At 46.5% G+C, this 137,725-nt stretch overlaps 1 protein-coding gene, 2 long non-coding RNA genes, 1 other non-coding gene and 1 pseudogene across 6 annotated transcripts; 2 read left to right on the top strand and 3 right to left on the bottom strand.

Moving 5' to 3' along the window:
* Positions 1–10,581: 10,581 nt before the first annotated feature.
* On the bottom strand, positions 10,582–19,041 carry LOC139702350 (uncharacterized). Of its 2 annotated transcripts, XR_011704982.1 has the most exons (4): positions 18,841–19,041; positions 18,475–18,658; positions 12,336–17,791; positions 10,582–10,769 (listed from the first exon to the last, which is right to left on the bottom strand). It is a non-coding gene; the product is annotated as an uncharacterized lncRNA (long non-coding RNA). The 2 variants fall into 2 exon arrangements; XR_011704981.1 differs by lacking the exons at positions 18,475–18,658; positions 18,841–19,041 and having other exon boundaries at positions 12,336–17,910.
* Positions 19,042–19,574: 533 nt separating this feature from the next.
* Positions 19,575–37,043, bottom strand: LOC139702349 (uncharacterized). The gene is made up of 10 exons (XR_011704980.1): positions 36,581–37,043; positions 34,693–34,806; positions 32,805–32,918; positions 30,920–31,033; positions 29,031–29,144; positions 27,140–27,253; positions 25,256–25,369; positions 23,368–23,481; positions 21,483–21,596; positions 19,575–19,708 (listed from the first exon to the last, which is right to left on the bottom strand). It is a non-coding gene; the product is annotated as an uncharacterized lncRNA (long non-coding RNA).
* Positions 37,044–49,134: 12,091 nt separating this feature from the next.
* Nos2 (nitric oxide synthase 2) lies at positions 49,135–69,120 on the bottom strand. Of its 2 annotated transcripts, none has more exons than XM_071603331.1 (12): positions 68,979–69,120; positions 62,777–62,861; positions 61,940–62,062; positions 60,720–60,868; positions 55,812–55,974; positions 54,689–54,780; positions 53,701–53,842; positions 53,455–53,594; positions 51,850–52,024; positions 51,663–51,764; positions 50,004–50,070; positions 49,135–49,212 (listed from the first exon to the last, which is right to left on the bottom strand). In XM_071603331.1, the coding sequence occupies exons 1-11, from the start codon at positions 69,083–69,085 to the stop codon at positions 50,050–50,052; spliced, it is 1,299 nt and encodes a 432-aa protein (XP_071459432.1). In that variant the 5' UTR covers positions 69,086–69,120; the 3' UTR covers positions 49,135–49,212; positions 50,004–50,049. The 2 variants fall into 2 exon arrangements, with proteins under 2 accessions (XP_071459432.1, XP_071459433.1); XM_071603332.1 differs by lacking the exon at positions 68,979–69,120 and adding an exon at positions 64,485–64,568.
* Positions 69,121–103,984: 34,864 nt separating this feature from the next.
* On the top strand, positions 103,985–105,561 carry LOC114079093 (palmitoyltransferase ZDHHC6 pseudogene; annotated as a pseudogene).
* Positions 105,562–106,487: 926 nt separating this feature from the next.
* On the top strand, positions 106,488–106,560 carry Trnad-auc (transfer RNA aspartic acid (anticodon AUC)). The gene has a single exon. It is a non-coding gene; the product is annotated as a tRNA-Asp (tRNA).
* The last annotated feature ends 31,165 nt before the right edge of the window (positions 106,561–137,725 follow it).

The following is a 137,725-nucleotide window of genomic DNA, read 5'->3' as shown; positions in this document are numbered from 1 at the left end:
ACTCACGAAGGATCTGGCTACACCAAGCCCCACCCTCCGAACTTGCAGGCAGATAGATGTGACTAATGTTGCTTCCTGGTGGTGTCTCAGGCTGGGAACCCAAGATCCAAAAGGGTACCCACCGCAGCTCAGGGGGCCCAAGGGAACTAGGAGTGGACTTCCTGGGGGCTGATTTGAGCTGAACCTTCAAAGGTTTAAGTAGCACTTGGGTGTTTCCTGGAGCATTCAGTCCATCCTGACTCCAAGTGCTCCTCTTCCTGCCCTTCCTCAGCCTTCTTAAAATTCCAGTTAGCAGATGATTCTCCATCTTCTCTCTTTTCAACTCCAGGGCCCAGGGTTCCTAGGACCCCTGGAACCAGCTCAGAAGACCCTCTCTCCCCCCATGCACCGTAGAATTCAAGTGGACCTGGCTCAGGAGACAGTGGTCTATGGAACCTTGCTCAGAAAGACCCTCCAAAGAATCAGGCCCAACCAGATCTTGTGAGGCTGAAGAGAATGTGGAGCTTTGAACTAATGGGAAGGGAGCTGGGTTTAAATGGGTCTTTGTAGAACCCCATAGGTCTCTGGGGAGGCTCATAGCTGCTCAAGCACATGCAAATCCCTGCCCTGAGAGGAGGGTATTGCAGCCCTGCTTATTTCTGGCACTCAGGCAGTCACTTCCAGACATCCTGGGAAGATAAGAGCTCTGGCCAATTATTCAAGGCTGAGGGGAACAATGCATTTAAAAACTGAACCTCAGCCTTCTATAGTCATTTGAGGGGATTAGGGATCATTTTTTTTTTTTAGTGGTCAATGGACTTTTGTTTTTTTATTTATATGAGGTGCTGAGAATCGAACCCAGTACCTCGCACATGCGAGGCAAGTGCTCTACCACTGAGCTACACAGCCTCATAGGGATCAATTTTTAAATGCATTATCAAATAGCTAAGGTGTACAGAGAGCACAAAAATAATAAATTAATCACTCATGTATCATGAGTAGTGTATAAATCATTCCTGTGAGCTATGTGAAACCCTGGAATTTGGTGCTGCTTCTTGGAACTCTTCTGGGTACCTTGCAAATGGGGCATGACTCATTCAATGAGTCATCAATGAAAGATGACTCCTGTTCCTAGGGGAAATTTCATGCTTGTCATAGAATTCTCTAGTTCTTTTAGCCATGAATTTAAATCCCAGGTGCCCAGAGATGGGTGTAACCTGATAAGTCCCAACCATGTAAGTTTTTCCCTTTTTTGTTATTCACACTGAAACCCTGTGATGTTCCTACCTATAAAATAAACATGCAGGATTTTGTTCCTTTGTTACATCCAGTTTCTACCAGAACTGGTCGCCCACCAGACCTCCCTATTTCATCTATTTTTGTGTCTTTTGTCCTATTACTTAATAATACTCTGGGGGCTAGGGCAGTGGTACAATGAATGCCTAGCACGTGTGAGACGCTGTGTTCCAACCTCAGCACCACATAAAAATAAATAAAATAAAGGTATTGTGCCCAACTACAACTAAAACAAACAAAAAAAACTCTGAACTTTTATTTTCTCAGCCAGCCCACAGCCTGTGTTTGGAGGACTGTTTGGTGCTGTGTGGGTCAGCACCCAGGCATTCCCTATTCAGCTTAAACAAGAAAACCTTAGCAATACATTTGTGTCTACCCTGCTGGTCTCAGATCCTCATCCCCCACTGTCCTCCGCTCACTATAATCACTGCAGCGTTCCAAATTTGAACTTTCTGTTCTCATGCAGTTCTTTGTGCTTTTAGTATATGTGTACCTGTTCCTCATCGATACACAACTTTGTTTCACACATTTAAATATATTTAAATGGTAAATAGTACCATATATGTAGTCAATAGAACTTGCTCCTGTTCCTTAACATTTTGCTAAGATTTATTTGTGTATGTAGATAATTTTTTGGCACTATTGTATGAGCTGGGTCCTTCCTGCTCATCATCCCCTTGGATTCCCAGAGTATCCAGGTCTCCCAGATTCTCTGCAAAAGAACAGTATCCAGCAGCTTCCAGGTCATCAGTGGGCCAATATAACATTTCTGTTTCCATCCTCAATCCCAATCTCCTGCACCCTTTTCCTGAAGTGGCATCCCTTTTCTCCACAGAAAAGTCTTAACTGGGCTTCTCCAGAAATCTTCACCATGGCTAATTTTAGGACTGTCAGCAAAAAGTCTCTGCAAAAGAGTTCAATGTAGATAAACTTCCTATTTTTGTGTTGCACTGTCTTAATTGGCCACTGGCTGGGAAGATATCAGCACTTCAGGTGCTAGACACCCTCTTACTAGTTTTTCACAAATGTATCCAGTATAGTAGTTTGTGGAAATGTGCAAACAAGGCCTCTGGCCTTGAGCTGGGCTTCACAGAGATGTCTACATTTTTAAGAGAAGTTACCAATTGGGCTCCATGGTAACAGCTGGCAGGGGAGGAAAGAAAGGGGAGAAGAAGCTCTCCCCTTCTCAGGTGTTGTCCTTGAAGGGTTAACTTGCCCAGAATGGTGAAAGAAAAAAGCTGCTTTATGTGAACTTCTGCAGACTGTGAACTTCTGAGCCCCTCCCCTTACATGCTGGGTATAAAATTCTGAAACTTCCTGAACTCGGGGTTCAGGGGATTGATTGATTACAGCAAAAGCTGTGCCCTCTGAACTTGGCTGTGTTATGCCAGATTCGTGGGACCCCAATAGACTTCCAGGAGCCGAATCCGATGCAATCACACAAGAGTCTTTATTGCAAGCTCGAGCCTGGACTCACAACCCAGGGAGTGAGTCCCGTTCCTTTGTTCAGTGAGATTTTATAGGTTTTGGGGGGATACTCTATGTGTCACAACATCACACAGCAAATCATTCCATACCGCGCGGGAAAATCAAACAACTCTTAACGTTGATTAGCATATTCAATGGCGGGAACAAGTTGGGTAGGGGTGATTGGTTAGTACAAGAGAGGGATTCGTTTGAACTGATTGGTTTAGGCCATGAGGGGTGTACGTGCTAAACTACATGGTTTTCCAACATGTTATCAACCACCATAAACTACTGGGGGGTCATCTGACATCCCAGGTATTTTCCCTGTCTCATGCTGATTGGAGGTTGCTAGGGGGGTTGCTATGGGTCCTCACCTAGCCTAACTGAGTCAGGGACACCTGGCGCCACAGATCTCTCCTGTTATTTACAGACAAACAACTCAGCAGGGTGGGTATGTGCCTAGGAGTGCTCTGTAGGTCTTTCCAAGGACAAGGGTCACGCCCCCTTCCTTGGACAGGCTTTGCTCTGAGGTAGAGGCTGGTTTCTCAAAAATGGAGTCACATTAGTTTCTCAGATGCAAAACTGTTTCCTGCTATGTTCTTTGCCTTGCCTCATCTGTCCCTACAACATTTTTGTTGATCCAGATGGGATGGAGGAGGTAAGGATGGCTGTTCTGTCTCTCTTGTCTCTGGGGACCGGCTCCCCCCCCCGCCCCCCGGCAGTGGGGGACAGTGTTTCCCCTTAGCACACACAGTCAAATCTTGGCCTGAAGGAGAGGCCACTCACCACCCAGTGCCCTGGAGCTGCCACCCCGGAGCACAACAGAACCCACAGGCAGCAGGAACCAGAATTAGGGTTTTGGAGCACCACCCAGTTGAACAGGGAGGATCCAGGTCCATTTGGTTTTGTAGCCCACCTGACTTCCCCTTCGAGGCCTAAGCGGGTGGAAGAAAGGCTTGATCACCCACTGTTGGGTCCCGAGTACCCTCCAAAGTGGTTGGAGCTGAAACGGACCCAGACCCGGGGAGTCGCCAGAGTAGTCTCTGTTCGGGGTCAGCGAGCAGAGGGGAAACCGTGAGGCCCTTTTCTGTTTGGTTTGGAATTGTTAGAATTTGGGCGGTATAGAAATTTTGTTCTGGCCATGTCTGTGTGAAAGTGTGTGAATGAGACGGACAAAGGGAAGGGTTCTGACTCAACCTGAGGGCCGAAGCGAGTGCAGAGTCCTGATCCGTGATTCCGTGGCACCTCACACAGTCTATGGTGGAATTTCCCCAACCAACCAATGTCTAGGTGAAAGCTCCAGGTCGGGGGATGATACCGACCCCCAAGGCTAAGAGGGCCCTAAGTCCCCGTGAGGGGAGCTGCCAGAGTGGACTAAGTGGGAGATTTGTCCCAGTACCAGAGCCACAACCCAGATGAGAGCTCTCCAGATGCCTCTGCAAAGGACTAAAGGACCTGCCCATATCGACCAGAGGGAAACACCTGAGGGAGACAAGGCAGTTTTGTGTGCCAGCCTTTCTCCACCACTGAGCTCATAAGCTGGAAAAAATCATACTCCCTCCCCTACATGGAGAAACCCTGGGCCATGACTGATCTGATGCAGCCCATTATCCAGACCTAGGATGGGGTCCCAATGAAGAAGAAGGTCTAAAGATCAAGAGATATCAAGAAGCCTTTGTAGGAAACCTAAGAGAAGGGAAAAGAGAGCAAGATTTCCCTCCACATGCATATGAGCAAAGGTTCCCAGCAATGTTGTGTATGCTGACTGTTTCCCTCCCAGGTTGTAAATAAAACATGCCATTTCTCACTGTGTCCCTCCTGGTCCTTTGGAGGGAATAACAAATGGTAAACAGGAAAGAGAAAACAAAATGAACTGTTTGTGCCCAAGAGTTAGAAGGAATCAGAAACAGCCCTAAGCCCTAGCCTAAGCCGGAGCCCATCTGCAGACAGAGCAGAGCTAAGCCTCCCGCTGCTCCAGTATCTCCCCTCTCACACCCTCAATAGCCCTGAACATATCTCTGGGCCCCATCTCTGTCTAAGGCCCCTCTGCCCTATGAAACTGGCAACAATGATCAAAAGAGATGTGCCCAACTGACTCAGAGCTAAGTGTCTGGGCCACCACGGCTGCTGTCCCTCTCCCTGCTCAGAGGTGCTTGGGAGAGGAGGGGTACCTACAAGCAGAGCAGCCACAATGCAAGTTTATCAGCGAGGAGATGCAGAGGCTCAAGCAACAGGTGATCAATGCAGCCTTTATGAGAAAAACTCAGAGTGACATTGGCCAAAAATTACAAAAACTAGAGGGCTTTACTGAGAAGTGTGCCAGAGAGCTGATTAAGGTGGCCACCACAGTTATCACCAATGAAGACTCAGAGGCTCAAAGACGGACGGACCAAAAAGATAAAAAGGAGGATGGGTCTCTTTACAGCTGCTCTCACCACAAAACCAGAGGTCACTCAAAGCGGGGGTCTTACTAGAACAAAGCCAATGGTCCAAATGTTTATAAGGGGGAAAAACATGGCCAGACAAAAAGGGAAGCCTCCAGTGCCCTGCTGGGCAAGCACCCACTGCCATGCTCAAAAGCTGAGCCCTGAACAGAGAAGGAGCAAATGTTTCCCCCAGCCTTTGGCCCCAGCCCTTCCTTTTAGTTCTCCCCACCTGCTTGGAAGGTGATGACTGATGAAAATGGCAGGGGTCCGATAGACACACAGCTGCATCTGATGCATGGGACCCAGGGCCTCAGGAGGGCTCAGCTGCTGCAAGCCCAAGAATATACTGGGGATAAGTTCACGTTAACAGGCAACAGTGGGCCATAGGGTGCGCACTCCAAAAGGACATGCCACCCCAGCTCCAAGCCACATGCTGTGAGCCACCAGCAGGAAGGGCCACAGAGCCCCATGCACCCAGGCATAGCGAACAAAAACACAAGAGGGGCAGCTACTATGTACAATTAGAGCAGGCCCCTACCTGGTAGGAGGAGGAAGCCAAGCAGACAAAAAGCAACACTTAGGTGGGCACAATATGGCTGCCACACCAGGACCCGCACCGGACCTGCCCTCCAACCTCAGCAGACAGCCCACAGTGAGATTTACATAGGTGCCTTTTATACAAATGATGTCCCAGGTCATTCAATCTCTGCTAAGGTTTACATTAGATTTAAGAGTTGGAGAATTTCAGAAGCCAAGATCCTGCACCAGAAGATAACAAAAAAATCCTGCATCTAAAAGCGCCAGAGGCTCTGTGTATGCTTCCCTTCCCTAAATGACAGTTCCTCCTAGGTGCTTGAGTACACCATCTTTGGGACAGCCCTGGTCTCTGAATTATCAAGAAAAAGTCACTTAACTTGGTTACCATCTGACTCAGCAATAGAACAGACAACAGCAACTGGTGGTTCTCAGGAGTAAATACACATTCCAAATGTGTTTGGAGAGAATCAACATGGCCACCTGCGAACCAGCACGTTCTCCACCCACCAGGTGTCTCTTACCTAGGGTGTGAGTTCAGAAGGGCCAATTGCTGTTTTATCAAGAATATTCAGCGAATTTAATCTTCATGGAGTCTAAGAGGATTTTAAACAACAGATGGTCACAAATGCAATCCAGACGCGAGAAAATTCGAGTCCCTTGGTGAGGGGAACCCTACCAGCTGAAGAGCGGCTCCCTGCAGCTGGCAAAATTGAATGCTGCAGAGTTCTGGCAGTGCAGAGAAGCAGAGTTTCAGATCCTGTGGAGATCTGCCACCCATGCCTACACAAGGCACCAGACCGGGGACTGAAGTTGGGACTTAGTAAAGAAACAGTCCGGGTCCATCCTTCTCACTGGACACCCCACACGGAAATGGGTGGTCACCATCTTGGAGAATCAACTTCATCAGCTTTGGGGGTATTGCACAACAGTGAGTTTGGCGACAGATCAGGTGTGTGACCCCCAGCACTCCCCTCCACCCAGCTGGGATAACTCAAAAACTTTCTCGCCAGCTCTCCGTGGGCGTGAATATCAGAGCCCAGTGAACCTGAAAAGGTGCCTGATCTCCAATTCCCCTTCCCTCCAGCGGTGATAACCAAAACCTTTCTTGCCAGCTCTCGATGGGTGTGGCTATCAGAGGGAATAAGTCAGAACAGGTTGCCAGTTTCCAACTCCTTCTCTCCACAGCCATGATGACTGGGTGACTAACAAAGAGAGCGCCCAGGTGTTCAAGAGTGCAGGGCGGCCAGGGCACTGCATGCCCAGAGTGAAACTAGAGCTGTGGAGAGGAGCCCCAGTAAGTGGGGCCTGGCGTGCAGAAATGAGGGGGCTAGAGACCAGGAGCAACCCAAAGAGACTGGGATTGGAGAGACATCCAGCAGGGGAGGGAGAGCCACCCCACACAGATTGCTTCCTACATCCTGAGGGCACCTACTGGAAGAGAAGAAAACAGAACTCTTAAGAGTGCATTTTTCTTTTCTCTTCCCTTTTTCTTTTTTCTTTTCTTTGTACTTTTCTCCCTCCTTCTCTTCCCCTCCCAACCTCCCAAGCATTACTACTTCTACTACATATAATTTACTAAATGCAAATAGGTGAATGTTTCTAGGCTTTTTATAGTCCTCCTAAGTACCTACCCCCAAATACTCCCGTCTACTCTCCTGTTAATATCCCCCTTCATTAGAGCTCTCCTCCAAAGTAGCTAAGGTATACTAACCCCCATATCCTCACATCTTTCCCCCTAAAGATAAAGTCCTACGACCAAATGTGAGTGTTCTTTCCCTATTCATAAAGCTTCTGCTGCTATCACCACTCATGGATTCATAGGATGCCTCAGTCATCGCCATAAAACTTTAGCTCCAAACAAGAAACTCATCTTACTGCAATGGTACACCAAGATGCAAGTCATTAGGGTTGACAAGGGACTCCAGGAGAGTGGGGAGTTGAAGCTCCAAACCTCAGTGCTTGTGTTCCAAAGAAAGAAAAGTTAAAGGCAGACCCAAAAAGCCATGCAGGAGAGCTTCATTATAAGTAAAAGTAGAGTAAGGCTCAAACAAAGAGCACTCCTGAGTGGGTCTTCTCCCAGCTGAGAACGACAAATGGAACAATGCTGTCTCCAAATGGATTGGTGTTTTAGGGGTGCCCTGAGAGCTGGGGTCCACCTTCAGCACTATTTGACAATCAGGGTTCAACTCCTTCATGTCAGGTGGTAGAGTTTTGGGCTCTAGTTGGTCCTTTCCAGAACTGTCATGGTGTCCACCTAGGGAGGGGAGTGTTATTTACGAGTCAATCCTATGTTAATGTGAGAATTGGGACACCTGTGTCCATCAATTCTAGCTTTACAATGACCTCAACTGACCCTGTCAAGAGTTAGGAATAGCCCCCATTAAACCTTTGATGTATTTCTTATTTGGCTCCTTTTGTTCTCTTTATTTGTATACTTGTTGTTTTCCTGCATTATCTGAGTACCCACTTGCCTTAAAATTAATTTAAAGAAAACCTTAAAAGTAACTTAAGGAAAACCCATGACCTTGCCCTGATATTGGCTTGCATTTCACTTCTCACTACTCACTGCTACCTAACATCTCCCACTCTTTGAAACTGCAGGCTGCATGGCAGATGAACAGCAGTCCCCCTGCCTTCCACAGGGACCATACAGGAAAGCAGGTAGAGAGAGGGTGGGGGCAGTCTCATAGACAGCTTTGGCAGGGTGCCCCACTCCTCACGCTGTAGTCCAACCAGACTTAGTTAAACTTCATAAATTTCATCACGGATCTTCAACAGCCCCATGGCACCATTGGGCAAATATTCTCACAGATGAGAGATTAAAGCAGAGCACATCAGTCAAGGTGCCCCAGTGTAAGCAAGTAAGGGGGCAGGAATGCAGGTCCCACCCCCTAGGTCAGGGCTCCTATCTACTGGGTGTCAAAGAACCAGGCACACATGGGCACTTCCCTGGTCAGGCACCACGCTGTGGCTTCACCAGACCGAGGTTCTAATGGAGTTGATGTCTGCTGCAAAGCTTTAATTCAACATGTAAACTTTTAAAAACAGGAAAGCATGAATTCTAATCACCAAAATATCCCCTTTACTAACAATGTTACTGTACAAATTTCTAATGTCTTTTTCAGATTTAAAAAAAATGTAATCACATCATTAAATATTATTACAGCATAATATTAGAAACAAACCCAAATGCAAACATGACATTCAATTTCTCACAAAACATGTTTATTCAGATGTATCATTTCTATACTTTACAGGGTATATCATAGCAATACAATATATGTATACAAGTTTCATCATGCAACACTGAATCTCCCCCCAGGAGGTCACTATAGTGTAATCTCCCTTTAGTTTTTTGTGATTAATATCTTTGGATAGAATTCATACTGTGGCAGAGTCAGAGAGACTGTCTCTGAGTGTCCTTCAAGAATGGGGACATTCTAGCATTTCAAGCAGGTATTGATGTAGGAGAGAGGAGGATGGAAATGTGGAGGAACAAGGTTTATTTAAGCTGGTGTAATCCAGAGGGGCTAATGCCAAAAAATCCCTGGACCCCAGGTATGGAAGTTCTCTGGGATTTCTACTCAGTGAATGGTTACACAACACAATGGTTAACATAATAGTTATTTTTATTCCATGTTGTTAGATTGGACAGAGGTTTCACAAGATTTTACTAAGAAAAGAGAAAGAGTAACTTTTGTACATCAACAAGCTTGATTGCAGACACAACTTTTTTTTAAGTTGTAGATGGGCACAATACCTTATTTTATTTTTATGTGGTGTAAGAATCAAACCCAGTGCCTCACACCTGCTAGGTAAGTGTTCTAACACTGAGCCACAACCCCAGCCCTGCAGACCTAACTTTTACAAGAAAGAGAAACCTGACCTTTACAATAAAGAGGAGCTAAACCACAATGAGCTCTCTAGAAATCCTGTTGACTTCAAAAAAAAAAAATCTTGTTTACTAGGAGAAATGCTTATATATTACAATTAAGGTGGGGATCTTTTGGACACTACATCATTTGGAGTATTTGAGATACATCCTTACCCCCTCTATGCTCATTATTTAACCCTTTAAATCAAAAAACATCATTATCTTCTAGGCTTAACATTTTATATAATGCCGTAATCTTAATTTCTCTCTCTGTTACTCCCTCCCCACCCCAATAGCTGCTTCTGTAGTTGACCCAATGTTTCATTGTAAAAGGGAGACAAACATGAAAGCAATAAACAATAGCATAATCCATACTATGTCAATTAAACTTTTGAATCCACCAAGAATAGAAAAACCATCCTCCAAAGAGTGAGCTTGGTTCCCAAGCCTTAATGCCCTTTCAGGTTTGAACTAGTACATGTGCTAGTTGTTTTTTTTTTTTTTTTTTTTTTTTTTTTTTTTTTCACTTTAATTAATAAGTTTAAATTTTATACAAGAAAAATGTACATATTTTTATGACCATTAAAGTATCCAGACTTCCTTTTAAGCCTTAGTCCTTTATGAATTTTTTTCAATTAGTTATATATAACAGCAGAATGCATTTTGACTATTAAACACAAATGGAGGCAACTTTTCATTTCTTGGTTAGAAACAGTGCACAGTCACCCCATTCCTGCAATCATACATGTACATAGATTAATACAATCCACCTCATTCCACCATCCTTCCCACTCCCATATCCCCTCCCCTCCCACACTCCCCTCTGCCCAATCCAAAGTCCCTCCCATCTTCCCTTGCCCCGCCCCCCATTATGGGTTAGCTATGTGTTTGGTGGTTGTCAGTCCTGTAGTAAAGACCAAGGAGAGGACTGTGTATATGACAGAAGTAAGGGGTGGCAATGCACCACAGTATGAGAGCCCTCTTACAGGATGAAACAGTCCATTTGTCCTGTTGCTTAGTTTATTTTCCTCCTTGCATTGATCAGCCAGCCCTCAAGTGGCTGAAGCAGGGCTGCTGTTTCCTCAAGCTTTGGTGTGTGCAGGCTAGCCAGCTTCCAGGGTGACCAGAGCAGGGCTAGTGTCCTTCTGATCCTCAAGCTTCTCTGGTGTTTCCTTCTTCCTGATGGTCAGCTGAAGGGGAGCAAAAGAATGTATATGAGATTCTATTACAGACAGTCTAAAAACAAACCAAAAAGAACAAAATATTACATAATACATTATGTATATGTGTGCGAGTATATATATGTGTATGTGTGTGTGTGTGTGTTTGGTGTGTATGTGTGTGTGTGTGTTTTGGTATCATTTGGTGATACTGTAAAGAGGAGTAAAAAAGTTGTGGACACTGCTCCCTGTGTGTGCGGCAGAGGTGGGGGATATCCTGGAAGGTTTGAACTACATAGATTTATCTCAATGTAACTTTAAACAAATTTGAAAACAGCTTTTAATTCCATGAGCCTGACCCAACATTTCATGCTTTGGTTTATGACCTTCCATATATTATTATTTCCTCTAAAAACATGATGTAAATTTCAACTCCCCACCTCACAGGTCAGTTGTCATCCAAAGGTGCACTTCTAGGTGTGTCACCTTTAGTCTGAGAATATATTTCTGCATGGAAATATTGCTGAATGCCTACCTGGCTCCCAAGGTGAGGTAGTGCAGAACAACTTGATTTGCCCATGGCTTATTGTCGGGAGCTGCCTTGGATGCAGACGCCTTTAAGCCCTGATGCACGGGGTTCTGAACAATTATTGCATTCAGTCTGGCAGGGCAGTGCCAGGTTGCAGTAATGTGGGCATCACCCCAGCTCAGATAACAAGGCATGGCTCCAGGTGTAGGCATCACCCACTGGGGTTGAGTTACACTCATCTGTTCCCTTGTATTCCGACCCCTTTGCCCTTTTTGGGATAAAATGTTCTATGGAAACTCCCCTTGTGTGTCTCCTATGTAACAATAAAGAATTCCAGTGGCTCTATGTCTTTCCATGGGCCCTTACATTCACAGAGCCACCCCTGGATTATTGAAAAGGTACCCCTTTGTGGTTGTGTGCCTTCTTTGTCATTTTCTTAAGTTATTGGAATAGTCAGATTTATGAACCACGCATGAGGTCTCCAGCTATGACAGATGGTGATAGCTTATCATCCTCACCATCTTTGTTTTACCAGATGCAAAACCAAGGTTGTACCTAGTTCTGGACCCTGGACAAGGTCACCCAGTTAAAAGGGATGTGAATTCAGCTCTACCAACTCTGATGCCTTTACCTCTCCCCACACTACCCTTTGCAAGACAAAACTAGGTAACATATTTTTCCTTTCTTGATAATCTCATGGAAGAAGCCAATGTCAGACTAACTTTGGTAGTTCTAGGAGGGTATTTTCCCAAGAGGGGGCTTTTCCCCAAGTCCAGGTGGGTGGAGTCTTCCAGTCTGGCTCATACCACTGCCCAGAGCCCAAGAGCCCAGATGGCTTTCTCTGGAATCCAGAGTCCCCTTCAGAGAGGAGTGTGAGGGTGAGTTAGGAAGCTGCTTCCAGGCTGGACTCCCAGAGCAGCCAGAGATCCCTCTCCAGCTTGCCCCACAGGGTCAAGGTCCAGAGGAGGCCAGTAGCTCCACCTCTGCCCCCTCACCAGCAGGCTGGACCCACCTAGCCCCGCCCACTGCCTGCTGTGAGGACTGCAACCTTTGTTTAAAGTACTCACTTGTTTTCCTTGGATGAGTTCCCTGAGTCAGCACAACTCCTGCTCAAGGGCCCAGAAGGACTGGTGGGTGGTCCTGGGGGAGGAAAGGCAGGCGGCAAGCGGTGGGCACTGATCAGGCGACTGCAATGGAGACTGCCCAACTTCCCAGCTTCTGTGGTCTTGGGCAGCACAGCAGCATCTTTGGGATGGAATCACTGAAGAGGCCTCATGGAGTGGTAGCATCTGGTGGCAGCAGCAGCAACATGTAGCTGCTTCAGGCGTAGGGCATCAGGCGAGGGAGGTCCGGAGTTGAGAGTTGGCGTGGGGGTGGCAACAGCTGAGGTGTTGGCATCCAGCTGCAGTTTGGGAGATCCCTTGCTGCATATTCACAGTGGCGGTGGCAGCAGAAGAGTCCAGAAGCTGCTGTGGTGACAACAGAGGGATGTTGCCATGATCATTTCTGTCCTGCAGTGCCACAGGAGTCTGGCTGCAGTGGGTGAAGTGGGCATCCAGTGCTGAGTATCGCTGTCTTGCGTCCATGATGGAGTCTGGTGGTGGCAGCAGCAACATGCAGCTTCATCCGGGAGCCGGCATGGGGCACTGGAGTCAGGCATCATGGCGGGGGGTGAAGGGCATTGACGTTGGGCCCTTGGTGGGCAGCATCATAGTCCAGCTGGGGTTTGGGAGTTTGGTTGCTGCACGGTGGCGGCAGCACCAGTAGAGTCTGGAAACGGGGCTGAGGACACAGAGGCGTCCAGTGGTGAGCATCTTCATCCTGCTGGGGTAACAGGAATCCTGCTGCAGTGGCATCTGGCGACCATGTGGGGAGTCCGGTGGCTACAGTGAAGAGCTGCAGGCTGGTGGCGGCAGCGAGGGCGCAGGGCAGTGAGCCTCAGAGTGGAAGGGCGACGAGAGGCTGGAATGGCCTCTGCAGTGGCTGTTCCAGGCCCTGAGTCTTGGTCCTGGCTGAGCGGCCTATTCAGGAAGCAGCACGAGGGGGGTGGCAATACCCAGGCAGCTGCTGAGGACCTTAGGCTGCCCACACCTGCCTCGCCTGGCACTGGCCATGAGCCCGCCGGGTGGCTGCTCGCCCCATCCCCGATGTGGCCTCTGCAGGGGAACTAGGCCATCTGCCAGGTGAGGCAGCCTTGGGAGAGGACCCCCACCTTCCTAAGAGACATCCCACCTGGGCTGTGGGGGGAGAGAGCAGAGGAACTAGGACCTCTTCATCCTCAAAGTGCATTTCTGATTGGAAGCATTTCCTCTCAGAACTGGAACAGGACAAGGATGCCCTCTCTCACCTTCTACTCTACATAGTCCCGGATACTCTAGCCAGAGTTTAAACTATACTGCTGTTTAAACTCCACTACAGCTTAGACTACATGACAGAGCTGTAGATGAAAGAAATTAAAGGGATAGGAATAGGGGAAGAAGAACTCAAACTATCCCTATTTGCTGATGACATGATTCTACACATAGAGGATCCAAAAAAACTCCACCAGAAAACTTCCAATATTAACAAATTCAGCAATGTCACAGGATATGAAATCAATATCCATAAATCAAATGCATTTCTATCTATTAGTGATGAACCCTCTGAAAGAGAAATTAGGAAAACTATCCCATTCACAATAGCCTCAAAAATGAAATATTTGGGTATAAATTTAACAAAAGAGATGAAAGACCTATACAATGAAAACTAAAGAAAGAAATTGAAAAGACTTTCAAGATGGCGGACCAGAGGGAAGCAGCATCTGTGTTGCTCTGTGATCCAGATCTCTCCTAGTATGAATTCTGCATCTCTTGAGAGTGTTAGAGGCCCCAGTACAGCTTCTCTCTACAGAAATGACCAGCACTGTGACCTAGCACAGGACTCCGGGCCTCAGTGTCTGAGCAGGACCCAAAGCCAAAGTTGCAGTTCACTTAAGACTCGGCCAGCGCCTTAGCAGAACCACCTACCAACACATCTGCAGACCACCAAGACTCTGCTCCACTCCCACGCAGGTCACTCAGCTGCTACCTCCCCACAGCACAAGGCCATCGGTTCCCCTGACATCACCAGACACCCCGGCTCTGGAAGCACACCGACTACATCTTGGAAAGCATTCCTTGCCATTTTGAGGTGGGCGTGGCTATCCGATCCCTCCCCTTTTGAGCAGGTACCTGATTCCAATTCCTCCCTCATGGAATTAATATTGTCAAAATGGCCACACTATCAAAAACCTTATACAGATTTAATGTGATTCCAATTAAAATCCCAATAACATTCCTCATAGAAATAGAAAAAGTAATCATGAAATTCATTTGGAAAAATAGACACAGAGAAATCCTTATTGACAAAGCAATCCTTAGCAAGAAGAGTGAAGTAGGAGACATCACAATATCAAACCTTAAACTACTACAGATCTGTAGTAACAAAAACGGCATGCTATTGGCACCAAAATACACATGTAGACCAATGGTCCAAAATAGAAGATACAGAGAAAAACCCACATAAATGTAGTTATCTCATTCTTGCCAAAGGTGCCGAAAACATACGTTAGCTAAACGATAGCCTCTTCAACAATGGTGCTGGGGAAACTGTAAATCCATATGTAGCAGACTGAAATTAAACCACGATCTCTCACCTTGCACAAAACTCAAAGTAGATCAAGGACCTAGGAATTAGACCAGAGACCCTGTACTTAAGAAATAAAATCAAGAATTAATAATGGGATGGATTCAAACTTAAAAGCTTCTTCTCAGCAAAGGAAACAATAATATGAAGAGAGAGCTCACAGAGTGGGAGAACATCTTTACTACACGCACATTAGATAAAACACTAATTTCCAGGATATATAAAAAACTCAAAAACTTCAACACCCAAAGAATAAATAACCCAATCAATAAATGGGCTAAGGAAATGGACAGACGCTTCACAGAAGAAGATACACAGTCGATCAACAAATATATGAAAATATGTTCAACTTCACCAGAAATTAGAGAAATGCAAATCAAGACTACTCTAAGACCATCTTACTCCAGCCAGAATGGCAGTTAACAAGAATACAAGCAACAGTAAGTGTTGGTGAGGATGTGGGGGGGAAAGGTATACTCATACATTGCTAGTGGCATTGCAAATTGGTGCAAACACTCTGGAAAGCAGTATGGAGCTTCCTCAAAAAACATGGAATGGAACCTCCATTTGACCCAGAAATTCCACTCCTCAATCTATACCCAAAAGACTTAAAATCAGCATACTAGAGTGATGCAGCCACATCAATGTTTATAGCAGCTCAAGTCACAGTAGGTAAACTGTGGAACCAACCTAGAAGTCCTTCAAGAGCTAAACTGATAAAGAAAATGTGGTATATGTGCACAATGGAATCTTAGCTTTAAAAGAGAATAAAATTATGACACTTGCAGGTAAGTGGATGGAGTTGGAGAATATTATGTAAGTGAAAAAAGCTAATCCTCAAAAACAACAGGCTGAATGTTCTCCCTGAGAAGTGGATGCTGATCCATAATGAGGGGGGCAAAGGAAGAATGGAGGAACTTGGGGCAAAGGGGAAGGATAGGAGGGACGGGCATGGGGTAGGAAAGAGGGTGGAATGAGAGGGATATCATTACCCTAGGTACATGCAGGACTGCACATATGGTGCAACTCTACATCGTGTTCTACCAGAGAAATGAAAAGCTGTGCTCCATTTCTGTACAATGAACCAAAGTGAATTCTGCTGTTATGTACAACTAATTAGAGCTAATTAATTTTTTTAAAGTACATTTCTGTGTCTAAGGGTGGCAGAAGACCAAGACCAAGGACGGCACGTCTTGGGGTTCCCTCTGCCATCTATGCCCTCCACTCTTGTCCCGCCCCAGGGATGCGCTTTGAGGGGGAGGATTTGTAGCCCCACCCCCCACTGCCTCTGCTCTCAGTGGCCACAGCCCAGGAGAGATGTCGCTGGGGAGGGTGGGTGTCCTCTCCAAAGGCTGCCCCGGCTGGCAGCGGGACTACTCCCCCCGCAGAGGCCGCAACCCAGGGAGGGGCAGGGCGAACCCGGGGTGGGGCGAGCTGCCACCCGGGGGGCTCAGGGCCGGTGCCAGGCGCCACCTGCGTGCGCAGCATAAGGTCCTCAGAGGCTGTGTGGGTACCGCCGCCTGCCGTGTCCTGCTTCCTGAGCAGGCAGGCCCTGCCAGGAGCAAGACAAGTGGCCTGGGGAAGCCACAGCACAGGGCACCCCATCCTCTGGTCGCCCTCTGACTCTGAGGCCCGCTGCCCTATGCTGTCACTGTCGCCACAGCCAGCGCTCCACACTGTGGCCACTGGAGTCCCGACCTGGCCACCAGCAATGCTGCCAACACCTCCACTGCACTGGAAGCAGACTCCCGCCACCGCCAATGGATGAGGATGCTCCTATTTGGCCGCCTATTTCCATGCAGCCACCGATTCAACTGGACTCCCCAAAGGGCCTTAGGGCGCCCAGGCTCCCTGATGAATGCCCTGCCCGCAGAGGGATGCCGCTGGTTGCTGGGAACCTCCAATGTGGAACCCTAATGTGGAACGTTGAGGATGACTGCTGTTCGCTTCCACCCTGCAACTGGACTCCTCCATAGGTGGCGCCTACACCTCCAGGCTTGGGCACCCCATTTTATCTGTGCCACCTGTTCATCCTGCCAGGGGATTAATTCACTAATTGGCTTTAGGCTCTCATAACAGGATCATTTCCCCTGTAAACCTTCTTGCATTGTCTCCCCCATGAGCTTTTGAGGGACACCAAGAAACTCAACCATATCGCGTCTTCATCAGATAGCTTAGCAAGATCTTCTTCATGACTTGCTGTAGCTTCTACATCAGCACTTGCTGCTTCACCCTGCACTTGTCTTATATGGAGATGGGCCGCTTGCCTCCAACATCATGAACCAAATTCTGCCACCTTCAGACTTCTTCTGGAGCTTTCTCCCTTCTCTTGGCATCAGACAAATCTAATGTTTTGGCCTTATCTGGATGCAGTTTTGGCTTAAGGGAACGTGGCTTGTTTCATCTGTTCTCCAGACTATGAAAACTTTATCCCTATCAGCTGTTTTGCTTTCTTATCATTCACATATGCCCTGGAGCAGCACTTTAATTTTCTTTATGAACATTTCCCTTGCATTCTCATTGGGACTAACTATTCAAGAGGCACAGCTTCTTTTTTTTTTCTTTTCTTTCTTTCTTTTTTAAACAGTTTTAGATCAACAGCATGCCTTTCTTTGTTTTTTTTTTTTTTTTTTTTTTTTTTTTTTTTTTTGTAGTGCTAAGGATTGAACTCAGTGCCTCATACATTCTAGGCAAGCACTCTGCCACTGAGCTACAGCCCAGCCCAAGGCACAGCTTTCTATTTGGAATGCATAACATGGAACTCTTCCTTCTATTCCAACTGTTCAGTCCATTACAGAGTAATTAACTGGTCTAACTTCAATATTGTTTCTTAGGGAATGAGAAGAAGGTGAGTCATGATCTGTGGAGCAATAAGAAGACACATATTAAGTTTGCTGTCTTATATGAACAGGGTTTGTAGTGTCACATGACATCTAACCTAGTTAACGTCACAGAACACAGTAGGGGATAAAATGCCCTGAAATCTTTACCACCCTTTAGGCAGTCATCTCTGCTCCATGCACAGGGGCCCCACAGGTCCCCTGTGCTCTAAGGGGGCTCCATCTTCAGCTATTCAGTGCTGGGGGTGGCACAGACTCAAAGACAGTTGGAGGATGTAGCAGGGAGGGGTGGTGTCTCCCTGCCAGACCTGGCTCTTTCCATGGTGTGGCCCAACCTTCTTTTCCTGCTGAATCCTGTCCCCCTCCATCCCTGCACCCCCAGCTGCTCACAGGTCATTCCTCTGCCTGACCCACACACTCCCGCTGCCTGGCCTTGCTCATGCAGTCCCCTCACTCGATCCCCTCCCTCTCCTATTGGTCTCCCCCTCTGCACGAATTCCCCAGCCACACCCATCTCTTCATTCTTCTCTGAGCCCCAAACCCCAACTTGATGGGTCCCCCCCTTCCAAGCTCCCGGCATCAGGCCTCCCCTGCAGGGTTCTGCACATGAGGCTCTGGAGCCAGATTTCCAGAATTCCAGTCCCAGCTCTTCCAAGCAGGACCTTGACTAACTCATAATTCATGTCCTTTCCCAGAGCCTCACCTTTACCACCAGGGAAATGGGTGATATGATTCCCTCTGTAAATATATGCAGCCTGGTTCATGGAGGTATTGATGCTCCGAGGTGGAATTCAGGGTTCCTGTAAGGGGGCGCCTTTTGGCACTTAAAGGAGTGGCCCTCGTGGCTCCAAGAACAGAGTTGGTTTTTGTCCCCTGTAAAGTGACCACTATAGGGATGGTCTAGTTAGTGGCGCTGAATATGTCGAAGCCCCATTTACCCTGTAAATGCTGTCTCATGCTTCTCTTTCCTTTACTTGGGGAGGAGATGAACAGAACCCCAAAGACAGACATGAGATCCGGGAGCTAGTTTGGGCTCCCAGGTTCCTGGATTGCATGGGGACAAACTTACAAGTCAAGGTGGCCTTTCTGAAGGTGGTGATGGTTCCTCCCAGGAGAGCTTCAGGGGTTCTGCACGGTCAGGCTTTGGGGGATGGCATGAATTGCACAAACATCAGTGGTTGCTTACCCTGGTTTGTATTTTGCCTTCTCTCCCTTGGTCCTCATGGTGGTGCTCTGCCTAGGGGCAGGCCCTGGAGATGTTCTATCCCAAACTTGCCCCATGGTGTTCTCTGGTTTCGGGGGTCCCTCTACTTTTTCAGCAGATGCCCATTTCTGCCATGGGAGATGGAAGAAATGGGGACAAATCTGTCCTCCAAGTTGCAATTGAGGCAACTGACACTGGCAGCATTAAGGGGGATGAATCTTGGTTGTCCTATGCTGACTGGGGCTGCCTGTTCTTGGGACAAACACTGTTCACAGTCCCTGGCCTCTGAGTAGCAGCTGCAGAGGCTGATGGACTAGTTGCTCCAGTGGACTTGCAGCCTGGCTGCCAGCAGAATGTGTGTGGGTGCTGGCACGGGCCCCCACGGTGGGATTTCTACGTCTGTCAGCACCAAGGGCTGAGTGGGTTGGGCTGCCCAGGCTGGGGGGCCTGCTATCAATGGTGGGAATGGAGCTACCCCTGGACCTGGAGCTCCCAGGTGTCCAAACTACTGACAGCTGGCAGAGGTGGGGGCTCTGGGCTTCTTCCTGTCAGGAACCCCAGGTGGGATGGTGGCTCCAGGGATGAGGGGCTTCTTCCCTCGGGGAGCGTGTTTAGGTACCTTTCAAGACGGCAGACTGAGGAATCAGACCAGAGACTCTGCGTCTAATAGAAGATAAAGTTGGTCCTCATCTTCATCTCGTGGGGGCAGGCCCCAAATTCCTTTATAAGACTCCTATAGCACAAGAGTTAAAACCAAGAATCAACAAATGGGACGAATTCAAACTGAAAAAGTTTTTTCTCAGCAAGAGAAATAATATGCGAGGTGAATAGGGAGCCTACATCCTGGGAACCAATTTTTACCCCTCAAACATCAGATAGAGCTCTAATCTCTAGAGTGTACAAAGAACTCAAAAAGTTAAACAACAAAAAAGCAGATAACCCAATCAACAAATGGGCCAAGGACTTGGACAGAAACTTCTCAGAAGAGGACATACAATCAATTAACAAATACATGAAAAAATGCTCACCATCTCTAGCAATCAGAGAAATGCAAATCAAAACCACCCTAAGATACCATCTCACTCCAGTCAGAAAGGCAGCCATTATGAAGTCAAACAACAATAAGTGCTGGCTAGGATGGGGGGGGGGGGAAGGTACACTCATACATTGCTGGTGGGACTGCAAATTGGTGCAGCCAATTTGGAAAGCAGTATGGAGATTCCTTGGAAAGCTGGGAATGGAACCACCATTTGACCCAGCTATTCTCCTTCTTGGATTATACCCAAAAGACCTAAGAAGAGCATACTACAGGGACACAGCCACATCAATGTTTACAGCAGCACAATTCACAATAGCTAGAATGTGGAACCAACCTAGATGCCCTTTAATAGATGAATGGATTAAAAAATGTGGCATTTATACACAATGAAATATTACTCAGCACTAAAAAGTAACAAGATCATGGCATTTGCAGGGAAATGGATGGCAAAGAAGGCCCAGTGTGAGAAGGTGGCTGTAGGCAGAGCGGGACAGCCATTGCCAAGGAAGAAATGCTCATCCATGGGGAATACGGGTAGGCCACAGAAATGAAAGTTTCCTTTGCCGTCACATCAATAGGGGGACCTCTGAGGCTGCCACCACTTCTGGAACTGGCCTGTCCAGTCACCACTGAGGACCTCAACTGGGAGAAACAGAAAGCTCCGCAGCACATCCACTGCCTTCTGATGGGTGCGTCCCAGGACATCTGGGACAGCTATACCATGCCCCCCAACCCCAGCCCATGTGTGGGCCCCTCTACCTGGGAAGGGGCCAAGCCTCTGGCATCAGTGGGCCTCAGCCAGACCTTGCCTTACCACCCCAGCACTGCCTCCCCGCCCAAAGTGGGTGGGCGCTGCTCTCTCCTCCCAGAGACACCCTCCTACCTCCAAACTTTGTGTCCCCCTCTTCCACAGCCTGCCAACTGTTCCTTGGCCCTTCCTCCCAGGCCCTCTCCCAGCACCTTGGCAGGCTTGGCTCTGCAGCCAGGGGCTCCCTTGGGGGCCACCCTCATGAACACCATTATGACTTCACAGTCCCCCTTCCCCCACATCTGGGGCCTCCATCTGACTCCAGTAGGAACTTCCTACTCTCTCACCAGGGCCCAAAGCCCAACAGTACTCACAGGGCCTCAGCAGTAGACAGCTCCAGTCTGCCACCTTTTTTTTAAATTTTTACTTATTTTTTTTAGTCATACATGACAGAATGTGTGTGGGTGCTGGCACGGGCCCCCACGGTGGGATTGCTACGTCTGTCAGCACCAAGGGCTGAGTGGGTTGGGCTGCCCAGGCTGGGGGGCCTGCTATCAATGGTGGGAATGGAGCTACCCCTGGACCTGGAGCTCCCAGGTGTCCAAACTACTGACAGCTGGCAGAGGTGGGGGCTCTGGGCTTCTTCCTGTCAGGAACCCCAGGTGGGATGGTGGCTCCAGGGATGAGGGGCTTCTTCCCTCGGGGAGCGTGTTTAGGTACCTTTCAAGACGGCAGACTGAGGAATCAGACCAGAGACTCTGCGTCTAATAGAAGATAAAGTTGGTCCTCATCTTCATCTCGTGGGGGCAGGCCCCAAATTCCTTTATAAGACTCCTATAGCACAAGAGTTAAAACCAAGAATCAACAAATGGGACGAATTCAAACTGAAAAAGTTTTTTCTCAGCAAGAGAAATAATATGCGAGGTGAATAGGGAGCCTACATCCTGGGAACCAATTTTTACCCCTCAAACATCAGATAGAGCTCTAATCTCTAGAGTGTACAAAGAACTCAAAAAGTTAAACAACAAAAAAGCAGATAACCCAATCAACAAATGGGCCAAGGACTTGGACAGAAACTTCTCAGAAGACGACATACAATCAATTAAATACATGAAAAAATGCTCACCATCTCTAGCAATCAGAGAAATGCAAATCAAAACCACCCTAAGATACCATCTCACTCCAGTCAGAAAGGCAGCCATTATGAAGTCAAACAACAATAAGTGCTGGCGAGGATGGGGGGGGGGGGGAGGTACACTCATACATTGCTGGTGGGACTGCAAATTGGTGCAGCCAATTTGGAAAGCAGTATGGAGATTCCTTGGAAAGCTGGGAATGGAACCACCATTTGACCCAGCTATTCTCCTTCTTGGATTATACCCAAAAGACCTAAGAAGAGCATACTACAGGGACACAGCCACATCAATGTTTACAGCAGCACAATTCACAATAGCTAGAATGTGGAACCAACCTAGATGCCCATTAATAGATGAATGGATTAAAAAATGTGGCATTTATACACAATGAAATATTACTCAGCACTAAAAAATAACAAGATCATGGCATTTGCAGGGAAATGGATGGCAAAGAAGGCCCAGTGTGAGAAGGTGGCTGTAGGCAGAGCGGGACAGCCATTGCCAAGGAAGAAATGCTCATCCATGGGGAATACGGGTAGGCCACAGAAATGAAAGTTTCCTTTGCCGTCACATCAATAGGGGGACCTCTGAGGCTGCCACCACTTCTGGAACTGGCCTGTCCAGTCACCACTGAGGACCTCAACTGGGAGAAACAGAAAGCTCCGCAGCACATCCACTGCCTTCTGATGGGTGCGTCCCAGGCCATCTGGGACAGCTATACCATGCCCCCCAACCCCAGCCCATGTGTGGGCCCCTCTACCTGGGAAGGGGCCAAGCCTCTGGCATCAGTGGGCCTCAGCCAGACCTTGCCTTACCACCCCAGCACTGCCTCCCCGCCCAAAGTGGGTGGGCGCTGCTCTCTCCTCCCAGAGACACCCTCCTACCTCCAAACTTTGTGTCCCCCTCTTCCACAGCCTGCCAACTGTTCCTTGGCCCTTCCTCCCAGGCCCTCTCCCAGCACCTTGGCAGGCTTGGCTCTGCAGCCAGGAGCTCCCTTGGGGGCCACCCTCATGAACACCATTATGACTTCACAGTCCCCCTTCCCCCACATCTGGGGCCTCCATCTGACTCCAGTAGGAACTTCCTACTCTCTCACCAGGGCCCAAAGCCCAACAGTACTCACAGGGCCTCAGCAGTAGACAGCTCCAGTCTGCCACCTTTTTTTTAAATTTTTACTTATTTTTTTTAGTCATACATGACAGAATGTGTGTGGGTGCTGGCACGGGCCCCCACGGTGGGATTGCTACGTCTGTCAGCACCAAGGGCTGAGTGGGTTGGGCTGCCCAGGCTGGGGGGCCTGCTATCAATGGTGGGAATGGAGCTACCCCTGGACCTGGAGCTCCCAGGTGTCCAAACTACTGACAGCTGGCAGAGGTGGGGGCTCTGGGCTTCTTCCTGTCAGGAACCCCAGGTGGGATGGTGGCTCCAGGGATGAGGGGCTTCTTCCCTCGGGGAGCGTGTTTAGGTACCTTTCAAGACGGCAGACTGAGGAATCAGACCAGAGACTCTGCGTCTAATAGAAGATAAAGTTGGTCCTCATCTTCATCTCGTGGGGGCAGGCCCCAAATTCCTTTATAAGACTCCTATAGCACAAGAGTTAAAACCAAGAATCAACAAATGGGACGAATTCAAACTGAAAAAGTTTTTTCTCAGCAAGAGAAATAATATGCGAGGTGAATAGGGAGCCTACATCCTGGGAACCAATTTTTACCCCTCAAACATCAGATAGAGCTCTAATCTCTAGAGTGTACAAAGAACTCAAAAAGTTAAACAACAAAAAAGCAGATAACCCAATCAACAAATGGGCCAAGGACTTGGACAGAAACTTCTCAGAAGAGGACATACAATCAATTAACAAATACATGAAAAAATGCTCACCATCTCTAGCAATCAGAGAAATGCAAATCAAAACCACCCTAAGATACCATCTCACTCCAGTCAGAAAGGCAGCCATTATGAAGTCAAACAACAATAAGTGCTGGCTAGGATGGGGGGGGGGGGAAGGTACACTCATACATTGCTGGTGGGACTGCAAATTGGTGCAGCCAATTTGGAAAGCAGTATGGAGATTCCTTGGAAAGCTGGGAATGGAACCACCATTTGACCCAGCTATTCTCCTTCTTGGATTATACCCAAAAGACCTAAGAAGAGCATACTACAGGGACACAGCCACATCAATGTTTACAGCAACACAATTCACAATAGCTAGAATGTGGAACCAACCTAGATGCCCTTTAATAGATGAATGGATTAAAAAATGTGGCATTTATACACAATGAAATATTACTCAGCACTAAAAAGTAACAAGATCATGGCATTTGCAGGGAAATGGATGGCAAAGAAGGCCCAGTGTGAGAAGGTGGCTGTAGGCAGAGCGGGACAGCCATTGCCAAGGAAGAAATGCTCATCCATGGGGAATACGGGTAGGCCACAGAAATGAAAGTTTCCTTTGCCGTCACATCAATAGGGGGACCTCTGAGGCTGCCACCACTTCTGGAACTGGCCTGTCCAGTCACCACTGAGGACCTCAACTGGGAGAAACAGAAAGCTCCGCAGCACATCCACTGCCTTCTGATGGGTGCGTCCCAGGACATCTGGGACAGCTATACCATGCCCCCCAACCCCAGCCCATGTGTGGGCCCCTCTACCTGGGAAGGGGCCAAGCCTCTGGCATCAGTGGGCCTCAGCCAGACCTTGCCTTACCACCCCAGCACTGCCTCCCCACCCAAAGTGGGTGGGCGCTGCTCTCTCCTCCCAGAGACACCCTCCTACCTCCAAACTTTGTGTCCCCCTCTTCCACAGCCTGCCAACTGTTCCTTGGCCCTTCCTCCCAGGCCCTCTCCCAGCACCTTGGCAGGCTTGGCTCTGCAGCCAGGGGCTCCCTTGGGGGCCACCCTCATGAACACCATTATGACTTCACAGTCCCCCTTCCCCCACATCTGGGGCCTCCATCTGACTCCAGTAGGAACTTCCTACTCTCTCACCAGGGCCCAAAGCCCAACAGTACTCACAGGGCCTCAGCAGTAGACAGCTCCAGTCTGCCACCTTTTTTTTAAATTTTTACTTATTTTTTTTAGTCATACATGACAGAATGTGTGTGGGTGCTGGCACGGGCCCCCACGGTGGGATTGCTACGTCTGTCAGCACCAAGGGCTGAGTGGGTTGGGCTGCCCAGGCTGGGGGGCCTGCTATCAATGGTGGGAATGGAGCTACCCCTGGACCTGGAGCTCCCAGGTGTCCAAACTACTGACAGCTGGCAGAGGTGGGGGCTCTGGGCTTCTTCCTGTCAGGAACCCCAGGTGGGATGGTGGCTCCAGGGATGAGGGGCTTCTTCCCTCGGGGAGCGTGTTTAGGTACCTTTCAAGACGGCAGACTGAGGAATCAGACCAGAGACTCTGCGTCTAATAGAAGATAAAGTTGGTCCTCATCTTCATCTCGTGGGGGCAGGCCCCAAATTCCTTTATAAGACTCCTATAGCACAAGAGTTAAAACCAAGAATCAACAAATGGGACGAATTCAAACTGAAAAAGTTTTTTCTCAGCAAGAGAAATAATATGCGAGGTGAATAGGGAGCCTACATCCTGGGAACCAATTTTTACCCCTCAAACATCAGATAGAGCTCTAATCTCTAGAGTGTACAAAGAACTCAAAAAGTTAAACAACAAAAAAGCAGATAACCCAATCAACAAATGGGCCAAGGACTTGGACAGAAACTTCTCAGAAGAGGACATACAATCAATTAAATACATGAAAAAATGCTCACCATCTCTAGCAATCAGAGAAATGCAAATCAAAACCACCCTAAGATACCATCTCACTCCAGTCAGAAAGGCAGCCATTATGAAGTCAAACAACAATAAGTGCTGGCGAGGATGGGGGGGGGGGGAGGTACACTCATACATTGCTGGTGGGACTGCAAATTGGTGCAGCCAATTTGGAAAGCAGTATGGAGATTCCTTGGAAAGCTGGGAATGGAACCACCATTTGACCCAGCTATTCTCCTTCTTGGATTATACCCAAAAGACCTAAGAAGAGCATACTACAGGGACACAGCCACATCAATGTTTACAGCAGCACAATTCACAATAGCTAGAATGTGGAACCAACCTAGATGCCCATTAATAGATGAATGGATTAAAAAATGTGGCATTTATACACAATGAAATATTACTCAGCACTAAAAAATAACAAGATCATGGCATTTGCAGGGAAATGGATGGCAAAGAAGGCCCAGTGTGAGAAGGTGGCTGTAGGCAGAGCGGGACAGCCATTGCCAAGGAAGAAATGCTCATCCATGGGGAATACGGGTAGGCCACAGAAATGAAAGTTTCCTTTGCCGTCACATCAATAGGGGGACCTCTGAGGCTGCCACCACTTCTGGAACTGGCCTGTCCAGTCACCACTGAGGACCTCAACTGGGAGAAACAGAAAGCTCCGCAGCACATCCACTGCCTTCTGATGGGTGCGTCCCAGGCCATCTGGGACAGCTATACCATGCCCCCCAACCCCAGCCCATGTGTGGGCCCCTCTACCTGGGAAGGGGCCAAGCCTCTGGCATCAGTGGGCCTCAGCCAGACCTTGCCTTACCACCCCAGCACTGCCTCCCCGCCCAAAGTGGGTGGGCGCTGCTCTCTCCTCCCAGAGACACCCTCCTACCTCCAAACTTTGTGTCCCCCTCTTCCACAGCCTGCCAACTGTTCCTTGGCCCTTCCTCCCAGGCCCTCTCCCAGCACCTTGGCAGGCTTGGCTCTGCAGCCAGGAGCTCCCATGGGGGCCACCCTCATGAACACCATTATGACTTCACAGTCCCCCTTCCCCCACATCTGGGGCCTCCATCTGACTCCAGTAGGAACTTCCTACTCTCTCACCAGGGCCCAAAGCCCAACAGTACTCACAGGGCCTCAGCAGTAGACAGCTCCAGTCTGCCACCTTTTTTTTAAATTTTTACTTATTTTTTTTAGTCATACATGACAGAATGTGTGTGGGTGCTGGCACGGGCCCCCACGGTGGGATTGCTACGTCTGTCAGCACCAAGGGCTGAGTGGGTTGGGCTGCCCAGGCTGGGGGGCCTGCTATCAATGGTGGGAATGGAGCTACCCCTGGACCTGGAGCTCCCAGGTGTCCAAACTACTGACAGCTGGCAGAGGTGGGGGCTCTGGGCTTCTTCCTGTCAGGAACCCCAGGTGGGATGGTGGCTCCAGGGATGAGGGGCTTCTTCCCTCGGGGAGCGTGTTTAGGTACCTTTCAAGACGGCAGACTGAGGAATCAGACCAGAGACTCTGCGTCTAATAGAAGATAAAGTTGGTCCTCATCTTCATCTCGTGGGGGCAGGCCCCAAATTCCTTAATAAGACTCCTATAGCACAAGAGTTAAAACCAAGAATCAACAAATGGGACGAATTCAAACTGAAAAAGTTTTTTCTCAGCAAGAGAAATAATATGCGAGGTGAATAGGGAGCCTACATCCTGGGAACCAATTTTTACCCCTCAAACATCAGATAGAGCTCTAATCTCTAGAGTGTACAAAGAACTCAAAAAGTTAAACAACAAAAAAGCAGATAACCCAATCAACAAATGGGCCAAGGACTTGGACAGAAACTTCTCAGAAGAGGACATACAATCAATTAACAAATACATGAAAAAATGCTCACCATCTCTAGCAATCAGAGAAATGCAAATCAAAACCACCCTAAGATACCATCTCACTCCAGTCAGAAAGGCAGCCATTATGAAGTCAAACAACAATAAGTGCTGGCTAGGATGGGGGGGGGGGGGGGAAGGTACACTCATACATTGCTGGTGGGACTGCAAATTGGTGCAGCCAATTTGGAAAGCAGTATGGAGATTCCTTGGAAAGCTGGGAATGGAACCACCATTTGACCCAGCTATTCTCCTTCTTGGATTATACCCAAAAGACCTAAGAAGAGCATACTACAGGGACACAGCCACATCAATGTTTACAGCAGCACAATTCACAATAGCTAGAATGTGGAACCAACCTAGATGCCCTTTAATAGATGAATGGATTAAAAAATGTGGCATTTATACACAATGAAATATTACTCAGCACTAAAAAGTAACAAGATCATGGCATTTGCAGGGAAATGGATGGCAAAGAAGGCCCAGTGTGAGAAGGTGGCTGTAGGCAGAGCGGGACAGCCATTGCCAAGGAAGAAATGCTCATCCATGGGGAATACGGGTAGGCCACAGAAATGAAAGTTTCCTTTGCCGTCACATCAATAGGGGGACCTCTGAGGCTGCCACCACTTCTGGAACTGGCCTGTCCAGTCACCACTGAGGACCTCAACTGGGAGAAACAGAAAGCTCCGCAGCACATCCACTGCCTTCTGATGGGTGCGTCCCAGGACATCTGGGACAGCTATACCATGCCCCCCAACCCCAGCCCATGTGTGGGCCCCTCTACCTGGGAAGGGGCCAAGCCTCTGGCATCAGTGGGCCTCAGCCAGACCTTGCCTTACCACCCCAGCACTGCCTCCCCGCCCAAAGTGGGTGGGCGCTGCTCTCTCCTCCCAGAGACACCCTCCTACCTCCAAACTTTGTGTCCCCCTCTTCCACAGCCTGCCAACTGTTCCTTGGCCCTTCCTCCCAGGCCCTCTCCCAGCACCTTGGCAGGCTTGGCTCTGCAGCCAGGGGCTCCCTTGGGGGCCACCCTCATGAACACCATTATGACTTCACAGTCCCCCTTCCCCCACATCTGGGGCCTCCATCTGACTCCAGTAGGAACTTCCTACTCTCTCACCAGGGCCCAAAGCCCAACAGTACTCACAGGGCCTCAGCAGTAGACAGCTCCAGTCTGCCACCTTTTTTTTAAATTTTTACTTATTTTTTTTAGTCATACATGACAGAATGTGTGTGGGTGCTGGCACGGGCCCCCACGGTGGGATTGCTACGTCTGTCAGCACCAAGGGCTGAGTGGGTTGGGCTGCCCAGGCTGGGGGGCCTGCTATCAATGGTGGGAATGGAGCTACCCCTGGACCTGGAGCTCCCAGGTGTCCAAACTACTGACAGCTGGCAGAGGTGGGGGCTCTGGGCTTCTTCCTGTCAGGAACCCCAGGTGGGATGGTGGCTCCAGGGATGAGGGGCTTCTTCCCTCGGGGAGCGTGTTTAGGTACCTTTCAAGACGGCAGACTGAGGAATCAGACCAGAGACTCTGCGTCTAATAGAAGATAAAGTTGGTCCTCATCTTCATCTCGTGGGGGCAGGCCCCAAATTCCTTTATAAGACTCCTATAGCACAAGAGTTAAAACCAAGAATCAACAAATGGGACGAATTCAAACTGAAAAAGTTTTTTCTCAGCAAGAGAAATAATATGCGAGGTGAATAGGGAGCCTACATCCTGGGAACCAATTTTTACCCCTCAAACATCAGATAGAGCTCTAATCTCTAGAGTGTACAAAGAACTCAAAAAGTTAAACAACAAAAAAGCAGATAACCCAATCAACAAATGGGCCAAGGACTTGGACAGAAACTTCTCAGAAGAGGACATACAATCAATTAACAAATACATGAAAAAATGCTCACCATCTCTAGCAATCAGAGAAATGCAAATCAAAACCACCCTAAGATACCATCTCACTCCAGTCAGAAAGGCAGCCATTATGAAGTCAAACAACAATAAGTGCTGGCTAGGATGGGGGGGGGGGGGAAGGTACACTCATACATTGCTGGTGGGACTGCAAATTGGTGCAGCCAATTTGGAAAGCAGTATGGAGATTCCTTGGAAAGCTGGGAATGGAACCACCATTTGACCCAGCTATTCTCCTTCTTGGATTATACCCAAAAGACCTAAGAAGAGCATACTACAGGGACACAGCCACATCAATGTTTACAGCAACACAATTCACAATAGCTAGAATGTGGAACCAACCTAGATGCCCTTTAATAGATGAATGGATTAAAAAATGTGGCATTTATACACAATGAAATATTACTCAGCACTAAAAAGTAACAAGATCATGGCATTTGCAGGGAAATGGATGGCAAAGAAGGCCCAGTGTGAGAAGGTGGCTGTAGGCAGAGCGGGACAGCCATTGCCAAGGAAGAAATGCTCATCCATGGGGAATACGGGTAGGCCACAGAAATGAAAGTTTCCTTTGCCGTCACATCAATAGGGGGACCTCTGAGGCTGCCACCACTTCTGGAACTGGCCTGTCCAGTCACCACTGAGGACCTCAACTGGGAGAAACAGAAAGCTCCGCAGCACATCCACTGCCTTCTGATGGGTGCGTCCCAGGCCATCTGGGACAGCTATACCATGCCCCCCAACCCCAGCCCATGTGTGGGCCCCTCTACCTGGGAAGGGGCCAAGCCTCTGGCATCAGTGGGCCTCAGCCAGACCTTGCCTTACCACCCCAGCACTGCCTCCCCGCCCAAAGTGGGTGGGCGCTGCTCTCTCCTCCCAGAGACACCCTCCTACCTCCAAACTTTGTGTCCCCCTCTTCCACAGCCTGCCAACTGTTCCTTGGCCCTTCCTCCCAGGCCCTCTCCCAGCACCTTGGCAGGCTTGGCTCTGCAGCCAGGGGCTCCCTTGGGGGCCACCCTCATGAACACCATTATGACTTCACAGTCCCCCTTCCCCCACATCTGGGGCCTCCATCTGACTCCAGTAGGAACTTCCTACTCTCTCACCAGGGCCCAAAGCCCAACAGTACTCACAGGGCCTCAGCAGTAGACAGCTCCAGTCTGCCACCTTTTTTTTAAATTTTTACTTATTTTTTTTAGTCATACATGACAGAATGTGTGTGGGTGCTGGCACGGGCCCCCACGGTGGGATTGCTACGTCTGTCAGCACCAAGGGCTGAGTGGGTTGGGCTGCCCAGGCTGGGGGGCCTGCTATCAATGGTGGGAATGGAGCTACCCCTGGACCTGGAGCTCCCAGGTGTCCAAACTACTGACAGCTGGCAGAGGTGGGGGCTCTGGGCTTCTTCCTGTCAGGAACCCCAGGTGGGATGGTGGCTCCAGGGATGAGGGGCTTCTTCCCTCGGGGAGCGTGTTTAGGTACCTTTCAAGACGGCAGACTGAGGAATCAGACCAGAGACTCTGCGTCTAATAGAAGATAAAGTTGGTCCTCATCTTCATCTCGTGGGGGCAGGCCCCAAATTCCTTTATAAGACTCCTATAGCACAAGAGTTAAAACCAAGAATCAACAAATGGGACGAATTCAAACTGAAAAAGTTTTTTCTCAGCAAGAGAAATAATATGCGAGGTGAATAGGGAGCCTACATCCTGGGAACCAATTTTTACCCCTCAAACATCAGATAGAGCTCTAATCTCTAGAGTGTACAAAGAACTCAAAAAGTTAAACAACAAAAAAGCAGATAACCCAATCAACAAATGGGCCAAGGACTTGGACAGAAACTTCTCAGAAGAGGACATACAATCAATTAAATACATGAAAAAATGCTCACCATCTCTAGCAATCAGAGAAATGCAAATCAAAACCACCCTAAGATACCATCTCACTCCAGTCAGAAAGGCAGCCATTATGAAGTCAAACAACAATAAGTGCTGGCGAGGATGGGGGGGGGGGGGAGGTACACTCATACATTGCTGGTGGGACTGCAAATTGGTGCAGCCAATTTGGAAAGCAGTATGGAGATTCCTTGGAAAGCTGGGAATGGAACCACCATTTGACCCAGCTATTCTCCTTCTTGGATTATACCCAAAAGACCTAAGAAGAGCATACTACAGGGACACAGCCACATCAATGTTTACAGCAGCACAATTCACAATAGCTAGAATGTGGAACCAACCTAGATGCCCATTAATAGATGAATGGATTAAAAAATGTGGCATTTATACACAATGAAATATTACTCAGCACTAAAAAATAACAAGATCATGGCATTTGCAGGGAAATGGATGGCAAAGAAGGCCCAGTGTGAGAAGGTGGCTGTAGGCAGAGCGGGACAGCCATTGCCAAGGAAGAAATGCTCATCCATGGGGAATACGGGTAGGCCACAGAAATGAAAGTTTCCTTTGCCGTCACATCAATAGGGGGACCTCTGAGGCTGCCACCACTTCTGGAACTGGCCTGTCCAGTCACCACTGAGGACCTCAACTGGGAGAAACAGAAAGCTCCGCAGCACATCCACTGCCTTCTGATGGGTGCGTCCCAGGCCATCTGGGACAGCTATACCATGCCCCCCAACCCCAGCCCATGTGTGGGCCCCTCTACCTGGGAAGGGGCCAAGCCTCTGGCATCAGTGGGCCTCAGCCAGACCTTGCCTTACCACCCCAGCACTGCCTCCCCGCCCAAAGTGGGTGGGCGCTGCTCTCTCCTCCCAGAGACACCCTCCTACCTCCAAACTTTGTGTCCCCCTCTTCCACAGCCTGCCAACTGTTCCTTGGCCCTTCCTCCCAGGCCCTCTCCCAGCACCTTGGCAGGCTTGGCTCTGCAGCCAGGAGCTCCCTTGGGGGCCACCCTCATGAACACCATTATGACTTCACAGTCCCCCTTCCCCCACATCTGGGGCCTCCATCTGACTCCAGTAGGAACTTCCTACTCTCTCACCAGGGCCCAAAGCCCAACAGTACTCACAGGGCCTCAGCAGTAGACAGCTCCAGTCTGCCACCTTTTTTTTAAATTTTTACTTATTTTTTTTAGTCATACATGACAGAATGTGTGTGGGTGCTGGCACGGGCCCCCACGGTGGGATTGCTACGTCTGTCAGCACCAAGGGCTGAGTGGGTTGGGCTGCCCAGGCTGGGGGGCCTGCTATCAATGGTGGGAATGGAGCTACCCCTGGACCTGGAGCTCCCAGGTGTCCAAACTACTGACAGCTGGCAGAGGTGGGGGCTCTGGGCTTCTTCCTGTCAGGAACCCCAGGTGGGATGGTGGCTCCAGGGATGAGGGGCTTCTTCCCTCGGGGAGCGTGTTTAGGTACCTTTCAAGACGGCAGACTGAGGAATCAGACCAGAGACTCTGCGTCTAATAGAAGATAAAGTTGGTCCTCATCTTCATCTCGTGGGGGCAGGCCCCAAATTCCTTTATAAGACTCCTATAGCACAAGAGTTAAAACCAAGAATCAACAAATGGGACGAATTCAAACTGAAAAAGTTTTTTCTCAGCAAGAGAAATAATATGCGAGGTGAATAGGGAGCCTACATCCTGGGAACCAATTTTTACCCCTCAAACATCAGATAGAGCTCTAATCTCTAGAGTGTACAAAGAACTCAAAAAGTTAAACAACAAAAAAGCAGATAACCCAATCAACAAATGGGCCAAGGACTTGGACAGAAACTTCTCAGAAGAGGACATACAATCAATTAACAAATACATGAAAAAATGCTCACCATCTCTAGCAATCAGAGAAATGCAAATCAAAACCACCCTAAGATACCATCTCACTCCAGTCAGAAAGGCAGCCATTATGAAGTCAAACAACAATAAGTGCTGGCGAGGATGGGGGGGGGGGGAAGGTACACTCATACATTGCTGGTGGGACTGCAAATTGGTGCAGCCAATTTGGAAAGCAGTATGGAGATTCCTTGGAAAGCTGGGAATGGAACCACCATTTGACCCAGCTATTCTCCTTCTTGGATTATACCCAAAAGACCTAAGAAGAGCGTACTACAGGGACACAGCCACATCAATGTTTACAGCAGCACAATTCACAATAGCTAGAATGTGGAACCAACCTAGATGCCCTTTAATAGATGAATGGATTAAAAATGTGGCATTTATACACAATGAAATATTACTCAGCACTAAAAAATAACAAGATCATGGCATTTGCAGGGAAATGGATGGCAAAGAAGGCCCAGTGTGAGAAGGTGGCTGTAGGCAGAGCGGGACAGCCATTGCCAAGGAAGAAATGCTCATCCATGGGGAATACGGGTAGGCCACAGAAATGAAAGTTTCCTTTGCCGTCACATCAATAGGGGGACCTCTGAGGCTGCCACCACTTCTGGAACTGGCCTGTCCAGTCACCACTGAGGACCTCAACTGGGAGAAACAGAAAGCTCCGCAGCACATCCACTGCCTTCTGATGGGTGCGTCCCAGGCCATCTGGGACAGCTATACCATGCCCCCCAACCCCAGCCCATGTGTGGGCCCCTCTACCTGGGAAGGGGCCAAGCCTCTGGCATCAGTGGGCCTCAGCCAGACCTTGCCTTACCACCCCAGCACTGCCTCCCCGCCCAAAGTGGGTGGGCGCTGCTCTCTCCTCCCAGAGACACCCTCCTACCTCCAAACTTTGTGTCCCCCTCTTCCACAGCCTGCCAACTGTTCCTTGGCCCTTCCTCCCAGGCCCTCTCCCAGCACCTTGGCAGGCTTGGCTCTGCAGCCAGGAGCTCCCTTGGGGGCCACCCTCATGAACACCATTATGACTTCACAGTCCCCCTTCCCCCACATCTGGGGCCTCCATCTGACTCCAGTAGGAACTTCCTACTCTCTCACCAGGGCCCAAAGCCCAACAGTACTCACAGGGCCTCAGCAGTAGACAGCTCCAGTCTGCCACCTTTTTTTTAAATTTTTACTTATTTTTTTTTAGTCATACATGACAGAATGTGTGTGGGTGCTGGCACGGGCCCCCACGGTGGGATTGCTACGTCTGTCAGCACCAAGGGCTGAGTGGGTTGGGCTGCCCAGGCTGGGGGGCCTGCTATCAATGGTGGGAATGGAGCTACCCCTGGACCTGGAGCTCCCAGGTGTCCAAACTACTGACAGCTGGCAGAGGTGGGGGCTCTGGGCTTCTTCCTGTCAGGAACCCCAGGTGGGATGGTGGCTCCAGGGATGAGGGGCTTCTTCCCTCGGGGAGCGTGTTTAGGTACCTTTCAAGACGGCAGACTGAGGAATCAGACCAGAGACTCTGCGTCTAATAGAAGATAAAGTTGGTCCTCATCTTCATCTCGTGGGGGCAGGCCCCAAATTCCTTAATAAGACTCCTATAGCACAAGAGTTAAAACCAAGAATCAACAAATGGGACGAATTCAAACTGAAAAAGTTTTTTCTCAGCAAGAGAAATAATATGCGAGGTGAATAGGGAGCCTACATCCTGGGAACCAATTTTTACCCCTCAAACATCAGATAGAGCTCTAATCTCTAGAGTGTACAAAGAACTCAAAAAGTTAAACAACAAAAAAGCAGATAACCCAATCAACAAATGGGCCAAGGACTTGGACAGAAACTTCTCAGAAGAGGACATACAATCAATTAACAAATACATGAAAAAATGCTCACCATCTCTAGCAATCAGAGAAATGCAAATCAAAACCACCCTAAGATACCATCTCACTCCAGTCAGAAAGGCAGCCATTATGAAGTCAAACAACAATAAGTGCTGGCGAGGATGGGGGGGGGGGGGAAGGTACACTCATACATTGCTGGTGGGACTGCAAATTGGTGCAGCCAATTTGGAAAGCAGTATGGAGATTCCTTGGAAAGCTGGGAATGGAACCACCATTTGACCCAGCTATTCTCCTTCTTGGATTATACCCAAAAGACCTAAGAAGAGCATACTACAGGGACACAGCCACATCAATGTTTACAGCAGCACAATTCACAATAGCTAGAATGTGGAACCAACCTAGATGCCCTTTAATAGATGAATGGATTAAAAATGTGGCATTTATACACAATGAAATATTACTCAGCACTAAAAAATAACAAGATCATGGCATTTGCAGGGAAATGGATGGCAAAGAAGGCCCAGTGTGAGAAGGTGGCTGTAGGCAGAGCGGGACAGCCATTGCCAAGGAAGAAATGCTCATCCATGGGGAATACGGGTAGGCCACAGAAATGAAAGTTTCCTTTGCCGTCACATCAATAGGGGGACCTCTGAGGCTGCCACCACTTCTGGAACTGGCCTGTCCAGTCACCACTGAGGACCTCAACTGGGAGAAACAGAAAGCTCCGCAGCACATCCACTGCCTTCTGATGGGTGCGTCCCAGGACATCTGGGACAGCTATACCATGCCCCCCAACCCCAGCCCATGTGTGGGCCCCTCTACCTGGGAAGGGGCCAAGCCTCTGGCATCAGTGGGCCTCAGCCAGACCTTGCCTTCCCACCCCAGCACTGCCTCCCCGCCCAAAGTGGGTGGGCGCTGCTCTCTCCTCCCAGAGACACCCTCCTACCTCCAAACTTTGTGTCCCCCTCTTCCACAGCCTGCCAACTGTTCCTTGGCCCTTCCTCCCAGGCCCTCTCCCAGCACCTTGGCAGGCTTGGCTCTGCAGCCAGGAGCTCCCTTGGGGGCCACCCTCATGAACACCATTATGACTTCACAGTCCCCCTTCCCCCACATCTGGGGCCTCCATCTGACTCCAGTAGGAACTTCCTACTCTCTCACCAGGGCCCAAAGCCCAACAGTACTCACAGGGCCTCAGCAGTAGACAGCTCCAGTCTGCCACCTTTTTTTTAAATTTTTACTTATTTTTTTTAGTCATACATGACAGAATGTGTGTGGGTGCTGGCACGGGCCCCCACGGTGGGATTGCTACGTCTGTCAGCACCAAGGGCTGAGTGGGTTGGGCTGCCCAGGCTGGGGGGCCTGCTATCAATGGTGGGAATGGAGCTACCCCTGGACCTGGAGCTCCCAGGTGTCCAATCTACTGACAGGTGGCAGAGGTGGGGGCTCTGGGCTTCTTCCTGTCAGAAACCCCAGGTGGGATGGTGGCTCCAGGGATGAGGGGCTTCTTCCCTCGGGGAGCGTGTTTAGGTACCTTTCAAGACGGCAGACTGAGGAATCAGACCAGAGACTCTGCGTCTAATACAAGATAAAGTTGGTCCTCATCTTCATCTCGTGGGGGCAGGCCCCAAATTCCTTAATAAGACTCCTATAGCACAAGATTTAAAACCAAGAATCAACAAATGGGACGAATTCAAACTGAAAAAGTTTTTTCTCAGCAAGAGAAATAATATGCGAGGTGAATAGGGAGCCTACATCCTGGGAATCAATTTTTACCCCTCAAACATCAGATAGAGCTCTAATCTCTAGAGTGTACAAAGAACTCAAAAAGTTAAACAACAAAAAAGCAGATAACCCAATCAACAAATGGGCCAAGGACTTGGACAGAAACTTCTCAGAAGAGGACATACAATCAATTAACAAATACTTGAAAAAATGCTCACCATCTCTAGCAATCAGAGAAATGCAAATCAAAACCACCCTAAGATACCATCTCACTCCAGTCAGAAAGGCAGCCATTATGAAGTCAAACAACAATAAGTGCTGGCGAGGATGGGGGGGGGGGGGGGAAGGTACACTCATACATTGCTGGTGGGACTGCAAATTGGTGCAGCCAATTTGGAAAGCAGTATGGAGATTCCTTGGAAAGCTGGGAATGGAACCACCATTTGACCCAGCTATTCTCCTTCTTGGATTATACCCAAAAGACCTAAGAAGAGCATACTACAGGGACACAGCCACATCAATGTTTACAGCAGCACAATTCACAATAGCTAGAATGTGGAACCAACCTAGATGCCCTTTAATAGATGAATGGATTAAAAATGTGGCATTTATACACAATGAAATATTACTCAGCACTAAAAAATAACAAGATCATGGCATTTGCAGGGAAATGGATGGCAAAGAAGGCCCAGTGTGAGAAGGTGGCTGTAGGCAGAGCGGGACAGCCATTGCCAAGGAAGAAATGCTCATCCATGGGGAATACGGGTAGGCCACAGAAATGAAAGTTTCCTTTGCCGTCACATCAATAGGGGGACCTCTGAGGCTGCCACCACTTCTGGAACTGGCCTGTCCAGTCACCACTGAGGACCTCAACTGGGAGAAACAGAAAGCTCCGCAGCACATCCACTGCCTTCTGATGGGTGCGTCCCAGGCCATCTGGGACAGCTATACCATGCCCCCCAACCCCAGCCCATGTGTGGGCCCCTCTACCTGGGAAGGGGCCAAGCCTCTGGCATCAGTGGGCCTCAGCCAGACCTTGCCTTACCACCCCAGCACTGCCTCCCCGCCCAAAGTGGGTGGGCGCTGCTCTCTCCTCCCAGAGACACCCTCCTACCTCCAAACTTTTTGTCCCCCTCTTCCACAGCCTGCCAACTGTTCCTTGGCCCTTCCTCCCAGGCCCTCTCCCGGCACCTTGGCAGGCTTGGCTCTGCAGCCAGTGGCTCCCTTGGGGGCCACCCTCATGAACACCATTATGACTTCACAGTCCCCCTTCCCCCACATCTGGGGCCTCCATCTGACTCCAGTAGGAACTTCCTACTCTCTCACCAGGGCCCAAAGCCCAACAGTACTCACAGGGCCTCAGCAGTAGACAGCTCCAGTCTGCCATCATTTTTTTTTAACTTTTACTTATTTTTTTAGTCATACATGACAGTAGAACGCAATTTGATGTATAATACATACATGGAATGCACATACATCAATCATATTTTCTATTCTATTCTGGTGCCCTTCCTATCCCCCCTACCCTCCCCTCCTCTCCCATCCTTTCTCTCTATCCAATCTAATGTGACACTTTTTTTTCTTTTTCTCATTACAACATCATATATGTATTCTGTATAACAATGAGGTTCTCCTTCCATCTTCTGTGCAACTCCCCTTCTCCCTCTTTTTCCCTCCCACCTCTCTTCCCTATTTAATGATAGTCTTCTTCTCATGCTCTTCCTCCCTACCCCATTTTGAGTCACCCCCCTTATATCAGAGAAGACATTCAGCATTTGTTTTTTAGGGATTGGCTAACTTCACTTAGCATTATCTGCTCTAATGCCATCCATTTGCCTGCAAATGCCATGATTTTATTATTTTTTAGTGCTGAGTAATATTCCATTGAGTGTAGCTTTGCTGTGAGAGCCATGAGATGGCCTGAACTCTGAGCGGCCACTGCCGCCTTCGCTAAAAACCAGAGCCATCTGCCTCAGCTGCACCCTTCAACCCGACAGCCACAGGGGAAAGCTGGGCAAGGATGCTGTGGTCAGGAGCTGAGGGAGTCTGCAGGCTCAGCAGAGCACAGGCGCACTGACCACAGAGCTGCTGCCCACATGTCTGGCTGCAGGGTGCTGACTGAGCACCACCCGCTCAGCTGAGCCTGAGCCAGAATTTCTGCTGAGGAAGAAAAATACGGGCTGGGAGGCAGGGGAATGGGGGGTGGTGAGAGGCCCGATCCTGCATCCCGAAGCCCATAAAACCAGACACAACTCACCCTGTCGTTAACAACTAACACTGTCACCTTCAGAAAGCAGAATGACAGTTTCTTTCAGGAAGGGAGCCCCACCCCATAGCTTAGCTGAGCAGTTAGAAAAGTTTTTCCCTCCTCCATTCTTCTTTCAAAAAAGACATGTTACCTCTGAACTCATCCTGCAGCTAAGGGAACTAAAGGACTAATCTCCGTCTGTGATTAGAAGACAGAAAATGGAAGCCAGAAAATCCAGATTGGATAATTTTTTCTGAAGGTCAGGATAATGGGCTGAAGTTCTTTCTATTTTGAAAAATGAATTGTGTGGTAGGTAGGATCCCAGAAACTTGGCTCATAGTGTGATTGTTACCTCCTGTAGCGAGGGGGCAAAATTGTGACATATGCAATCAAGAGGAGAAATGAAGAATGTCCATACGCTTCTGCCCCTTTCAATGCTTTATTCACTCAAATTACTCAATATAATTTCACTCTGTAGGTTCTTAATCAAGAAAACGACAATCCTTAATGCTAGGCACTGCGATAGACATAATCCATTCACAGTAAACAATTCTAGATTAATTAATTCACAGCAAACAATTCTAGATTAATTCTAAGCACTGCAAAACACAATTATGACAGGCTTATGACAGACATTCCCTCTCCATGCTAAGTTCAAAAGTCTCAAGCCTTAGGACTTATGTCCAGCAGATGCAAACTCACTTAGACCGCGGTGACCAGGTCCAGAACCAAGGCAGGCTTTTCCTGGTGTGGAGTCGAAGACTGGTTGAGCAGAGCGTCATAGGGAGAAGCTGCGACTCTCACCAAGGTCCAGGTAGAGTTTGAGAGCAGTGAGGATCATGCAGAGAATCAGGAAATGATGACAAGTGCTGGGATGTCAGTCCAGGTCTTCATCAGGCTCTCTAGCTCAAGTGAATCCTTGTTTCGGCTGGCTGAATCCCTATTTTTCTGTTCTATTATTTATACTGAATTTGGGGGCTTTTGACCCCACTTTCAGTCTTGATCAGCTACCACCAGATTTCTCCATGACATCATTTAACCTCGGGTCAGAAACATCTGGTCTGGTGGTCTCTATCCTGATCTTCTTGCCTTTCCCTCGGGACAGCCTGCCAGAGGCTTCACTCTGTTTATCAGGGTGAGGGGAAATATCTTGTTTGAGGACATACTGGAGGGCTCTGTGGGTGTGGCTGGTGAGACTGCAGGTTTCAAACTGGAGTTTTTAAAATGGAGTTGCTCAGGCTCAGGCCTAAGTCAATCCTAATACCTCCAAAAGATTTCATGTGTATCAACTGCAAGGAAATCTATCACCTTGGCATTCAGATGTATTGATTGGGGTTTGGATTTTAATAGATTACTGCATTCATATTTTCTATTTCTTTTCTTTCTTCTTCTCTTCCCCCCTTTCTCTTCCTCTTTCTTCTTCTTCTTTTCTTTGGTACCAGGAATTATACTTGGGGGCACTTAACCACCGAGCCACATCCCCAGCCCTTTTTATTTCTTATTTTTATTCAGAGCCTTGCTAAGTTGTTTAGGGTCTTGTTAAGTTGCTGAGGCTGGCTTTTGGACTTGCAATGTTCTTCCTCAGCCTCCCAAGCCCCTGGGATTACAGGCATGTGCTACTACACCCAGATCTATATCTTCTTTGATAATCAATGGTCTCTACAACTTACATCTTCAACTTTCTTGATGAAAAAGCCTACACCTAAATCAGTTTCTCTGGGGCTGGGGTTATAGTTCAATGGTGGAGCATTTGCCTAGCATGCATGGTGCCCTCATTCCAATCCTAGTGCCAAAAAAAAAAAAAAAAATCAAGTTCCTTCTCTGCTTTTTCTTTTTTCCCTGATCTTCACCTCTCAAGTCCTCACTGCCTCAATTGCTCCTTGATGCTTTTAAACAGATTAAATTTTCCCTACTTTTCTATATATTTTTTTCTCTTGGAAAAAATAGAGAGACCCTCATTGTTATACCAAATTACATATAAGAGGAAATGAGGGGAAAGGGAAAAAAAAGGGGGGAGAAATGAATTACAGTAGATGGGGTAGAGAGAGGTGATGGGAGGGGAGGGGAGGGGAGGGGGTATAGTAGAGGATAGGAAAGGCAACAGAATACAACAGACACTAGTATGGCAGTATGTAAAAACGTGGATGTGTAACCGATGTGATTCTGCAATCTGTATACAGGGTAAAAATGGGAGTTCATAACCCACTTGAATCAAATGTATGAAATATGATATGTCAAGAGCTTTGTAATGTTTTGAACAACTAATAATAATAAAAATATATATATAGAAATATATATATATATATATATATTGTCTGCAACAGCCATGATACTAGTGTTAGAAACAGAAGTTGTTTTCCATTCACTTTTTAAAAAAATTTTTTTCTTACTTGTTGATAGATCTTTATTTTATTTATTTATACGTGGTGCTGAGAATCGAACCCAGTGCCTCACACATGCCAGGCAAGTGCGCTACCACTGAGCCACAGCCCCAGCCCTGCCATTCACTTTTAACAAACAGGAAGACAAAGGGGAAAAGAGGTTCAGTTCAATTCTTACAAATATAATTTTGGAGAAATAAAATTTAAAATTCCATGCTCCTCAAATGTGAAGGATGAATATTATATATAGGTAAGTTCTCTGACAATAATGTATTTCAATTAGAAAGTAATGAAAACAATACTGACTTTCTCCAGTATTTCAAATTTAAGAAGCATACCTCAGATGTACTCATGGGTTTGCTATAAGGAAAATGGTTAAGAAGTTGGCACACACTGGCTGCTCCTTGATGTTTTTTAGTGAGATACCACAATAAATAGATGATCCCAAGCTAGCATTGGTCTATTTGTAGGCAAAGGTGAAAAGAAAGAAAATTGCTAGGAAGGACACGCTCACCTGTGTCCTGCAAAGAAAAATGACTGAGTCCAGGTTGGAAAAGCCAATGGCTTCTGTAACTAAGGAGTGGGAAGCAAAGGCAATTTCTTACAGTGGGTTTTGTTTGTTGTAGTACTGAGGATTGAATCCAGGGCCTGCTAGGCAAGTGCTCCACACTGAGCTACATCCCCAGTCCATTTTCTTTTATTTTATTGCTTTGCTTTATTATATTGTATTTTATTCTATTGTTTTGTTTTAGGTATTTTTGTCTTGTTTTGTTTTATTGTATTGATTTAGTTTATATTTTATTTTATTCATTTTTTATTTTATTTTATTTGTGAGACAAGTTCTCACTAATTTCCCCAGGCTGGCCTCAAATTTGTAATTCCCCTGCCTCGGACTTCTTATTCACTGGGATTACAGTTGTGCACCAACACCATGCTAATAGGTAATAATCTCACAAAAGTGAAAATGAATAAGACTTTGGCCCTATCTCTGAGAGATTTTTCTAAAGCACTTAATACACCCACTCAGTCCTAAATGTGGGGAAAGGAGAAGATAGACAGGTCAAATCACACGATTTATTACTAAAAAATGTTGTATATATTTTCAAAAGGACCACACCTCAATGACTGCCATTCTCTGTCAGAATAAGAAGGACATGACGAGAATGGTTTCTGCTGTGCAAGCTCACGTAAGCACTGGGAAGGTGTACGTGAGGGTTGTTAGTACAGAGAAGATCTGAAGGTCTCAGTTCTCCTGATGTTTGCACCTGTTCTCTAGGAGGTGAAATTATGTTAACATTTGACCCAATCCTAATGGTGCAACTTTCCAGCAATCTGTCTGTATCTTTTTCAGGTGATTTTCCAAAGATGTTTATTTATTGTACCAAAGTAATTTTAATTTTCATCAAGAGCCATAAATCTCAAAGCCCTACCTTCTACCCAATGCTTATTATCAGAAACATTGACCTTTCAATAAATGTGGATGGAACTGGGACATACTGGAAGACAGCACTCCATCACAGAGGTCTCAGCCATGCTGGGAAGGCAATATTCATAGAGAAAGTCACATCTACAAGCACCCTGCTTGTGTCATTCTTCTGTGGCTAGGCCTGACATCCAGAGCACGTTCTTTGATCATAACATTCTTCTGTGGTGACACGTCTCTTCCCATTCTTTAGGAACCCTGATCCATCCATGTCAATTGGACAGGAATGAAGCTCCTTCTCATCCCAGACTCACTGATATGACCTGAGCCTGGCAATGAGCAGTCACCTCTGCATAGGATTGGCTCACGGACGGAAATACAACCCAAGCTGGACATCCTACTCATTGCTGGGAATTTTGCTGGGTTACTGAAAATGGTCCTTTTCTTCTCTACTGTAATAAACCATAACAACTATGTAAGTCTGGAGCTGCTGGAGACTTATTATTCCTCCCGCATGGATAGAGCCTCTCAGAGAATGAGGTCAAACCCCAGAGGATTCAAGACAAGATATGGGGTGGGGAGATGAGAGGGAGAAAAAGACACCCCCCCCCCAGAGAATAATATTGGTGACAACGTTGAACCACTGGATCTAACAACCATGTCAGGCCTTTCCCTGGGCGGCCAAGATAAATTTAATTTTGGCTTAAAGTACTTTGAGTTTTATTTATATTCACTGTGTCTATCTTGCTTGGAAGACTTTGCCAAGCAAATCTCAAGGATGATGCCCCTGTGCCCGACATAAACTACACTTCCATCAACGGGGGGTGAAGGGAAGGGGCACAGGGCTGGGACAGGGCACTGCAGGTGAAAAAGCACTTCTGGACAGCCTGATCCAACAGTGTGGGGAGAGTGTATAAAAACCAGCACAAGCCAGAATCCAAATACAACAGCATTAATCCTCATAGTCACACGTCTGTTAGTTCCTACCTACCGCACAATTCATTTTCCAAAATAGAAAGAACTTCAGCCCATTATCCTGACCTTCAGAATGGGTGCAGAAAAAAAAATTATCCAATCTGTCTTCTAAATACAGATGGAGATTATTCCAGGAACTTCTAGATCATGACACACGTAAGGAGGCAGGGAGCAAGAGAGCCAGAAACACCCAAACTTTCTTAGGACAAGTGGGAACAACTCAGGAAACAAACATTTTCCATTATGTTGAAAATTAATTGTCACTGCTACGATCCCCAGATGAACTGACAGTCTGGGAGTACCCAGCGCAGGACTTGACACAATACAGAACCAGCCTCAGTGCCCCTGGAGGCCCTTGTCTATGACACTGGCTTAATGAAGCCATAATACATGCACTTTATGAGACACTCCCGGGCCGTCTGAACCACAGCCGCTTTCTTCTCGTCCGGCTCCTGTTTGCCCACCACGGTCAGGATCTCCAGCAGCTCGCTCTCCACCAGCTTCTTGGCCAGCTCAGCATCGGCTGCCAGCAGGTTGTAGGCGATGACCAGGCCCCGGTGTTGGACATGCAGGCAAAGCCGCTGCAGGATCTCCAACCACTGGGATGTCTGGAGAGGGCCGAAAAGGGAAGGAAGGAGTCGAGGAATCAGGAGGGAGACAGAGAGAGGAGATTTGGGGACAAGATAAGTAGAAAGCATTGGCCACACTTACAGCCAAGTAACTTAGCTATGGCCACACATCTGGAAATACAGAGGATTAACATCCTCCATCTATTCACATCTTAAGCAACTTGAGAGTAAAGAGATAGGCCCACTGCATGTCTGAGCAGAATGGGGATGTGGAGTGTTCAGAAATGAGAATTCTTGGGCTGGGGATATAGCTCCATTGGTAAAGGGCTTGCCTTCCAAGCACAAGGCCCTGGGTTCAATTCCCAGCACCACAAAAAGAAAAGAAAGAAAGTAAAGAAATAAGATTTCTCACTCTGTGTTCATGGGCAATGCCTTCTTCTGCCAAGCCAAGTGCCTTTCACACTACAGCTCCATGCAGGGAGGCATGGCTTTGCCTAGAATCAACACCAGAGTCTGGAGTGAATCCTCTCCTCCATTCTTCCTCAGTCCACCATCCACAGTAATGAAGATGTCCAATTACTGTGCATGGGGGAGCAGGACTCTAGACCACTCTGATCACCCTAGGAGACAGTGATAAAGCCGAGAGTAGAACCAGGAGACTGATTCCTTTAGCCTTCAATAGACACACCCCAGGCAGCAGAGCAGAATAGGCATCACATTGGCTTGGGTTCTGCAGTCAGAGAATTGCTGTTCCGATCCTAGCTCAGCATTTATACCATCCACATGGCCTCGGTTAGGCTATTCACCTTCTCTAAGCTTCAGGAGCCTCCCCTGTCTTCTGCTCCACCTTCCTCTAACATCACGCTGAGTAATGAGATGATTCATGGAAAGAGCTTAGCACAGCGGCTCAACAAACCCTGGTGACCTGACACCAATCCAGATGTTTTCCCCTGGGCTCCCTCATGCCTTCATCCACCCTTCGTCTGCAGGGATCGCTTCCTGCATGTGCTGCTCTCAGATAGGGAGATGGAGACAGAGAGAGGAAAAGACAAGTACCTGCCTTTCAAGCTTCTAAGCACATTTTTTGACACACTACACTAGGTCTTCTGCCCCAGGAAAGAAAATGAAAGCCATCTAACTGTGGAAGGTTCAAGGACAGTTTCTATGCTGATGAACATCTGCTAATGGGTCCCTCTGGGATGTTGCTGGGGGATCAAAGGAAAGGATGACAGAAATTCAATCAGAATCCCAGGCAGGAGGATCTGCAGCCTGGCTTCCCTGGGCACAGCCCAGCTGCTGTGAGACCATAGAGATGCCCAGCATTCAATAGGCCCCAGAGTTGTCACAAAGATGGGCCTGGGAAGTCTCATGAGTCCCCCAGCATGTCCATGATGGGACAAGAAGATGGCCAAGAATACTGATCCCCTCGGGAAGAATGAAGAAGTGCCAGGGGTAGGCTGGCAATCCCGAAGGACTCCAGTCCTTCCTAACTAACTGTGCTCTTGGGCTCGTTACGTTCTGTACCTCAGTTTCCTCGTCCAGAAATTAAAGGTAATAATAATACTCACATTACAGAGTTGTTGGGAGGAATAAATGATGCATCTATGTAAAGGCTCAGAGTGACACCTGGCATACAGTAAGTGCCAGGAGACAGACAGCATCCATGGGTATTCCACAGGTGTTCCAGCAGAAGCTTCTCTAATGCAATGGCTTTGAAGTGTGGTCCACAGACCAGAAGCTTCCCAACCCCAATCGACTGAATCAGAACACCTGGGGAAACTGTTTTCACAAGCTCTCCAGGTGATTTTGACACACATTACAGTTTTGAGAGGTTTGCTGTAGGGAAAGAGGCTGAAACCCAAAGACCATGCCAGCAGAGAACCTCTGGTACCACGAGAGCTTAAGCCCTTTAGAACATAGAGAAACACACAGACACACACACACACCTGCACCCATGCACGCACACACATACACACATACCTTAAATCATCTATTTGAAACGCGTGCCTCACCCAGACGTGAGTACACTTGACATGAGACGTTCACGTTTTTCAACCACCAGCGGGCATGAGTGCACAGGCTCAGTTTGGTCAAACAAGGAGAGCTGCATTTTGCATCCATCTTTGTGTCTACATCAGTCCCATCCCACCTGCTGTGGTGGCCCCAGTCCCATCTTAGGAGCTGCTCATCATAGCCACTTTAGGGAACCTGCAGCCTTTCCACCAAACCATAAGCTCCCTGCAGCAGCCCAACCACTCCCATGCTTCTCTGGGGAGCTCAGGAGCCCAGCAGCAGTGAGCATTGCTGGTATTATTGTTATTTTTTTTTTCAGTTCTGGGGATCTACCCCAGGGCCTTAAGCATGCTGGGCGAGTGTTCTACGCTGAGCTATACCGCCAGTCCATTTATCTTTATTAATTTGGAGACAGGGTCTTACAAAGTTGCCAGTGCTGACCTTGAACTTGTGATCATCCTGCTGAGGCAGGAGGCTGAGGCCTCCTGGGTCACTGGGATTCTAGGTGTGCACCATGGTGCCCAGCTGTATTGTTGTGTCCTTAAGTAATGACTTGTATGTACCATGGAAGATAATGGATGAAACTACACAGAGGGGATTTAAGCCAGCATATTCAGGAGGTCCACACAATGACCAGAAGCAGCCAAAGGATACAGACCTCCTCTCCTAAGGCAGGAGGAATAGAAAGGGGGACTGGCAGGGATTGCCCTGTGGAATGGCCTCCCCAGAGGATCATCTGGGACAGCGTGGGAGATTCTCTGGTGCACGCCCAGCCTCTTCCTGTCCCAGGACCCACACTTACCACTTGGGTCATCTTGATGCACAGTTTCTTGTGCGCTGCTGTCAGCATGGCCAGGGGTCCAGCGGCTGCATTCTGTACCTTGTCATCATCCTCCCCACAGAGCAGGACCACCAGCTTCAGCCGGTCATTCCCATCCACCAGGAACCTCTCCTGAACCTGTGGGAGGCAGCTGCAGGGTTCAGAGACAAATGCCCCCCACCTGTGCCTCCTGGGGTGAGGCAGGGGAAGCAGGAAGGGGGCTTGCATCTAAGTTCTCTGACCCAGGATTCCTGGGAGTTTTCCTCCTTCTTCCATCAGCTTGCCCATGCCGCCTCCCCCTGGAAGCCTTCCCTGATTGGTTAGGTGAAATTCCTCCAATTAAAAGGTCAAAGAGAATAAGGGATCCCCCCCACACCCAGCAGGCTGCACCACCTCTGCATTCAACTTGGCACCAGCAAAAGAGGCAGGCAGGACTGCTGGAGGGGCTGATGCCCAAGGAACCTGCTTCATTTCCCCTTGGGAAAGCTTGGAATGATTCTCCCAAGGACTGGGCCTTCCAGGTTTGCTACACAATGAAGTCCCATGTCTGTCCTCTCTGGATGGCTAATAGGCCCTGGTTTCATATCCTGCTTTGCTATGATAATATTCAGGCCTAAGAAGACTGGGAAAATGGTACCTTGCACCTCATCCTGCACAAGCTTTGGAGTGAAAAACCCAGCCTGGAATAACAGGATGTTGTGAATATGTTTTTCTCAGGGTGTCTACAGGGAGAGGGGCTGTAATGTAGGAAAGATTTAGATATTCCTGGGTTCTCTGGTCAAAACGCTAGTTTAGTCTCATCCTAGGAGCCCCTGATCTCACACCAGGCCTGACTGCTGGCTGGACCCTCCCCGCCTGGGTCTCCCCCCACCGCCCGAGCCCAGTCCTCACTTCCTTGTTGACCACCATGTTGCACATGCACTCTGTGGCCGCCTGCCGCAGCTGGTCATGATTCTCAAACATGTAGTTCTCGATGTCCGGCAAGGCCCTCTCCTTGAAGATCTTCTGTCTGGGGCGAGAGGGTGAAGGAAGAGAGGCCCTGAGTGCTTGGTAGTGAGCATGTGGGGATTTGGCCACGCTGGGGCCATTCCTCCATCCTAATGGTGTCCCTCCCACACCATCAGCCAGCTGGGTGGCATGGAACCTGCTGCTCCTGGCTCCAGGAGGGGCACCAGTGGGTATAAAGTAAATGGCCTAGCATCCTGGGCACGGCCGCGCCCTGGGAGGAACACACCACCCCACTGGAGATCCCTTTTGCTAGTCCTTGGGCTTCGCACAGTCTCTGTGTGGTCTTTCCTTCCTCCAACTCAAACCCCTCCCGCTGTGGTTTCTACCCAGTGCCTCTGATGCTGTCCTCTGATCACAGCAGCTAGAGCTCATGACCTGTGAAATTCCAACCCAACTTTTTGGGGCACCTCTCCCCACCCCTGCCCTTTCCACCTCACCCCACTCACCGGAGTTTGTCACTCCGCCCAGACAGGTTTGTGAGGCCCAGGAGAGCCTCATAGTTCTGCAGCCCGTACCTCTGCGTGTCCAGAAGACGCACAAGGGGCCACACCACCTCATAGACCTGTGGGGAGTGGTCGCAGATCAGGTGGGGCGAGGGCCACATCTTCCTCCATTCTCTGCATTTGTAGGTGGCCAGCCTTTAACTTCCAAAGCACTTTCCTGTGTTGTCGGACCTCATCTGCACAATGATCCTCAGAGGCAGGAATGTTGCCTTTACTTTGCAACATTTCTGAGGGGACAGTCCTGTTTGTCACAGGCACAGCCAGGCCAGGCATCCAGGTGAATCATCACCCACCCTGAGACAGCACCAGGTCTCTCTCCCAGGCTGGGGTGATGAGAGCAGGGGAGACTCCTCCCTCTGCCCCACCCCACTCATCCCAAATACCCACCCGCTCGCCAGGGAAGGCGATGTCCGGGTTAGAGACAGCTGAGATCTTGGCCAGAGCGTGGGCCGCCTTCACCTTGCCCATATCCGTGCCCTCCAAAGCCAGCGGGATCAGGGCCTGCAAGAAAGGGCACAGTCACCTAGGCCACAGATCCAGAGCCCTCTCCCATCTTTCTACCCCAGCTGCTGTCTGTCTGTCTCTCCGTGAACCATCAGAGGTTCACGGAGACTCTGCGACATAATCAGCCCTTGAGCATCATGGAAAACAACTACTCAGCCATAGATTCGTTCCCCTGGGTCCCAATCATCAAGGTCTTCAACTCCACTTCTGCCCACCCATCCACAGGTTCCTTCAATTTTTGGAGAAATAATAAATGGATTCCTTACTTTCTGTCTAAGCCACACCTAATCATAACAGCAGACACTTATTGAGCACCAACTGTGAGCTTTGCATGTATTTTATGTAGTCCTGGTGACATTCTGAAATGTCAGTGTGTGGGTCCTGCCTCCATTTTACAGAGGAAGAAATTGTGGCTCAGTGAGAGTAAGTATCTGCCCCAGGTTACACAGCAAGAATCAACTCTAGTCTATAGGAAAGTCCACAGTCTCCATCTTTGTACCAGGCTTCCTTCCAATAGCAAGGAAGATAAAGACATTCCGGAGTACATCCATGGCACCAGCCAATCAAGCAGATATTGATTTGGGGCCATGAGCCCAGACAGTGCAAATAACTGAGTTGCCGTATTCAAGGAGGTTGGGTTGGGTTAGGGATACAGGATTCTCGGGCCAAGCTAGGGGTACATGAGCACACCCACACAAGTACGCACGAACAAACACACGCACAGTCTGTGTGCTCCTGTGAAGCAGATCACCTTCTAGGAAAGCAAAGACTTTATCCTGACCCATTACCTTGCCACCACCTTGAACCACAATGGTGCCTCAGTCCTTTGGGTTGTCACACAGCGCCAGGAACACCCTGCAGGGCCAAGGATAAAGGAGAGCATTTGAACTGCCAGCAGCCTCTCCCATCGCAGACCAGCAGCCAGAGCCCAGGAAGCCCCAGGGTGAACAGGGAAAGCCCGGAGAGTGCACCCCGTGTGCTCCTGCCCCACAATGCACGATGAGCCACCTTGGGAAGACGCTGTGATGATGTTAAGTGGCACGGAAGAAAGTGAGGCCAAGCAAGGTTGCAAAGAGCCACCCCACTCCTGTTTATGGGCACTGCCAGGGGCTCCTTGGTGCCCCTCGCCACCCAAGAGAAACTCCACCTCCATGGTCTCCTAATTCCCTGTGAGCAAGATTCCCTCCTGGGCCTCCATGCTCTAGAGAAATCTCCTCTGTCCTTGGTGTCTCTGCAGATGCTGTTTCCTGGCCTGAAGCCTTTCCCTCCCCCGCATTAGAGTGGCTCCTTTTCTTCCATCAGGGCTCAGCTGTCACCTCCACCAGGCCTTCCTGGCTGCCGAGCCCTGGCCCTCCAGTCTGGCTGCTTGGGTGCCATTGTTCATGTCCCTACCAGCCTGCTGTGTGTGAGCAGAAATGGACATTGAAACCCCTGCTCTTATGCATGGGAGTCACATTCATTCATTCACTTAGTATAAATATTTTTAGCATTTGCCTTGTGTTCAACATTCTGACTAGAGGTGCAGCAGTGAGCACAAGGGACAAGGTCCTGTCCTGTGGCTCCCCAGGAGCTTAGATTCTAGTGAAAGAAACAAAACAATGAAGAAAGACAGAAGTAGACATCCAATAGAGTGCCACAGACTATGAATAAAAACGAGGCAGAATTAAAGGAGTAACAGAGAGAGACAAGACAGAGGTAGGTGAGGACGTTGGTTCACATGGAGGACTTGGGGAGGGCTTCTTTAAGGAGGTGACAGCTGAGAACTTCTAGAAGGGAAGGAACTGGCCAAGGCATGATTGGTGGGAAGAAAGTTTTACACAGAGTGAAAGTTAAAGGCATAGGCCCTGAGGGGGAAATTCTCTTGTTGAGTTTGAAAACCTGGCAAGAATTTCAGCATCACTGAGGAGTAGTGAGAGATAAAAGCCAGACCGGAAGGACTACTGGAATGACTGCAGGAGGAGGAAGTAAAATGAGTTCATTGAATAGTTTTGCTGTAAAGATAAGCAAAAAAAAAAAAATGTAGCTGGAGGGAACCTGAGGTTACCTCCATTTGTTTCCTGCAGATGGGACCTAGGATAGCCTGCCTGCACACCGATTGGAATGTTCCAGCAGAGAAGGAGACACTGATGATGCAAACAGAGGGGAGGAGGATTTGGGGGAGTAAAGGCCTTGAGCAATTGAAAGCGCACAGGGATCAGTGCGCATGCGCAGGGACTGACCAGTCTTCAGAGGCAAGGAGTTGCCTGGTGCTAGACCGAGAGAGCGAGCAAGAGGGCACAGCGAGCGGCCTGCTATGTGCCAGGGCCTAGCAAGTGCCTGGCACATGTTGATGTTCAATATTTGTTTGATGCAGGCACAAATGAACCATGCTGCCAGGGGGAACATCCAGCACCGAGCCAGGTCATCTTGTCACCAGAGCATCGGTAGACCCACGTCACCTGACGTACCTGGAAGCTATGGAGCACAGCAATGTTGATCTCTGTGACAGCCCGGTCTTTCCAGAGGGAGGCCAGCATGTGCGTCTCCAGGCCCATCCTTCTCCCCACTTCCTACAGGGCAGAGTAGCAAGGGTGAGGCCTCCCAGGGACCCACCCACAGGCCCACACAGACCTCCAGTTAGGTGGCCCTCGTTACCTCCAGGATGTTGTAGCGCTGGACATCACAGAAGTCCCGGACTCCGATCTCAGTGCCCATGTACCAGCCATTGAAGGGGCACGCGGGGAACTCAAGGCCACCCACCTCCAGCAGCATGTTGGACACAGCCGGCAGGGCATACCACTTCAGGTCCAGCTCACGGAACCACTCGAACCTGGCCGGAGGCAGAGTCAGTTGCCGTTGGGGACTGCTCCGACTCCCCCCACCCCCACCCCCGCAAAAAAAAAAAAAAAAGCTTCAAGCTTCAGAGTCAACCAGGAAAACTCCTTTCCAGGTCTCTGAGTCACTCCACCAGGAAAGTGAACTGGGAACACCAGATGTCATTCATTAAACTATGCACTCATTCACTGATTCCTTCCCCCCAGGCCCTGTGCTAAATGCTAACAATCCAGTAAAACATTGCAGTTAGGAGCTCCAGAGAGAGAAAACAGAACCTCAAATTTGGCCTCCCTACGACAAGCAGTGGGACTCGAGGAAGCCTTTAGCCTCTCTGAGCCTCAGTATTCTCATTCATCAACCCAGCATCAAACTCATGGGACTATTATGAAGACAAGACCATCCATTTATATATCCAATTATTCCATAAGTACTTATAACTGAGCAACTACTATGTGTCAGCTCCCTTTCGGGTTCTGGGGATGTTCTGGTGAATAAGAAAAGTGAGATCCCCAATCTCCATTAGCTTACAGTGATGTCTAGAATTTAAAACTACAGAGAGGTAAACAAATACATAAGAAAATATAAACAAGATGATGTGTTCGTCTGAGGGTGACGGTGCCTACTCTAGATTGGGTGGTCAGGAGAGTCTTCTGTGGCGGGGGGGAGTGACACCATGGACAATACCTTTCAATAAGAAGAAAAAAAAAAGGACTTGCAAAATTCTGAGGAAAGGGCAGGTCAGATTGGAGGAACAAGAAGCGCAAGGCCCTGAGGCAGGATGGAGTTCAGTGTATTCAAGGGACAAGAAGAAGAGCTCTGGAGCTGGGGATATGGCTCAAGTAGTAGGGCGCTTGCCTGGCATGCCTGAGGCGCTGGGTTCGATCCTCAGCACCACATAAAAATAAAATAAAGATATTGTGTCCACCTAAAGCTAAGAAATAAATATTTAAAAAAGAAGAAGAGCTCAGCCTAATGCCGGCTACATAGTCTTAATATGTGGGGTTACTTTTGCTATTTTTAGAAGGGCCAAGAGTAGGTGCTGAGCCCACTGAGCTCTCAGAGTCCCCGTAGCCCTATCCTTGCCCCACAGTCGCAGACAGACAAGCTGGGAGGAGGGAAAAGGAGGCCTGGGCTGCCCAGACTGAGTATCTCCAAGGGTTTTTGTCCTGAGGTTGAGGCTCTCTCGGCTCCTCGGGGCTCATTCATCTAAGCCTCTGATTCTCTTGTCCATCAACACATCTTCCTAAGTCTGAGGCCAGAGAATATAATGCAGAATTGTTGCAGAAGGCACAGAATGACGCCTGGGTGTCACCTGCTGCTGCTGGGCTCTGGGGGAGGCACGGGAGGGGTCTGATGGTCGGAGTCCATGAGGAAGGAGAGGGACGTGCCTGTGGATTCGCTCGTCCAACACCCTCAGCCACTTACTTGGGATGTTCCATGGGCACCTCAAGCACAAGTTCAGGTGGAATTTCAAAGAACTCAGGGTCACGGCCATCAGCCTGCAGGACCAGGGGCAGCACATCGAAGCGGCCATAACGAGGCTTCCAGCCCAAGTCGATGCACAGCTGGGGGACAAGACAGGTCCAGTGAGCCTGTGGGCCAGCGCCTCGACATCCCCAGGCCCCACTCGCCACCCACCACTGAAGACCCCGGGGTGGACTCGGCGGGTACCTGGGTGAACTCCAAGTTGGCAGGGTCCCCTCTGATGGTGCCGTCAGGCATCTGGTAGCCCGCATACCGGATTAACTGAGAATTCCAGACTCGGAAGTCGTGCTTCCCATCGCTCCGCTGGGGGAACACAGTGATGGTCGACCTTCCCCAGGACAGGAGTGGCACTGTTTACCATCTGGCCCTGGTGGGGACTCCCAGCCATCCCCCCTGGCCCACCCCACCCCCCACTCTTCCTGCTCTGCAGTCTGTGCAGCTGAGCTGACTGCCTCCCACCTCCCACCAGCCCCTTCCTTCTTCTAGACCAGCACAGGGACCACTAGGGACCTCCACAGCCGTCTCTCTCCCTGCCCGGTATTTCTTCCCCTGAAGTTGGGTCAGCCAGATGCCTGTCTAGTGCAGGTCGTGGTTCACAGTGAGGGTCTCAGACATCTCTGCATCCAGGTTCCCTGCCTCTTCTTCCCCAACGCCCCCATGCTGGTCTAGTCCTGCTACATGGTCTTAATATGTGGGATCTAGTGATGAGTCCCCATTAGGTGGCCCCTGAGTGTTTTGCTGGACCCCAAAATGAGTGAATGACAGAATGAGATGTTAGTCCTATCGGGTGGAGGTAGGGGGTCACAGTGACAAGCAATGACTCTCCTACCTCTAAGAAACCACACCAGAGTCATATGCTAGAAAACCAGTCTCAGCCCCTCTAGGAAGTGGAGAGCTGTAACACTGAACCGTGAAGTTACTTCTTAAAGCTGGAACTTCCACAAGGTTCCAAGCCCAAAGGAAACCCAGGAAAATGGGCTCCTGGTAGAGGCTAAGCCATGGAGGCTGGGCTTGCCATTAGAGGTCCCTGAAGACAGGACCAGATCTTTCTCCTTTTCTCTGTCCCTGGTTTCTCCTGGAGCCCGTGAGGCCTCCTCCTAGACCCATCTGCATGTTTTGGCTAAACTGCGGAGGCAGAGTAGGCCCCACGGCCACCCTGGACAGGCACCCCCACCTGATGTTGCCATTGTTGGTGGCATAACGGATGTGTCTGCAGAGGTGTTCAAACATCTCCTGGGCGGTGGAACAGCTCCGGGCGTCAAAGACCTGCACACAGCCCACCAGAGTCAAGGATTCTCATGCCTTGACTTGAGGCATGTCAAGAAATGCGTAGGGCTGGGGATGTAGCTCAGTGACAGAACATGTGACAGCGTATGTCCTGGGCTCAATCTCCAGCACCAAACAACAAACAAGCAAAAATAGTTCAACGACTATGCGGACAGAGGCTTCTGGGCCGACTGAAGCCCTGGGGGACAGCAGGTGGCCTGCATGCCCCCATTCCCACAAGACAGAGGGGCCCATGCTCCTCTGCGTGAACGGCTGCCCCTTTCTTCTGTTCCCCTGGGGCAACCCCACTCAGGAGACTCCAGCAAAATGCACATCCCAAGAAAACCCAAATTTATAGCTCTATAAGTCAGGAACACCCAGCCCCAGCCTGCTCCCCTTGCATCTCGAGCCTATTTGACATGGCTGGGGTTGGCTTTCCTGGTTTTTCTCATCAATTTCTCCTTCCAGAGGATCCAAACCACAAAACGATCCTCCAGCGAAATGTGGCCCAGGAGCCTAGGATAAATAAAGTGGTCTCTCGGAGCCAAGAATTCAAACATTTGAGGTAAACAACCTCTCTTGCAGCACCAAGGCCTTGGCGGTAACAAAAACAAGGTCGTGGTGTGGTTTTACAATGGCATTTCAATCTCCTGAGCTTAATGCATCAGAGAAGGTCAGCTAGAGATCCTGAAGTTTACATGGGATTCTGGGGGCTGGGGGCGTGGCTCAGTGGTAGAGCACTCGCCTAGCACATGTGAGGTACTGGGTTTGATTCTCAGCACAACATATAAATAATTAATTAAAGATTAAAGATCCTTTGACAACTAAAAAAATATATATTAAAAAAAAAGGATTCTGGATTTCTAGTGGGGGGAGGCTTTGAACCCCCTCTCGGGCTGGGAACATGGGGCTTTGGCTTGTCCGTGGAGACCTGGGCACAGCTCCACTGGGCTGCTCCAGAGCCATCTGCTCAGGGCTCAGGGCCAGCCCACCTCCAGCTCCTCTCCCCGGCCCAGGGGGAGGAGGCTCACCTGCAGGTTGGACCACTGGATCCTCCCGATGCAGCGGGGGGCGTTGCGCCAGGCCAGCTTGGTGGCAAAGATGAGCTCATCTCCAGTCAGCTGGTAGGTTCCTGTTGTTTCGATCTCCTTTGTCACCGCTTCCACCCTGGCCAGATGTTCCTCTATTTTTGCCCTGGGGGACAGGAAGATATCAGGAAGACCAACAATGAGATGACCTTACATGGGGATTAATTCAATCCACAGAAGCAGGAACTGCAATCGGACACCAAAAGGGCAAGCTGTCCCTCACAGGAGACTGTCCCCTCTGAGGTCTGCTCCTGGGGCCTGTACTGAGTGCTCAGCCATGGCCATCGTGAAGTGCTTAATCATTTGGAATAATGAGTCTACATTTTCATTTTTACACCAGATCCTGCAAATTGTGAAGTCTGTCCTGCGTCAGTGAGAACCCTTATTATTTCCAGGTACTTTTTCTTTTCTTTTTTTTTTTTTTTTTTGATATATTTTTATATTTGTTCTAATTAGCTATACATGACAGTAGAATGCATTTTGACACATCATACAAAAATGGAGTCTAACTTCTCATTTGTCTAATTGTACATGATACAGAGTTACACAGGTCACGTAATCATATATTCACCTAGGGTAATAATGTCTGATTTATTCTACTACCCTTCCTACCCCTGTGCCCCCCCTTCCCTTCATTCCCCTCTGTCTAGTTCAAATTACCCCCCTTATTGTGAATTAGCATCCATATATCAGAGAAAACATTCAGCTTTTGGTTCTTCAGGATTGGCTTATTTTGCTTAGCATAATGTTCTCTAATTCCATCCATTTACTGGCAAATGCCATAATTTCATTCTTCTTTAAGGCTGAGTAATATTCCATTGTGTATATATTCTAGGTACTTTTTCTTTAATGATTCATCTTAGCATGGGGTCTGATCCTTCTCAGACATTTACAAATGTTGGAGGTGCAGAGTCCCATTAAGCCACAACATGTCCTGACTATTTTAGTCAGGGGAGCACCTGTTTCCCTTGTCCTGGCTAAGAGGAGGTAGGCCAGACCCTCCTTCAGCAGCTCCTGTGCACCAAGTACTCACTATGAGCCAGGCACTGTGCAAAGCAATTCACAGATAGGGTCTCATTGCATCTGTGAATTTTAAGTCTTTTTGAGTTGTGTGTAGTAATATATGCTTATAATCCCAGCAGGAAGATCACAAGTTTGAGGCCAGCCTCACAACTTAGCAAGATCCTATCTCAAAATAAAAAATAAGAAAGGTCTGGGGATGTGGATCAGTGGCAAAGCACCCATGGGTTCGATCTCCAGCACCCGTGCACTTGACTTAGAAGGAATTTCATGTTTACTTCATAGTCAAGGGTCTCAAGGCTATAGCAGTTAAATATCAGGCCCAGGAATATAAGTGTGGTCAAGAGAAAATCAGGACACAGACTCTAGGGGCAACAGCAAGCTCTAAGACATTCTTCACAAGCCCAGCCAGGCCCAGATACAACCCTGGAGGTTAGGACTCAGCCTGCAGGGCCTCAGGGAAGAGGTGCACCCAGCAATTTCTAAATGCACTTCAAAAATATCCCAAAGGAAAAGACTCGTCAGAAAGACTTAAACCCCCACCACCACACATACACCTCACCGTAACCTTGAGATTTCCAATCAGCACCATCAAAGGTTTTCAAAATGGCAACAAACAAAATTATTTAAATTATTCTGTTCTACTCAGAACAAAAATGGCCTTTCAGTTGTGCCTATCTCAGCAACCCTTGATTAGAGAAAGAAGCTCAGAGTCAAAACACAGGGTGATACTTATCCTCAAGGACATCCCTGTCATAAGGAACTCCTGGGGGCTGTGGGATGGAGTGGTGCTCCCCCCTCTCCAAACAAAGCTTCTAGAAACATCCTCCACTCTGCGCTTTACCACAAAGACAGTAGTGACTGCTGTAACCCCAAAGCCTCCAAAGTGTAGAACGGTGTCGGCATGTGAATACTTAAGAAAGATCATTTTTAAAGTCTGTGCCTGGTTCCCTTCGAGCTTTATGTCTGACCGTTTTGACACAGTCGTGTTTCTGAGGCACAAACAATGCAATGATGCCTCTTAACTCTGAAAAAGGGGAGCAGCCTTCCTCAGCAGCAAAAAGATTTGAATATAACATTCAGCACGTCATGATCCCCCAATATACTACCATCCTCCATATACAGAAGATGACCAAACCTGCTGGGCTGCTAGCGATTGTGGGGGATGGGCTGTCATTCATGATTCACACCCCTCAGGACCTCCCGGGTGTGACAAGTGGAACTACCCTGTGTGAGAAGCCAATGAGTTTGAGCAGAGCCCAACCGCAGCACCCTGGCCTCTGGGCTTCCTAACAACCATCCAACTACCTTTCAAAGGCCAGCCACCCTCGCAGTTCCAGAAGAGCGTCAGGAACCTGAAGGGTGGAAGGGCTAGGTGGTAGGGCATGCAGGCTAATAGCCAAGGCTCAGGGTACCAGCTGCCGAGGCTCCAGACACAAGCTGCCGAGCCTCCCAGCCCCGGGATTTCAGAATGGGTACATTCAAGCAATTACATCTCAATTGGCTTTGGTTTCCTTGTCTGTAGAATAGGGATAGTAATAGTGCCAATCTCATGGAGTCATGGTGTTAAAAAAAAAAAATGTGACTTACATAGGGGCCTGCACATGCTTAATGTCAAATAAATCAAAAAGAACTGTGGCCCAATGAAATTCATTAGGGAAAATCCCTGACCCCCAAAAGGCTCCCTACATAACAACTGAGCTGAAAGACCAAAGACAGTGAACCCTATAACCGGAACACACTTCTATGGAAGCTCCAGGTGCACAGCATGCAAATGAGACAACACCCTGACAGGACTCAACCTGGGCTGCACGTCAGGATCATTGGGAGATTTTGGAGAACATAGATACCACCCCTTCCTCATCTCCCAAGACTTTGTCACCTTTGGTCCAGGGGACCCAGGCATCTGTGTTCCGAAAGCTCCCCAGGTGACTCTACAATGCAGTCAGGGCTTGGCGACCACTGTCCTGGAAGATGGGGACCTCCTTGTCTCTCCCAGCTTGGACCTTCTAGGGTTGTGGTTAAGGGCTGTGGTATTTCTAGGAACCACTCTTTCCACCATGGGTCTTAAGCACCCTTCTGTGGCTCACTTCATGTGGCCAAGTGTCACATGAGTCTGCCACACAAAACCACACAGTCCTCCCAACTAGAAAACAGCAAACCCAATGCCTATTCCACATTCTGTCCTACAATCTCTTCATTATTATTATTATTATTATTATTATTATTATTATTATTATTATTATTATTATTATTTAATTCTGGGGATTTAACCCGTGAGCACTTAACCACCGAGCCGCATCCCTAGCCCTTTATTTATTTATTTATTTTTAATTTTGGAACAATAAGTTGCTCAGGGGTCCACTAAGTTGCTTTGAACTCATGATCCTCCTGCCTCAGCCTCCTGAGTGGCTGGGATTACAAGCTCTTCATGCATTTTTATGTTTAAGTTTTAAAGGAATTTAAATCACATAGTCATCTATTTTATTTGGGCAACACAGGGTTCTAAGAGTATAATAACAGCTCATACTTGGGTTGTTCTTACAATGGACCAGGTACTGATCTTAGTACTTTATATATATGTTAACTCATTTAGTCTATATAAACTCCTGCAAGGCAGATCTTTTTTTTTTTTTTTTTTTTTTTTTTTTGGTACCAAGGATTAAACTCAGAGGCACTCGACCACTGAGACAAATCCCAGCCCTATTTTATATGTTATTTAGACATACGGTTTCACTGAGTTGTTTAGTGCAACTTTGGCTGAGTCTGGCTTTGAGCTCATGATCCTCCTGCCTCAGCCTCCTGAGCTGCTGGGATTACAGGCATGTGCCACTGCACCTGGCAGCAGGTACTTATTATTCTCACTATTTTCAGGCAGAAAAATTGAGGCACAAATAAACGAAGTAACATACCCAGGGTCAGGCCACTTAGGAGGTGCACAACTAGGATTTGAACCTAAGTCTGCCACCAGAATCCTGACTATATATTGCATAACCATTATGCTAGATATTAGTATAATCATATAGCTATCTATATGATTCTCTGAATGTTTACAATTGTACATGTTAACAATAAAATCTGCACTCGACAATTTAAAACATCTTTGCATTCCAGTGCCTGACACTGGGCTGGTACTTGATAGTGCATTTGTCAAATGAATGACTGACTATAGAAATCAAGGACTCCTAGCACTCCTTTCAGAAATCTCATTGGGTAGGAAGAAGAAAAGAACCCCAGGAATGTGGAGCCCCACCAGGTTCAGTGCAGAGAGCACCCGCCTGCCCTGGCCAAGTGAGATGGCCGTGTTTTGTGCAGGGATTCAGTGACCTCAGGTGTGTCACTGGGTTCCAAGTTCACACCTGTAGGAGGAAGGGCTTGACTAGGTAGTCTCTGTCTCTGAGGTCCTTTCTATCTCAAATCTTTCATAATAAAAGAGTCCATTTAAATTCACAGTCAAGGTTACTGAGAGGTAGGACACTGTTCTGAATCCTCACAATGATCTTATGAGCCAAGTTCTATTATTCCCACGGAAGCCGAGGCTTCAGGAAGGTAAATAGATTTCTCAGGGATTCAGCGGTGGTTAATGATGGAGTCAGAATTCAAACTCGGTTATACTCAACCCCCACTTTTTAGCCCTATTGCCATTCCTGAACTTTATCCCCGATTACAAATATCTACTCCAGGAACTCTTCTCTTGGAAAATTACAATTTAGCCTGGAACCACTAAGAATCTTGGAAGGAAAGGGATCTAGGGCCAGAGGGTCATTGCTGGAGATAGGAGAGCCCGGGGGAGAAGGAGGAAGCAGTGACATCATAGGACACAAGCCTTACTCTTTGAAGGAGGTGTAATACTGGTTGACAAATTCAATAGCTTGAGGTAGAAGCTCATCCAGAGAGATAGGCTTGTCCCTGGGTCCTCTGGTTAAACTTTTGGGGTTCATGATTGACCCCAGGCAAGATTTAGACTTGCAAGTGAAATCCTGGAAAGACAGAAGCAGGTCGTTATCATAGAGTGTCAAGCCTACTCTGCTGGCCTGGCCACCTCCCTGCTCTCTGGATACTTCCACTCCCCACACCTCCTCCACTCTGTGGCACCTTTTCCTTAGGATCCAGGAGCTTGGGCTTTCTCCCGACTCAGACCTCCTCTTCTTTACTGGCTGAGTCAATAATGGGTGTGAGCCAGGACTGTCCCCGGATCCTGGCCTCAGTCTCTGGCCCTGCTCTCTAACTAGCCCCATTTTGGTGGCTGGGAACATTTCATCTGCTTTCTTATTTAAAGAGGCCTCCGTGGCTCCTGGGGGGAGGGACACAATTCTGGGGTCAGCCAAAATGAACTGAAATGAAAGAGTGCAAATCCTAGAGCCACAGGATGGCACAGAGAACATTCTGGAAGGAAGTATCCTCAAATATTAACTACGGTGGTTTCTGGGGGTGGGGGTTGGGGAATCATTCTGCCTTCAAGGTCTTGACATTTTCCATTCTTTACATGTTGAGCAGCTGCTCTCTGCATTCTAAAGTCAAAATAAGGAACTTAAAAGACAAAAAGAAGGACTGGGGGTGTAGCTCTATGGTAGAGTACTTGTCTAGCACGTGTAAAGCCCTGGGTTTGATCATCAGCACTAGAAAAAAAAAATTAAGACAGGAAGGAGCTTTAGAAGACATTTAGTCCAACCACTCACTGGATGCTCCACCCGCTCTGTGATCTCTATTATCAAATAGTATTTGACTTCTTCTAGTGACGGGGAGCTCAACCACTTAGTTCGATCTAGCTTTGGGCAATTGAGTTAGAAATTCTTCCCAATTTCTGCTAAAATAGGTGTAAGAAAAGTATTAATTTGTTTCTTTAATCATTTATCTGATATCCTTGGTTATCCGTTATCCATTAGGGTGATTAAAAGGAAGCTGTCATCATTAACTTCCTACTGTCATTGGTAAGAATGTTAGTCTCTGTTCCGCGCAGATGATTATCTGCCTAGGGGGACATCTGTTGATCCACAAAGGGTCCCCACAGCTTGACAAGGGTGGTTCTTCCTGGAGCCCTTCCTTCTCACCGATTTGGCTTTGTGGTGGAGCGTGTCTTGCAAAGTCATCCCATTGCCCCAGTTTTTGATCCTCACGTGCTCTGAGCAGGATGGAGGAGGCACATTCAGCGGACCCAGAGATTCTGGAGACTTCTAAGAGGGACAAAAAAAACAGGTCTCTCCAAATGTCTGCAACCCTAGGATCCCACAGTCCTCCCCCCCAGCCCTCTGGGCCCTGCTCCAGCTTGGGTGGAGAGCTGTGGGTATGCACACAGGGGAGGGGGCAGTCCCTGTCCCTCCTCCCTGCCCAGCAGTGAGGCCACCTGGGCCAGTCCCTGCTGAGAGCTCCAGGTGCCTGGGCCACTGGCCAGGCTTCTCTCCTCACCAAGGCCCTGCCAAATGCTTGCTCAGAGGAATGGCAATGGGAGAGACTCAGGTTAGATGAGGGGGAACCTGTCACAGCCAATACCACTAAGGACAGAAATCAGGACAGGGAAGAATGGACCACTGCCTTCCTCTCCCAGGACTGGGATTGAAGGCTCAGTTGGTAAATCTGATTGTTTGGGAATGTCCCACCCCTTACGATCAAGAATGATTACAAATCATCCCTCACCTGTCGCCAGGCCATCCGGACAGGTTACCCAGATGCTTATGTACTTTGGGGACCCCCACTCCTGAACACCACAGACCATTCCACTCTCAACAGCCCTTCCTTGCTCCCACCGGAGCCCCTAGGTTTGGGCCTCTCCACTCACCACCCAGACCCTGGCTTCCTGCACCCCCAGCCCAGCCTGAAGTGGTATGTCCAGCCTGCATCTGCCCATGTGAGGAAGGAAAAGGATTTCCACATCCATGTGACCCACTGACCTTTGCCATCTCCAGGAGGGGAGGGGGAGATCCATTCTGGTGCTTGCTGAGGTTGTGACATTTGGGGTCATCCTGCATCGCTGAGCTACGAAAGGAAACAGCCATCAGAGATGGAGTCTGAGAGCAGAGAGGGATCTTGGAGTGCCGTCCCCTAGTCCCCTCACTTGACAGATAGGGGACTGAGGTCCAGAGGGTAGGGATGAACGGAACGTGGCTTCCAGTCAAGGAGGACGGAGGGTGGGGGAATCAGTCAGACCGAATCTCCCCACCAGTCCCATCCTTCCTCTTCTTCTCTTTTTCCCACACAAAAGGATATGAGGGGACCTGAGCCAAAGCTACTGGCCCAGACAGCAACACACAGAAGTTCTGGGAAAATACCCTCTTCAAAAGCCAAGTGCCCATGTGGAACAGGGGCAGGTGGGCCGAGAACAGCTCTGCCACTCTCCCCTCCCAGGCCAGCAGCAAGCTCTGCCCACCACCTGCTTGTTTTTCAGTGACTTGATCTTCTTATCCAAAACACAAAACTTATCCTGGTTTATACACCTTAAATTTTTATTCTGGAAAATGTGAAACTTGCAAAAGTCGAGAGAATACTGTAATAGCCTTCCATGGGTCCCTCACTCAGATTCAACCCCATTCATCACTTATCATGGCCATCTGGTTTCGATGCCCATCCACTGCCTTTATTTTATTTGTTTGTTTTTACAGTACCGGGGATTGAATCCAAGGTCTCGTGCATGCTAGGCAAGCACTCTGCCACCGAGCTATATTCCCATCCCTTTTGATTGTATTTGATTTATTTAGTTTTTGCAATGCTGGGGACTGAACCCAGGGGGGGGTACTCTACCACTGAGCCACATCTCTAGCCCTTTTTCTTTTTTATTTTGAGTCTTGCCAAGTTGCTTAGGGCCTTGATAAGTTGCTAAGGCTGCTGGCCTTCAATCCTCCGGCCTCAGCCTCCCAAACTGCTAAGTACAGGCATGCAACACCTTCATTTTAAAGCAAATCTAAGATGTCATGACATCTTTATCCCATGACATACATATCCCAGTAAGTATTTCTTCTAGAAATACTTTCAAAAGGACTCTTTTTAAAAAAAAAATATTGGTTTGATTTATTTTAAAACAGCAAGTCGTGTTTCAAGAAATGAGCCTGTCCTTTGAAGAAGGAAAAGCCTTGATTGTCTGAAATCATTCTGAAGCCATTGGTTCTGGTTTGGGATTTCAAGTTCACCCAGCGCTGTAGGAAGCAGACGACATGGGCGCTCTCTGTGCACGTATGTGAGCACTCTCCAATACTCATACCCATACCTGCCTGCCCCTGGGGAGAATCATTCCATCAAGGCATCCTACCTTGAAAGCTTATTGTGCCCCATGTTCTTAGCAATGTCAGAGGGGGAAGGTTAAAGAATATAATAAGGGTCTTTCATTTTCTTCATACATATATCTATGAGATTGGAATATGAGTGACCATAGATTCCTTTTTTTTTCAGTACTGGAAATTGAATCCAGGGTGCTCTATCACTTAGCTACATCCCTCATCCCCCACATTTTTGTTGTTGTTTTGAGGCAGGGTCTATATAAGTTGCCCAGGCTAGCTTTGAATTTAAGTCTCTGGGCTTATAGGTGTACACCACCACACCCACCTTGGATTGCCTATATTATTGGGAAAAAAATAATAACTGTAGGCCAGGCACAGTGGCACACACCTGTAATCCTAGGGCTCGGGAGGCTGAGGCAGGAAGAGCACAAGTTCAAAGCCAACCTCAGCAATGGCGAGGCGCTAAGCAACTCAGTGAGTCCCTGTCTGTAAATAAAATACAAAATAGGGCTGGGGATGTGGCTCAGTGGTCGAATGCCCCTGAGTTCAATCCCCAGTACCCAAAATAAATAAACAATTAATTATAATAATAATATAATAATAATAATAAATGTGTATTATTGTTTAAATTAACTACATACATTTCATACGACATTAGGGGATTTATAACTATAAAAAGATAGTATCCCTGGAAGAGACTGTAGGTATGTAGAACTCCTTTATTTGTGGTTTTGTTTTCCATGGTTTCAGTTGTAGGAAGTCAACCAAAGTTTGAAAATATTAAATGGAACATTCCAGAAATAAACAATCCATAAGTTTTAAAATTGCACGCCATTCTGAGGCGCATGATGAAATCTTACATCATCCCCCTCTATCTTGCCTGGGCTGTGAATCATCCCTTCATCCACCAAATCCCCACTGTATACACTGTCTGCCCACTAGTCACTTAGCAGTGGTCTTGGGCATCAGACCAACTTCCACTTTGTCATAGTGCTTGTGTTCAGATAAGCTTTATTTTATTTAATACTCATCCCAAAGCACAAGACGGGTGACTCTGGCAATTCAGATTTGCCAAAGAGAAGCCATAAAGTACCTCCTTTAGGTGAAAAGGTAAAAGTTCTAGACTTAATAAGGAAAGAAAAATATCGTATGGTCAGGTTGCTAACATTTATGACAAGAATGCATTTTTTTCTAATTATGAAATTGTGAAGAAGGAAAAAGAAACCCATGCTAGTTTTTCTGTTACACCCCAAACTGCAAAAATTACAGCCACAGCATGATAACTGCTTAGTCAAGATGGAAAAGGCCCTAAATTTGTGGGTGGAAGATACGAACATAAAGGATGTTTGGACTGATGACAATATGTTCCACCCGAAGGCCCTGAATCTATAGGAAGACTCCAAACAAGTGACACCAGGCCACGTACTCCAAGTAAGAGATGGTTATGCAGATTCAGGAATAAATTTGAAAAAAAAAAAAAAAAAAAAATATATATATATATATATATATATATATATAAATTATTGAAAGGGCTGCATCTATTGATGAAGCAGCTGCTGCTTTACCTCCAGCAGAATTGAAGAAGTTGATTCAAGACATCAGACCATTGACATTGTCCTGGTTCAATGATGTACATTCATATAACTTTGTCGCGACCCCTCGCTGGCAAGGGAAAACACGACACAGGATTCTTCTTTCAGCAGTTTATTGGCCTTGATTCAAGTATCATCTTCTAGCGACCCCCCGCCGAGCGCCCAAGCATAGCCTAATAAAGCCTCCTGCATACCAATCTTAAGCTGCCACGTGGATCTTTCTCATAGGGTGGTCAGGGATTGCGTGCCAACTCTCCGTAAAAGGAGTTGTTTACCACAGGCCACAGTGGAAGCTGGCGCCATCTTCTAATGGCGGCCACGATCTAAAACAATGGCTTACCACATAACTTTAATAACAATATATTGTTATAACAGTTCTATTTTCTTATTAGTTGTGTTAATTGCTTACTATGCCTAATTAATGAATTAAACCATTGTTAAGTGGGGAAATCCAATATTTATAGAGGTTGATACTACTGTGGGTTTAGGTATCTGCTGGGATCTGGGAATGTGTGCCCCATGGATAAGGGTGGACTGCTTGTATGTGTCACAAAGCAACTTAGATATGAATCAAATGATTCAGCATCCCTGTAAATGGCTGTCCATCTGACCATCTATTAGTTATCTGGCAAAGATTTTTTGCTTGGTCAAACTTTGATCAGGTTTCTGAACCTTCTCCTATGCCCATCTGTGAACTTCCTTGTAAAACGCAATTTTAACAAAGAACCAAGTCAAGTCAGTTTAGCAGTAACTCCCCCAAACACAACAGCTCAGCACCCTTCATAACTGATCAGGTTCTTCATCCTCCACCATCCTCAGGTGGAGGCTCATTATCCTGGCCTTGCCTGCTTGCTATTTTTGTGATTCTAGGAATAGACCCAGGGTGCTCTACACTGAACTAAATCCCCAGCCTTTTTTATTTTTATTTTTTTAATTTTGAAACAGGGCCTGGTAAATTGCTCAGGCTGGCCTCAAACTTGTGATCCTTCTGACTCAAGCACTCAAATCTCTGGGATTACCATATGTGTCACTGTACCTGGTCATGCTAACCTCTTTTTAGCAAGAATTTTGTTAGAACAGATTTAGATAGAATCCCCCTTACTCCTGATGTGACTTCTTAGAACTTCTCCTCTTAGAACTGGCCCCCAACCTTGGCTATCAGTTCCCACTTTTCCATACTGTTTTCCAAGTTGAGCTCAATCTCTCTCCTCCATTGCAAGTCTCAGTTGCAGTGGTCCCTTAATATAGATATCCTTACCATGCTTCAGGAAGTGTCATGGAAATTTTTTTTCTTTAATGGTTAAATTTTTTAAAAAGACATATTATTTCAAGGGAAAAAATGATATCTCTTCTTATCCCAAGCCATGCCATCTATTCATTTCCCTGTAAAAATCTAGTTTTAGCAAAGAACCCCATTAAGTCAGGTTAGCAAGAACTCTCTACCCTTGATATCTAATCAGGTTCCTCTCCTTCATCATCCCTAGATGATGTTTCATCATCCTGGCCTCTTTTCAGCAAGAATTTTGTTTCATTGGTTTAGACACAATCCTTCTTACCCCTGACGTTCGTTCCATCTTAGACCTTTTCCATCACCCTTAGAACTGACCCTCACCCTGTCCCTTGGAGATCAACTCCCACTTGCCCATTTGGTATTCCGAATTAAGCCCAATATCTCTCCTCCACCAAAGGACCCTGTTGTAGGGTCCGCATATCCAGCACCTGACCTGAATACATAGGGAGCCTTCCTTGTGGTGTTTAAACAACTATCATTGAATAATTTCTTTCTTTAACACACTCACCTGGTCAGGACTAATGTGCTTCATGGGTTGGGGTGGGGGAGCCAATATAGAAAATCTGAACATTAGGAAGAGAGAGATAAGTCATGCTGAGCAGGCACCAGGGGGCCACTTACATAGGAAGATTTTTAGGGCTGGGCTCCCCACAGAAGCAATGCCTTAATGTTCTGCTCACTCTCGCCATCATCACTCATTCTAACCCTCTATCCTGCACCCATTCTGGTGTTTCCTCTCATTTACTTTTGGAGATAGGGGTGGACAATTTCATAAGAGTTGGATGATTTCGTAAGTCTCAAATCAGAAACATCAACTAGTCCTCAGCATTATTTAGACTGAGAAACAGTGTTTTTGACTGCTTAATCATTTACCCCAAATATTAAAAAGCATCATCTAAAAGGGCTGTCTGAATATTCGCCATAAGGATGAGTTATAATTAGCCTGACCCCATCACCTACAGCTGGAATGTTTAGATTGTGTCTAGTTTCTCCACTCTTATAAACAATGCCTCAGAACTGCATATGTGGTCTGATGCTGGCTGTGTGTGTATATAAGAACCTGGGGGAAATGATAGTTAATGTTAACAGCCATTAGCATTAAGTGATGAGATCATGGGCAATTTTAATTTTTCTTTTTACTTTTCTGCATCTTCCAACTTTTTATAGTGGCTATAAATTCCTTTCATAATTTTTTTTTTAATTTGAAAAATGAATATACAAGGTTTTACCCAGGTGCCTATCTGCTCTAGTTAGCAGATTTCTTTCAGCTAGGTGCTGCAAGATCCTGTGACCAGTTGTCAGATGAGCACATTAAGACTCTGGATACTTGATTCCAAATTACAGCATCCTTTATCTGAGCCCACAGACACTCATGCAATTTGACTAACCCCACAGCTGTGCCTGGACCTGCTTGGGCCTTTTGCTGACGAAGGACCTTCAGCACCGTCCTTCAAAAGGAACGCTGGTAGTGTGGTGGCTTGCTTAGACCTACAAAGCTATTCGGAAGCCCTGGAGTGATAGGGCTGCTGAGGTCAGAGGTGAAGTTTATAGCTGTCTGGGACTGACATGGGAGCCCAATTCCCCTGTTGATGCCACTTCTCACCAGCCTATTCAGCCTAGACCCCAAGTGAGTGGGGGTGGCCCTCCTCGGAAGGGGAATTTGTAAAAGAACATCTTTGCTCTCTTAACTACATCCCATCTAAAGAAAGTAGCAGTCCCAGTGTTGAAAAATCCCAAGCTCCCAAGTGCCAAAAAAATGCGCAATTCAGCCTGACAGACGCCTCTCACGGTGCACCTGGGGCTTCCCTGGACCATACGTGGATCCTGCTGCGCTCCAAGGAGACAAGCGCGCAGAGGAAGCCCTCAAGGAAGCAAGGGGAACATTCCAAAGCTCCAGTTTCTCTAGCAGAGGATCCGTGCTGGCCGGGCTGGACTGTCCCGGTCAGGAGTCGCCCTCCCGCCACCCTCTGTCGCGGACACCTCGGCGGGCGGGGAGTACCTCGCTGCGCAGGGGCGGCGGGAGGGCTTCGCTCGGAGGATCCAGCGCAGAAAACGGCACAGCCGCGGCCGGGCCGCTTCGCAAGCGGCGCTCAGCCTTTCGCGCATGGCCCGGTGCCGCGCAACTCGTGGGTCCCGGAGCCCAAGCGGCCGCGGCTTTATCACTCCTGGACCCCGCAGCCCCCGCCCCCGGGCGGAGCGAGCGGAGGAGCGGCCAGGATCCACGTCCGGGCGCCGAGGGTCCCAGTGCTGGGAGCCCTGGCCGGGTGGCCCCGGCGTTCCTCAAAGCGACCCCTGGTCCCCAGATCAGCAGCCGCAGCGCACCGCACCGCAGTGAAGTTTGGCCGCCGTCGGACGGTCCCTGGGTTAAGAAGAGTGGGGGCCGGGATGTTTGGCCTCTGATTTGATTATTTCCCAAGCAGTACCAATAAGGATCATAACAAAAACGCCCAACTGTACTGCACTTTACAGTTTACAAAGGAATCTTTTCGGTCTGCTATTGCCTGCACATTTTACTAATCAATCAATAAGGTGGGTCTACATGTTATGTCCATTTTATTGAGGAGGAAGTTGGGGACCTAGAGAAGGTAAGGACCTTGACAAGGAGACACAGTAGAAATGTTCTGCTGGGGAGTGATAGTGGCCTAATTATATTGTTATACCGTGTGCATATACAAATATGTAGCAACAAATCCCATCATTAGGTACAACTCTAATGCACCAATAAAAAATGTGGGGAAAGTGCATTTGCATTTCTAAAAAAATAAAGAAATGCTTTAGTTTGTTGTTGTTTTATTGAGACAGGGTCGACAAGGTTTTGACAAATTGCCGGAGCTGCCCTTGAACTTGCAATCTTCCCGACTCTCAGCCTCCCAAGTAGCTGGGATTATAAGAATGTGCAACCACTTCTGGGGGAAAGATTTCTTTTCTGCATGTCCTGTGTGATTCCAGAAAGGAAATGCAAGAATGGGCAGGGCTGATGGTGACTTCTAGTGGGAAACATGGGAGTAGGCAGTTGGGCCAGAAGTCCGGTCAGGTCCCTTCCTATCTAGAAGGCTGAGAGTCTCAGGGCTTTGTTCCATGTGTATATTGCTCCTTACATTATAGGTTGATGACTGATGGGATTCAGATAAGAATAGGGCTGCAACCCTCTGGGGACCCTCCTGGCTATATTTCAGCACATTAAATTCTAAACCCAAATTACAGATGAATCACTGTACGTGTTTGTTTTGGGTCAACTTCAGCCAGGTAGGAGCACTTAGCTCAACTTTGTTCTAAATTCCTTTCATCTTCACCTAGATGATTCCACATTTGCCTTTGACTCTAAAACACAGACGTGAACACACACACACACCATGCTCACTTCTGAATCACACATACAGAATATTAGAATCCTGAGTTACAGAGAATAGGTTATTGGTCATATTACACCTAAATAAATTGGAAAATTATGTTAAAAAATAAAAATAAATGGGCTCTTATTGCTTTCAGACTAAAATCTTCTTTGTATGGCTACTTCCTCTTCCAGTTGCATACTCCCTGCCTCACCCCATTGGGTGGTTGCAGTCCAGCTGGGTCGCCTCCTCCAGTAAGTTAGCTGCTACCCACCTGTGCCCCTCCCCACATATAGGCAGGGTCCTCAGTTGTCTCCCCATTAGGGACACTTGACTATGGGGCCTGGGCACTCATACTTTCCAGCCTCCTGCCCACCTATCTGCCCCACTGCATCTCTTCCATAATTATAAACTCTTCAAGCCTTGTTCTTCATGGACTCCTCCAAAATCAGTGAGGAAGTCATCCTTTCCCACACTTCCTCCCTGACAGTAGGAACTGGTCTGTTTTCCATCCTTTTCACAGCACAGCACAAGGTAATCCCTCAGGGATGGCCCAAGAGTGTAGAATTTGGACTTGGTTCAAAATCTCAGCTCCATCACTTTCTAGATCTACTCGAGAGTAGATCACAACTTTATAAGACAAGGATGATAATAATAGTTTCTGCCTCATTATGGCCACAGTACTAAGGCTACTCTAAATATTACTTGTTATTTTTAGCAGTGACATATGTAATTAATAAATGGCTCAAACAATTCACTGATAAACAGAAGTGCTTGTAGACATCTTCCACTCTTAGCACAGTGCCAAGTGAATAAGCCTAGGTGTATAATTGTTAGCTCCCCCATGTCCTTTTTTTTTCCCTGTAATACTGGGTATTGAGCCCAGGGTTTGTACATCTAAGTAAGCATTCTCTCGCTGAACTACACACCTAATCCAGTATATAATTGTTAATGAATGGAACATGTCCAAGACTCAAAATATAGCAACCTCTTATAAGTGGTTACAGTCAGACTGCCCATTTGAATTTCAGCTCTGTTCATTTGCTAACATTAATAAGATCTTAAAAATCACTTTCACATTCTGGCCTCAGTGTCCTCATCTCTAAAATAGAAGGATACCAAAGTTCCTTCCTCGTGCATTGTTGGAGGACTAATGAATTAATGTGTGACATTTCCTCTCCATCTCTTCTACTGTCTGATTTGAGCCTTTCTATCAGCCCACCCCAGTGTGAAGAGAGGAAAAAAGATAGATGGTCAAGTTCAGGTTCCATTGAAGCTCAGGGTTTTGCCTGAGGGCCTGAGCTCAGGTATCCTGAATGGTCTAAAGACAAGTTAGTCCTCAGGAATAACTGGTGACAGGCAATTATAGCCACTCCAGGCTCTAGAGCAGGAGCACCGCTTGCTAAAAGTCAAGAAAGATTAGGAAGGGCTGGAGTCAGGGAGGTCAGTTGGCAGGGGTAGCAGTAATGAAATAAAGAGGAAGGGGTGCAGCCATTGTCAGTTCTGCAGCATTTTGAGACCTAAGTGATAACAGGATGTCCCAAGGCTATCCAATGCTTCATTCTCATCACTTGGTCTTTTGGCCACCACAGTGTGGCTCCCTGTTTCAAATGTTCTTTCCTCCCACTCACCCCACACACCATGCCAGGACACACTTGCAGGAGAATCTACTGGAGCAGATGGCTCTCTGCTGCCACACAAAGCGAGTCCAGATCCCCGACCCTGCACTCTACCTCCCTGAGCTCTGACCTCGCCTTTCCTCTCCCAGCTCCACAGACACCCAGGGAGAGCACAGTCAAGTTCACTTCTGCCTCTCTTTGCTTCCTCGCCCCCCTTCCCAGAATGTCTCTGATACATCTCTCCACATTCCACGGCCCTTCAAAGTCCATGACGCACACCTGCAAAGCCCTCAGGGGAGGACTCTGCTTACAATGTTGCTCAGTCCCTTCCTAGCTACTGGGAACAGCAAGCACGTGAGGATGGCGACAGCAGATGCTGTTTCTTGAGCACTTGCTCTGTGCCCAGCCCTGTGCTAAGTGATTTACTGTGCATTTAATCCTTACCACAACCCCACAAAATAGGCAACACCACAGATGAGGAAATTGAGGCTTAGAGGCTAGGGGGCTTACCAAAGTTCACAGGGCTCTGAATTGACAAAAACATTTCCTTCTCCCCAAGCCCATGCTTTAAACTGGACGGCTCTTCCACAACCAGGTGAGGTACACCCAGGATCTGCCGTCCGCCTCCAGGGGGCGCTCTGCCTGTTGCATTCCCTGGAAAGACACTTCTGGGCGGTGACGTTGCCTGGTGGCTCTGTGTCAATTGGGACTTCGATTTGATTTGCTTGGTCATTGACTTTTCTTTCCGTTTAAGCAAGACTCAACCCTTAGGCCAAGGTTATGAACTCCTCTAGCATTCTCTAGAAGCCTGTGCACTGACTGGTCAGGTGACTAATTCCCCTGTTGATGGGGGATGGCATGGAAGAATACAAACTTTGGATTCACATTTCAACTCTAATTACCTACCAGTCATGTGACCTAGTCATTCCCCTTTCAGGGCTTCTATTGCCTCATCTGTAGAATGAAATAATGCGTGTTTCACTTAGCAGCTGAAATGCAAAGTATGAGAAGCATTCTGCAGCCCTAGCAATGCTGAGGCGCTCGGTATCTAAGCACAGCCCTAATGTTTATTGAGTGCCTGCTGCATACAAACGCTCTCCAGTTGCTTTACCCACTCTCTCTCCTTTCATCCTTAATGTGCTATGAAGTGAGTTCTCACACTGCAGAGAAGCACTTCTGAGGCTCAGAGATGTTAACTTGCCCTAGGTCACACAACTGATAAGAGATGGCACAGGGCCAGCTAGTGAGGCACAGAACACCTTTGACATCCTTCAGCAGGATGTTATTCAAAATATCCAACAACTGGTAAGGTACATGTTCTGGCAACTCATGGTAGATACTGGTCAAGATGCTGCCTGGTGGTAACCACTAGGCACTCCTGCCTCCCATTCTCACATATTCTTGCTAGAGATTCCAAGCACCCTCAGGGTCAGCACTGTGCCATATCTCCTTCTCTCCTCTGCCCCCCATATTGGGAATTGAACCCAGGGGCACATTACCACTGAGCTATCTCCCCAACTCTTAATTTTTTTCATTTTGAGACAAGGTCCTGATAAATTGCCCAGGCTGAACTTGAACTTGAAATCCTCCTGCCTCAGCTTTCTGAGTCACTGGGAGTACAGGTGTCCACTACCACATCTGGTGTATCCCTTCCTTTTTCATATAGTGTCAGGCACAATGAGGTGCCCCCCCAAAAAACAGGGGTTTCACAGAGACCTCCAGGAAAGAACCCAGAGACTAAACCTCAAGTAAGAGGCCAGGAGCAGAGAGAACACTTATGTGCCAGGGGCACGGAGGATGATGGACGCCAAGAGAGTCAAGCGGGAGGTGGCAGCAGGGAACCCTTACCTGGAAAGTGCATGAGTGACTTTCCCCACATTGTTGTTGATGTCCTTTTCCTCAGTCAAGTCAAACTGGTGGGATTTGACCTTGAACAGAAACCTCCAGGGACAGGCCATCTTGGTGGCTTTACAAAGTAGCTTTTTTATCTGGATTCACACTCAGATGTTCTTTGCTGCAGGGCTGAGGAAGAGCAAAGAGACTGTGAGGCAAGAGTGAAGAATTTACAGGACTGAGCCTTCCCAAGAGATCAGTTTACTAAAGAACCAAGATAAAGTAAAGGTAGGGCTGGGGCTGGGGCTAGGGCTCGGTGGTAGAGTGCTTGCCTACTAGCATGTGGGAAGCACTGGGTTCAATCCCCAGCAGCACATAAAAATAATAAACAAAATAAAGGAATTGTGTCCATCTACAACTAAAAAAAAAATTAAGATAAAGTGAAGATAGGTCGTGAACAACTACCCAATGTTCTTCACCATGTTCCTATTGGGTGTTGGGTTTGGGACCCTATTGACTTAATTCTACAAAGCTCTAAAAACACTATGAAAGAGCAACATTGCTCCTGCAGCATCACACCTCAGTAAGGACAAACCACATGCCTCATGAGCCTCCTTAGTGGTTCACCTGACCTGGGCCGGGTTCTTCCCTGGAGAGAGGCAAGGTGGGCTTGAGCTGGGTGGTCACTGTAACACATCAAACATGGGTGCATTTGCCTGACCCTGCAAGATGAGATCCGGTGGCTGTAATTAGCCACCACTGTCCTGTTACACCTGTGGTTGCGGAATGCCCCCCAAGTCATAGCAGCCCAAAGAAAGGGCTGAGGAAAAGCTAAGAGACTGCAAAGTAAGGTTGAGTCACCAGTAGAACTCTTTTGAACCCGGGATGTGAGTTCCACCCCCAAGCTGTCTCTTTTAAGATTTTAAGACTCTTTTAAGATTCAGCAATTGTGGGCTGAGGATGTGGCTCAAGCGGTAGCACACTCGCCTGGCATGCGAGCGGCCCGGGTTCAATCCTCAGCACCACATACAAATAAAGATGTGTCTGCCGAAAACTAAAAAAAAAAATATTAAAAAAAATTCTCTCTCTCTCTCTCTAAAAAAAAAAAAAAAAAGATTCAGCAATTGTGAGCTGGGCACAGTGACACATGCCTATAATCCAAGCTCAATTTGGGAGGTTAAGGCAAAAGGATGGCAAGTTCAAGGCCAGACTCAGCTACTTATCGAGGCCCTAAGCAACTTAGCAAGACCCTATCTCAAAATAAACAACAAACAGGGGCCAAAGGTGGAGCTCAGTGGTTAAGCACCCCTGGGTTCAATCCCCAGTATCAAAGTGGGGTGTGGGGGGGAGGTTTGGCAATTGTTGCTCTTCTTAGGTCAACAATGCTGCACGTTCCTTTTTTATTATGCAAAGAGGAAACAATTATATGAATGAAGTGGTTGTTTTTACCATGCAGTATTGCATGATTTTGAGGTATGTGGAATTAAGATAACTGATTCCATTTTAATTATAATTTGTTAACTCCTGCATATATCGTTAAAATAAACTTGAAGTTGAGAAAATAATTATTTATGAAAAATGCATTCCACTCTCAATATTTGAGATCATCTCTTTTAATAAAAAAGACAACGATCAGAGATCTAATATACAGACCTTATTTGGTTTTGGCTTCCCATGGCAAACTTCCTCCTTGGGAACAGCTTCATGCTAGAAGACTGCTTGGGGATAGGGCCCACATCCTGGGTTCAAATCTTAATTCTGCTGGTGACTCAGCCTGGCTCAAGTTATTTAGCTGAGACTCATTTCTCCATCCATAAAATGAGCTATGATATCCACCTTACCAGAATTTTTAGGGAGTGGAGGGATACATGTTATAAAGACTGAATAAGATAATCTATGTAAAATAAACATTCTTAGCAATGCTTCTCCCCACCTCATTCTGAATTTTCCAGAAAGTTTTTCCTTCTAATGTAGCAATCACAGCAAATATTTGAAGAAAAGAAATCTGAATAAGATGCCAGGTTCAAATGACCCAAACTCATGTTGGAACTTCATTTCCTAAGTTTTCCGTCTGCTTATGTCTACAGGCAGCAAATTCCCAGTTTTATGAGCTTTCCCAAAGAGAAAGAAGCAAAATCTCCAAACAGCAGCCTCTCCAGACATGAAGACGACTCACCTCAGGGCTGCTGAGCTGCCTCTGTAGGTCGGGCACAAGGAAGCTGGAAAGATCTGGCCTTGAGAACTTCAGGATCTGCAGTGACTGCCTAGTCCCCAAGTTCAAGTGGCTGAGAAGTTTCAGATCAGTGATGCTGAGCCCTCTAGAGCCAGAGCCTCAGTTTTCAACTCACTGCAAAGTTGTGATCACAGTAGCAGCCAAGAAGTATTTATACCATTCAGGATAATCCTGGAAACCACTGCACCAAGTTCTCTTATTTGCTTCCAAAGGGAGTGTCCCGGCTGGGTATACAGTTAGCTCAATTGCCTCTGGTGCTATTGCATCATGCTGAGTGTAGTGCATCCTTAGTAAATTTACCTCTTCCTGGTCCCAGGTCCAAAGCGGCAGCTCATCAGCAGGTGGCCCCATGGATACGAGAGTCACCAAGGCGCTAACTTGATTTGGCCAAACCACACAGCCTCTCTTTCAGCATCTGGGGGATTTTTTTTTCCCCAGCAGGAGCTCCCTGGTTAATTCCTGTCTAACCTCTCACTTCCAGTTTGCAGCAGACTCCAAGAAGCTAGGGAATGTTGACAGTATGGAACATGCTGGAAAAGGCCCAGGTTCCAGAAGCCTGGCAATGCCAGATGATGCCAGTGTTCCAAAGAGGACCCCAAAATATTCAGTTTGAGGTTTTGGGAAAGGAACAGAAGACAGGCCTTTGACCCAGAGAGGTTTGTTAGATATTAGTCTCACTAAAGTCTCTCCTTTAGCCTTAAGTAAACCTGAGCTAATAACGGGTAGCATTATGTTCTCTGGTGGGAAAATTCCTCTTTTTCATAATGGATATTACATTATAACTTCTTATGTGGAAAAGTATAATTTTTATGATGCTCTAAATATAGCATTCCTATATGGCCTGATTTTTTTCCCATTATGAATGTAAAATAGCAACCACATGAGGGAAAAATTGAGAAATGGAGTGGGAAGTGCACCCTGAAATTTCACCCTGCTAACATAACCCTGTCACCATCCATTCATTTCCTTCCCATGTTTACAAGGTATGTTCAACATTAGAATGCATTGAATTTATCTAAGACAGAGAAGCTAAGAATCGCAGAAGGAGACATGCATGGCCTGTGGAAGATCTTTGTTGCATGAGTGAGTGAATGAATGAATGTGTGAATGCATGAAAACTAGGAGTGGACTGGAATGAATCTGAACGTATGAAGACTAACCTCCTTTCAGGCTTCAGCCAGGTGAGTCTGGGAAAATAGAACTGGGGAAAGACTCAGAGTGTCTGCCTTGGGGAGTACAGAGCCTTCACATGGGAACAGATGAGTATAATCCAAACTGATACCTGCAGCAAGGGAGGGCTGGCATGGTGCTGAAGCCGTTGGATCTGCCTGGCTTAGAGAAGGATACAGGAAAGAGGACACCAGGGCAGGGTTCTGAGGGATGATTAGGAGTCTGCCACACCATGATCCCCCAATTCCCATTACTGCCCACACCCCCCATGAAGAGGACCTCCCGCGGCTGCAGTCCCTGGGCAGTCTCTATGTCCTCATTAGCTTGCTCTCAAACTGCATTGGTAAGGAGCCTCCCCTTGCAGGAAACCCCCTACCCAAAGCATGTCGTTCTGTGACTGTCCTATGGCTTCTGTGTCTACTTTGATTCTTCACCTGGTGGGCAGGTGTGGGAATCACGGCACCTGTAACTTAGAGAACTCTGGCATTAGCTGATGAAGGGATGGGGAGTTGGTGCAGTCAGAGAGCCTCTGAAGTGCTGGCACAGGGTGAGGACTCTGGAAAGAGCTTTACTTTTCCCAGCTCCTTCTCTCTGCATTCTGCTCCATCTACCAGCCTGGGCTCCAAGGCCACCTTACTGTCTCAGGCCCTACTCTAACCTAGTGCCTGCTCTCCATGATGTTTGGGGCAGATGTCAGAGTTTGGGTCAGCAATGACTTTCTAACTCAAGCATCAGGCTCTGAAAACTTGGCTAGAACTCTCCCGAAAGGTCCTGGGTTCTAGTGACAGCTCCACTATTGACCATCTGTGTGGGCTCAGAAAAACGACCTTTCCTTTTTGAACTTGAATTTTCAAAAGACAAAAAGTGACAGAGCTGGGCACAATGACCCACACCTGTAATCCCAGCTACTTGGGAGACTGAGGCAGGAGGATCTCAATTTTAAGGTTACCCTGGGCAGCATAGCAAGACTGTCTCAAAATAAAATTTGAAAAAGGGGACCCCTGGATTAACCCAGGGGTGGGGAGAGAAGCAAAATAATAAAAATGAGTATATGAGATTCAAGAAAATGTTTTGACTTATTGAGCAAAAAGGCAGCAAGCAAGAGTTTTTGATCCCTGCTGTAGATCAGGGAGTGAGCATTTATCTTTTGATCAAGAGCAGGAAGGTGACCCACCTGCCTTCCAAATTAACCTTCCTCACATGGCTCACTGCAAATGCTGTATTTAAATTCCAGCGCTCTCCTTCTCTGTAACATTAAATTCATTCATTTATTAGTGAAATAAAACTTTCCATTTATCTATTTAAAAGTGCATGATTTATTTTTATTTTTTTTAATTTTTTTTATTTTAAAGAGAGAGAGAGAGAGAATTTTTAATATTTATTTTTTAGTTTTTTCGGCGGACACAACATCTTTGTTTGTACGTGGTGCTGAGGATCAAACCCGCACCGCACGCATGCCAGGCGAGCGCGCTACCACTTGAGCCACATCCCCAGCCCCCAAAGTGCATGATTTAGTGACCAATCATTCCTTGGTTTCCATGGGAGATTGGTTCCAGGAACCCTCGTGGATGTCAAAATCTGAGAAACCTCAAGTTCCTTATACAAAATGGTGTAGAATTTGCATATAACCTATGCTCCCTCTCTCATATACTTTAAACCATCTTTATATGACTTATAATATCTAATACAATGTAAATTCTATGTAAATAGTCATTATGCATTATTTGGGGACTAATGATAAGAAAAAGTCTTCACATATTTAGTATAGACGAAACATTTTTTAAAAAATATTTTTGATCCTCGGTTGAATTCATGGATGAAGAAGGACCTGTAGAGATGGACGACTGACCGACTGCCTTTGAAATGTTCTGTGACCATCTCCACGATTCCAGCATTCTCTTAATTTTCGAATAAGAAGAAGAGGGGAGTCAAAACAGCGATAAGGATTGTTCCAGCAGAGAAGTTGGGAAACCGTGATCACACGTCGGGCAGCCCGGAATGGGACAGGTAGTGAGCTTCTGATGCAGCCCAGGGTTGGCCCCTTGCTGGAGGTGTCATGGGTTTTCCCTCTGCGAGGGTCCTGCAGCTTCCTGGGCCTATGTGGTCACCTTCCTCTTGGCTCTGCTTACCCAACCGGCGGCATTCCTGAGCCTCTTCCGATGATGGATGCAGCAGGTGAATTCTGCTGGGCAGAAATCAAAGAGCTCCTGCAAGGGCAGGTGGGGACATCTGGGCCCTCAGGGGTGGCAGCAGAGGTTCCAAGGCTGCTGTAGAGCACTGCCCTCCTCCTCCCTCAGCTGGGTATCTAGGGCATATGCCAACAGCGGCTGGCACTGGAATTCCTCATCATCCTGGAACTGATTCTCCATCAAATCAAGCTGATGGGTTCCTAATCCAGGTTGGGTAGACAGCTCAGCTCCAGTTGGCCCTTGGGAGTTAGTGACTTTGAAATCCTTTTCACTAAAATGGTGATCAGAACCAAGGCTTACTGTTAGTCCACACAACAGTCTTCTGAGGTGGATCTTATTACCAGCCCTGTTTTATAGATGGGGCCACTGAGGCTCTGCAAAGTGAAATGACTTGTCTAAGATCACACAGGCAGGGCTAAACCTGGAGTCCCAGGCTCACAGGCTGGAGTCCTCCCCTTCTCCTCTGGCTATCCAAACACCCTCCACAGCACAGAGCTGGGAAAGGACCCCAGGGGAGTCTAGCTCCAAGTCCCATGCTCTGACACGCATGGGCACCCTGCTGCCTCTCTTGACAGGTTTCCTCTCCCACTCTTGATAGTTCTCAACTATAATAATTACAACTGCCGTGTTTTAGCATAATACATGCTCAATAAATGCAGCCAGGCCCTGGACTTCCCATTCATTGTCTCCATCAGTCCTCCAACCATGCCACTCGATGGGTACTGGTGTTACCCTATTCCCAAGTGAGGAAACTGAGACATAGAAAGGTCAGAAAACCAATCTAGTGTCACTCCTCTCCCAAGGTGTTACTGCTGTTTCTCGTGATGAGTCCTTCTTCCTGGAATGCTGACATATAACACCAGAGAAGCTGAGGCTGAGTGTAGAGTGGAAAGTGGAAGGCTTTATTAAAGGACAGCAGAAAAGACTCCCCACCCCACCCCACCCCCACCCCCAGGAAGAAGGGGACCCATTGAAATATTTCTTGATGTGACTGTTGTCTATAGCAATTAACTGGCTTTTCACTTTTGAAAAATGATACTAATTTTAGAAACACATGTCCTTTATTTCTCTCTATCCTGCATGTGATGGGGGATGCAGGTGGGAAGGCCAAGAGGTGGGAAACAGGTGGACAGGTGGAGCAGGGAGGAGAGATCTGGGTGGGAAGGGCCTAGGGTGGTTTGATTAGCATCTCTCTGTTTTGCTGGGGGCTACTTCATTAAGGGTTCTTTAGGATGGGCTTGGGCCTTGGGGACATTAACATTTCAATTTCCCAGGTATAGTTCTGGTGGACTCAGATCAAACTCCATTTTCTTTATGGATTCCATTTTTTAATAAGGTCTCATTTTCTTTATTAGACTCCATATTAGACCCAATTTACCTAACTACACTAACTACCTATCTTTAAATCTGGCTTCAAAGGCTTGATTCAGGTCTGAGACCTTGGGCTGTCCTTAGACCCAGTTGACTCCCCGCTGCATGGGGAATAAGGAGGAGTGAGAAACTGAGGTCCAGGTGAGAACGGAGACTTACTAGGGCTGGACAATCCTTGGTGCCAGCATCTTGTGCCGGTCTGTGCGATGACATGGGAGGAGGAGAGGTACAGGAAGGCAGAGTCCCTGCCTCCCAGAATTCTGTGTGAGGGAACTCCTCATAATTTTAATTTCAGAGGAGGAATCTGCAGCTTAGAGTGGTGACATGCCCTGCCTGAGTCACCAAGAGTCTAAAGGGCAGTGCTGGGATTTGAACCCAGAACTGTCAGGCTCCAAAGGCCAGGTTCTTCCTGTGCCATGTATTAGGGTTTGCCTGTTAGCTAGGACTCAGCACAATGCTGGGCAGAGAGGCCACCCCAACCACACAGCCCTTGTCCTGGCTCCCAGAGTATGCCTAGTAATAGCAGGAAGCAAGGCCACCCTTCACTGGGCTCCATGAGACAGGAGGACTGTGTCTGTCACCCTCTTCCTATATTCCCCAGGCACACAGTAGCACTCAAACATGGATTACAGGGAGACTTGGGTACTTACTGTGTGCATGGCACGATACCCAACCTCACAACAACCTGCAAGTAAATGTCATTGTCCCTCTTTTGTAGGCAGTGCATTGAGGGTGGGAGAAAGGGTCCACTGGCTCACCACCTAAAAACGTAAACCTCCCAGTTCCAAAGCCAGGGCATTATCCCCTGGGCCTCCCCTGAAGGTGCAGTGCTGACCCAGCACCCTGCCTTCGAGGGGCACAGATGCAGCTCAAACACCAAGGGCTCAGGGCCTTCAGGGCAGAGCACTCAGGGGGCTGAATCCCTCCAGGTAACAGAGGGACTTAAAGACAATGGATTAGCCAAGGTAGGGGGACAGGCGGGGGGAAGCCTTAGTCTGCAGGGCTGAGAATCAAGATGGTTAATATCTGTTCTCTAAAGTGCAGATTGCTTATCTCTGGGGCTCAGGGAATTTCCCACCCTCTCCCCGGAAGCCCAAGCTCCTCAGCCCCAGCACCTGGTGCCCCAGATGGGAATAAAGAAGCCGCAGGGTCAGGGAGCCACGGGGTTTGCAGAAAGGCTACCCACGTGCCCTCCAGCCAGCCGCAAGATCACAGCATGGGCTGGGGTGGGTAACCAGCAGCCACAGGCCACACCGCTATGGCTGGTGGCCGAGGGATGGCATTTCTACAAGGTCTGCCACAGTTGGGCTTATTGTCATTACCCTGTGCAGGTGGGCTGAGAAGTCAAACAAGACTGCTCCATTCCCAGACCAGCCAGGGGAAGTCGGCCAGATCTCTTAATCCCACCTCGGTTTCTTTCTTTCTTTTTCTTTTTTTTTTTTTTTTAAAGGGAGAGTGAGAGAGGGAGAGAGAGAGAGAATTTTTAATATTTATTTATTTTTAGTTATCGGCGGACACAACATCTTTGTTTATATGTGGTGCTGAGGATCGAACCCGGGCCGCACGCATGCCAGGCGAGCGCACTACCACTTGAGCCACATCCCCAGCCCCCACCTCGGTTTCTTTAACTGAAAATGGAGACTATAAGAGCCTTTGCAGGGTCTTCCTGAGAGTGAAACAAGTTCTCACCTGCAAAGTACCCAACCTACGATGACCCACAAGGTTATAGCAATAGATATGAGCTTCCTGCCCAGTGATGGGGAAATGGAGGCCTAAGAATAACTCATTCTCAAATTCCCACAGCGACTCAAGCAGGAGCACGGACCCCTGTCTTGGCTTATTCTTTCTTCCAGTCCCGTGGCCCCAGCTCCCTCGAATTCATCCAAGTCCTTTCCCTCCTTGCTGAGAGCCATAGCTAAGTAAGAATGACGCATGGCAATTTCTTTGTCAGCCTACCCCATGTTGCTTAGAGGGAGGACTCTCCATTATGGAAATGGGCTTGCCTTGGACCTAGGTCATTTGCAGTGACATTGCATGAAGTTTGAGTAAGGTGACCCTGCTCAAGGACCAGGGCGGATCCGGGTTTAGGGCCATCCGGGTTTAGGGCGGTTCCAGGTTTAAGGTGATTCCTGCTGGGAATAGGGCGTATCCTGCTGCCTCAGGCGCCCGCCCGCTCCTTGAGTTCCCCTTGAGTTCTCGCGGGATTGAGAGAGTATTTGGGATGTAGAGTGCCGGTGGATTTTCCCCAGAACGTGCTTGTAGAGTGCCGGTGTGAGTTCGGGAATAAAGAATTGCTGTTTGAATCTACAAGGCTGTGAGTGGCTCGTGATTTTGTGCCCAGCCAGACTGCGGCACCTCCTCCTCCTCCTGGATGCCTTCTTTGACCCCCATATCAGTTCTCTGGCACCTTCCTTACCTGGCATGGTGATGATGGCAGTGACTCCTGGTACCACCATCTTTTAGATGGTGAAGTGGCCACCATATGTCCTCCTTGAATATCTCATAACCTCAGCATTTGCATACAGTAGGTGCTCAGTAGATGTCCTTACTGATGATGTTAAATGGGAGGTCCATATTTGGATGAACCTGAGCTTCTTTTCTGTCACATGATGGGTTTCTCAAAGTGTGGTCAATCCAGTGGGGATTTGAATAACATTTTTAGTTTAATCATTGAAATATTTCTTGATGTGATTGTTGTCTATAGCAATTAACTGGCTTTTCACTTTTGGAAAATGATACACATTTTAGAAACACATTTATTTAAGTTAAAAAAAAAAGTCAATTGAAGCAAAGAAAAGCACAGGTATACATGCATGGGTGACAAAAATCACGAAGATGGGACACAAAGAGCAAGTTTCATCATTGTGCATGTGACCCATGGCAGGTCATGTGCCCTACCTCCACTCATCTGTCAAAGAGAGACATTGGAAGGAAGTTTTCTAAGAGTCCCTCAGCTCTGGTCCCCTAATTCCTTTGAGTCTCCAGAGGGTCCCTAGCCTCCCACCCCAGCCCCATGTCATTTGTCATTTGATCTCTGAAGAACATGAATCATAAGAATTCTGGAAGCCAGAAGCCAAGGTCTCCAAGGCTTAGGACTACCTTGAATGACTTGGAGATGACAGGAGCCAAGTGATTTTTGCTAGAAATACCCAGGTGGTCACCCCAAGTGGAAAGGCCTAAGAGATTCAGGAGATGGCCAGCCTTGCTTGCTGAGTCCCTAGAATGTGACTCATGCTAGCTGGTGTAGGCTGGCACAGTAGGGGAGAACCTGGCCTGGCTGGCAGCCTGCCGGCTAGGGGTGGGATCCCAGGCAGGAATTTTCTTTAAGGGGCTGGTTTTGTATGGATGCTCCCCATTCCCACCCTCCATGTTACGTCATGGGTTCTGGCCCTTCAGGGTTAAGGAAAAATAACTATAATAGCACCTGGGCTAGTCCTGGGATGATTGGGTGAGGATCAAGGATTCAGGTGCAAGTAGCATGTCTAGGAGATGTGGGGGCCATGAGCAAGGGATGGGGAAGTGAGTGAGGGAAGGGCAGGCAGCCATCAAGGGTACTCTCTAAACCAGCCGCCACGATAGACAATTGGAGTTCAACTTACCGGGCACAGGGAACCTTGATGTTCAACTCTTTTATTTTATTTAATTAATGTATTAAATTATTTATTTATTTTTGAGACAGGGGTTGCTAAGTTGCCCAGGCTGACCTCAAACTTCTGATCCTCCTGCTTCAGCCTCCCAAGCCATTAAGATTCCAGATGCGCACCACTGCATCCATCGATGTTCAACTTTCCCAAAATGGTTGCACCATTTTACATCCCCACCAGCAGAGCATGAGGGTTTCAATTGCCATGTGTCCTTGCCAAAACTTGTTATTGGCCATTTTTAAAAATTATTGCTTCCCAGTTGGTGTGAGTGGGGTGATAGACATTTTTTTCTTTCTTTTTTTTTTTTTTTTTTTTTTTTGTGGTGCTGGAGATTGAACCCAGGGTCTTGTGCATGTGAGGAAAGCACTGTACCAACTGAGCTATAACCCCAGTGTGAGTGATAGACTTTTAATGAATGTATGGATAGACACATGGAAGTAGATGCCAGTCCCTGAGCCTGAGCTCTGATATCAGTGGAAGATCTGCTTTTCCCAGGAGCCTAAGCCAAGGAGAGACAGAAATTTTCAGTCTGGCCCTGTCTGAGGTTCCTGACACCCAATCTACCACAGTCTTGGGTGTCTCCAAAGCACACCACAGTGGCCTGGACCCCTTATGCCCATGGAAGACTCTAGAGGGGACCCTTTTCTGGATGGAACAAGTTCTATAACCCCTCTGAGCCTCAGTTTCCTCATCTCTGAAATGCAAATAATTAACTTTAGTTTGTGGGATGGCTGTGCGGATGAGAGAATGCCACAAGCTGTCTGCATGGGGTGTGTCACACAGTAGGTGCTTCATAGGTGGGAGCTTTCTTTTGTAGTCTGGTTTTTCAGGTTGACCTACCCAGTATGTGTGAGGATGAGTGGAAGACCTGAGCCTCCTATTTCAGCCCTTGGATAACAGTGGGGATGTGGGGGCACGGCATCTGTATAGTACTAGATCCAGCTCAAGGGCAGGTCCCAGGCAAAACTCACAGAAGGACCCCCCAGATTCCAAGACAGGATTGTAAATGGATTCTATCTGTCGTACCAATGCTCATAGACAAGTAATGGCTACTCAGGGTAATGCAGCAAAAAAGGATTTTAAGGGTCTGTGTTTGAAAGCACAGAATGAAAAAGCAGCCACATCTGCCCAGGGCAGATGACAAATGACCTTAACTTGCAGTCCCTGGTATAGGATGGAATAAGGCTAACTTACCTAGATAATTTGTTACTCGGAGCAACTTGTAGGTCAGGAGGGAAGAATGGGTAAAAATAATTTGCTAAAAATCTGAGTGGGGAGGATAGCAGTGGTTTCTCACCAGCTCTACCTATCCTCCGGGTGGCACTGAGAAATAAGCACTTGGTTTATGCAGAATCTGAGCGAAGATTGTCACTAATCACTTTGAGAGGCCAGGGGGTGCCCACAGAGCCAGAGAAGATTCTGGGTTTCTCTATGTAACTCCATTTCCTTATATGTAACGTGGGGATAGTGGTGACATGCCTCACAGGGACACTGTGTATGTTGCCAGATAATCTCATGAGCCCAGATAAAGAAGGAAATGGTGGGAGCATAGGGGACATATACTCTCATTTTTATTAGAAAACTGTAGGGGGCTGGGGAATGTGGCTCAAGCGGTAGCACGCTCGCCTGGCATGCGTGCGGCCCGGGTTCGATCCTCAGCACCACATACAAAGATGTTGTGTCCGCCGAAAAACTAAAGAATAAATATTAAAAAAAAGAAAAAAAGAAAAGAAAACTGTAGGGGCTGGGGATATATAGTTCAGTTGGTAGAGCGCTTCCCTAGCATGCACAAGGCCCTGGGTTCAATCCCCTGCACCACCAAAAAAATAAAGAAATAAAAAACAGAAGCATGAGATGGGCTGGGAGAGGTGAAGAAAATGTGGAGAAACCCAGGAAGCTTCGTGATCTCAACTTTATCCCAGGTTTTCGTTCTCCCTTTAATTCCAAGTTCACTCTTCCGTATTAACACTTAACTCCCATCTGGAGTGACTCCTTCTAGAAGTATCAGCACATACACCCTGGCCCCCTCTCACACCTGAGGGGCTTCCTAGGCTGTAGTCTTCTGGTTGCCCATCACCTGAGCCCTCCCATTGATTCAAGGGCATGTCACCCTGGGGCAGCCAGAGGAACAGGTGGACCCTGTGCCTGCAGGGGTTCTAAGTGGAGACAGAAAAAGGGCAGTGGTTAATAGCAGGATGGGCATTCAAGAGGCATCCTCTCAAGAGAAACAGAGGCTAGGAACCACAGGACAGAAGTGGTCATGAGTGAGCAGATGCCACCTGGGTGGTGGGGAGTGGTGGGCAGATTGTGGTAGGATAAGCAGGGGCAGAGGAGGTTTGCCCAGCCCAGGATGTTCCAGCGGGGCAGGGTGGAAAAAATCCAGGTCCTGGCAGAACTGTCTTTATGTGGCCCAATTTCAGGCCCAGTAACTCCTGGCCACAGGTCCAGCTTCCTCATTGCCTGGAATATTCTACAGTCCAGTCCCTGGTGTGAGGGGGCTTAACATTTTGGCAGCTCCCCAGCCAGAGCCAAATCCAGGTGCTGTTACTTTATTGAGGAAGTTTCCAATTTCATGATAAAAAATGAAAGCAAATATTTATTGGGATTAAGGAAGGGGAGAAGATTAGATTGATAAGGTGCGACACTGGAAAGTACCCAGGAGCAAATTTGCGGGGCTTCTGAGAAAGCAGAGAACTTTGCTGAAATTCCTGTTGGAAAAATAAATCAACCACACATAGCCTCCTAACGCCTTTAGCAAACAGCCAGTTCTGTGGGTTCCTCTGTCCCATGTGGAAAGTTGGGACTCGGGGGTTTCTCACCAGCAGGGGAGGGGGGTGAACTCACTCACATGAAGTCGCGTGCATTTGCGGCCTAACGTGTGCCTGGTCTCATGGCCCACTCGTTTTCCCACGCACCAGATCTGCTGACTATCTGGATGGCCTTCCCTGTTGTCACTCAGAGCCAAGAGTCTGAGTGTTGGGGGAGGGCTCCTAGTGGATGTTAATTCCTGAACAGGTTTATTTATTTATTTATTTATTAGCATTGATTCTTTCTTTTCCTTTGGTGTAATAAATTCTATTATTGGTGTAGACGCAAGCAGCCACCACCATACTCAGGTTACAGAATAGTTACATCACTCTTCACCCCAAATTATCTCATGCCCCTTTGTAGTCACCCCCTGCCACCAACCCTAACCCCTGGTAACCACCGATACACTCTCCATCCTTCAGCTTTGCCTTTACTAGATTGTCATATAAATAGAATTGTACACTGTTTAATATTTGAGACTGACTTTTTTTACCCAGCATAATGCCTTTGAGAGTCATCCCTGAGGTTGTATCTTGATAATGCATTTCTTTTTATTGTAAAAGGTTATAATTCACCCACTGATGGACATTTGAGGGAGTCCAGTCTTTGGCAATTTTGAGGAGGGTTGCTATAAACATTCATACATAGGACTGAGGCTGTGGCTCAGTGGTAGAGCGCTTGCCTAGCATGTGCAAGGCCCTGGGTTTGATCCTCAGCACCACATAAATAAAAATAAATAAAATCAAGGTATTGTGTCCAACTACAACTAAAAAATAAAATAAAATAAAGTTTAAAAAGACTTTATATATAGGTTTTTACCTGGACCTGAGTTTCTTTTCTCTTGGTTAGTACCTAGGAATGGGATTGTTGGCTGTTGAGGTAAGTAGGTAAGAAAATGGCCAAACTGTTTTTCAGAATGGCTACAGTACATCACATTTCCGCCAGGAATGTGAGAATTCCAGTTACTGTGCCTACTGGCCAGCACTGGATACGCTCAGGTTTTGTTGGTTGATTTAGCCCTCTAGTAGGTGTGCAGTGGTAACTCATTATGGTTTTATATTTCCCTAATGGCTAATGATGTTCAGCATTTCCTCATGGGTTAATTGGTCATCTGTAGATCTTTGGAGAAGCGTAGATTCACGTCTCTAGGTCAATATTTAGAAATTCGTTTGTTTTCTGTGATGGTTTAGACATGAGATAACCCCCAAAATCTCATGTGTGAGACAATGCAAGAAAGTTCAGATATGAAATGATTGGCTTATAAAATCAGCACATTAGTCCACCAATAGGGATTAACTTGGTGGTAACTGTAGGGAGGTAGGTTGTAGCTGGAGGAGTGGGTCCGTGGGACGTGCCTTTGGGGTATGTATTTTGTCCCATTGAGCAGAGCTCTCTCTCCCTCCCCCTCTTTCCTGGTAATGTGCTGAGCTACTTTCCTCCGACACACCCTTCCTCCTCCATGATGTTCTGCCATATCTCAGGCCTTGAGGAACTGAAACGGCCATCTATAGACTGAGACCTCTGAAACCATGAGCCCCCAGATAAACTTTTCCTCCTCTAATTGTTCTTGTCAGGTCTTTTGGTCATAGCAGCAAAAAAGCTGACTAAAACACTTTCTTACTGTTAAGTTGTGGGGTTTTTTGTTTGTTTTGTTTTGTTTTGGTTCAGGGGATTGAACTCAGCAGTGCTTAACCACATCCCCAGCCCTTTTTTATATTTTATTTACAGACAAGATCTTGCTGAGTTCTTAGGGCCTTGCTAAATTGCTGAGGCTGGCTTTGAACTCAAGATCCTCCTACCTAGCCTCCCAAGCTGGTGGGATTAATGGCATGCGCCACAGTGCCTGGCTACTGTTGAGCTTTATGTGTTCTTCATATAGTCTGCGTATGAATTCTTTGTCAGATACATCTTTTGCAGACATCTCTCCTGGTCTTTTCAATTGGTTAGAAAGTATCTCTTGCAAGCAAAATGTTAAATTTTTAAGAAGTATGACTTGTCAATTTTGTAAAGTATAACTCTGTCAATTGAGATGATTTCAGAGAACATATTTGCTGGGCTGACAAGGAAAAGAAGGGATTGTAGATAAAGGCAATAGTGCATGCCAAGGTCTGGAGATCAGAGAAGCAGGTAGGGATAAGAAGTGTAAATGGCTCAATATTGCTGAAGAGGACCATGTTGTGTATGGGGGCAGGGCAAGGAAGGAAAATGGGAAATATTTGGATCATAGAAGGACCCAGATAACAAGGCTATTAGAGGTTCTTTCAACAAGTGAGGATCCATCACCTATAAGATGCTAAAGATCATGGCAACAGCATGCTTTTATTTTGGTTAACTTTAATTGTTAGACATAATTTATTATATAAATTTAGATCAACAAAGAGATGGGTAAAATCCTTCAGAAGGTAGTTACATTTTAACATTTTTATGGTTCTTCTATTCAAACACACACACATAATTTGTTTTACAACAATGAGATCTCTCCATGTACACTATTTTATAACATGGTTTTTGTTAATAGTTCATGAATAATACATGTGACACATTTCCAAATCATTTTTTTCCCTGTATCATTTCTTGTTAAGATTACTATGTTAGTCAGCTTTATGTCACTGTGACCAAAATATCTACAAGGAAAAACTTTTAAGAGGATAAAAAGTTTATTTTGATTACAGTTTCAGAGGTTAAGTCCATGGTTAGCTGACTCCATTGCTCTGTGCCCAAGTGAAGCAAGTCATGGTGGAAGGGCGTAGTGAAGGAGCGCTGCTCTATTTATGGCAACCAGGAAATGGGGAGAAGGGTACAGGGAAGATGAAATTTTCCAGGGCATTCCCCCAGTGATCCACCTCCTCTAGCTACACTATACCTGCCTATGTTTACCACCCAGTTAGTCCATTTAAACTAGAATGGAACTATCAGGTTACAGTTCTCATAATCCAGTCATTTCATCTCTGACTATTCCTACATTAACACAGGAGCTTTTAGCTTTTAGGGAACACCTCATATGCAAACAATAACATTCTGACCCTGGGCTCCCAAAGCTCATGTTTATCTCACAAGGTAAAACACATGTAGTCCATCTTTAAGACTCCAGTTTCAGCATTGCCTCAAAGTCAAAGTCCTATGTCTCATCTGAGATTTAAGGCAAACTCTTAGTTGTAAACTCCTATAAATATCAAGAGCAATTTACAATGCACAATAGCATGGAGTAAACATTCTCATTTCAAAAGGGAAGATTAGAAGCATAGAAAGAAGAGATGCAACCAAAACCAAAACTGAAGCCCGGCTGTGCAAACATTAGATTTGGTAACTCTAAGTATGGCATCTGGAGCACACATTGAGGAGATGTGAGCACCAAAGGGCTTGGATAGCCAACCCCTGTGACCTTGCGGGTTGTAAACCCACATGGCCTCTCTCTTGGCCTGGCCTTTTTTTTTTGCATAGCCAGCAACTTTCCTTGGAAGATGTTCCACATTACTGGTATCTCTTAATCTCAGGGGCATTTCCACTGCAGTTTCAGCTTTCTCCTCACAGCTTCATGAGTTAGTCCAATCAAACTAGGAAGAACCAATGAGCCCCTCCCAGGGGCTTCCCACAGGGACTCAGACCCTGACACGCTTTGCCTGGCTTCTGAGGCCTTCCTTTGAATTCTCAAGGGAGACCTCCTAACTATAGCATCCTGCATTCCTGCAGAACAAACACCATGTGGATCACACTAAGGTCTGCTTCCAGCTCCAGAAGTAGCAGAGCCCCCTTGGATCAAGGTTGTAGCAGCCTCTATGTGCCTGGGGTTTCTGAGCCTGGTGAAATCCTGGGAAAACAACTTCCCTTTGTGTGTTGTCCCCAAACCTCTTAAAATTGAGTTTTGCTTCTATACCTTTAAACCTATAATCAGTGTGGTGCCAATTCCTGAGAGGCCTTTCTTTCCTGTTGTCTCTGTGCAAAGTACTTAACTTCTACTTAGTGGTGGTAATCTCTTCAGCAGCCACACCTTCCTTGGCCCCAATTTTACATTCATTTTTTTCTGGCCACATTGCAAGTCTTTAAAATCCTTCAGCTCTGCTTTCTTCTTCCAATTCTCACAGTAAGCTTGTCTAAAAGCCAACAACATCCATGCCACTGCCTGAATGTTGTGTTGCCTTAAATTTCCTTCACCCGGGCTGGGGATATGGCTCAAGTGGTAGTGCGCTCGCCTGGCATGCATGCGGCCTGGGTTCGATCCTCAGCACCACATACAAATGAAGATGTTGTATCCGCCAAAAACTAAAAAATAAATATATAAAAAAACCATTGGAAAAAAAAATAAAGTTTCCTTCACCCAATTAATTAGTCCATCACCTTTAAATTCAGACTCACAAAAGTCTCAGAACATAGGCAAATGACAGACAAGTTTTTCTTGCCAGAATATAACACAAATGGCCTCTAGTCCAATTCCAAATGGAATGTTTGTTCCCCTCTGAAACCTCATGATCACAGTCTTTACTGTCTGCATTCCCATTGACATTCTGGTCTTCTGAGTTCCCACCAGAATTGTCCATTAAATTCTACTTACAGGGGCTGGGGGTGTGGCTCAAGTGGTAGCGCGCTCGCCTGGCATGCCTGCGGCCCGGGTTCGATCCTCAGCACCACATACAAACAAAGATGTTGTGTCCGCCGAGAACTAAAAAATAAATATTAAAAAATTCTCTCTCTCTCTCTAAAAAAAAATTTAAAAAAATAATCTCTTCTTACAACTTCTAAAGCTTCTCAATCCTGTATCTCCGAACTTTTCCAAATTTCTCTTACAAATCAGTTCCAATATTTTCTGAACCATGGAGATCTTACTCACAAAAATGACCCTACTTCTCAGTGCCAATTTCTGTGTTAGTCAGCTTTTTATCATTGCAACCAAAATAATTAACCCCCACCCTGACCCCACCAAATGAAAAACAAACTTAGAGGAGGAAAAGTTTATTGTGGCTCATGGTCTTGAAAGTTCTGTCCATGGTCAGCTAACGCTAGGGCTCCGGGCCCAAAGGGAAGCAGAAGATCATGGTAGAAGAACATGGTAGAGGAGTGCTGCTCTGTTCATGGCTAGCCAGGAAGCAGAGAGAGAATGAAAGGGGAAGGGGCTACAGGGAAGATGGGCCCTTCTAGTGCATGCCCCCAGTGACCCACCTCCTCCAGACATGTTCCACCTGCCTAGAGCTACCACCCAGTTAGTCCAATCAAACTAGGAAGAACCAATGAGGTCACATGCGGCATTTCTGTTCTCGGGACTAAAAGGCTCAGGGTCACTCCAGTTGAACTGGGCTAACTGGGCTGCGCAAAATAACCACACAAGAGACACAAATACTTTTTTGTTTGGGGTCGCTGTGACGGCTCCTCTGACCTTAAGGGTCCGCAGGAAGAGAGAAAGCGAGAGCACACGCTGACCCCTTTTATTGAGGAGAAGCTATTCAAATGAGGCAAGGGGTCAGGTTTCAGGGGGCTGAGTCTATCTTTATGATGTCCACTGTCAGCAGGTTGACTGACACCCGGGTAGGCCATACCCAAGGGCACAGTAAGAGAAGGGGACACACACAAGGCACTTCCATGGAAGATTCTATCCTAAACAGGGCAAAGAGTTATATTACAAAGGAACAGGTGAGCATAGCTTCACCCATGGGGCTGTAGCAAGACACACTCAGGCACGAGACACTGACCCTCGAATCCAAGAAGGGTGGGGAAAGCTCTGCCACATTTCTGTGACTGAGTGCCTCAGCACCCAGCCGGGGAGTTTGACTCAGTCATGTGTAAGGTTGGTCTCCCACAGACACAGCTCTCATAATCCAATCATCTCACTTCTGAAGATTCCTTCTTTAACACAGGAGCTTTGGGGGGAGGGGCACCGCATGTCCAAATCCTAACAATTACATTTTTGCTTTATTATATTTTTACCTTAATAGTTCATGCACCCAGATTATAGTGTGTAGCATTAAAAGTGTAATAATATTATGCATCACCACAGATTTTCATCTAGCTAAAGGTAAGAACACAACCAAGAACATCATCTCCCCTGGCTAACAGACATGTAGTCCTTACTGTGTACTGGACACTATTCTCTACATGTATTAATTCCTGACCCTTCAAAACAAGCCTCCGAAGTATTGATATGACTTTCTCTATATCACTAGGAGGAAAGGCACAGAGAGGTTAACAAGATTGCCCAAGGTCACACCAGTAGTGAAAGACAGAGGTAAGACTAAAACTTTTGGAGATGGACCCAATTGGGACATGGAACAGAGGTGTCAGAGGTGACTCCCAGATTTCTGCCTGCAGCAATGGAGGGGCAAAGTCATCCCCTTACTGAGATGGCAAAAACAGTTGGAGAAGCTGACATCTGGGTAGAATAAGATAAGAAATTCAACACTGGGCTGGGGATGTGGCTCAAGCGGTAGCTCGCTCGCCTGGCATGCATGCGACCCGGGTTCGATCCTCAGCACCACATACAAATAAAGATGTTGTGTCCGCCGAAAACTAAAAAATAAATATTAAAATTCTCTCTCTCTCTCTCTCTCTCTCTCTCTCTCTCTCTCTCTCTGTTTAAAATTAAAAAAAATTCTCTTCCTCTCTCTCTTTAAAAAAAAAAAAGAAGAAATTCAACATTGGAGGCATTGAAAATGGAAATGGATGAGTGAATGTAGAATGAATAAATGCATAGGTGAATGGATGAGTGACAGAGCCTCAGGCAAGGACACTCATAGTATAGCAAGGACAGCACTGGTCAGTAACTTCAGGGAAGCCATAAAGCTGAAGTATAACTTGGGAAAAGTTCACAGCCGCTTATAACAGGCCAGAGAAAAGAGGACTCAGACACTCAGGATTTGGTGAAGCTCATTTTCAACAATGTTTATCAAATATCCAGGACCAATAAAGACTCCATATCTATAGGGAAAATTCCTTTTAACCCATAGTGGAGTTTGGGGTAGTGGCCACCGTCAGAATTGGGTCCTGACCACGCACCCCCAACACTCTGCTTAGGACAAGGCACATTCCTCAGCTATCAGGACAGGAGGGAGGTGGAGGGATGGGGAGGTTTCAATCCCCCTTCTCAGGAGACAAAGGACTCTTCATGATTTAATTAAAGTGCCCATCAAAGACTTAGAAGATAGGGGTTAGGATGAAATAAAAAATAGTTGGAGTGAACATATTACAATTTAATTTCATTCCAGGGGCATCTCTGAGGTTCTAATATTAGAAAGACTTAATTCATCACTAAATTCCCATCTGTCCGGCCATATCAGGGGCATTTCTTAAGATGTCCAAGTCCTGTCTGAGAGGTCTGGAGAGCTCTGTCCTTTGTTTCTCAATGAGAGAACGATGCGGGGGCAAGAGTGGCTGGTCTATGGCAGGCACCAGTTAACGCGTGCAGAAGGAGAAAGAGAAAACAGCTGGATGCGGTGTGCACAGCTGTGATCAAGAGATATAGGAGGCTGAGGCAGGAGGATCACAGGTTCCAGGCCAGCGTGGGCAACATATTGAGACGCTGTCTCAAAATAAAAATATCTGGGGGTGCAGCTCGGTGGTAGAGCACCCCTGGGGTTCAAAATCCCTAGTGGCACCAAAAATAAAGAAGGAAGGAAGAAAAGAAGACGGACACTCCTTTACCACTGGTCAACACCTTGGATTTTAGAATTTGCCTAATATTGGGGTGAGCCAGAGCCTTGAGGCCCCTAGAGAATATTCCCTCTGCATGAACAATTTTTCCTCCAGATAACTTATGACTCACTTCCCCCACCCTTCAAGTCTTTGATCACATGTCACCTCTTCATTGATGCCAGCCCTGCCACTTCTATTTAAAATAGCAGACTCATCCATCCCTGACTTTTCTTATCCTACTTACCATCTTCTGTTTCTCCCCCAGAGCTTGACTTCACATCCTTTGTAATTTGCTTATTTATTTGTTCAGCGTCTATTTCTCCCCCACTAGAACATGGGCCCCGCAAGAGCAGGAATTTTTGTCTGTTTGCTCACTGCTGTATAACCAGGACCCAGCAGAGTGACTGCCTTGATAAATAGTTTGGGACAATGCATGGATTATTACAGCAGAGAAGTTATCTGTTGGGGCTGGGGTTGTGGCTCAGCGGTAGAGTGCTCGCCTAGTATGCATGAGGCACTGGGTTCGATCCTCAGCACCACATAAATGTAAAATAAAGATATTGTGTCCACCTAAAACTTAAAAATAAATAAATATTTTTTAAAAAGAAGTTATCTGTTAACTGCAATTACTATTGCTTTTCAAGGAGAGTGGACCCTGGGGATACTCCTGGGTTGGTGGGGCCCAGAGATCCAAAAGTGCTTCATCTCCAGGCTGAGCTGCTCTGCAGACTCCAGGTGCTCAGGAATGAGCCATGACTCAGGGAAGGAAATGCCCTTCCAGTATCAATTGTACACCCCCTCTCTGGTTCAGTACCCACCAGCCAAGTCCAAGTCCTACTCATGGTGCTTCTCTTCTGGGAAATGGTGAGAAATCACTAACACTCTGCCCCATCCTCAGAGTTATCAGAGTGAAATAGCAATGGCTTTCTTGTCTGTCGCAGATGGCAGAGTGGCTCCTGGGGCTCATGTAGCCAGAGAAAAGGCCCTGGGAAGTGGTCCAGGAAAGCATTGCACAGAAGACATCTGTCTGGAAAATATTAGTCCACAGTCTGATGTCTGCCGAACCTGAGCTTGGGCACTTCCTCTTTTACTGACAAAAATAAGCAGTTTTGTGTCTCAGAATACACAGAGGATTTTCCCCAGTTACTGTTGCTAGCAGCACTGCTTGCTGAAGTTTTTCATGGTTGAGAGCTTGTTTTCTTCCAGGAGAATAAATCTGGCCTGGGTAATGTTAAGAGTAATGAAAACATTTTAAAATGCAAAATTGGACTCATTCCTCCCCCATGGGTAGTTTCTTGGAAATCTCCAGTTTTACCAGCAATAGCTGAAAAGTATGGGGTCACATCCTTTGAAGTGACACCAGAAGGAGTCAGAGAATTTCACAGGTGGAAAGAGCCAATCTCCCTTCTTTCGGTGTCTGTCCACCTTGGAGTTGATAAGTCCATACTGTTTCAGCCTAAGGGATCTGGACCCCTCCCCTTCATCTCTTGCTCCCAGACTTCACAGTCTCGAGACACTTCCAGATTTGAACACATGTCTGCTGTTCAGATTCCTTCTAAAGACTAGCGCTCCAGAGCTGGGGTGTCACCAGTGCTAGAGCACATGCTTAGCACCAATAAAGCCTTGGGTTCAATGCCTAGCAATAAAACAAAACAAACAAGCAAAATGACTAGGACTTCTCGCTCAGGGGAGTGAGGATAATCTTCATTCAATGGTACTGTGTAACAATTGGATTTCCACTCGAAATATAATGAACTCTGATCCCTACCTATTTTGTGTGATCAAACATAAAAAATTCATTCAAGATGGATCATAGGCCTAAATGTAAAAGGTGAAACAAGAAAGCTTCTAGAAGACACCAGTGAAATTCCACACCATACAACCACAATAATGGGATCTTAATTAGAATAAGTTATACTCCATGTATGCATAATATGTCAAAATACACTCTATTGTCATGTATATTTAAAAAGAGCAAAAACAAAAAAGCTATTAGAAAAAAAAGAGGGGAATATCTTCATGACCTTGAGGAAGCCCAAGATTTCTTAGAGTGCAAAAAAACACTAAACATAAAGAAAAGATTGAGAAGTTGAACTTCATTAAAATTAAAAACTTTGTCAAAAGACAATATTAAGAAGGTGAAAAAATCAAAAGAGGATATTTGCATGCTTACCTTTAACAAAGATTTGCATCTAAAAATATATATATGTATCAAACTTCTATAAATCAATAAGAAAAAGAATACAAATTTTAAAATAGTGAAAATTATTGTTTCATACAGTGGAATATCCAAGTGGCCAACATACATTTAGGAAGGTGCTTAAAGTCATTAGTTATCAGGAAAATGCAAATTAAGATCCATAATGAGATACCACTTACACACCCACCCAATTGGCTATAACTGATGATACCAAGTGTTATTAAGGATGCACGAAGCAACTTCACTGTTGGAGTGTGAATTGGCATGACCACTTTGGAACACCATCTGACAGTGCCAACTAAAGCTACCCATGCCCACCTTATGACCTAAGCTCAACACTCCTTCCAGTCCACAAAATAAATGCTTGTAGCCTATTCTTCATTTGTATGATGTTTACTGCTGTAGTCAAAAAGAAGCAAAAACATTTACTCCTGGCCCTTTACAGAAATGGTCTTTAGCAATTAAAAAAATGGATTCTTCATACAAAAACGTGGATGAATCTCGCAGACATCATGTTGGCCCAAAGAGGCCAAACACCAATGAGTACACCCTCATGCGATTCCTTTTTCATCAAGTTCAAAAGCAGGCAAAAGTAACCAATAGTGGTCAAGAGAGTGGCTACCTCTGGGTCGCGAGATCTGAGAAACAGGACATTAAGGGGGTACACTTTATACCTGGATGGAGATGGGGCTTCCATAGGTGTATATAATTATGTAAAAACTATCAAGATGCACAGTTGAATTTGTGCATTTCACTGCCTATAACTTATACCTCCATTTTTTTTAATATTTATTTTTTAGGTGTAGAAGGACACAACACAATGCCTTTATTTTTATGTGGTTCTGAGGATCGAACCCGGGTCCTGCCCGTGCTAGGCAAGTGCTCTACCGCTGAGCCAAAATCCCAGCCCCTCTACCTCCATTTTTAAAAGGCAAACAAATGCAGGCCTCCAAGCATGGTCTGCCATGGGCAAATCAGAGGGAAGCAATGTTCTCCTTTACCCCAGAGATTACCCTGGGCATTACTGCAGCTGTGCCATGGTCTCCTTCTGAAGAGAGCATACCACAATGGCACATTTCTTACCCACAACTCACCTTGCTTAGTACCACTTGACCACCCATTGACCTGGCTCCAAACACATGTCTCCAATTAATGGTGCCAAAGGCAAACTTCCATATCTGGTCCTTCAACTTTAGTGCAATTATTAATCTCCTGAAAACTTGCTAGCAACACTGGCTCCTGTTCCTCCTTCCCCATTTTCTAGTTCTTTCAAGTCCTGGATGGGATTCAGGAAACTGCATTGCCAATAGGTGCAATGGTGTTTCTGATGGATGATCCGGAGACACAGATACCCAGAAGCACTGCTGTGGGGGCTGAGGCAGGGTCTCTGAGGATGTAAAGGCAAGAAGCAAGAGAGCTGGATTGATCTAGATAAAGAGGAAGAAGGAGAGAGCCAGAGGAAGACTCAGTGAAAGGGGGAGAGCAAGGAAATAAAGTCTGGCCATGTGAAGTGTATGGAAAACCTCTTCCCATCTCCCCACCAAAGGGCTGGTGGCCTAGCCCTGTCTGATGTACAGGCTGTGAGGCTGGCCACTTCCAGGACGTGTTGAAGTATGGGCCCAGTTTTCAGGGTGAGAAAAGAGGCTGTCCACGGAGGTGCCCTCATGTCCAGATTTGATTACCAGGCAGGAATATGAATACCATCCTTCCTCCCAGTATTTGGGTTCCATCATTCCCATCAAACCTTCTGATTTTCTTCATGGAGTCCAGGTTCAAAGCCACCCGGCACACCTGTGGGTAAATATATGTGTAGGTGTGTACATAGATACCTATGCAAGGCCAACTAAGCCAGGTGATAGATATGGCCAGGAAAAAACCACACAATTACATTAGATTACATTAAATGGATAATGGAGTCCCTGCAGCTGCTGTAAAGAACAAAGAGGTCTTTATGCACTGAAATGTATTGACCTCCAAGGAAGATTTTTAAGTCTTAAAAGTAAGACAACAACACATCAATATGCTCTATGCTTTTTTTTTTTTTTTTTCCTTTTAGATATGGAATCTCACTATGTTGCCCAGGTGGACCTTGGACACTTGGGCCCAGTGATTCTCCTGCCTCAGCCTCCTGAATAGTACCATATACGCTTTTATGTATTGAAAATCTCAGGAAGAATTACAGAACACTAGAATAGGGGTCACTAGGAAGAGAAACTGGGCCTGGGAGAGAATTGAGCTTGGGAGTGAGGCTTAATTTTTATTCTATACTCTTTGATACTGTTTGCTTTTTTTGTTACCATATATAAAATTTATCTATTAAAAAATGAAAGACTGAGAGAAGCAAGGATGAGAGGAGGGAAGAAAGGAAGCAACAGAGGATTCTTAGATGGTTGGGAGCTACGCAGAGCAAGAAGCCAGTTCAGGCCCTGTAGAATTCTCTGCTGGTCCCAGCAAATGTCCTGGGCAAAACAGGCTGCGTCTGTTCACTGCATCTGGGCTCCTCTTCCATCCCTTCATCCACAGCCTGTGGTAAGAACATGTTGTCTTAAGTTGTGCCCACACCCGGGGTGGAAACGCCGTGGTGTGCCAATGTGAAATTTCCAGCTACTTCTCCAGTGTCATGTAGGAGTTCAGAGATTGTTCATCATCGGGACAAATTAGCCAAAGTTGAAGCAAGAGGGATAAAATGCAGAAGGGCCAGAAGCTTGGGAAATAGACTAAGGGCCTCCTGGTCACTGTCAGAACATAGAGATCTGAGAGGCAGGATGGAGCAGTGGGTAAGGCTCTAGGCCCAGGCTCTCTGGGATTCCAACTTAGAGAGTATGGGACTCTCAGGAGCATCATTTTTATGGTTTAAATATAAGGCATCCCCCAAAAGCTCATGTGTGAGACAATGCAAGAAAATTTAGAAGTAAAATGATTGGGTAAGGAGAGTTTTAACCTAATCAGCACCTTAATCCCCTGATAGGGATTAACTTGGTGGTAACTAGGCAGGTAGGGTGTGGCTGGAGGAGCTGGGTCCTTGGGGACATGCCCTTGGGGTTTATATTTTGTCCATGGTGAGGGGAGCACCCTCTCTCTCTCTTTCTCTTTCTCTCTCCTTCTCCTTCCAGCTCCTGTCCTCTGCTACACACCTCTGCCATAATGTCCTGCCTTACCTCGGGGCCCTGAGGAATGGCTCCAGCTGTCTATGGACTGAGACCTCCGAAACCATGAGCCCCCAAATAAACTTTTCCTCCTTAAAATTGTTCATGTCAAATATCTTGGTCACAGCAGCAAAAAAGCTGACCAAAACATCATTTCTCCCACATATAATCTGCCACACTGGGCTGTAGTGAGGATTAGATGCATCCTGACTTGAGGAGTGTATCTACGGGGTCTTATCACAGAGGGACCACCAGCAGCTGGGAGCGATTAAGGCTCTTGCATCTTATTTGAATTCTGATAGTATCCTGTGAGGAGGCTCCTTTGATACACCAAAGCTTAGATAAATAGACTCTAAGGGCTAGACAGTGGAGTTTCTGATACAGGCCAACAAAGTTGATCTGCCGCATCATTTCCCAAACTGTCCCAATGGGCATTTAGTATCTCATCAAAATTTGAACAATTCTTTCCCCAAACAGGGTTTGGTGGCTAACGGGTTTGGGAAACACTGGGTTAAGTGAAATTAAATAGGGTATTTACTGCAAACTGTATCAGAACCTTTAAAGTGCAAAGTACCTCTGACTCTAAGGAGAGAAGTATTTCCCAAACCATTTGATGATTAAATAATTTCATGGCATCCTGTGGACCCCTAGGGGAACATGAGGGCTGCTGGACAACAACTCTGGAGATGCTAGGTGGCATTAGATCAGGCACAATGAAAAGAATGCAGAAGTATTCAACATCCGTTTTCATGCAGGTCTCCATAAAAGAGAAGGTCTCAAAACAGAAAGCACAGAACGCTCAAGGGCATGGTGGTTAAGAGGGCGACAGTGAGCTATGGAAGAAAGAGCAGCATTGAGGAAAAATGAGGATCTGAACTCAAATCACTGCTCCCCAAGCTGGGGCAGGGCATTTGCTCTCTCAGGACCTCAAGTTTCCTCACAAATTGGGGGGCAGAGTAGCGTCTGCTTCATTAGGTTGATTTAAGATCCACATGTCAGTGACTAAAGTGCTTTCCATATGGTAATTTCTCAGGGTTGGTTTTTTTTTTTCTGTATCAGTTTGGACATTTTCAGTTGCAAATAGCAGGTGGCTGAACTTGAATTGGCTCATGGGGAAAAAAAGGGTGGGGGGCAGGAATTTACCAGTCTGCAAAAGTCTGGGTGGGGCTTTTACTTCTGGGGTGTGTGTATGTGTGATGTCATTAGAGTAGATGGGAATTCTGAGCTCCAGAGAGCTTAACACCCAACCCTGGAAAGTTTCTAGACTGATCATTGAATGGATGATCTATGAGTGCCTGAAGTTCTAGGGACCAATGAAAAGGCACCAAGATATTTGCAGATCAGCTTTTTCCTTTTTCTAAAAGGGGATCAGCATGGAGAAATGACACTCAGGCTGTGTAGGAAGGTGGCCCCAGCAGCTGTCAGCAGTTCCAGGAGTTTACAAAAGTATATTCCAAAAGCCTGCAATTTTACTAATAGAACCTAGTAAAAATAAAGCACAACAAGTCTCCTTGGCTGTAGAGATATTTTAAAAACTGGACTACATAATCATTGTACAGGACCTGGGCAGAAAGAAAGAAAAATATTTGAGAAGCACTCCATGAATGTAGTGTGACTGAATCTCAGAAAAGACATTTGACAAAACCTTTCATGAGAATGTCAGAGGTAAACAGGAGGAAGGTGGACCAGCTGTGTTGCAGCTGCCATTGAAGGAAACATTGTAGTTCCATATAAAGCACACGGAACTTGGAATTTTCTTCTAAAGCATAACTTAACATTGTTTTATTAAGGTGTATTAGTCGTATATACACTTCTCAGTACATTGTGCGTGTGTGTGTGCGCGCGCGCACGCGCGCGCATGTATGCTTGTACCCTAACTCCTGGTGACTGAGCCCAGGGTCTCAAGCATGCTAGGCAATAACTCTACCACTGAGCTATATTCCCAGTCCTGCTCAGTGAATTTTATACTTATATACTTTTGTGCTCACCATTCAGATCAAGATATGACATGTTTCCCAGAAGGCTCTTTCATACCCTTCCTTGTCAATCTTCTGCTTCAAGAAACCACCATTCTGATTAGTTTTGCCTGTCCTCGTCCATCATACAAAATAAATATACTTTTATTTTGTTTCTGGCTTTGTGAATATAAATATAAATATAAACAAAGAATATGGAAGGGCCAAAATTAACACAAGATGCATCCTATTGCTAAATAGAGCAGTCATTTATTCTTTCTCATTGCTGTGTAAATTTATTTGATGGGTATTTGATTTGGTATAAAAGATATTTGTTAATATCTTTTATAATATCAATGAAACACTTATTGCTAACGTTAAATTTAGTAGTTAAATGTTAGATACTTTCTTTGAAGTTTGAGAACAAAACAAAAATGACTTCTATTGCTACATTTTTTTAACATTTTACTTGAGCTCCTTGTCAATGCAATAAGTTAAGAAAAAGAAATAAAAGAAAAATTGGAAAAGATACCATAAAGCCTTTTTTTTTTTCCCAGATGGCATGAATACATATGTAGAAAAGCTAAGAATCTATTACTGGAAGTAACAAGGAAATTTAGCAAAGTCACTAGCTAAAGGTCTATACAAAACATCAATTTTATTTCCATATAACTAGCAATATTTGACAAATAAGATTCTTCAAATACCATTTATTAATGTGTGTGTATATGTGTGTGACTGTGGTTTGGGGGAAGAGAGAATATGAAAAAACTAATGTAATCAAGCAAGTGTTAACATTTAGGAAATCTGAGTGAAGGGTGTACAGAATTATTTTAGTACTCATTTTGTAATATTTCTTTGAAATTATTTCAAAATAAGAAGTTAAAGAAACATTCACAATAATACACAAAAATCAGGTATGTAAAAATAAATCTATTAAAAGATGCACAAATGGGCTGGGGATGTGGCTCAAGCGGTAGCGCGCTAGCCTGGCATGTGTGCGGCCTGGGTTCGATCCTCAGCACCACATACAAACAAAGATGTTGTGTCCGCCAAAAACTGAAAAATAAATATTGAATCTCTCTCTCTCTCTCTTTCTCTCTCTCTCTCTCTCTCTCTCTCTCTCTCTCTTCTCTCTCTCTCTCTCTTTAAAAAAAATGCTTTAAAAAAAAAGATGCACAAAGCCTATATTAAAATCATAAAATGTAACTGATACAAGCTAAAAACATAGGAAAATAAAATATTGCAATCTGGTATTGTTCTAAAAATTCAGTGCGATCTCAATTAAAATCCCAGCAGAAATTATAAATATAAACAAAGAATATGGAAGGGCCAAAATTAAAGTTTGGGAAGCCTTTTCTGCAAATGGCCAGACAGTAAATGTCTTAGGCTTACAGACCATGCAGTCTTTATCTCAACTACTCATTTTTTGCCCTTGTGACACAAAGCAGCCAGGCACATTATGGGGAAAAATGGACATGGTTGAACTACAATAAAACTTTATTTATTTATTTATTTATTTTTAATTGGTTGTTCAAAACATTACAAAGCTCTTGACATATCATATTTCATACCAATAAAACTTTATTTACAGGAACAGGGAGTGGGCCAAACTTGCCTTGCAGACCACAGTTTGCCAAACTTTAGCCAAGACCATCATGAAGAAGAAAGGAGGTGAGTAGTCTTCCTAGACACCAATACTTACTAAGACCATAGAGCTAGGGAGAATAGCAGCAAGGTTGCTGGTAGAGAAACGCACCGGTCCGAGAGGGTCCACAGTCCAGCCCCTGGCAATCCAAATCTGCCTTCTGCTTGCTCTGGACTGAGGTGCCTATGATGGAGGTGTTCAAGGAGGAGAAAGTTGGTTCCAGGCCACCCCAAAAATGCGATGGCCAAGGTGCAGGAACCAGGGAGCAGACTGAGGTTGGGTTTCAAACCAAGATACTGGTTTAGAACCAGTATAAGGAAAAACAAAGACTTCCCAAACTTTAATCTTGGCTCTTCCATATCCTTTGTTGATATTTATAATTTCTCCTAATTAAGATTAAGAGCTCTGAGTGCTTAACAGTGAAAATGGCACAATCCACATTACACCCATGACCCAAAGGCGTGGCAATTAGAAGAACACATGTGGACTCCTGCACACGGAAACATACATACAGAGAAAGAAAAGCTTATAATTCTTTAGTAATGGGAAGGCATTTTTATTCACCAAAATGGGTACATTCTGCTTATTTATCAAGGTAAAAAAATCTCTAAGAATTAAAGAGGCTGTCGCTGGGGCCCCATCACAGTCCTGGGTGCTATAGCAGGATGTTCTGCAATGGCTACGATTGATTGTGTTATGTTCTTGACAACTGAAGGAAGTGTGAACTTCATCATGTTGATAAATTAGATTATGGAGATTCTTTATAATTACCCAGGGCCAGGTTTGTTGGTCCGGGCTTTGTTCCTCTGGGGTGGATACTAGAAAATTCTCAGGACACCATGTGTCTCCAGTATGTCAGAGTCTGCCAAACACATAAGGCGCCAGCTCATATCCCTGCAGAAAGTGTAGCAGATGAAGAGGGATCATCGCTGTCCTCAGATCAACAAAGGTCCTGGTTCCCAAGGTTGTGCTTGGTTCACACTGTTTCTCCTTTGGGCACTGCTGGGTTGTACCCACACACATCACTTTTTTTTTTAATTTTATTATTTTTTTATTAGCTACACATGACATTACAATGATCTTGGCAATTCATACATTTGAATCATTGGGGTATAATTTCTCATTTTTCTAATTGTACAGATTACAGAATCACACTGGTCATAGAGTCACCTATATACATACAGCAATCATAACCACTTTGGGTTTTGTTATGACTATGAACACACAGCTTTATAATCGGCTCTCCCTCAGGTGGAACATAATAAGGACTGATAGGAGCAAAGTCCAGAGAGATCCTCTGCCAATTGTTTTCCTTTGGATTAGCTGAATTTGCTGCCATCTTGTTTGCCTTGGGATTAACTATCGAGTTTGTTTGTTTGTTTTTAAGGAAAATAATTCTCAAAAACAAAACTTCTGCTGAATTATGGATTGAAGAGAAGGCTAAAGATCAAATTCAATATGGCCAACTTGATGAAGTCTTTGTTTTTCCTCATGATATGGGAAGTCAACGAAGAACTGTAGATGGGTATTTACACAATCATCTTCTGAAGGAGATGGACTGGAGCAGCCAATAAGAGAAGGTTGTCATTGGTTTAGCGTAACAATAGACAGTTGAAACAAAAAGCAGATAAGAGTTGAAGTGCTCACTATAAATTCATAGATTATATATACTGGCGCCTGCTATCCTTTGAATAAGGGAATCGAAACCTTCTTCATAAGCCCTTGCACTAAAGAACCTGAAATATAGAGATACTGTTGTATAGTTGTATGGAGAAAAAAAAATTTTTTTTTTCTTATTTTTGGTACCAGGGATTGAACCAGAGGTACTTAACCACCAAGTCACATCGCCAGCCATTTTAATTTTGTATTTTGAGAAAGGGTCTCACTAAATTGCGTAAGGCCTCGCTAAGTTGCTGAGTCTGGCTTTAAACTTGAGATCCTCCTACCTCAGCCTCCTGAGCTGCTGAGATTACAGGCGTGCCCAGCTGGAGAGAAAATTCTTGATGATTACTTTGTATAAGGTATTCAAGAATAAGAGGATGTTTCCTTAGAAATTGTGGGAAAATGTTCTTGTGATGCTAAAACATATCCAGCCCGAGAAGAAAAACAGAGCCACCGTTAAAATGAACTTATTCTTTACATCTGCTTCATTACTTCAAAATTGTACATATCATCAAAAAATTATGCAACAAGCCCACTCTGGTTTAGGTGTCCTTTTTCTCAAAGGTGCCCTAGTGCCATGAATTAAATATCTTTATTACCATCTTGAAATGGAGAAGCCATCCTGACTTTGAATTCCTGCCTTTTGACTACCTCTTCTTCCCCCTAAAAGGAAAAACATTTCACACAAGTAAGGTAAATACATTTTCTCTGGATTTTGTTTTGTTTTGTTTTCATGTGCTGCACCTCTAGACCTCACCTGCACAATTGAGATATGGTTCCCACTTTGCCAGGAGAATCTGCATGTGATGATTTGTTTCCCCTTTATTTGCTATTTCTTATATGATATCCTAGATACTATAGAACTTAATTTGTCAAATTCAATAAAAGCTCAAATTGTGTTACCTTTTAGTAATGTAGATTTTGTCAAATCCAATAAAGATCAATGTATGTTCTGTATAAAAAAATAAGACAAGGGAGTTAAATGTAGCATCAGATTAATGTGGGCTTTGGCTGCAGTCAGACTTATGCTATGTTATTTCTATTTATGTCAATTCTAGAATGTTAAGAATGTAACAAGGGTTGGGGTTGTGGCTCAGTGGTAGAGCACTCACCTATCATGTGAGAGGCCCTGGGTTCGATCCTCAGCACCACATTAAAAATAATAATAATAAACAAAATGAAGTTATAAAAAAAAGAATGTAACAGAAAAAAAAAAAAAAAGTAAAAGTTCCCTTCCTCTTCAGTGGTTCATATCAACACAGAGAAAGTTCTAATGGGAAGCTCTGTCCATGGTTCTATTCAGTTGATACTTTTAGTAAAGACACAACACCTATTTATATTAATTCAGTGCTGAGAGGAATGTTTAACTATATTAGAACAACAACAACAACAAAAAAGTTTATAGAGATTTTGATAAGTGTGAAACAATCAAGAAAAAACAAAACCAAACAGAATGTCGGGAGACAGTATAATAGGGTGTATAAACGGTAACATCAGAGAGATTAAAAAGGAGTTCCATACCAAGATAGTTATCATGGAATTATTTTAAAGAGATGGTGAAAGTAAGCAAAACATCCAACAATAGCAAGGGAGTTAAGTTACCTAACAAAATATTAAGGTGAAATTCACTGAGTGAATTTTGTATTTCCATTATGATTTTATATGCCTTCAGTATTAAATGAAGCTTTAAAGAATATGTGATGATGTGAAATATATGTTCTAAAATTTGCAAAAAGTTATAAATGCACAAGTAGAACAGAAGACAGAAATAAACAATAGTGCTGGGCACAGTAACACACATCTGTAATCCCAACATCTCGGGAGGCTGAGGCAGGAGGGTCGAGAGGTTCAAAGCCAACCTCAGCAACTTAGCGAGGCCCTAAGCAACTCAGTGAACTTGTCTCAAAATAAAATACAAAAAAAAAAAAGGTACCCCTGGGTTCAATCCCCAGTACAGAAGTAGATAAATACTAGCTATGTTAATGATTGATTTCTTTTTTACCCTTTCAAAAATCTCTACCTTTAATAATCAGGTGGGGAAACTGGCAATCAACATGTTTAAGTTGCATTAGGCATTTCTGCTGATCTTAAGCCCAGGATGAGTCAACAGTGGGCTAGACACAGCTGCCAAGAAAACGAACACAACCTTTAGCCACCCAAACAGAAGCAAAGTGTTCTGCAAAGAAGAGGTACCAACTCTTGGCCTCCAGATGGCTCAGACTCATGTGGAACCTAGTGTCCAATACAGGAAACCACATTTTGAACAACATTGGGACAGACACTGGGGCACATCCAAAGAAGGATGACCAAGGTCATGAGGAAAATGAATGACACATCATAATTCATTCACTTACTAACCCACCAATTCAACCTACCAAGCACCTACTAGGTATTGTGGAGGAAGTGGAAGAATTGTATCAGAGAATGGCTCTCTCATGGAATGATCCTTCTGGGGGTTGTGATGATTGTCCCCAAATATTTAAATCTCTATCGTATGGTGTGGAGATGAAGTTCCCCTGGGTCCTTCCATAGGCAGAAGGTCCAAAAAGTTCAGAGAGGCAGATTTTATCCCAAGAGAAGACAGTTTGGGGAGTTTGGTTCGGTTTGGTTTATGGTGTGGGGATGAACCCAGGGCCTTGCACATGCTTCATAAGCGCTACTGAGCTTCACTTCCAGGTCTTTGTTTTGTTTTCTATCGGGCAGCACCATCCAGAGTGAGCAGCTCATCCCCAGATGGTCTTGAGCAAAGGCTGTCTGGCTGAGTAAAGCCATTCTTGCCTCTCTCTGGTCATGGCTGGGAGGTGAGTCTCCCAAGGCTACTCCATGACACCATTGGCTCTTGGATTGGCTTCTCCTCCTGTGTTGACCCCACAGTGCAGGGGCAGGTGGTCTCTTCCCTGAAGTTTAGTAGAAAGGTGAGTCCCACGTGACACTTTTACATATTTTCCCCCATCAGATACACATTTGTATCTTCATATTGCCAAGCAGAGAAAAGAGTTTGATCAAGCAAGCTTTCATAATTTGCTGGCCAGAATCCCCCAGGCAGATCTCAACTGGCTTCAAGTGAGCAAAGGGCAATGCAGTTTGGGGGAACCACAGTCTAACTCTTCCTTCATCTCCCTGATTATCTATCTATCATCATCATCATCATCATCATCATCATCATCACCATCAATCACTTTCATGTAATAAGTACCCAATAGGTGCCAGATGGGTAATAACACCCTGTGAGGTAGGTTTTATTATCAACATTTTCATTGTTGAAAAAAAAATGTGGATTATATTCATTAAAGGGAATGTCAGATCCAGGACTGGAGCCTGGGACTTTGGGATCTTAAATATGGAGGAGCTAGTAGTTGATTCTAAGAATCTAGAGATGATGAATCCCATCATCCTCTTCTCTTTCTTACCTAAAGATTAGGGGAAATAAGGTTCTACAGCTAAATTTATCATCAAAGCCTAATGATTGTGGCTGTTCTGTATCTGTTTGCTTTTACCTATTTGCAGATTTGTAGAGGACTTGAGACACCCTGGAGAGAGGAGACCTGAGCTTCAGCCCTTACCCTGCCTCTAACTAGTTTGTGACCTGAATCAAGTCAGTTAATCACCTTCCTCCTCAGTTTCATCATCTTTGAAGATAACTATATAATGCTTAAATATCCCTTCTACGTGTCTAAGTTTCAAGAAAATGCAATTAAAAAAAAGTGATGCTAAGGGAAATAAGCCAGACACAAAGGGGAAAGATATTATATGATTCCACTTATCTGAGGCACCTAGAATAGTCAAATTCACAGACAAACTGGATCAACTAAGAAAAAAAGAGAGAGGAAATAACAAATCAGAAATTAAAGAAGGAGGGTCAGGGCAATAGCTCAGTGACAGAGCGCTTGCCTAGCATGCATGAGGCACTGGGTTCGATCCTTAGCACCACATACAAATAAACAAAATAAAGCCATTTTTTTAAAGAAGAAATTAAAGAAGAGACATTGTTAGTAGTTTTATGGAACTAAAAATAATTATTAAAAAGTACTGGACTAGGGGTAGAGTTCAGGGGTAAAGCACTTGCTCAGCATGCAGGAGGCCCTGGGTTCATTCATTCAATCAATCAATCAATATGCACAATGATATACCAGCAAATTGGATAACCTCGAAATGAACAAATTCCTAGAAACGTGCACCCTACTAAGACTAAATCAAAAAGATATAGAAAACCAAAACAGACCTATAGTCATTATAAGGAGGTTGAATCAATAATTTAAAAAAAAATTACCAAAAAAGAAAAGCACAGGACCAAATGCTTTCACTGGTGAATTTTACTGAAGATTTAAAGAAGAATGAACACCAATTCTTCCCAAAGTCTTTATTAAAAATCAAAGAGAAGGGAACATTTCCCACTGTATTCTTTGAGGCCAGCATTACCTCATACCAAAGCTAGACAAAGACCTTATAAGAAAACTATATACTCATATTCCTGATGAATTTTGATGCAAAAGTCCTCAACAAAATACTTGCAAATTGAATTCAACAACAGATTAAAAAAGTATATACTGGAGATATTAGATAGAGTAATTAGGCAAGAAAAGGAAATAAAAGGCATTCAAATTGGAAAGGAAGAAGAAAAATTTTATCTCTGTTCATAGTTGACATGATCATATATGTAGGAAACCCTGAAGATTTCACACAAAAAAAGTTAGAATTAATTAATGAATCCAGTTAAGGTCTAAGATACACACACAACACCCAAAATCAGTTGCATTTCTACTCATGACTAAGGAACAGTCCAGAAAGGAAATTAAGAAAGCAATTTGATTTAGCAAAAAGAATAAAATACTCAGGAATTAATTTAATTGAGAAAGTCACTTGTATACTGAAAACTACCAAGATATTACTGAAATGAATTAAATAAGATACCATTAAATGGAAAGGCATCCTCTATTCATTCGTTGGAAGATTTTATATTGTTAAGATGCCAGTATTACCCAAGTGATCTACAGATTCAGAGCAATCCCTTTCAAAATGCCCAATTATGGTTTTCACAGAAATAGGAAAACCTATCCTAAAATTCATATGGAATCTCAAGGGACTCTTAACAGCCAAAACAATCTTGAAAGAGCAAAGTTGGAGGTCTTACAGACCTCCCCACCACTGTGCAACCTTGGACAAGTTATTAAGTCTCTCTGTTCACAAGTTTCCTCATCTATAGATGAGGAAAACAACATCCTTCAACTCATAGAACCTTTATGAGATCAAATGAGTAAATGCATAGAAAGTCCTTAGAAGAGAGACTGGGACACAGTAAGTACCATATAAGGAAGAGCTACAGAGATATTTGGTTCCCTGTAAGTAGCTCAGCTAAATGATACCCATTTTCGATATATTTTTTAAGGCAAAGTCAAGACTTAGAGCCAGGAGTCAGAAAGAGACATTAACCAGAGAGGTGAATCACTTTCCTTACGCAGACAGGGAAAACCCCACGGGTGCCATGCTCAGAAGTGCAGGGGCATCTCTGAATGCACCAGTTTAATAAACGGGGGCGGGGGTTGGATTTAGGGAGCTCACTTCCTATCATTTGACTTGACTCGACTCTGAAAGCAAGGGGACAGCCCCAGCCCCTGCTTCCCAAAGCCAATTCATGCCCCTCTGTTGACCACAAATGTACTCTGTCTTAGACTGTTGCTCATCTTCCCTGCCATTTACTTGGCACCCTAGGAGGGAACCTGTGCCCTCCAAAGGACACAGAGCTGAAAAGAATCCATCACAGAGCTGTTCCCAATTCATTCCAACATTATCTCACACCAAAGCTAGACAAAGGCTCTGTGAGAAAACTGTCTCATTAAGAAGGCCAGAGCAGGAGATATGATGTCTGCATTTAATCCACTACCCTCTCCTTTGTAAGAGGCATTGGTTATCAATCCAGAGAATGTAGAAGCTCTCCTGGAAATGACGTGCAGGAGTGATAGGGGTTACTGTGCTGCTAAATATTCTCCATAGGCAATGCAATGCAGATGTTTGCAGCTTGTTGCAAAACAACCAGATGAGAGAAGGCAGGAAAAACAAGCTAATTGCATCTCCCAGTCAAAGTGTGCTAGAAAAATCTTTATACACAAAGTTAAATGTTGGAACTGGGCCAGCTAGCTCAGGACCAGGATTATTGACTTTGAGCAGGGATGACTCTTACCAAATGCCTGGTCTGGCTGTCTTCCACTGTTCCCAGCAGGACCACGCTCCAGGTGGAAATGCCAAATTGTGCACACGGGGAATTTCCAAAAACTGAAGCTCCTGCTCAGCCCCTGAAGTCAGTGCTAATGTTTATGTCGCCCTTGGCCAAGACACTCCTGGTTATTTTCACTTTCTCTCTTGACAGACTCACATGGGGCAAATACAGTATTGAGCAACCAGGGGGAAAAGGTCTGGGGGTTTTTCTGGGGGCTTGCTCAAGCTGGCTGGTTTGTGGTGCCTGTGTTGGCAAGGTCTCTAAAATCCATCTTTTTGGAAATCGAGTCATGATGAGCTACCACCTCTCCTCCCTGAATCAAAGTTAAAAATCAATGTGGCGTGGAATCACACTGATGGGGGAGCTTACTTATTAATTAACTCTTCTCCATAACTGATTTATGCTTTCGTAGTAAGACCCAGACCATTTTTGCTCCTGCAAAAACACACCGGAAGACATCTCTGAGAAGTTTACCCCAAATCCTTACACGAGGACCTATGAAATCTAATTTTCCCATAGTGCAATACTAGGTGAATGTTTGCTTCTCCAAATAAAAGTGCTTCTTTTAGGGCTGGAGTTGTGGCTCAGTGGTAGCACACTCCTGTGGATCTACAATTTAAAAAATATTTTAAAAAATGCTTCTTTTAAAAACAAACAAGCAAAAAAAGAAAGAAAGAAAAAGTGCTGCTGCTTCTCATTCTCTCCTCCTCCCCCTTCTCCCTCCTCCTCCTCCTCCCCTTTCTCCCTTCTCCCCCTTCTCCCTCCTCCTCCTTCTCCCTCCTCCTCCTTCTCCCTCCTCCTCCTTCTCCCTCCTCCTCCTCCTCCTCCTCCTCCTCTTCCTCTTCTTCTAATGAAATTTATATGGTCCACCATTCCTGTTTTGACCCTGAATGCTGAGAAGCCCAGAGTCAAATTTCATGATTAAAATATTTATCCATATGCAAACAGTTCCCACTTGGACATAATGGGCTTCCAACTCTCTTCTTAAATTTTTCATTTTCACTGTATTTAAAACTGTAAAAAAAAAAAAAAAAAAAAACCCTCACGATCTTTTAAAATAATAGGTAGAATATAATTAATTAATTACACTATTAAACTTGACCACTATTAAACTTGATCTCCAACCTTGCTACTTAAAATAGAACTGAGCTCCTAATGTCCCTGAGGCATTGATAAAAGTTATTGTTCAAAAAGAATTGGCTCTGGATGGGGTTCGGGTTCCTAATTTGAATCGTTTTCTTGGAGCTGGTTTGAACCAATTGGTGAGACTGAGGGATAGTCACTTCCCACTCTCCTTTGTTTGAAAGGATCGTGTTTTGCAGGTGCAGGGTTCACAACAAGCTTTCTGGCTCTAAGGAAAGCACTTGTGCACCTGCGTACATCCAATGTTCTTATCTTCCAACCAAACCTTGTTACAAAGAATAGCAGCCCCACAAAACCCTCAATAGAACAAAAGATCTCCAAGTGCTGGAGATTTTAAAACTCCACTTGGGCTGGAGTTGTGGCTCCCAGGGCGTGCAGTAGAGCACTAGTCTAGCACATGAACAGCCTTGGCTTCCATCCTCAGCACCACATAAAAATAAATATTTTTTTTTTAAAAAAGGTATGGTGTCCAACTACAACTAAAAAAAATAAATCAATATTTTAAAAAACTCCACTTATTAGAACAATGGTCAAGTAACACAGTAGCAAAATAGTTACAATATTTGGACACAGCTCAGGATTGGTTACAACAGATAGAACTGTTTCTGGCTTATACTTTGAGTGAACAAGCGTCTTGGGCACAAAGTGTTCTTATAGCTACTATTTGCAAAAGTCAGCAACTGGGGTTGTAGCTCAGTGGTAAAGTGCTTTCCTAGCATGTGTGAGGAACTGGGTTTGTAATGCCAAATTCGTGGGACCCCAATAGACCTCCAGGAGCCAAATCCGATGCAATCACACAAGAGTCTTTATTGCAAGCTCGAGCCTGGACTCACAACCGTTACCAACTCAGTGGTCCCAGGGAGTGAGTCCCGGTCCTTTGTTCAGTGAGATTTTATAGATTTGGGGGGATACTCTATGTGTCACAACATCACACAGCAAATCATTTCACACCGTGGGAAAATCAAACAACAACTCTTAACATTGATTAGCACATTCACTATTGGGAACAAGTTGGGTAGGGGTGATGGGTTAGTACAAGAGGGGTATTCATTTTGAACTGATTGGTTTAATCCATGAAGGGTGTACGTGTTAAACTACATGGTTTCCTAGCATGTTATCAACGACCAAGTCTACTGGGGGGTCATCTGACATCCCAGGTATTTTCCCTGTCTCATGCTGATTGGTGGTTGCTAGGGGGTTGCTATGGGTCCTCACCTAGCCTAACTGAGTCAGCGACATCTGGCGCCTCAGATCTCTCCTGTTATTTACAGACAAACAACTCAGCAGAGTGGGTATGTGCCTAAGAAGGCTCTGTGGGTTTTTCCAAGGACAAGGGTCACGCCCCTTCCTTAGCAGGCTTTGCTGTGAGGTAAAGGCTGGTTTCTCAAAAATGGAGTCACATCAGTTTCTCAGGTTCAATTCTCAGCAACTGCATATAAGTAAACAAATAAGGGCTGGGGATGTGGCTCAAGCGGTAGCTCGCTCGCCTGGCATACATGGTCCTCAGCACCACATACAAAGATGTTGTGTCCGCCGAAAACTAAAAATAAAGATTAAAATTCTCTCTCACTCTCTCTAAAAAAATAATAATAATAATTGAAAAAAAAAAACAAATAAAATAAGCATCTATTAACAACAATTTAAGATATTGTTTTTTAAAAAGCAATCAACTGCAATCTATTCTATTAGAACCCACAGTTAACTGGGATCTTTATTCATTTCATCTCTCAGTGTAGATGATCTTCTTTTTAAATTATAAGAAGTTACATTTATGTCTGAGAGGTAATAAAATACCAGTATCCCAGGAATATCCTTGACTTATCCCAGGATCCTATGTAGCTGTCTGTACCCATATGGGCATTGCTGCACTAAAACCTGTAGGTGTTATTGCACCCTCAGTTACTGAAGGCAAAAGCACATTCTTTCAATGTAGTTTTGCACAGATTTCTGTTCAATAAATCAGAAAGCAATATATCATAACAAGCTCTTCCTTGAGCCCTGTAGCAAAATGCTTCTCTTCCAAATGCCTCCCTTTGATACATTAAAAAAAAAAAAAAAAGCCTTTCCCTGAGTGGCCCAAAGCATTCATGTCAATTCCTTAAAGAAGTAATTGTATCCTTCCAGTCAACAAAAAGTTGCTGAGTTTCTACTCTGTGCTTGGATGAAGGTGGACAAATACCTACTCCCTGCAACAGACAGACTCTGCTGATTGGTCATGGGGCTCTTGCACAGACACTATATCAATCCATGGGGCCTGGAAGATACAAGCAGCTCCACCTTCCTGCACCAATATCCTCTGCACCTATTGTGTGCCAGGCTGAGGGGTAAAAAAACAAACAAACATGAATAAGGCAGAACTCACAGTCTAAAGGGAAGCCAGTCACACAAACAGACTGTCATCATAGCAAGAAAGTTCTGTGATTGTCAGTGGTGTGGGGTGGTCCTGGGCTGCCTGGGCTGGGGTCAGGAAGGCCTCCTGGAGCTGGGGGATCCTGACCAAGGCTTCAGTGCACTGCAGCAAAGGGGTGAAGCACACAGGCTCTGAAGACAGGTTAGATGGGTTCAAGTGCACCTCTAAGACTTCCCACTATATGACCTTGAACTAGGTATTTAGACTAAATCTCTAGTACCTGATCTATATAATGGTGTTCCCCTCACAGCACTGCTAGATGATGGGATTATAGATCCACTTGGCACGTAGCACAGCACTGGGCACACAGTAAGAATCTGTTCAGGGTAATGTTATCGCTGTTTACCATTGTTTACCAGTGACCAGGGGACCTGAAAGTCGGAATCTGTGGAAGGGGGAGGTCTTCCCTCTTTTATAGCTAAATTCTTCTTTTAGTTTTCCCACATTCCTGTCCTTTGTTTCCCTTTATCTTGCAGTGATGGAATGCAGGTGGGAAGGCCAAAATGTGGGAGATAGGTGGGCTGAAGGAGTAATATGGGCAGGAAGGGCCTGGGGCGGTTTTTGATTAGCACCTCCCTGTTTGCTGGGAGGTGCTTCTTGAACAGTTCCTTAGGATGGTTTCAGGGCCTTGGGGACATTAACATTTCAATTTAATGTTAATGAAATGCTGCTCTGGTTTCTCTGACTCCATTCGATAATGGTCTCCATTTTTTTAATCTTACTCAATATTAGGCCCGATTTACCTAACTACATTAACTACCTTTCTGTAAATCTGACTTCAGTAGGAGAGTCATGCAAGGGACAAAATTTACTGTATACCAGGCACTGTGCTAGGTGTCTGAAATAAAATAGTGCGCCTGGCAAAGTCCAGAAAGAGCAAGGAGGTTAGTGAGGTTGTGAAGCCAGAATTAGCCCGGCAGAGAGGTAAGGGTGGAGCCAGAGAATGGGGGAATTGAAATTCTTCCACCCTTTTGAAGATAACCTGCCCCTGCTCCAAACTGTTGCTAAGGTAACCTGTCTCAGGGATAGTCCCTCCCTACAGGGGGGGTGTTAATTACGCCCCTTTCCCGCCCAGATCACTCCCACTTGGCCCCTGCACCCCATCTGCTTCTCTCTCCTTTTGGCCAACCCACCTGGGCATCTCCTGGGCCTAGTCACCAACACAGGAAGGAGAGAAATAGGGAAGCCTAGGACATATTAAAAAGGCAAACCCCCCTTGCTGCTTGAGATACCAGGATACCAGCTATGGCCCCCTTCTCCCTCCTGGGAGAAGTCTATGTTACCTCTTTTTAAACAAACCCTGCTTTATATGCTTGCCTTGGTGTGTTTCTCCAGTGCTACACTCCAACATGTGAAGAAGCAGGACTTGTCGCTGGTAACTGGGGGTATCAGTTGGAACAGAGGGGATAGAGGGGAGAGTGAAGCCAGATTTAACGATAGGTAGTTAGTGTAGTTAGGTAAATCGGGTCTAATAAAGAAAATAGGGTCTGATCCGAGCCTGGGAAAATCAGAACTACCACTGGGAAATTGAAACGTTAAAGTCCTCAAGGCCCAAGTCTGTCCTAAAGAACTGTTAATGAAGCAGTTAAGAGATGCTAATCAAACCACCTTAGGCCCTTGCTGCCCAGATCTCTTCTCCCCGCCCCATCAGGCCACCTCTTTGTCACCTTTGGGCCTTCCCACCTGCATCCCCCATCACAAGCAGGATAGAGGGACACAAAGGACCTGAATGTGGGAAGACAAGGGAAGACCTTAGATATAAAAGGGAGAAGACCTCCCCTTTGCACGGATTTCACCTTTTGGGTCCCCTTCTTCCTCCTGGGGAAAGTCTTTTCTGCTATCCTTTAATAAAGCCTTCCACTCTCCACTTCGCGTTCGCCTGGGCGTGCTTCTCTGGTGTTGTACTTCAGCATTCGGGGAAGCAAGGACTCTTACCGTTCTTCACTTCCTGGCAACGACTGTCAGAGATCCAGGGACACTGTATGTAGTTGTTAATAAAGTGATTATGCTTTCTAGAAAGGAAATTTATATTCCTTACAGACGTTAGACTCCCCCCTCCCATACTCAGATGTCCTGGGAGCCTGAATTCCAGCTTCGGCCTGTGATGCCAGGACTTCCCTGCCCACTGTGGACATTAAAAGGCAAATGCCAAGCCAGGCGTGGTGGTGCACACCTGTAATCCCAGTGACTTGAGAGGCTGAGGCAGGAGGATCCCAAGTTCAAGGCCAACCTCAGCAACTTAGCAAGGCCCAAGTAACAGTGAGATCTTATCTTACAACAGACACTAGTATGGCAATTTGTAAATCAATGGATGTGTAACTGATGTGATTCTGCAATCTGTGTATGGGGTGAAGGTGGGAGTTCATAACCCACTTGAATCAAAGTGTGGAATATGATATGTCAAGAAATTTGTAATGTTTTGAACAACCCACAATAAAAAATTAAAAAAATAAAAAGGGGACTGGGGATGTGGCTCAAGTGGTATCATGCTCGCCTAGCATGCAAGAGGCACGGGGTTCGAATCTCAGCACTACATAAAAATAAAATAAAGATACTGTGTCCACCTGGAACTAAAAAATAAATATAAAAAAATAAGATAAAAATAAAAAGGGCTGTAATGTAGATCAGTGGTAGCTTTACCTGAGTTTAAATCCCAATTTAAAAAAAAAGGAATTTTAAATGGTATGCAATATTAATATAATACTAAAGGAAGATGAAATCATGAAGCTATACAAAGCAGAATTCCAATTTTGTTAAATAGATATTTATAAGAATTTTTATATTCTTTATATATAGAAACAGGACAGACACACATGGTGATGATAATAGTGGTTACTGAATGAGTAACAGGTATTTTTTTCTCATCCTTACATATTTCTATATTTCCCCAAGTTTCTCTAATAAGCCTTTTTTAAATTGGGATAAAATATACATAACATAAAACTTACTATTTTAAGTGTAGTCTTCAGTAGTCATATTTGTATGTGTGTGTGTGTATATGTGTGTGTGTGTGTGTGTGTGTGGTGCTGGGGATCGAACCCAGGGCCTTGTGCATACGAGGCAAGAATTCTACCAACTGAGCTATATCCCCAGCCCACTCCAGTGCCATCTTTTATATTCACATTGTTGGGCAAACGCCATTATTCATCCACAGAAAGTTTTTCACCTGACAAAACTGAAACTTTTATATTCATTAAACTCCTTGTTGCCCCTTCCCCAGTCCCTCCAACCAACTTTCTACTTCCTGTCTCTATGAATTTGACTCCAGTACATCCTGTAACTGGATTCACATGGTATTTGTCCTTTTGCAACTGGCTTATTTCAATTAGTATAATGCCTTCATGGTTCCTCTGTGTTGTAGCATGTCACAACTGACTTCCTTGTTAAGGTTGAATAATATTCCATGGCATGTGTATGTCATATTTTGCTTCCCTAGTCATCCACAATAGAGATTTTTTTTTTTAATGAGACTAGAAATTGAACCCTGGGATGCTCTACCACTGAGCTAAATCCCCAGCCCTTTCTATTCTTTATTTTAAGAAAGGGATCTTACTAAATTGCTGAAGCTGGTCTCAAACTTGCAATTCTCCTGCCTCCACCTCCCGAGTTGCTGGGATTACAGGTGTGCACCATCATGCCCTGTTGACACTTGTGTATTTTCCACCTTTTTGGTTACTGTAAATACTGTTGTTATGCCTCTCATGCTTTTTATAATCAGAAAACACATATAAAAATAAAACCAGGGCCAAGCAACTTAGTAAGATCTTATCTTAAAAAATAAAAAGGGCGTGGAGGCAGATCTGTGATGCCAGCCATTCAAGATGCTGAGGCAGGAGAATTGCAAGTTCAAGGCCAGCCTCATCAATGTAACAAGGCCTTAATTAATCAACTAAGAGAGATCCTGTCTCAAATTAAAAAAATGAAAAGGGCTGTGGATGTAGATCAGCGGTGAAGTGCCCTGGTTCAATTCCCAGTACCAATAAATAAATAGATAAATTAATAAATAACCAGGCCACCTCCACACCCAGGAAATGCCCAGTCTGGTGCCTGACTGTCCCTTTGAAATCACTTAGACCAAAGAAAACATCTCCTACCTAGAACCAGGGCCTCTTCCTTCCCTCGATGCTCCCGCTTGTCCTCCCCAGACAGGGAGTCAATGATGGCCTGCAGCAGGTTGCAGACGGCCAGAGCCATCTCCTCATTCTCCACAGACATGAGGCCACAGATCCGGTCTATGTCAACTGCATGCAGAATCGCCGTGGCCTAGACCCCCAGCAAGAACCACAGTCAGCAGCACCATCTGTCCTTCCCGGTTACCATGCACATGACGGGGTGGGTAAGATCCACTCCCATCCCACTCCATGCCCTAGGGAAATGAGCACTGGCAGCCATGCTTTCATGAGACTCACAGCCCGGGAAACCTCTTTCCAGAGGTTAAGAAGGGCACCCCCCAAAACAGCAGGCCCATATCACACAGGGATATAGAGCCCTTGCAACATAGCAAGACATATTGAGATGTGGTGTGAGTGTAAAATACACATTGGGTTCAAAGACAGTATTAAAAAATCTGAACTAGCCTACCCTTGCCTTCAGCTCCTTCCTTTGAATCACTCCTGATACCTTTGTTTTATGAAACCCTTTTCCAGCTCAATCAGAAAAGGCCTGAAACAGTCTTTTGAAACAGGGACCATATAACCAAGGTTGGCGGACAGGAAAATGCTCTAGACTTTTCATCAGGTTCCCTTTATGCCAGTCATAGCCCTGGGCATGTGTCACCCTCCATGTCCCTGTACTGGCAGCCATCTGCCCTGGGCACACCAGTCCCAGAGTCCTCACCCTCGCTCGGTGGCCACTGCACATGCCTGACAGAGTCCACACTGCAGCCAGCACCAGCTCAGGCCTCTTAGTGTCCAGGAGCTGCAGCAGCAGGGCCACTCCATTGTTCTGGAAGATCCTCTCAGCCCCTGCGTCCTCCCTGCCCAGCACAATGAGGTTGTTGGCAGCCTGAGGGAAGGAACAGACAGGGAGGGTCAAGAGGGAGGGATGATTGCTGAAGCTTTGTTCAGGGACCAAGTACAGGGCTTGGTGCCAGCAGTGGGTCTCAGAACATTGTGTTCTCTTATAATCCTGCTCCTGGAAACACAACCCCAAAACAAAAGTCCAAAGAAGTCAGGGTAGGTTGTGGCTCAGTGGTAGAACGCTTGCCTAGCATGTGTGAGGCACTGGGTTCGGTTCTCAGCACTGCATATAAGTAAATGAATAAAATAAAGGTCATCAACATCTAAAAAAAAAAAAAAGAAGAAGAAGAAGAAGTCAAGGTAACCTGCATAAACAGAAACTTGATGAAATATATTGCAGCTATTAAAGTTATAGATAAGTTTTGGGAATATAGCTCAGTGGTTGAGCTATATTGGCATGCACAAGGCCCTGGCTATGATGCCCAGCTCTAGAAGAGGGGGGACCCACAAAATGAAAACAAAAACCTAGCTGGGCATGGTTACGCATGCCTGTCATCCCAGTGAATCAGGAGGCAGAGGCAGGAGGATTTTGGCTTCAAAGTCAGCCTCAGCATCTCAGCGAAGCTCTAAGCAACTTAGCAAGACCCTGTATCTAAATAAAATATTTTTTTTAAAAAGGGGCTGGGAGTGTGGTTCAGGAGGTAAGAACCCTTAGGTTCAATCCCTGATTAAAAAAACAAACAAAAAAAAAAAAGGAAACAGGAACCAAAGCAAGAAAAACACTTAGTAAAATTATAGATAAAAAAGATTCCAAGGGCTGGGATTGTAGCTCAGTGGCAGAGCACTTGGCTGGCATGTGTGGGGCACTGGGTTTGGTCCTCAGCAAAGGTAAAGGGTTGCTTTCCAAGCACAAGGCCCTGGGTTCAATTCCCAGCACCACAAAAAAAAAAAAAAAAAAAAAAAAGAAAAGAAAGAAAGTAAAGAAATAAGATTTCTCACTCTGGGTTCATGGGCAATGCCTGCTTCTGCCAAGCCAAGTGCCTTTCACACTACAGCTCCATGCAGGGAGGCATGGCTTTGCCTAGAATCAACACCAGAGTCTGGAGTGAATCCTCTCCTCCATTCTTCCTCAATCCACCATCCACAGTAATGAAGATGTCCAATTACTGAGCACGGGGGAGCAGGACTCTAGACCACTCTGATCACCATAGGAGACAGCGATAAAGCTGAGAGTAGAACCAGGAGACTGACTCCTTTAGCCTTCAATAGACACACCCCAGGCAGCAGAGCAGAATAGGCATCGCATTGGCATGGGTTCTGCAGTCAGAGAATTGGGGTTCCAGTCCTAGCTCAGCATTTATACCATCCACATGGCCTCGGTTAGGCTATTCATCTTCTCTAAGCTTCAGGAGCCTCCCCTGTCTTCCGCTCCACCTTCCTCTAACATCATGCTGAGTAATGAGATGATTCATGGAAAGAGCTTAGCACGGGGGCTCAACAAGCCCTGGTGACCTGACACCAATCCAGAGGTTTTCCCCTGGGCTCCCTCATGCCTTCATCCACCCTTCGTCTGCAGGGATCGCTTCCTGCATGTGCTGCTCTCAGATAGGGAGATGGAGACAGAGAGAGGAAAAGACAAGTACCTGCCTTTCAAGCTTCTAAGCACATTTTTTAACACACTACACTAGGTCTTCTGCCCCAGGAAAGAAAATGAAAACCATCTAACTGTGGAAGGTTCAAGGACAGTTTCTATGCTGATGAACATCTGCTTATGGGTCCCTCTGGAATGTTGCCGGGCGATCAAGGGAAAGGATAACAGAAATTCAATCAGAATCCCAGGCAGGAGGATCTGCAGCCTGGCTTCCCTGGGCACAGCCCAGCTGCTGTGAGACCATAGAGATGCCCAGCATTCAATAGGCCCCAGAGTTGTCACAAAGATGGGCCTGGGAAGTCTCATGAGACCCCCCAGCATGTCCATGATGGGACAAGAAGATGGCCAAGAATACTGATCCCCTCGGGAAGAATGAAGAAGTGCCAGGGGTAGGCTGGCAATCCCGAAGGACTCCAGTCCTTCCTAACTTACTGTGCTCTTGGGCTCGTTATGTTCTGTACCTCAGTTTCCTCATCTGGATATGAAAGGTAATAATAATACTCACTTCACAGAGTTGTTGGGAGGAATAAATGATGCATCTATGTAAAGGCTGAGAGCCAGGAGTGCCAGGAGACAGACAGCATCCATGGGTATTCCACAGGTGTTCCAGCAGAAGCTCCTCTAATGCAATGGCTTCGAAGTGTGGTCCACAGACCGGAAGCTTCCCAACCCCAATCGACTAAATCAGAACACCTGGGGAAACTGTTTTCACAAGCTCTCCAGGTGATTTTGACACACATTACAGTTTTGAGAGGTTTGCTGTAGGGAAAGAGACTGAAACCCAAAGACCATGCCAATGAGCTACCTCCAGCAGAGAACCTCTGGTACCACGAGAGCTTAAGCCCTTTAGAACATAGAGAAACACAGACACACACACACACACACCTGCACCCATGCACTCACACACATACACACATACCTTAAATCATCTATTTGAAACGCGTGCCTCACCCAGACGTGAGTACACTTGACATGAGACGTTCACGTTTTTCAACCACCAGCGGGCATGAGTGCACAGGCTCAGTTTGGTCAAACAAGGAGAGCTGCATTTTGCACCCATCTTTGTGTCCACATCAGTCCCATCGCACCTGCTGTGGTGGCCCCAGTCCCATCTTAGGAGCTGCTCATCATAGCCACTTTAGGGAACCTGCAGCCTTTTCACCAAACCATAAGCTCCCTGCAGCAGCCCAACCACTCCCATGCTTCTCTGGGGAGCTCAGGAGCCCAGCAGCAGTGAGCATTGCTGGTATTATTGTTATTTTGTTTTTCAGTACTGAGGATCTAACCTAGGGCTTTGCACATGCTGAGCGAGTGCTCTACGCTGAGCTATACCGCCAGTCCATTTATTTTTATTAATTTGGAGACAGAGTCTTGCAAAGTTGCCAGTGCTGACCTTGAACTTGTGATCATCCTGCTGAGGCAGGAGGCTGAGGCCTCCTGGGTCACTGGGATTCTAGGTGTGCACCATGGTGCCCAGCTGTATTGTTGTGTTCTTAAGTAATGACTTGTATGTACCATGGAAGATAATGGATGAAACTACACAGAGGGGATTTAAGCCAGCATATTCAGGAGGTCCACACAATGACCAGAAGAAGCCAAAGGATACAGACCTCCTCTCCTAAGGCAGGAGGAATAGAAATGGGGACTGGCAGGGATTGCCCTGTGGAATGGCCTCCCCAGAGGATCATCTGGGACAGCGTGGGAGATTCTCTGGCGCACGCCCAGCCTCTTCCTGTCCCAGGACCCACACTTACCACTTGGGTCATCTTGATGCACAGTTTCTTGTGCGCTGCTGTCAGCATGGCCAGGGGTCCAGCGGCTGCATTCTGTACCTTGTCATCATCCTCCCCACAGAGCAGGAACACCAGCTTCAGCCGGTCATTCCCATCCGCCAGGAACTTCTCCTGAACCTGTGGGAGGCAGCTGCAGGGTTCAGAGACAAATGCCCCCCACCTGTGCCTCCTGGGGTGAGGCAGGGGAAGAGGGAAGGGGGCTTGCATCTAAGTTCTCTGACCCAGGATTCCTGGGAGTTTTCCTCCTTCTTCCATCAGCTTGCCCATGCCGCCTCCCCCTGGAAGCCTTCCCTCATTGGTTGGGTGAAATTCCTCCAATTAAAAGGTCAAAGAGAATAAGGGATCCCCCCCCACACCCAGCAGGCTGCACCACCTCTGCATTCAACTTGGCACCAGCAAAAGAGGCAGGCAGGACTGCTGGAGGGGCTGATGCCCAAGGAACCTGCTTCATTTCCCCTTGGGAAAGCTTGGAATGGTTCTCCCAAGGACTGGGCCTTCCAGGTTTGCTACACAATGAAGTCCCATGTCTGTCCTCTCTGGATGGCTAATAGGCCCTGGTTTCAGATCCTGCTTTGCTATGATAATATTCAGGCCTAAGAAGACTGGGGAAATGGTACCTTGCACCTCATCCCGCACAAGCTTTGGAGTGAAAAACCCAGCCTGGAATAACAGGATGTTGTGAATATGTTTTTCTCAGGGTGTCTACAGGGAGAGGGGCTGTAATGTAGGAAAGATTTAGATATTCCTGGGTTCTCTGGTCAAAACGCTAGTTTAGTCTCATCCTAGGAGCCCCTGATCTCACACCAGGCCTGACTGCTGGCTGGACCCTCCCTGCCTGGGTCTCCCCCCACCGCCCCGAGCCCAGTCCTCACTTCCTTGTTGACCACCATGTTGCACATGCACTCTGTGGCCGCCTGCCGCAGCTGGTCATGATTCTCAAACATGTAGTTCTCGATGTCCGGCAAGGCCTTCACCTTGAAGATCTTCTGTCTGGGGCAAGAGGGTGGAGGAAGAGAGGCCCTGAGTGCTTGGTAGTGAACATGCGGGGATTTGGCCAATCCGGGGCCATTCCTCCATCCTAATGGTGTCCCTCCCACACCATCAGCCAGCTGGGTGGCATGGAACCTGCTGCTCCTGGCTCCAGGAGGGGCACCAGTGGGTATAAAGTAAATGGCCTAGCATCCTGGGCACGGCCGCGCCCTGGGAGGAACACGCCACCCCACTATTGAGATCCCTTTTGCTAGTCCTTGGGCTTCGCACAGTCTCTGTGTCATCTTTCTGTCCTCCCACTCAAACCCCTCCCACTGTGGTTTCTACCCAGTGCCTCTGATGCTGTCCTCTGAGCACAGCAGCTTGAGCACATGACCTGTGAAATTCCAACCCAACTTTTTGGGGCACCTCTCCCCACTCCTGCCCTTTCCACCCCACCCCACTCACCGGAGTTTGTCACTCCGCCCAGACAGGTTTGTGAGGCCCAGGAGAGCCTCATAGTTCTGCAGCCCGTCCCTCTGCGTGTCCAGGAGACCCACAAGGGGCCGCACCACCTCATAGACCTGTGGGGAGAGGTTGCGGATCAGGTGGGGCAAGGGCCACATCTCCCTCCATTCTCTACTTTTATAGGTGGCCAGCCTTAAATTTCCAAAGCACTTTCCCACACGTCTTGTCGGACCTCATCTGCACAATGATCCTCAGAGGCAGGAATGTTGCCTTTACTTTGTAAATGAGATGACTGAATTTCTGAGGGGACAGTCCTGAATGTCACAGGCACAGCCAGGCCAGGCATCCAGGAGAATCATCACCCACCCTGAGACAGCACCAGGTCCCTCTCCCAGGCTGGGGTGATGAGAGCAGGGGAGACTCCTCCACTGCCCCACCCCACTCATCCCAAATACCCACCCGCTCGCCAGGGAAGGCGATGTCCGGGTTAGAGACAGCTGAGATCTTGGCCACAGCATGGGCCGCCTTCACCTTGCCCATATCCGTGCCCTCCAAAGCCAGTGGGATCAGGGCCTGCAAGAAAGGGCACAATCACCTAGGCCACAGATCCAGAGTCCTCTTCCATCTTCCCACCCCAGCTGCTGTCTGTCTGTCCCATCAAAGGTTCACGGAGAGTCTGCAACATAATCAGCACTTGAGCATCATGGAAAGCAACTACTCAGCCATAGATTCACTCCCCTGGGTCCCAATCATCAAGGTCTTCAACTCCACTTCTGCCCACCCATCCACAGTTTCCTTCAATTTTTGGAGAAAAAAATAAATGGATTCCTTACTGTCTAAGCCATGCCTAATCATAACAGCAGACACTTATTGAGCACCTATGGTGCGCTTTACATGTATTTTATGCAATCCTGGTGACATTCTGAAATGTGAGTGTGTGGTTCCTGCCTCCATTTTACAGATGAAGAAATTGTGGCTCAGTGAGAGTAAGCATCTGCCCCAGGTAACACAGCAAGAATCAACTCTAGTCTACAGGAAAGTCCACAGTCTCCATCTTTGTACCAGGCTTCCTTCCAATAGCAAGGAAGATAAAGACATTCCAAAGGACATCCATGGCACCAGCCAATCAAGCAGAAATTGGTTTGGGGCCATGAGCACAAACAGTGCAAATAACTGAGTTGCCGTATTCGAGGAGGTTGGGTTGAGTTGGGGATGCAGGATTCTTGGGCCAGGTTAGGGGTACATGAGCACACCCACACAAGTACACACACACACACACACGCAGTCTGTATGCTCCTGTGAAGCAGATCACCTTCTAGGAAAGCAAAGACTTTATCCTGACCCATTACCTTGCCACCACCTTGAGCCACAATGGTGCCTCGGTCCTTTGGGTTGTCACACAGCGCCAGGAACACCCTGCAGGGCCAAGGATAAAGGAGAGCATTTGAACTGCCAGCACCCTTTCCTATCGCAGGCCAGCAGCCAGAGCCCAGGAAGCCCCAGGGTGAACAGGGAAAGCCCGGAGAGTGCACCCCGTGTGCTCCTGCCCCACAATTCACGATGAGCCACCTTGGGAAGATGTTGTGATGATGTTAAGTGGCACGGAAGAAAGTGATGCCAAGCAAGGCTGCAAAGAGCCACCCCACTCCTGCTTATGGGCACTGCTAGGGGCTCCTTGGTGCCCCTCACCACCCAAGAGAAACTCCACCTCCTTGGTCTCCTAATTCCCTGTGAGCAAGATTCCCTCCTGGGCCTCCTTGCTCTAGAGAAATCTCCTCTGTCCTTGGTGTCTCTGCAGATGCTGTTTCCTGGCCTGCAGCCTTTCCCTCCCCCGCATTAGAGTGGCTCCTTTTCTTCCATCAGGGCTCAGCTGTCACCTCCACCAGGCCTTCCTGGCTGCTGAGCCCTGGCCCTCCAGTCTGGCTGCTTGGGTGCCATTGTTCATGTCCCTACCAGCTGTGCCTCCCCACAGGGCACCTGTTGCACTGGACCTGATCATGCCCAGTAGGCTGCACTTTGTGCCTTTGATCTCTGGGAACAAGGCAACCAGAATGAACACCTTCTGACACAAGCTTCCCCCTGTCACATCTGCCCCATAATGTCATTTTCATTGTTGGTCCCCTTAAGTCTCTAGGACACCCAGTGGCTCACTCAGTCCCTCCTGTAGGCCCCCACCATTTCCATCTCCCTGTCCAGCCTCCTGCCCTCCAGTCCCCTCGGGCCCAGCCCCTGGCCCCCTGCAGTGGCACCTGGCCAGCAGCTCCTTGGTCTGGTCAGTGAGGATGGCACTGTCTGCTCTCACCATGCAGGAGAGAGCGGAGATGACACCTGCCTTCAGGAGCCTCTTCACCCGCATGTCCACAAAGTCCTTCTTGTCCTGGGGGATGGGAGAGTTGGCAACGGAGAAGGGGCCTGGGCACCAGGCAGATCTGTACTGGAACTTCAGATGGTACGTTTCTGACTTCTTAGGGTAGGCTCACTAATGGCCCTCCCAGATGACCACAGCCCAATCCCTAGAACCTGAGAATGTGTAACCTCACATGTCAAAAGGGACTTTGCCAAGATGATCAAGTGAAGGAACTGGGGAAGGGGAGATAATCCTATATAATGTAGGTAGGCCCCAAATAATCATGATGTCACCACAGCACAGTAAGCTCAGGGTTAATACTAGGAGGTGTGAAAACAGAAAGGTTAAAATGATTCAAGGTCCCAACCAAAGAATGTAGGTGGCCTCTAGAAGCTTAAAAAGTCAAGGAATAAGATTCTCCCCTAGAGACTCCAGAAGGAGCCAACCCTGCAGACCCCTGGACTTCAGCCCAGGGGGACAGATGCTCTGACTTCCGGCCTCCAGAGCTGTAAGATAACGAATATGTTTTTCAGGCCACTGTGTTTGTGGCAAGGTGTTAGAGAAGCAAAAGGAAGTAACGCACTTCTCTAGGTTCCCTTTGCTGAAACAACGACCATCAGGTAAGAACTTCTCTGCTTTGCCCAACCTGCTCCCAGCACAGAGCCTGCCGAGCTGGGGTGCTCTGGAGTGATATTGGCCAAATTATATTACTATATTGCATGCACGTATGAGTCTTTAACAACATGTCCCACCATTGTGTATAACTATACTGCACCAGTGAAAATATGGGGAAAAGATAAGGATTTCCAGGAAATTTCAGTTTGATCCTAACCACAATCCTGGGGATGGGACAGCTGTTAAATCCAACAGGTGTCAGATTTCATCCTGAACTGCTGTTATGGGGTGTCAATCAGCCTACCCTTTAAGATGAGATGCTGGCCACAGGTTTTTGTGTGATGAAGTCCAAGGAGGCACTAAAAGGATCACCAGTGCTGGGCTTATTACCCAGCGGCAGCCTTCCGGGGCAGGCTACGTGGCTCTCTGTAAATTAAGTGTCCTGGTAGATGTGGGAAGGGATGGCAGTCATGCTAAATGAGAGCTGGAAAACCTCGAGGTGATGACCCAACAGAGAGCTGCTCCTTGGCACTGCATTTCCCCTCTCTCTTTTGGTAGCAATTATAAACGTTTTATTTTTTCTAGGTGCAAAATAAACTTCTTAGTGTATAATGAGGAGCAAGGACAGGTATTTAGAAAGCCAGCCAATGAGCACCTTTGCACACCAAGTCACCACTCTTATAAAACTTGCTGTAGGCTGTTTCTGCTTTGGGCAGGACACTTTCCAGCCATGGTTTGCACAGGTGGGTCTAGGAGGCTATTCTTTCCCCTCATCAGTGACTTTATGGACTTTTGAGATCAGGCTTATGCTTTGCAGGTGTTTTGTCCTGTGCACTTACAGCTTTTGAAGGGACTGAGGCAACCAGTCATTAAGGATGCAACATCTTTCCGATGGACACAAAGCAGTTCATTGAAGAGTAAGAGAACTGGGTTCTAGAAATTCTTTAGCATGTGTCTTTTGTGTCAATGATTTGGCTAAGGTAACAGGCTTAGGGTCCTAATTCTCCCCAAGATTTTCTACCTTGTTTTCCACATTGAAATCTGGCCATTTTATTCACTCCTGTGTTTATTCTCTGGTAGTTTCAGTGTTGTTTTTATGTTTACTGATGCGAGAACCTATTTATCTTAAGGGATGAGACCCTGAGCTGTGACTTCCTCAAGTCCTTCTCATTCCTCCCGCTCAGGTGTGACTGGAAGTGCAGAGGGAACTGGAGGTAGATATTCCCCTTCTCCCTGGTAAAAGGCCAGAGGTAGCTAGATTTGGAGTCTTCCCTTCCCCCAGGCCAGGAAGACTTGTTGGAACCCAAACTTGTTAGGCTCTGCTCAGACGGTTTCTCCTGAGAGCAGATATTCTTTTCATGAAAAGGAGAATAGAGCCAGGTGGACATAGATGCCCACGCCTCGGTTTCCTCTCTCCCTACTGGAAACATGAGGGAAGCTTTCTCTGAAAAGCTGGTGTGCTAACTGGAGGTAAATGTGTGAAAGTGTGAGGGGCTCCAAGTTCTTCCCTTGGGGTCTCTTAGAATACACTGCCCCTCCAGCCACATGCCAATGACAGTGTCAGCTCTCCTACCCAGCTACAGTCTCCAGCAGAGTCCCCTGCTCAGTAAGGCCAAAGGTATGACTTTCCAGTGACCCAACGTCAGGAGCAGTTAGTTGGCCCATAGACCTCAACCCACTGTCGGGCTGAGAGCTGTGGTCATTTTCAGTTTGGTCTTCCCTTGGAGGGCTGTGAGGAGGAGCACGATGACCACAGAGCTCTACATGAATGGGTCCACAGATTGAAAGCACTTGAATTGTTCATTAGCACTAAAATGTGATTAAGTTTGCTTGTTCACACAGAAAACAGCCTACTGCCATTCCTACACCAGAAAGAGGGGAGATGTACTTGGGGGCACACCCTTTTGTCAAAGCAGTATACCATCCATCCCTTAAGAATAAGTTGCATCCTTGAATTAATGCTTTCCTAGGTTCAAAACAAAAGTGAGCTTACTATCCCTGTTCTTTCTTTTCTTTTTTCTTTTTTTTTAAAAGGTTTATTTATTTCTGCTATCAAAGAACAGAATTATGACAGTGTAATTTAATGAAATTGGCTTCATTTTCAATGTTAAAATCAAGTAACACTTCATTCCATAAAACAGAATCAGTTTTCCTATGAGCAAAGCACTCATCAAAAATAGTTTGATGAGTTAACATCAGATTATTTATTTTGCTTACACAAAATAAGGACAAGGGAACTTCACTATTTCGCCAGTTGAGAATGGCTGTTTTCCCTCCAAACCAGATTTCTCTTGGAGGACCAGATGTGTCAGCTTGGTTTGATTGACTCCATGTTGTTGTTTTTTTTCCCCCTGGAATATTGTCTCTGTTGAAAAACTGGCTTCACAAAGAAGGTGGCAGCAGGAAAATTTCAGAATCCAAAACTTAAAAATAAGTCTTGGGTAGTGTAGGGTTATTTTCTGTCTCTGGGAGGGATCATCCAGTGTCTGAGGCCTGGGGATAGAGGCAAAGTCCCCAGCGGCCCATCCAGGAGATGTCACTCTCAGTAGTCTAGTGTCCTGACCTGTGCTCGCCCAGGATGACAGTGGGTAAGGAGCAGCAGGTCACAGGGGCCCCCTGACCCTCTGGGAGATAGAGCTCTCCCTGGGCAGACCCCGGAGCTGAGGGTCAATGGCCAGGGAAGAATCATGTCAACGACTCCCTGCCTGTGGTCCCTGAGGTCCTGGGGCAGGGATATAGGAGGCAGCTAGTGTCATAAGATGTCCCCATCCCCAGCCAGTCTGGGCACCTGCCTAAGCGAGGAGAAAGACAGTGGCCTGGCCCCTGCACCTGGTCTCATTTCCTCCCCGGCACCGCCTGGAAGGGGAGGAAGTGACACCCAGGGGAAGGCGGGGGATGTGAAGCCACCATCACATTCAAGTTCAGGGTGGGACAGCTCAGTCTGCCCCCAACAGGCCCCATACTCAGCTCCCCTTCATGGGCCACATCCCTTCTGAGAGTCACGCCCTGCCCTTTATAGGCACAAGGACCCAGAAGTTCCAGGGACACGTCCATGTTTAGGCCCTCGGATCCAGAAGTGCCTCAAGCGTCCATGTTTAGGCCCCCAGATCCAGATCCAGAAGTTTCAAAGGTGCACGTCCATGTTTAGGTGCCCGGATCCGGAAGTTCCTCAAGGGCACATCCATGTTTAGACCATAGCATCCAGAAGTGCCTCAGGTGCACGTCCATGTTTAGGCTCTAGGAACCAGAAGTTCCTCAGGTGTCCATGTTTAGGCCCCTGGATCCAGAAGTTCCTCAGGCGTTCATATTTAGGCCCACGGATCCAGAGGTTCCTCAGGTGCACATCCATGTTTAAGCCCCCAGGTCCGGAAGTTCCTCAGCATCCATGTTTAAGCTCTAGGATCCGGAAGTGCCTCATGCGCATGCCCATGTTTAAACCCCAGGATCCAGAAGCTTCCCCTGTTCTTTCTATTCCAGGTGTTTAGATGTCAGGCCTGCACTCTCTGGGTGAGATGTTCATGTCAGTGATTGGCCCAGTGCTGAGAGACATCCATGGGCTATGTGTGGCCTACATCAGCATCGCAGCCTAGTGGATAGAAATATCTGGTTTTTATGAACTTCCACAGGGTGAGATTGCCCAAATATATGTGAATTTCTATTTCACTCCACCTGGTCCCATACAGCACCAGAGATGAGGTGATCTGCTACAACCACCCAGCCACACAGTCTCTCAGAAATGGGTGTGACCTGCCAAGATACCAATCATGAAGCAAGCCTCCCCACTGAAACCTATCCCTGCCTTGTGACGTGGCCCCTTAAATAAACCACAGGAGCCATTTTCTAATTCTCTAGCTCCAGCTCCTATGCGGACTAGACCTATCAAGTGCTCCATCCTTTGAAACTATTTTTTCCAAATTTGTCCTTTTTTTCTTCACTAATTATTCCAGACTTTAATTTCTTAGGTGGCTTACAACCTCCTGAGCAGGAAGAACCCCCCCCCCACCCACACACACACACAAGGAGACACTGGCGGCTCCCCATAGCCCAAGGCTCACAAACATCAAAGATGACTGAAAAAACAACATCAACAAAAAAGAAGTGGTCACCTCAGAAAGGACAAAATGTGTGCAGTGGACCCCCTGGTTGATGTGACACATGATGCAGCCCACTCCAGGCCATGGAGCTGGGTAACAGATGGCAATTATAAAAGCTAGTGTGAGTGTTCCCTTTACACTTCCACTGGGTGCACTAGACCAGGGGTCACCATCCCTTCAACTCAAGAAACACTTTGAATAGGCCGGCACAGGGGATGCTTCGTTTTTGTTTTTGAGAGAGAGAGAGAGAGAGAGAGAGAGAGAGAGAATTTTTTTAATATTTATTTTTTAGTTTTCGGCAGACACAACATCTCTGTTTGTATGTGGTGCTGAGGATGGAACCCGGGCCGCACGCATGCCAGGCCAGCGCGCTACCGCTTGAGCCACATCCCCAGCCCTGGATGCTTCATTTTCAAGGATGGATCTATAGGCACATGGTGTCCTTTGGAGTGACGGTCGCGTTCCACAACTGTTGGGAAGCCCAATCTATTCTCCAGGGAGTCTCACAAAGGTAATGTAATGCATCAGTCCATTAGGCGGCTCTCCCATCCATTCACCTCCTCCTGCCAGTATCCGTCTGGCTCCATCACCTACCCCATAGCCTTTGGCTGGAGTGGCATAGAACACTTCTCTTTCTAGAACAGACATGTTTTTCTCTTCTCAGCCTTGATTTTTAACATCTCAGGACTCTCCTGGTCAGAAAGGGGAAGGAGGCATTTCCCCTTGAGCATGGCAGAATGCATTCCTTCCGAGTTGGAGCCAGTTAGAAAACTCCTGCCAGGTACTGACATTTACTGCCTGTATTTTCCGTGTTAGTTCCTCAGTGGCCAGCAGAGGGAGCTCGCCACAGCCCCAGCCATTAACCTGATGATGGAACTTGGAAAGTGAAAGCCCAGTGAATAGGCCAGCACAGGGGATTTCCAATCAGGTGGAAATGAAACTGATCTGGATTTAGGGAGGGATAGAGAAGGTCAAGAGGAACAATAATTGAACACAGGACTGGATGACATGTTCCACCTGGGGCTTGTCTCCTGAAGAGATATGTGAGGTTTTGTAGGGGGTTGTCAACTAACCAGGGGACTGTGTGTCCCCAGGATGAGCTGGGGAGTCATCTTCTGGTGGTGTCTTTCCTCCTCAGATGTGGTGAATGAGGGTTAGAGATGTCTGAGAAGTTGGGAGTACAACATGAGGGCCTGCCCACTTTTCCATGAGTTGCTCTTCTGATCCCTGGTTTCTCCATGTCTTAAACAGGACTGAGTCTTCTGGTGGGAGAGTGTGTGGAGGGTCCTGAGGGGAGGGTATTGTCCTAGAGGAAGGAAACTCCTACATGGAGGGTAGAATTTGTTTCAGTTCTTGTACAGAATATCTGCTACTCTCTTCATATTTTCAACGTGGAGAATGCATCCTTCTTGGTGAGGCCTGAAAGGGTCTCCCAGGTGTAATCTCATCAGGGCTCAATTGCAGCCCCATTCTGAGGTCCACCATGACGCAGAGCTGGGCAGTGGGTAATATCCTTTCCCATGTCAGCCTAGTTTCCTGATATGTTTGGTCCAGAGTCATTTTGTAACACACACCATGAAGTTGAGTGTGTTCTTTGTCTTGTGAATTCAGTGAATGAATTTCACAGACACAAATAATGGGAGGGTGAGGGCAAAGTGTCAGAATTTGTGAAAATGATAGAAAGAAAGAAGAGCTCCTGCAGGGGTGAACTCCCAAGAGAGGGTTGACAGTGAGTGGCTGTTGTCTTGGGTTTAGAAAGATATAGGGGTTAAGGAAATCAGCCCCCGGCCCAGTCCAGCATCCAGTGACAATGGCGGCTCTCTCATCCATTCAGCTTCTCCTGCCAGTATCCATCTGGCTCCATCAGCTACCCCATATCCTTTGGCTGGAGTGGCAAAACATTCCTGTGACAATGTCTCTTCATGTGCCCTTTGTTCCAGTCAGGTTAAGGTCACTGTGTTGCAGTTTGTCCCTTTCAGAGAGGTCTGGGCTCTGGGTCACAGATGTCTCTCATAAGGGCTCAATTGCTCAGCCTTACATCTGTGTTCTGTTCTCTTTCTGCTCTCTTTCCCTTTGGTCTTTCTGTTAGGAGAAATCTGACTTTGGTGGGGACCAAGTCTCCTATTTGCCTACCCCAGTTCTTTCCCTACCTCCATTTCAGACTGTGGCTCATCTTTTCTGTCTTCCATGTTGATTGAGGTCTCCAGGCAGCACACAGTCTCCAAAGAACTCCTCAAGATTTACTCAGCTGGTGGATTACTTTGGAGACAAAGGCAAAAACATAATTACTTGGAATGGAGTCAAGTATACTCTCCCTGGGGACACTCTCTACAGCCAGGCAGCCTCTAGGCACTTATAAGTCCCTTTCCACTATGGGGCTATGCGTCAAGCAAATAGAAGAAAGTTTTGTTGAGTATTCAGAATATTTAAATTTTCCATCAGTCTTGGGCATTTAGGTGAAGTTCACTGCCAATATTCAAAAAAATATGGCCCTCCAATTGGCCCCACCATTTTTGGAAGCTCTTTCATTTTAAGGCTGTCTTGAGCAAAGAATTGGCATCTTTGCGTCACCTCTTTTATTGCCATAAGCAATCCCAGTCCTCAGAGGAGTGGTCTGGAAAATCGTGTAAACATTATCTGGCCCAAAATGAGAGCCTTGGTGAAGAGACCCAAGGTTCCTGGTAATTAAAAAAAATTAATTAATTAATTTAATTTAATTTTTTAAAAAATCTGGGGATTCAACTTGCATTGGCAGGAAGTTCCCAGGAATTTTCCAGGAATTCCTGGAAACCCCAGTCTTGAGCTCTCTTAGCAACTACTTCCAAATATTCAGGGGAAAATGCAGTTTGATCAAATTCAGATGAGCGGGAAAAGATGGTGGATTAGAGGCACCCAGCACTTGTCTGTAGCCCAGAGATGGAATCCAAACAGAATCCAAACAGCTCACTGAGGTTTGTGACCATGGGAGATGCTGGGGTTCAACAGAGGACAGACAAGGACCTGAGGATCCCCAACTATGGGGCTGGATTGTGAGAGTGAGTGCCCAATACTGGTCATAGGGCATGCAGCAGGATAGGGCAGGGCCTCCATGGCAAGGGTGGAGGTGGAAGGGGGAGAGTCCCGGTGAGCAGCACAGGCACAGGCCTCGGCACCCTGCAGCAGTGTCCTCTGCACACACGGCAGAGCTGGGATGTGCGTGGTGCTCTGGCCCTGGAGGGGTTCTCTGCACTGTATGTTCTCCTGGTGCCACAACTGGAAGCCTTCTCAAGAGTTGCCCTGTCATCCAAACCTACTGCTCTAGAAGCCAAATACCTTTGAAGTTTTGGTCTCTGGAACCTCGGGACATATTGCTACAATGGCTCAGTGGGTAATCTCTCAAATTCAGTTCCACCCTGGAGGGATAGTCTCTGTCACAAACTCCTCCTGTAGAGGAGTTCTACAGGTACATAGATGTGGGAGACCAACCTTGCACATGACTGAGTCACACTCCCCGGCTGGGTGCTGAGGTGCTCAGTCGCAGAATTGTGGCAGAGCTTTCCCCACCCTTCTTGGGTTCGAGGGTCGGTGTCTCGTGCCTGGGTGTGTCTTGCTACAGCCCCATGGGTGAAGCTATGCTCACCTGTTCCTTTGTAATATAACGCCTTGCCCTGTTTAGGATAGAATCTTCCATGGAAGTGCCTTGTGTGTGTCCCCTTCTCTTACTGTGCCCTTGGGTGTGGCCTACCCGGGTGTCAGTCAATCTGCTGACAGTGGACATCATGAAGATAGACTCAGCCCCCTGAAACCTGACCCCTTGCCTCATTTGAATAGCTTCTCCTCAATAAAAGGGGTCAGCACTTGCTCTAGCTCTCTCTCTTCCTGTGGACCCTTAAGGTCAGAGGAGCCGTCACAGCGACCCCAAAGAAAAAGGTATTTGTGTCTCTTGTGTGGTTATTTCGTGCAGCCCATTTAGCCCAGTTTAACTGGAGTGGCCCCTGAGCCTTTTTGTTGTGAGAAAAGAAACCCGGCACATAGAGGGAGATTGGCATGTGGAATATGGTTTGGAAACTACTCTGATCCCTAGAGCCTCAAAGCACAGACAACATGCTCGCTCTAACATCAGAGGCATCGGGATCATGCCACACAACAGACAGGAGCATGCTCCCTTTCCCCAATTTTTCACATTCAGAGTCATTTCTCCAATTCCCTATCTCCTCCTCTCTCCTCTCAATAATTGTTGATTCTTGCCTGGCTTCTCTCCTTTCTCCTCCCTTCTCCAGTTTCCCTTTTTTTCTTTCTCCCTTTGCTCCTTTTACATTTGTTATTCGTTCTATTAGGTGTTAACCTTGTATTTCCCTCCATTCTATTGCCGCCTGTGTTCTCTGTTGTGGATGGTGTTGCCAGTGTGTTTTTCTTGGTTTTTTACCTCAGTTCTTTGACATGGTGGGGGTAAGTGCAGCACTTTGCTCCCACTGGGTGCACGACTGACCTGGGCTCTGCTCCTGGGCCAGCAGAGGGGAATTGCACTGTGCTGCAGCCACGAACCTGTCGTGCCACTTGGTACAGATTTCAACTTAAAGGATGTGGGAAAGGTTATCATCTAGCTGATAGCCAATCCCCAAGTGGGCACAGGGAGGTGAGGTTTTAAAGTGAATGAAACACATAAAACCTCAGTTGAAAGACTCAGTGGCTGTCCAGATCAAGCAGAAGACAGATTATCAGTGCTTGAGGACAGCTTTGCCCAACAAGCACCTTCAGACAGCAACGGGGAGAAAAAATAGGAAAGAACACGGGGAACATAGGAGACCTCAAGGAATATTAAATAACCAAGTATCTGAATACCAGGCCTATCACAGGGAGAAGAGCTACTGGCTGAGGGCAGCAAGTCATATTTGGAGAAATTACAATTGAACATTTTTAAACCTGGGGCAATCCATGGTCTGCTTGTTTGGGATGCATTTAGGACCCCAAATAACAATGAGAACAAAAGAATGTCTCCATCACTAATAATTCCATTGCAGGGCAATGGAATTATCAGTGAGAGTCAGGAAGGAATGAGTGTCACTAAGAGAGTGGGTACACAATTGAGAAATAAGAGAGGGTCACACATTATCAATTTAGAAAACCATGAAACATCTAAGTTGAATAAACCAGGAAGAAGTGAACACGTAATGCTCAAATAACCAAAACAAAACAAATGTCAATAAAAAGGTAATAAAAACTCACAACTTTCAGAATAACCCTAAGTGCATGTGATCCTCATTCTTCAAATCAAAGATACAGAGGGAGGGATCAATTTTTAAAAGACTCCAAAATATACGCCCACAAGAAACTCCCTTCCCCTGCAAAGATGAACAAGACTGAAAATGGAAAGATGGAAAATAATATTCAATGCAAATGGAGTCTGAAGGCAGCAAGAAGTCACTATGCTTAAATGTAAAAATCACTTGAAGCCAAAGTCAGGCAGAGGAGACAAACAAGGTCACTCTATGTCACTCTATGTTTGTCAAGGGAAACCCAACAAGAAGATATCACAAATGTCTTCTGCATATATAAATGCACCCAATGTTGGAGCACATAATTTTATCAAACACTATTAGATAAAAAGGAAGCCGTAGGCCCCACCACAATAAAACTGGGTGACTCCAGTACCCCCTCTTACCAGGAGGTAGATCTTC

Source organism: Marmota flaviventris, chromosome 17 (genome assembly GCF_047511675.1).
Source record: "Marmota flaviventris isolate mMarFla1 chromosome 17, mMarFla1.hap1, whole genome shotgun sequence".
NCBI lineage: Eukaryota > Metazoa > Chordata > Mammalia > Rodentia > Sciuridae > Marmota > Marmota flaviventris.
This window is presented reverse-complemented; position numbering and strand designations above follow the sequence as displayed.

Excerpts from the sequence above, each read along its gene's own strand:
- Nos2 (XM_071603331.1), bottom strand. The coding sequence starts at position 69,085 with ATGCGCGAAAGGCTGAGCGCCGCTTGCGAAGCGGCCCGGCCGCGGCTG. Across the intron at positions 55,975-60,719 it reads TATTACACCTCCTTCAAAGA|GGCAAAAATAGAGGAACATC; the intron begins GTAAGGCTTGTG and ends CCTGTCCCCCAG. Across the intron at positions 51,765-51,849 it reads AGCGCTACAACATCCTGGAG|GAAGTGGGGAGAAGGATGGG; the intron begins GTAACGAGGGCC and ends TCTGCCCTGTAG.